General features: G+C 45.3%; 2 protein-coding genes and 1 pseudogene across 2 annotated transcripts; 2 read left to right on the top strand and 1 right to left on the bottom strand.

Moving 5' to 3' along the window:
* The first annotated feature begins 12,940 nt into the window (after positions 1 to 12,940).
* XKR5 (XK related 5) lies at positions 12,941 to 34,840 on the top strand. The gene is given in 7 exon segments (XM_065900027.1): positions 12,941 to 12,998; positions 14,933 to 15,116; positions 22,105 to 22,289; positions 23,159 to 23,368; positions 25,679 to 25,848; positions 30,080 to 30,191; positions 33,711 to 34,840. Coding segments are annotated over 7 exon segments (2,049 nt in total).
* A 44,830-nt stretch (positions 34,841 to 79,670) lies between these two features.
* AGPAT5 (1-acylglycerol-3-phosphate O-acyltransferase 5) lies at positions 79,671 to 139,450 on the bottom strand. The gene is made up of 8 exons (XM_065900004.1): positions 139,228 to 139,450; positions 121,941 to 122,010; positions 116,662 to 116,777; positions 113,446 to 113,535; positions 103,274 to 103,364; positions 88,999 to 89,160; positions 82,611 to 82,734; positions 79,671 to 79,963 (listed from the first exon to the last, which is right to left on the bottom strand). Exons 1-8 carry the CDS (start codon positions 139,444 to 139,446, stop codon positions 79,738 to 79,740), a joined length of 1,098 nt encoding a protein of 365 aa, XP_065756076.1. The 5' UTR covers positions 139,447 to 139,450; the 3' UTR covers positions 79,671 to 79,737.
* Positions 104,446 to 107,772, top strand: LOC136141903 (protein SEC13 homolog; annotated as a pseudogene).
* Positions 139,451 to 144,179: the final 4,729 nt, after the last annotated feature.

The following is a 144,179-nucleotide window of genomic DNA, read 5'->3' as shown; positions in this document are numbered from 1 at the left end:
GTTGTATATCTGAAACGAATATAATATTGTACATTAACTATACTTTAAAAGTTAAATGAAAATAAAATAAAGTGTATTTGATTTAAATTATAACATACATTCTGACGTGGCAGGAAAGAATAGGAAAGAGCACAAATCTAGAAATAAATTCCTGAGCTGAGAGGAAAGGCAGTTCCTTTCCTTTTTTTTTTTTTTTTTTAATGTATTTACTATTATTTTATTTTATTTTTTTAACATCTTTATTTCTTTCCTTTTATACAGGAGATGGCATGAGTAATGAATGACAGTAGAGAGTTCTTTAAATGTTATGGTGGAAAGTACCTACATCCAAAAATATCTATTTCATTTGGGAAATAGGTTATATATAATCTGAGGGATGTAGGAGAAAAGGATGAGTCCTTGGAGATTGAGGGGTAATGGAGAAGGTTTGAAATACTCTTTTTTTTTTTTTTTTTTTTTTGCGGTACGCGGGCCTCTCACTGTTGCGGCCTCTCCCATTGCGGAGCACAGGCTCCGGACGCGCAGGCTCAGCGGCCATGGCTCATGGGCTCAGCCGCTCTGCGGCACGGGGTATCCCCCCGGACCAGGGCACGAACCCGTGTCCCCTGCATCGGCAGGCGGACTCTCAACCACCGCGCCACCAGGGAAGCCCTGAAATACTCTTTTTAAAAAAAAAGAAAAATTGAAGTATAGTTGATTTACCTTAATATACTAGCTTCAGGTGAAATATTCTTTCATGTGTACGGGAGACGGAATTGAAATGCACGAGATAATAGGATTGCCAGGCATTGTATGAGATACAAGCAAAATGTCCTCAGATACAATGAAATACTCACCATGTCCCCTGGTTTAATTTTTTCCATTTGGGAGCCAGGAATTTTAAACTTAAACAGCCATCTCCACACCCATAAGATTGCCACTCAAATGTATAAATCAATTGTGAATGACATGGAAGAAAAATTATCTACAATAGTTTACTATGTAGGAACTTTTGTATGGATGTCCCCACTAACCAAGAACTAAAGTATAAAATTGTCTTCCCATTTTCTTTGCATAGTTAATAGATTCTTAACATGTTCTTGAAAATACTACGTGGCCAGTGCTTTAAGAGTCACGTTCTGCATCCCAGCAATGTATCTTATTTTGTCACCTCATTATTTATATTTCACGTTTTCATAGTTCCTCACCTTGCATTTTATTTTTAATTCCAGATTTCTCCCAGGGAATCCCAGCTTCATTTCCACAGAATCCCCGTGTGTCTGATGCCCTGTTATTCTGAAGACACATAATGGTTCCCAGTATAGACAATGCACTCGACAGTGTTTACGGATGAAGAAGGGAATGAATGGATCTCCTCACTATCCCTGGACACGACCTTACATCTTTGCTCTCCAGCACTGTGTGAGGATTACAATTTCCTATTAGTCTGGAAAATCCAATCAATTGAACAGGGTGTGGCTCACAGCCTGAAACCCTATTAGGGTCGGTAACCTTCTGAGAGGGTGGATCCTGGAATGTAGCCCAGATTGGGTTATAAACTGTTATCCAGGTTTAAAGGAAAGTCAGACAGGCAAAGGGATGCATTTGTCCAGAGAAGAAGAAGCTGGACAGTTTGGGGCTTTGGAGGAAGAGAAATTGGCTGCTTGCTCTGGTACTTGCCTCAGAATCCATTTGGCTTCACCAGCTCCTCCAATTTGGGGTTTCGGTGAGTCCTCCAGACTGTGAGATGTGCCTTGACTTCATTCCATGAAAATGTTGTAAGTCCTATCTGTCTTTACACTTTTGCCCTATCAAAGCAGCCTCTTATGGTCTCTGAATCATATTGTGTCAACATGTATTTTGCCACCATCATTTCCTACTCTTTACTGTACATGTCCCTTTTTTCAACTCTAACACTGTTGTCTTGAATGTATTTAGTTATTTTAACTGCCTAACCTAAGATTGTAGCCTTGTGCTCTCCCAATACAGTGACGACCAGCTGCATGTGGCTAGAACATTCAAGTTAATGAAATTAAATAGCTAAACTTCATATAACGCCAGCCAGATTTCAAGTGTTCTGTTACCACGTGTGTGTGGCAGCTTCTGTATCATACATTACATATGTAGAGCATGTTCTTCGTCTTGGAAAGTTCTATTGACTGTTGATCTACATCTGATTTTTTTTTTTTTTTTTTTTTTGGCGGTACGCGGGCCTCTCACTGCAGTAGCCTCTGCCGTTGCGGAGCACAGGTTCCGGACGCGCAGGCTCAGCGGCCATGGCTCACGGGCCCAGCCGCTCTGCGGCATGTGGGATCTTCCCGGACCGGGGCACGAACCCGCGTCCCCTGCATCGGCAGGCGGACTCTCAACCACTGCGCCACCAGGGAAGCCCCACATCTGCTGTTTTTATTAATTTGTTCCTAAATATTTCATTTTCTGCCTCTCTGAATTATTTTTTTATGGGTTTCATCAAGTGATTTTCTTCATTTCTTACGTGTCTTGAGATAGATTTTTATGTTGAAATAATTATCTCAAGGTAAAATAAATCTCTTGAGATCTTTATTTTAATTCTTCCCCCAAATTAATACATATTAACCCACTTTGATTCCTCTGACTTGTAATCTGGACATAGACATGGTTGCCTAGGTTCTGTCTTCTTTCTACTTGTAAGGCGGCTCTCTTGCATATGCCTGGGGTTTCCCTGGATATAGGGATTTACATATTCCTATTATCAAGAGAAGAAAAATTCTAACTGTAAAAAAAGACATTTCATTTCACCTTCAAATTTGCCTTGAAGGCAAAGCCAAAGGTAATCCATGGCCAACTCTTGATTGGTTTTCCTAGGAAGTCCCTCCCACCTTGGATTTCCCGGGTGCTCTGGAGAATCCAAACACTAAACTTTTCCTTGAGTGTGTTTTGGGCAATGAGAATTGTCCTGGATACTTGATTCCAATCTACAATAAACAGATGCTGGCATTAACCCAAGGCTTCTCTTTATTTCTGATAGAAAATGATCACTGCACTTTCACTTTGATTGTGGCGGGAGTTCAGGAGAGAAGGAACTTGAGAGCAAATACCTTTAGAAGATTTTTCTGTTTCAAGATAGACAGGATGTAATGAGGGGATTGATTGTGCATCATACGGGGAGGTCTCCCCCAAAACTGGGCGATAAAAATGAAGACATAAATAACAGGGAGTTTCTTCTGATTGTTAATGTTAGCGGTCATATTACAGGTAAAATCTAGGTGATCTTTGTTACCCTAAAGGAATTTGAACACAGGATGCAGACTGAACGAAATTAAATGACAGCTGATCCTTCTAGATGTGTAACCCTGTCATATATTAAAGTTTTTGGAACCTCTGCATGTCATTGGTAAATAAACCAATTTTCTGCTAAACCTTAGCCATTCCATATTTCTGAGCATCCTTGACACAGAGGGTTGAGAGAGTCCACGACCGGAACACTATGACTCGTGTACCCCTGCTTCCTTCTGGAGCAGCGGATGTTAAGGACGAGACCGGAAGGGCGGGTGCCACGGTTCCTCCAAGTGGAACAAGTCCTTGGTTTAACTGCATCCTGAAATAGGCCCTTGGCTGATTAATATCCACGTAGACGGGGGACAGAACTAAAAGTCAGGGTTGAGGGAGAACCGGAAGGCAGTGAGGTTCCAGCGGGCTGCCAGGGGTGCTGGAGGACCACTGTGGGTGCATAAGGGAAGAGAATGATCTGGGGATTTCCAGTGTTTCCTACAGGAGGAAACCAAACTCTACTCCGGCATGAGTCAGGGTTCCCGAGGGTTTGAATCAAGGAGGACATTGAACGCTTCTGGATGCCCTAGGCTGCGGAACACACAAAGTCAATGCTTAGCACATTCTTATTTGCAAGCGCTCTGAACTTTGACTTTCTGTCTTAGCAACCACAGCTCTAGCTTCTCCCATGGGATCTGGGAGAGGAGAGACTGCACCTGTTCTTAGGAGGCACCACTGGTTTCCGTTTGCTGGGCTGGGGTCACAGCCAGGTGGAGGTGGGGGGCTCCATTTCAGTTGGGTCTGGAAGTTGTGCGCAGGACTGGAGTCTCATGGCTTCTTCTCCATCCTCAGATTTGCGTGCTCAGTGCTTGGATTGGCTGTGAGTGAAATCCCGAGAAAGACTCCTGGCGACTGAGTTGTTGACAATGGAGCCTCTGGTGAGTAGCGACGCCTCCTTCTCCTGAAGCTACACCCCGAGTGCCATTAGCAGTCGTTCCCTCATTCACACCTTCCACCTCTTAGTAATGAAGCTTTTATTCATACTCGATAACTGGGAGGAATGTGTAGGGAGGAGCACTTTCTTAACTGTGCTGAACAGAAAGGAGAAACGGTACAGTAGGCAGAGTAACATTAGGTTCTCAAAGATTTTTGAAAAATTGGAGAAAACAAAACCAATCACTAGGCTTCTTTCATCCCTCAGCATGGAGATGAGATTAAATTACAAGAGAAACAGTGATAACTAAGGTCAAGGTCCCTGAAAATCTTGAGTGGGAGTCCTCACGCCACAGCGATGGTCAGGCTAGGTCTGTCCTTCACTCCAGCCACCCGAGTCCCCGGCTTATTCTGCTGAACCATCTGACCTCAAAGTTTGTTATGAACACCTGAGTCCTGTAGTGTTAAGAGAGAGAACACCTCCTGGTACCAAGTTCTGTGTGAACCTTGCTCAGTTCTGAGGAATGTTAGGCATTTCTTCATGATCCTCTGACAATTGCGTGATTAGTAGAAGAGTGTTTTGTATTTAGCGTAGGTTTGCTAGAACGTAAACACTTCATACAATTATATATTTGATGATTTCAACACTCATAACAAGTAATGAAAGCAGTTTCTTTTTGGAGAATCGAAGATTCCTCTAGGAACATAATTTAAACCAATAGTCATGTTTTCAAAGTAGCCCATCATGGTTATTGCTTGTCTTGTCACGAATCTGTAGAATTCCTTGAAATTAATAAGGAAGGGAGATTGAGTTATGAATATACAAGTGAATCTTTTATTATCAACTGTCTGGAAGTCCTAATTTCCAGGTTATTGAAAAACTTCTACAATGTATTATAACACACTTCAAGTGATATTTCCGTAAAATAAAGCTTCGTGACGTCAGAGTGTGTAGGTGTCCGTGAATGTACCTGAAAGGCAGACACCAGCTCAGCGCTGGCAGAGAACCGAGGGGAACCCCACACAGAGCGTGATCCTTTATCCACTCAGATCCCATCACCTCCTCATCTCAACCCTCCCACCCTGGACAGTGGTAGGGACTGCTCTGTCTAAACCAGAACATCCCTGATGTTTTAGGAATCAGTGACGTTGGAAGATGTAGCGATCAACTTCACCCAGGAAGAGTGGGCCCTGCTGGACACATCCCAGAAAACCCTGTTCAGAAACGTGATGCTGGAAAATATCACCCACCTGGTCTCCGTAGGTGAGTCTGTCAACACGGATGTACGTGCACGTGTGTTCACTGCATTCATTCACTCACCGAACAGGCATTTAGATCAGCTTCCCCGTGTCACACTCCAAGTCCTTCCTGCTTCTTTGATAGTCCTCATAACTACTTAAAACGAAGACGTTTATTTTCATGGCACTTTTCATTACCACACCAGAAGGTAATCTTCGCCACATTTCATATCTCTGTGGCTACTCAGTGTTTACACTCAGAACAGAACTGGGGATTCAATGGACATTTTAATGCATAAGTAAATGGATCAAATATTTTAAAAATGATTCTTCTGTTCTAGTCACTCCATGAAGGCTTGAGACCAGAGTCGTGTATATGGCATAATTTTGATGATTCCTGTAAGGCGTATCCTTACTGGCTCCTGTTTGAACGTGATATTCAGCGTACTGTAGAGTCTTTTAATCTTTCCCATTTGGAAAACACTGAGGATTCTGTAATCTCTCTTTGAACTTGTGCACAGGCATCAGCCGCTAGAGGGTCTCACTGTGTTTGCTGCTGCTCTGGATTTCCTCCTGGTCTGCTGAAGGACCTTCACTGTTTTGTCTGTTGAAGATGTTGTTGCCGGCACTGACCTTCAATTATCTTTGTATTTTCCTCTTGCCCTTACCCTGGACTTGAGCACAGCAAAGGGTAATTAGCCCAGACTCAAAATCCAACACTTTTTTTCTTTTTCATATCAAACAGGGAATCAGATCAGCAAATCAGATGTGATTTCCCAGCTCGAACAAGGAAAAGAGCTGTGGAGTGAAGCAACAGGATGCCTCCAAGGCCAGAGTCCAGGTAAGAATCAGGGGCCTGTGCTTCACTGCAAGAAAGTTTCAGTGAGTGTGTTAAGTCCTTGGAAACACCAAATGAGTTTTATGAAGTGAGCGATATGTTCTAAACTGGAAGTGAGGACATTGGGCTGAAATTCTTCATGCTGTTATCACTCTTTGCATCTAGCAATGAAAATTCATATTACTTCTTGCCATTTCTATTCTTTAAGGAAAAGGGTGCTTGTGGACTCACTGCAGTTGCACTTTCACATAGTGATTCTTGTCCTGATCGCCCCATTTAATGTGTTTTCCATCATTTGCTGACCCAATGTCTCTCCACCATATTACATTTTAATATTTTAAACCTGTTTTTATCTAATAGACAATGACTTTTTAAAATATTTCTACTACCTTGAGTATTTCTTTATTATACACGCTCTCCATCAGAGTGCCAATTTTTGAAAGATACTCACATGGACCTTGGTGTTTGTTTACATTTTTATTTCCCTAATTTCATTTTAAAATTTATATTTTTTCCATTTCTTTAGGCAGTGAAAGTCCGCTTATACAACAAGAAATGATATTCATGCAACAAGTGTACAGGAAGCACATATCTCACACCATGCCAATGGTAAGTTTCATGGGTGGAACACCAGTCATCCCAATGTGAAAGACCTGGCAGTGAGATAAGTTGGTAATTGAGCAAAATTGCCTGTATGTAATTAAGTGGAGATTGAGCTCTTTCTGGAAATATTTTTGGATAGGCTGAAATCAGTTGAAAAATTAATATGAGCACAAAACCACAACATGAGACCTAAGAAAAAGTCAGTTGCACAAACATTGCTCATCTCCTAGTCTTTAGAACAAACTGAAGTCTTCAAAATTAATCTGATATCTGGGTTGGGAAACTGTAAAAGAGAATGTTTGTGCCTGTAGAGGAGTAACACAACATGTGTATGCAACTGACACAGGAAACATTTTAACAAGAGACTATAACTGGCTGATCCTATAGGGTGTAAATGTAGAGGAATGAGTGTCTGCGTAGACGTGGGCAACCAGAAACAGCCTCCTATCTTTTTCCCAAAGCAGGTTTCTCACACACAAGGGGATCCGGTTGGATGGACTGATTTGAGTGATGAATTTACTCCTAGATCTTCACCTCAACATTCACCAATTCCCTTAAGAAGGAAAAGTAATGTCAGCAAACAGCATGGAAAATCACTTAGTCAAGGGTCATTCCTTGACAAACAAGATCACATTCACACTAGAGCTAAATCGTATGAATGTCCTCTATGTGGGAAAGTCTTTAGTAGATGCTCTACACTCATAAGACACAAGATGATTCACACTGGAGAGAAACCATTCAAATGCAATCTGTGTGGGAAAGTCTTCAATCAAAGTTCCTCCTTGAAACAACATGAGAAAACTCACACAGGAGAGAAGTGCTATGAATGTCATCAGTGTGGTAAAGCCTTTCTTCAAAGCTCTGGCCTTAGTTCGCACAAGAAAATCCACACTGGAGAGAAACTACACGTATGTCTTGAGTGTGGGAAGGCCTTCAGTCACAGTTCAGGGCTTAGTTCGCACAAGAGAATCCACACTGGAGAGAAACCACATGTATGCCTCCTGTGTGGGAAGGCCTTCAGTGAACATGCTAAACTGAGAGAACATGAGAGAACCCACACTGGAGAGAGGCCCTATGAATGTCAGTGGTGTGGGAAATGCTTCAGTCGAGGCTGTTCCCTGAGACGACATGAGGGAACTCAGCACTGGAGAGAAAGTCAGGAGGGCCCTCAGTAGACGTTCTGACCTGAGATGACATGGCGTCATACATGTGAGGAATGTGGATGAAACACCAGCATAGCTTTAGCATTTAACCACACCAAGGTTCACACCCAGTAAAGACACTCTGTCTGTAATCAATATGGACACTTGTTCAGGCATCACACTCCTCAGTCCAGAAAGGCATCACCTGTGGACGTGGATCCATATGTGCCCTGTCTCTGTGGCAAAGCCTTTAGTCATTGGCCTGACCTCAGGTAACTTAGCAGAACTCACTCTGTAAATACAATATGGGTATTTTTAGCAACAGCTCCCAACTCTAAAGACCCTAGAGGACTTGAGCAGAGGATAACCAACCCCTAGTTCTTCTTTGATAATTATTGTTCAACACAGGCCATCTTCAGGTAGAGAACCACTAAGACTGTAATGACTGTTAACAAACATTCAGCTGATCACCAGGCTTGATGTGTACGAGAAACTCAGCGAAAAAAATAAACACTAAAACAAGAACAAAGATGTGAACTCTTGAGAAATACCCAATTATGTTGAGCAACACCAAAGCATACTTATAAATAATTCATCCTGGAGAAGTGAATCAATGTAAAGTCATGAGAAATTCATCATAGAGCAACCTCTCTGGAACACGTGTGCTCAGACTGTACAACACACCCTCGGTGTCGTGAAGGTAGGGAAGTCTTCAGTGATCACTTATTTCTTAGTCAACATTAAATTCTCACACTGAGGATGTAGCAATCCTAAAAATCAAAGTGGAGCTACAGCTAGATTTCATATCAGAAAAAACTGACCCTCTGAGTGGGAGGCAGAGCCTCTAAAAGAATCCTTTAACACGCATTCAGGCAAATTGTGATTTACGGAAATACCTCTTCATGAAAATGTAGCATAAAATGGAGAGTGAAGTGATCTAGCAATACAGAATGTAGAGTTTGGAAGAAATTAAAATTTGTGTATAGAATAATAGTTGCTAATATCCAAACAATAAAGTCTGTGGCTAAAGGAGCCAAGTATTGGTGTCTGGTTTTCTTTGTGCCCCTGTAAGCACAGGGATTCAGGTCTGCACCCTCGGAAAGTGGGCGGAGACTCAGCCCCACTCTCTGAGTGTCCCCTTTCTCCATAGCTCTTTCCACACAACTCAGCTCCACACATTCCAACGTCCCCCTAACCCCATCTACCCTTTCAGGCCCTGGTGGTGACACAGCTCTGATAATCAGCTCCACTGGTCATGTTTCCCAGAATGTCACGACCCTGGTCAGGCAAGGTTATGGGGAAGTCTCAAAGACACCTAGTCCTACACTTTTTGAGTTCCCTCAACCTATTTCTGCAGATGGAAACCACTGGAGGCTAAAGAGACAGGCAACTCTGCCCTCCCAGACCTCAGAAATCTCTTGTTATTTTGTCCCAAAACCTCTGAATTGAGCTAAGTGGATGAAGAGTTCCTTCCAGGATCGTACTCTCTATCTTATTCAGCTGAATTATGCACCCAGCAGTCTCACTAAAGAGGAACACATACCCCTGCATAAGCTCATGGAATAAATCTCCAGGAGTGAAACTATCAACGATAACACATTCCAGTTTTTAAAATAATTAGTGCAATATACTTTTTGCTAAGAAAAAATGAATGTTCTCACAAAGCGGATCTCCCTACTTTGTCTGCAGGGCTTGGAGTGTTATCCTTTGACACACATCAATATTGAACCTAAATCTCGAGGGAAATTCTTCCAGGATATCCCCTGGGATGACTTGTGTTCTCGTAGCACAAAGTAGCACAATTCCCAAACCACAGGCCTGAGTCCCCTTACAGGAACACATACAAGGATGATATTGATCCATCATTACTTTTGAAATTCCCCACAAGGGATGCTGGGGGGCAGTCAGGGTGGAAAAACACATCCTGTGTGAAGAGGATACGCAACCAATTCTATCGTCGGCCTAAGAAAAAACGTGTTTTACCCACAAGCTGTGTTCGAATTTAGCCGTAATTATGGGCAACCGCCTTACCTGAGACCTATGTGGTACCTTAGCCAGGAATGCCCTCTTCTGCCCAATGTGTCTCCAGGAGGGAAGGGCCCAGTGCTGCTGGGGGCGAGGCCTGTGCAGGCGCTGGGACCCCCAGGAATGGTGATGTGCACACTCCCTTCCCAGAGGAGTGCATGTCCCGCTGGGATTTATCTACGCTGACCTATACTTGTGCCTGTGCTCGGCATTCCTAGCTAGACAAGGGATTTCAGAGCTGTTCCCCTACAATGGTGACCACAGGGGGGCAGCATCTCACAAGGAGGTGTGTTTGGGGGCACCTTGGCAGCTTGTCTGAGTGGCGGAGGGGCCTGGAGTCGGGAAGAAACCTCTCTGAAGCTTAGTCACTGGGGGGAACTCAGGGCTCTCTTGGTCGGGCTGACCCAGGCTTCTTCACAGGCTCGGGTGCTGAGAGTGACAGGCCCACAGAGACAAAGTGAGAGGCAGAGGCAGAGAAACTCCCAGAGAGAGAGAGAGAGACAGAGACAGAGACAGAGAAGCAGTTGCAGGGCCACTGGGCTCGGCTTAGAACTCCTACCACATAACTTCTCCCACATTCTGTTGCTCAGAGCAAATGGCAGGCTGGCCAAATTCTGGGGGTGAAGAGAAAGGTCCAGCCCTTAATGAGAGAAGTGGCAAAGTCACACGGCAGAGCCGTGGGCCTGAGAAGGTGGAAGGAATCTGTGGGGATTTGTTTCAATCGAACTCAAAGGCTTAGATATGGGGTCAGGTGTTTACACTTTAGTGATACATGCTTCTCTAGTTTCCAAGATTTCTGCAGATTCCTCCCCCTCACACCACATCACGATCTCTTTCATCCCATGGCTCTGATGCAGAGTGGGAACCACTATTTTTTGAGCTGAGGCTATTCTCCTGGGACAGTATAAACCCCTTTCTCCATGAAGTTTTCTATTTTCTACCTTTCCTTCCAAAAACCCTCCCATAGGTTCGAGGCAGAAGACATCGACTGTAGCTCCTATTCAAACTGCTGCTGTCCCAGGAGAAAGACCCTCCTCCTAACCTTTAAATCACTGGGTTCTTTTTTAACATATGAAAATGGGATACATGTTTATTCTTCAAAGATACCTAGGGGGCTTCCCTGGTGGCGCAGTGGTTGAGAGTCCGCCTGCCGATGCAGGGGACACGGGTTCGTGCCCCAGTCCGGGAAGATCCCACATGCCGCAGAGCGGCTGGGCCCGTGAGCCATGGCCGCTGAGCCTGCGCGTCCGGAGCCTGTGCTCCGCAACGAGAGAGGCCACAACAGTGAGAGCCCTGCGTACCAAAAAAAAAAAAAAAAAAAAAAACCCCAAAAACCTAGGAATTCAGGAAACATTTTTTTCTAAAACTTGAAACTTTGAGCAAAGTATGGAATACCACAACGATTCCCCCTTTACTCTCAATCGCAATTTCTGTACGTGACATCAATTTTCTATTCCTTTACTAGTGGAGGAGGGTCCTTCTCCCAGTGGGTCCACATTATGATGTACTCCCTTTGCAGGACAACCAGAAGAGGGTCTGGGGACTGGAAGTCAGTAAAAATGGAGGCTGTAGTACACCAGAGGGAGTGGGCCTCTTAACAATGAGGTATGAACCTGAAGGTATGGAAACCCAGACCTTAAACCTGCTTCCTGGTATTGATGTAGAGGGAAGAGACTCAAAAGGTTTACAGGGGGTTTGATCATCTGTATCACAGAACTGAGACTCTGAAATGGGGAGAGATGTAGAAGATCAGAATTCAAAGTTCTGACCAGAAAACCAGAAATGCATTGAAAAGTGAGTGGAAAATTGGTCGTGGGGAAGGGAGGGAAGGAAGCCTCTTAGGATAAATCAACATTACCTTCAATGAAATAAAGCATTTTGTAAGAATCACATCGAAAATGCAGGGAAGAGCCAAAGATGTCTGACTTTGAGGTTTTACTTTGGTAAATGGAAAATAATCATGAGATTTGTAGCTTCACTTGATTTATAGGGTCACCCAACTCTATATATTTTCCTTCAAGATGTAAGTTCTTCAACTGTGGCTCTTTCTCCTGCAGGGCTTTTGTAGGGAAGGAGGGGGTACTCCATCTCATTAAACTAGTGGGATCAGCGCAGCAAGATGGTTTGGACGTGGCAAATCCTTGGTGGAGGTGGAAAACTCCCCCCAAATCAAAAGGAGGAATAGTTTGGATAATTGTCTGCTTTAAAAATTAAAGATCCCAACTTCATCTCAGCATCACCATGACTAAATACCACCTCTCCTTTACACCATAGTTAGCTAGATGGATGGATAGATAGATAGATAGATGTATGTTCTGGAAGAAGGTTTTCCAGTGGGCAGGTTTACTTCTTGTGCATGGGAATCTTGATTAACCCTGAAGCCCAGGTGGAAAAAAACCTTTTGTGAGGACAGAGATTGGGATGGAGTTGAGAGTGAGATACAGGAGAAGATATCAGTTTACATGCTCTCCAAGATTTTGAAAAGACTAATGAACGGTTCTAACTCAACTCCTTCCATAGACCTCTCTGCCTAGTGGTTGACCAGACTGCCTTTCAGCGGCTCCGGAGGCGGTGGCCAATTTAACTTCCTGCTGACCACCGACCTGCGGTCCTGAGGTTCACGTAGTACTTTTCCAGGGCCCGTTATAAGGTTGGGGGACGGCAGAGGAACTGCTTTTGCACACATCTAGAGGCCGGGTGTAATCGGTACTTTCCCTGCTTAGGAAGCAGACAACTCTGCCCCCCTCCCTGCCTCCCTCCGACCCGTCTAGCTACTCGGGAAAACCCAGGACGAGACGCTCTGCGCCTAAAGGCTCAGCCGAAATGCATCCTGCAGTCGGGTCTCCGGCCGGAACCCTCCCCGACTCGGGGCGGCCGGAGGGGAAGGGGCGGGGGCCCGGCAGGCAGGCCAGCGGCGCGGCAGGCGCAGAGGATGCACGCGGGGGTCCTGGGCCTCTCCGCCCTGCTGCTGGCGGCCGAGCAGAGCGCGCGTGAGTGCCGGGCAGGCCACGCTCACCCCTCCGACCCATCCTGACGCCCGGGGACCCACACGCCACCCCGGCCACGGCGGCGGCCTCTCCCCGCCTGCGCCCAGCACTGCGCGCCAGTGCACGCACGGTGGCACCCCACCCGCCCAGTCCCTGGTAGATCCCCGCGAATGCACGACCCTCCCGGGGATGCGTGATTGCCCCCGAGGATGAATGCCGCACCCCTCCGCCCCCTCCCCCTTGCATGCGTGGTCCCCGTGTATCTGAGGCCCCTCCGCGTTGGATGCACGATCCTCCTCCCTCCCCCTTGCGTGCATGGTCCCCTTGTATCTGAGGCCCCTCCGCGGCGGGTGCACGATCCTACCCCCTCCCCCTCCAGCGGGTGCATGATCCTCTGCAGGAGTCGCGGCACACGTGGCCCCCCGCTTCCCTCCAGAGAGGCCTCCAGGACTCGGCAAAGTGCCGCAGGTGCCCGAGGCGCTGCACGCGGGCCTGGGGGCGCCCTGCTCTCCCCGCTATCCGGCCGGCCTGGGGGTCTGGGCGGCGGGGGAAGCCGCTTGGGGCCAGGTTGTGGTGGGACTGGGCTCCGCTTCCGCGGAGCTCTGGAGGGAGGGCCGTCTACAGCTGGACCGGAGGCGGCGGGCGCGGGGCGCGGTGGTCGCGTAGGGAGCGCTGTCCGCCGGCAGAGGCGGGGCCAGAGGGCGGAGCGGTTCAGCGCCTTTCCAGTTTGAACTTGTAACTCCTTCGGTGCCGGAGCGGAGGCCTCCGCCCGCTGCAGCCCGGCTCCCTGCAGCCGCTTCTTCCCCGCGGGGCCCCCGCAGATGGGGGGAGGGGTGGGGGAGTGGAATTAACGGGGCTTCAGCATCCAGACCCCCCAGCGTTCCTCGCCACTCCCCAGCTCGCAGGCACTTGGGGACCCCGGCGGGCTCTGGCCCTGCACTTTTTCCTGGGAGGGACCCGCGTCGGCGGGTCCCTTGTTTGAACCGCGGTCCACGAAGGCCCCCCGGGGTCGTCCCTGCCATGAGGTTTCAGAGGCGCCCAGAGGAGGTCCCACGTTGAGATCGGCTCCAGAGCTCCGGGGTCCAGCGCCGCCACTGAGCAGGGCTAAGATGAGACAGGACTCCGGGTCTCGGCACCCACCCCAGGTGGCCCCGCGGACGTGGGTTCCTCCTTCCCTCCCGTCTAGGAACGCCTGGGCCTCAGCGTTCCTCAGACTGGGCAGGGCGGTGACTGCCCCAGAGGCTTCTGGTGCCTGGGGCTCCCGGTTTGCCTTGTGTGCCGGGTGATTAGAGCAAGAGACAGAGCCTGGGCGCCAAGGAATGGCTGCCCAAGCCCTGGCTTCTCGGGGAACCTGCAGGGTTCCCGTCTGTACCTGGGGCAGCGCTCTCTTACCGCTGCAGTTCACAGCTTTACGTGTCCATAAATCCATGTTAAACTCTAACAGTGGGGAACCCAAGCAATAGTCCTGTAAGACAATTACTGTGAGTCCCGAGCACCTGCTAGTACTGGGCAGATGTAAGCACCCACGTCTGTGGCCATTCATCAGGGAGGGCAGACCCTAACCTAGATTTATCAAGCTCTTTCCATTCCCTGACCCTATCCTACAACCCTCAAAAATAAAATAAATGAAGCCGCCCCCAGAGAGGAGGTTTTACATTTTTGAGCCCATACTAAGTGCCAGGTGTTTGTGGGTTTTTTTGCACGCTGTCCTATGAGATCCAACAGTCCCTTTGTACAGCCATGGTGTCTGGGCCTTTGGGATCCTTTGGGAAGCTCTGGCCCTTTCATTCGACCTCATTCTGGTCCAGACTGCACGCGGGCTCTGCCCACTCCAGGCTAGGTGTAGCAGGCAGCACTGCTGGCTGTAGGGACACAGCGTTTGCTGGTCCCTCCCTCCTGCCTTCCACTAACCCTCTGGTCCTTCCTCTGGTCCCCAGGCCTCTGCACCGTGGTTTACTACTTCACCACAGGCCAGCTCCTCTGGGGGTGGCTGGCCCTCTCTGTGCTACTACCTGGCTTCTTGGTCCAGGGCCTGAGCTACCTTTGGTTCCGAGAAGATGGACATCAAAGTCACTGCTCGTTGGTGGTGCTACACCTCCTCCAGCTTGGCGTGTGGAAGCGGTAAGGCAGCCCCTTTCAACCCTGAAGCGTGATTTCACACGTGCGAAAGGAGGGTTCTCCTGTGCATACGTATTCCATCCTTAGGGTCACAAAAGTGCAGGCTTGGGAGAACGTTGGAAGCCACCTCTTTGAACATTTGCTCTGATATTGGTCACCTCACCGAGCCTGAACTTCCTTGAGCATCCTCAAGGAGCATCCAGAAGGAGCCGTGACCCTTCAAAAGCTTTTTCTTGACTTGGGCCAAATCCTATGTGCTCGTGTTTAATTCAGTTGGTCTCGCCTTTAGAGCCATGGAAAGTGACTCAGTTAGGGCCGGTCCATGTAAACACCTACTCCCTCACTCCAGGAGGGTGACACAGATTTAAGCAGAAGCAGCAGTGGGGTCGGCCTGGTAACATTTGCATTAAGCTTTTATTGCAAGAAGAAGCCATTTGGGTGCCAGGGCCACATTTTTCCATAAAAAGGCATCCTGGGCAGGCCTGGTGTTGAGCAGGCTTGGCTTTGGCCCACCAGTGCAGCAGGTAAGGTGTTGTTTTCCCCGGGATACCTGGATTCCTGGAGGGTCAGGGGAGATGCGGCAGTGAGCTTTACACTGGGGCAGGTTTCAGCTCTCAGCTGCCTCATAATCCCATAGAGTTGCCAGGAATTTTAAAAGGGAGAAAATTGGGAGATCAGATCGGTGATGGCCTCCGGCTCAAGAGCACATGAACTTGTAGACGCTGAGGATAGAAAGGCTCTCAGGAGTCACGGCCAAGTCTCAGATCTCGGGCTGCGCTGCTGGCTGTCCTGGGTGGTTTATGCCTTCAAGCCATGCCCAAGGCTTTCTTTGGAGACGCTGAAGTGAGTTTTCTGATTTCCCAGCTGCGTCCGAGACAGAGGGTTTGGAGACAGAGGGTACTTCTGATAAAGACATCACCCAACCACCCGAATTTCTCCGGGCCCCTCGGAGCTGGAACCCTACATCTCTAAAGGCACCAGAAGCGTTTTCAGCTACAGCAGTTTTGCCTAAAGCTGAGCCTTTGTGTTCAAGCCATGTGGTTCCTCTGAAACGATAGGACTCTGACCAGTGGGAAGAGAGCAGAGCTGGCTTTCCTGTTGGACTCGGAGGATCGGAGCCTGTACTGGGCGCTACCCACATGCGCTGACCCTTCTGTCTGCCCAACTTGGTATGAAAACCATTAAGGGCTCCGATCCTTCCAGGGACCACGTGGTACGTTATAGTCATCAAGTTTGCGACCTCAGGGACAGAGCACCTATTGAAAAAAAATGAATCAACTCTCCCCTAAGCGAACATGTCATAGCTCAAAAGAAGATTAAAGTCAGGGCCAGTCACTTGAGAGAAGCCTCCTGAATAACTGTCAGATAGATCTGTCTTCTGGAGCTCCGGGGGGACCCTTGGTCCCATTTGATCCAGTGCCTTCTTCAGAGATGGGGCAGCGTCAGGCTCACATGTATCCGCTTTCATGCTGGTGTCCAACACTGACCCCCACTCATCTTCCCCAAGTTTCTCAGATGATGCCATGAATACTAAATATATATTTCTTAAAAACTAAAATGGGTAAATGAAGAGAGACAGGAAAATTAGAAATTAGGAAAAACAACTAGTCATCTATATCTCTTCTTATTTAAAAAAAGAAGTTAGTGGGACTTCCCTGGCAGTCCAGTGTTTAAGACTGCGCTCACACTGCAGGGGACACAGGTTCGAACCCTGGTCGGGGAACTAAGATTCCATATGCTGCTCTGTGCGGCCAAAAAAAAAAAAAAAGTTAAGGTGACTAAAAATATATATGTATAATTTAAAAGGACAAAAAAAAAAAAAGCATGAAAAAAGAAAAGAAGTGAGAAGAGTCAGGAAACGGAAGGGAATGTCAGAAAAGAAGGTAACGCCAGAATGCACTCTTGCTTACGGTGAACCACAGATTTGTCTCTCAGTTTTGTAACAAGCATAAGAAGCTACATGGTTTTGCAATGCTTCTGCGATAGAAAATAAACCAAACAAATGGAAATCTGCTTCCTTAGAAGAAAACTTTGAAAGTTAAAGTAGAAAACAAGAACTCTATTCCCTATCCTGCAACCAGCTTATTGGGCTTTCACAAGGAAGACACCGGGTAATGGAGTGTCTTGTTCGCAAGACTGATGCCCAGTCAGGGCCAGCAAAGAAGCCGCTCAGAAAACTGCAGTTCAGCGAAAGCACCTGTAGGAGGAGCCAAAACAGTTCTGTTTGCCCAGCCCTAGACAAACAGCATTTAGACAGGGGTCGTAACGCAATGCAGAAGAATCTACTGACAACAAAAAACCAATTAAACGCAAACCTCATGAAGTGGCTTGTAAAAAAGGCAAGGACTTAAAACATAAACGTAGGGCTTCCCTGGTGGCGCAGTGGTTGAGAATCCGCCTGCCGATGCAGGGGACAGGGGTTTGAGCCCTGGTCCGGGAAGATCCCACATGCTGTGGTGCAACTAAGCCCGTGCGCCACAACTACTGAGCCTGCGCTCTCGAGACCGCGAGCCACAACTACTGAGCCCACGATCCGCGACTACTGAGCCCACACGCCTAGAGCCCGTGCTCCGCAACAAGAGAAGCCACTGCAATGAGAAACCCGTGCACCGCAAGGAAGAGCAGCCCCCGCTCGCAGCAACTAGAGAAAGCCCCTGGGCAGCAACGAAGACCCAACACAGCCAAAAATAAATAAATTAAAACAAAAAAACCCCACAGGGCTTCACTGGTGGCGCAGTGGTTGAGAATCTGCCTGCTAATGCAGGAGACACGGGATCGAGCCCTGGTCTGGGAGGATCCCACGTGCCGCGGAGCAACTAGGCCACAACTGCTGAGCCTGCGCGTCTGGAGCCTGTGCTCCGCAACAGGAGAGGCCACGATGGTGAGAGGCCCGCGCACCGCGATGAGGAGTGGCCCCCCGCTTGCCACAACTGGAGAAAGCCCTCGCGCAGAAACGAAGACCCAACACAGCAAAAATAAATTAATTAATTAAATAGGTACTGGAATGATTGCATAATCTAAGTTCCAGATAACAACAACAACAAAAGAAGTTCTATTCAACATCAATCTGTTTAAAAAAAAAACCCCAGGAAACAAGTGTTGGCAAGGATGTGGAGAAATTGGAACCCTTGCACACTGATGGTGGAAATGTAAAGTGGTGCAGCCACTGTGGAAAACAGAATGGCAGTTCCTCACAAAATTAAACATAGAAGTACCATATAATCCAGCAATTCCACTTCTGGGTATATATCCAAACAAGTTGAAAGCAGGGTCTGGAAGAGGTCTTTGTACACCCATGTTCCTGGCAGCATTACTTACAGTAGCCAAAACATGAAACAAACCAAGTGTCTAAACAGATGATGGATAAGCAAAATGTGGTCTGTACATACAACGGAAAAAAGGAATGAAATTCTGTAATATGCTACAACGTGGATGACTCTGGAGGACATGATGCAGTAAGCCATGCAATAAGACAAATACATAATTCCACTTACATGCGGCACCTAGAGCAGTCAAGTTCATAGAGTCAGAAAGTAGGATGGGGGGTGCCAGGGGCCGGGGGAGGAGGGAACGGGGACTTATTGTTTAATGGGGACAGAGTTTCAGTTTTACAAGATGAAAAGAGTTACAGAGGACGATGGTGGTGATGGTTGCACACCGTTATGAATTATTGCAAATTGTCAATAATCTATTCAATTATGAAATTTAAATTATTAACGTCACTGAACTGTACTTATAAAACGGTAAAGATGGTACGTTTTATGTTATGTGCATTTTACCGCAATTTTAAAAAGTTGAAAAAAATGTACAGTCCTAGCGGAAACCTCCACCGTTCACTGTCTCAGCTTTCACGTCACCATAAAGTGTTAAGATGGAGAGAAGCATCACTAATTCTTCACCTTGTGGGGCTACGATAGACTATTCCGGGGGAAGCGGATACGTTTGGTTTTTTATTTAAGCTGTTCAGTGGAGCTTGCTGAGAGACATCATTCCAAAGACCGAGTTAGTTTAATTAAACGTGTTAACAAACGTCAATTTTTAGTGCATGTTGTCCTTAGTGCAACGGGAAATCTTAGACCATCATCAACACAGCTCAATATGCTCGGTATTTATTCGTTCATGTTTACTAACCTTGTGTGACCAAAGGGACTGGAGACACGTGATTAAGGCACAGTCTGAGGCCAAATTGTGAACAAAGCTGGAACAGTGAATTAGAAGAAGAGAGATGTTCACAGGATGCTGGGAGCCCCAGGGCTTGCCACGGTGCATCTCTGGACCAGAGACGTCTTCATCACCCGAAACTCGTTAAAAATGCAAATTCTCGAGCTTCACCGGGACCCACATGGCATCACGGCAAACTCCTCATAATTCTCCAAACGCGTCTGTTTAATCAGAAATTCTAGGCCTGGGGCCGGGCAACCTGTCTTTCAACAGCCCACCTGGTGACTCTGATGGTGCTCACGTCTGGAACCGCCGTCCGGACACAGGAGCCGTCGTGGGAGGGCTGAAGAATGAGGTGGACTTGGAAGCACGTGGGAAGGGGAGGCACTTCGGACCCAGGCAACAGCAAAGCTGCTGCAGAAGGAACTGCTGGAAGTGGTGGTTTTGGAAAACTAGAAGTCTGTTTTGCTGTGAGTGTGGGGTAAGGATTTTCTGGACAAAAGCAATGTGGACGGAGACAGACTGGGCTGGACCATGAAGGAGCTTATCCACCAGGTAAGGGGTTTGAGAGCCACTGGAAAGGTTTAAGTAAAGGAGTAACCTGGTCAGATAAGGCCCTTAGAGACGGCACAGGAAAGGAACTGAGAAGGGAGAGTCCAAGGGCCAGGCAGGCGGCCAGAAATCCGGGCAGGAGCTGGTGAGTACCTGGAAGGAGAGCATCCATTCCCACCTCCGCCCTCCTCCTCCCACTCACCGCCCCGTACCTCCGCTTTCAGCTGGGCCCCCCGAAGCCCCCTAACCAGTGATCTCAGCCTGAGACCCTCCCCCTGCAGCAGGTTCCAGAAACGCGATTCGAAAACCAGGTGGATCGCATTCCCACTGGTTCTCCATTTCCCACTGGTCCAAGAGGGACACCCAACTCCTCAGCTGGGCTAGAAGAGGCTTCTGCTGCCCCAGGATGGACCGCCGTTTCAGTGGCCCTTCTCCTGCCCCGCTGGTGCCACCGTGCTCCCTCAGGCTTTGTCCCTGTCCTGAGTATGCCCGTCCCTCCTTTCCCTGAATATGTTTTCCTCTCTCCCCGGGACCCCTTCCGCCGCTCTCGTTTTCACACGTCTTTCTTCCTGCTTAAAACTTTTCACGTGTGTATGGCTTGCTTTCCACAACTGAATCTTGGGCTTCCGGAGAAGGTCTTCAATTTCGTTTGCACCCTCTGCAGTCTCCAGCAGGTGGGAGCAGCCCAATAAGGATGCACATGGAATGAATGGAGGCGGCTGGGAGGGTAGGAAGGGAGATTGGCACGTCCCCAGAATGGAGGATTCAGGACTGAAAGGGAAGCTACCGTATTCAGCTTCATATGCTTTTTTTTTTAAAAATAAATGTATTTATTTTTGGCTGCGTTGGGTCTTCGTTGCTGCACGCAGGCTTTCTCTAGTTGCGGCGAGCGGGGGCTACTCTTCGTTGCGGTGCGCGGTCTTCTCATTGCGGTGGCTTCTCTTGTTGCAGAGCACGGGCTCTAGGCGCGCCGGCTCAGTAGTTGTGGCTCGCGGGCTCTAGAGCTCAGGCTCAGTAGTTGTGGCGCACGGGCTCAGTAGTTGTGGCTCGTGGGCTCTAGAGCTCAGGCTCAGTAGTTGTGACACATGGGCTTAGCTGCTCCTCGGCATATGGCATCCTCTGGGACCAGGGCTCGAACCCGTGTCCCCTGCCTTGGCAGGTGGATTCTTAACCACTGCGCCACCAGGGAAGCCCCATATGCTTTTTCTTAACATTATACTTGGGTCAGAGATCACGGCTTCAAAGACTCAGTAAGAAATCAGTTCACTCCAGGATCCAAATCATGAAAGAGGAAAGCTGTCTTTCTTAAGTGTCTTTCCTGGGCCCTGTGTACCCTGAACAAAGCCATTTCAAAGAGGACCCCCTTCTGCTCTGGCCGTAGAAATGTTGGCCGGAGATCAGAGGTGGGGGCGTTCGGGGTAACTTGAAAGGCGCACTCAGCTCTCTTTCAGGAGTCGGTAAATTAAAACGATTCCTAGTTTTTCTGAACTTGGACAGGACAGAAGTTCGCAATTGCACATGGACTTGGCAGGCATGGCAGCCCCTGCTGCAGGCAGGTGTAGGGATCACTGGGTTCCTGCTTCTGGGCGCGTGAGTGGGAAACTGCTGTGAAAACCCGAAGTCCCCAGAGCCCACACGTGCCTGGGGAACAGTGTCCTTTTTATACGTGCACGACCCTCCTGGGGGCGCAGGACAGCGACCCATGGCACCTCCAGGTGGCTTTCATAAGATGGAAGCATCAGAAAGGTTTCTAGGGTGGGTTTTGGGGGAAGTAGAATGAAACAGGCACATTTCCTCCTTTTTCTTCTCTTGCACTGACTCCCTTTCCTGGATGTGTGTCCCTGCAGCCAGGGCAGCCCGTCCTTGCACACCCCACGATGGTGCCCTGCCCTTCCCGCTGTCTAGCAGATGTGGATTAATTCCCATCCCAAGAGGCCCTGGGGCCAGGGAGGTAGTTCAGGGTTAGCTCTAAACTATGAAGGGCTCAGAGAGAGCCCACAGCAAACCTGTGTGATCCAGGCTCCCGGCCTAGCACCCCTTCCACGTGTGGCCAGAGTGTGTTCCGCTGGCCGGGCCTTGCTGGGCAAGGTCACCTGCTGCAGCACTTGGGTCAGACGTGCCACCTTCACTCTGGAGTCAGAGCTCAGGGCCTTGGGGTGTAGATGCGATCAGTTAACCCCTGGAAAGCTATCGATCTCTATGCGATAAGCCAGAGAAGGGGGTTCCTGTTTAAGCTATCACGGTGTGGTTCTGAGTCCTGGGCTCTCCTGTTCCTTAGGCACTGGGACGCCGTGGCCCCTGTTCTCCGGAAGGAAGGGGAGGCCTCCGCCTGGGGCCAGCTGCGGATGCAGGAGGCCGACCTGTCGGCCCTGCGCCTCCTGGAAGCCCTGCTGCAGGTCGGGCCCCACCTGCTGCTTCAAACATACGTCTTTCTCACCTCGGACTTCACTGGTATCGTGCCGGGTGAGTGTCTCCTACCACTGACCTCAGACCGTCCGACTTCTCAAGGCGGACAGAAGGAAACCCCTTATTTAGCAAAACCCGGCAACCTAAGATTTCCTGTTTGGGAGAATTAGGGCAGCCCAAGGGAATGGTTAATACTGGCTTTTGTTTGGGGCGATGAGTTCCCGGGGGTCTGCTTCCTTCATGGGGCTCAGTCCATGGGACAGAAATAGTCAGATGACCCTGAAAGCACCTTGGGAAGGTACCGTGTGCTGCCTCTTGCGAAATCAGTGTGTCTGTTTCTCCCGGGGCTAACTGTGCAAGTCTGAGCCTCGTACCTCGAGAGCCATGGGAACAGAGCAACTCGGGCCCCAGCAAACGTGCGTCTTCTGCTGGCTCTCCCTCCAGGGTGCAGGCTCTCTCCTATGGGCTGGAACCATTGCATGTCCTGGTCTCATTTCTCTGATTAAACCTCCTTTATGTGGATTGAACGGCAAAGCAGGCTCTCTCCTATGGGCTGGAACCATTGCATGTCCTGGTCTCATTTCTCTGATTAAACCTCCTTTATGTGGATCGAACGGCAAAGTGCGTTTGGGATGAAATAGCATGTTCAGAGCCGTTAGGAGCTGCTTCGTCATAAACCAGAGGTGCTGGAGGAGCAGTGACTGGGATGCTTTTCTTAAAGGGTGAACACGGAGAGCCCAGCCCACCTGAGGGGACAAGCACCCATCTGTTAAGCAGAGGAAAGCTCTCCTGCACGCCCTCACTTCTTCAGAGCGGAGAAAGACGTGCGTGTTTGCACGGAGGTGACGATGCCCTCTGAGAAGTCAGATTTTGTTAAGGGTTAACGTCCTGTAAATACTAGGTTGTCCTGTGCGCTTCGCTTCCAGGGATGAGTGCGCTGTGCTCCTGGTCTGTGCTGTCCTGGGCCCTGGTGTGCTATGCTCGTGCCATGGGCGCCATGAAGCCGGGTCACCTCTCCATGCCGTGGACGGCCCTCGGCTGCCAGCTGCTCTGGAGGATGGGCATGGTGGGAGCCCGCGTTCTGAGTCTGGTTCTGTTCTTCCAAGTTTACCGCGTCTGGGTTCTGGTTGTTGCAGGTGAGCTGAGCGTACGTTCCGACTATCTATTGGGGCCTGACAAACCACCCCGAACTTAATGCCTTACAAGAACCATTAATGGGGCTTCCCTGGTGGTGCAGTGGTTGAGAGTCCGCCTGCCGATGCAGGGGACGCGGGTTCGTGCCCCGGTCTGGGAAGATCCCACGTGCCGCGGAGCAGCTGGGCCCGTGAGCCGTGGCCTCTGAGCCTGCGCGTCCGAAGCCTGTGCTCCGCAATGGAAGAGGCCACAACAGTGAGAGGCCCGCGAACCGCAAAAAAAAAAAAAAAAAAAAAAAAAAAATATATATATATATATATATATAACCATCACGTTTGTTTTAGAAATTGTTGTGCATTTTTTGTTACCAGAGTCTAAAGATGGGTTTTTGGGTTTTCTAACATAAGAATGTGATAGTTCCTTCTATTTATTGAGCACTTATATTGAGCACAATATAACTCATTTATTATAATTATTAAATGTTTTTAAATTATAAAATATTTGCTAAAATTACAGATGATAATGTAGCAGACCACGATGTAGTTTTCACCTAAAACCGACGTAGACTTAACTTTCTTATTCAATCTTTTACTTAATCGTACTTTGCATGTGTCTATAAAAACGAATCAATAGGGCTTCCCTGGTGGCGCAGTGGGTGAGAGTCCGCCTGCCGATGCAGGGGACACGGGTTCATTCCCCGGTCCGGGAAGATCCCACATGCCGTGGAGCGGCTGGGCCCGTGAGCCATGGCCGCTGCGCCTGCGCGTCTGGAGCCTGTGCTCCACAACGGGAGAAGCCACAACAGTGAGAGGCCCAAGTACCACAAAAAAAAAAAAAAAAAAAAAAAAAGAACCATTCATGATCAACAGCCCCGGTTCTGAGGGCTGACTGGACTCCGCTGGGGGTTTCTTGCCTGGGGCAGGGCGTCCTCGCACCATCGCAGTAGGTTAGCAGGTGTCTGGATTCATAGGGAGGCTCCACTGGGCTGGCTGTACAGACGTCTGGCACCCAGGGCTCCTCCGCCCTTTCTCTTCGGCAAAGTCATCTGGATTCGGACATGTCAGCTGAGCATTCCAAGAGAAAGGGGGTGGAATGGCCCGGAACTGGATCAGCATGGCTTCTGCTGCATTCTGCCTGGCAAAGCGGTCTCGGCCAGCCCAAGTTCAAGAATGTGGAGGAACAGATTCAGCCCACGAGTGTCCAGGGAGAGGAGGAATGCATGCAGGGTCTCTTTGGAGAAACGCGCCCGCAGCTCAGACAGCCCAGCGCTCACAGGACCAGCCAGCCCCAGAGCGCAGCTTTAGCTGCTGTGAGGGCTCCACATTCTGTGTCATGGGCTGAAAATCCTTAGTAAAACTGACACTTAGACAGGAGGGAGGCACAGGGTCCCACGTGCCCTGACGCAAGTCAGAAACGTGCAGTACATACTGTGCTGTTACTCATAGCCTCCCAAAGCCCTCCATGTTATTCAAATGCTGAGTTTTAGCCGTCTTCTCTGTTTCAAACAGGACATCTCCACTGAATCCAAAGCCCCCCTCAGCCCTCAGTCTAGCCGCACCTGGTTTGACCAGTGATGACAGGGAGTCTGCCTGATAATGCAGGATGCCTGCAGGGGGCCTGTGTGGCCCTGCCCAGAGAGGAATCTCTTCCGGTCATCAGGGAACACCCTCTACAAGAAGGAACAAGAAGCACTGAGAGATATTTAGACTTGAGCCTAGAACAAGCACGGATACATTTATTGGCAGAAAGCAGAAATCTATGAAAGAAATTGTGTTCCTAAAGAGACATTAGCTTTTTTTAAATTCGTTTTTTAAAAAAATTTCTGTTCAAATGCCAGTATGACATTATTCCTCCTAAACTATAGGAACAAATATCACAGCTGGACTGCATACAGATCTTGCCTTTGGATGTGGAGGGTTTTAGCCCTTCGAGCAGGGATTAAAAAACAGTGAGCAATCAGTTTTGTCACTGCCTCTTTAAACACTTTCTGGAACTAAAAAGGCCTAAGTACGCAATATTTAGTGAGTGTTACTGAAGCTAGTTTTTGTTTGCTTATCCCCAAATTAGGTCAGCTACCCTTTATGAGGATCAAGTGAGATAATACTTGCAAAAATAAAAAGTGTGGGTTTTCTGTGACCCTTGAATCTCTTCTGGGTTTTCGTTTGTTCTCTTGGGTGCCGAGTCAGATGCAGTCAGAACAGAGAGGAGGGCTACAAGCCCTGGTTTCCGAGTTCCTGCCCTACCCCCTCCCCACCCCCTCCCTCAGCACCCCCCACCCCGAGGACCCTGACTTCCGAGGCCGCTCTCTGCAGGTGCCCACTGGCTGGTGATGACGTTCTGGCTCGTGGCTCAGCAGAGTGACATCGTGGACAGCACCTGCCGCTGGAGGCTGTTCAACCTGCTCATGGGTGCCGTGTACATCCTCTGCTACCTCGACTTCTGAGACAGCCCTTCCCGAAGCCGGATGGCCACGTTCTACACGGCAAGTGGTGATGACGGTTTTGTTTAATCCCAGCTTTTACTGTATACGTAGAATGTGTGCGTGCATGCGTGTGTGTGTGTGTGCACTTGTGAACACATATCTATTAAGAAGGAATAGCTTAATTTTAGGAAAAAATCTAAAGGGCATTATAGTCTTGAACAGAGATGATGGGCTCTGAAAATAGCAACCTGACGTCCAGTCGTTTCCACGTAGTTACTGTGGCAAGGATCGTGGCGCCTTTGGCAATGTTTTTCAGCCACTCTCTAGGTCAGCCCATCTGATAAATACGATCACAGTTCTATTCTGTGTCATATACGCGATGCCCTTATTAATCAGCTCAGTCACTGAGTTACAGCTGCGGTCCTAGATAGTGTGAAACACACAAAGATGACGTAATGCCTGTCTGCGGGCCGCTTCTGGTCCCATGGAGGAGATAAGCTTCCACCCAAACAAGTTTTAAAAAGAGGCAGAAGGTGGACAAATGCTGGCAGAGAAAGCAGCGTCTGAATTCCACAGAAGTGTCACTTCCCACTGGGATGAGCGGGGACACTTCTGATGAGAAGGGGGAAGTTGAACTGCATTGCAAACGGCAAAGGAGAGAGGACCAGCCGGGGCTTCGGAGCACAGGCTCTGGAATCAGACGGGCTTACGTGGGACCCTGGCTATGCCATTAACTGCCACCAAATGATGTGGCCAAGAATTTAAACTCTCCGGACCTATTTTTTCATCAGCACATCAGGACATAGCCATCCACCTCTCGGTGTCCCTGTGACAGTGATGTAAGACCTACCTGCTTTTCAGGGTCCCTGGGAAGATTAAATAATAAACAACTTGGGCTGAAATAACCAGCAAATAGTGGCTGTTACTAATACAAAAAGTTGAAGAGACTTTCAGGGGTGCAGGCGCTCCAGGATGGAGGGGGTAACAAAGAGAAGAGCCCGGAGGTGCAGCTCCTGTCTAGCAGCAGGTGGGCAGCGTTGGTCACCTCCTGGTTTTAGGAGAGCGCCGTAGAGCTTGGTGACCCCATAGGCCACGGGGCCCACAGACCAAAGAGGACCTGTGATGCTGAACGAGTCACAGAGCCCCACCAAGCCTCAGTTTCCACATCTGGAAACCGGGAGTAACAAGGCCCATCTCACTGCGGGGGGGGGTGAGGGCTGAGTGTGTGGCGGGGCCCCGCCCGCATGCGCCGTGAATAAACCTGAGGGTCACTTCTCCATCGTCCGTTCGCCGGAGCAATGTGTTCACGTGTCGATGCCCATGGGCGCCCTGAGAAGCAGTACTACGTAAGGAGACGTTTCACAGTTGCTGCTTTTCTTTCTTTGTTTTTGTCACGTTCATACCCCTTGTGCCAGGAGTTCTGGGGGCTGTTACATAAGGAAGGGAAACAAATGCTTAATTCTTTGCAGCTGTCCTAGTCACCGGACCACTGAGTTCAGAGTGATTGAAGAGGAAAAGACAGAACTTCGACGCTACGGAAGTTTCAAGTGTGGAGTGGCAAAGACGCAGAAGCACACTGAAGGCCACGGGGTGCGGGGAGGCCATAGGAGAGCCAGTGTGGACGGTACCGAGTTAAACACACCCGGACGCCAGTCGACGGCGATGAAAACAGACTCTATTAAGTCAGTCGCAACAAGGAAAGGGGTCCAGCGTGGACTGACCCCGACCTCATTTTGTGCAGAGGCGACTGTATATTTTAAAGGGAGAATGGTGTGGGACAGCGTGGGCTCCAGCGGAGTCGGGGAGTAAAGGGGTGTGGTCAGCGCGACCTCACCATCTGGGGTGTTAGTTGGCGCTTTCGGGATGAGAAACACACTTCCCGTCTCTGTCGTGAAGAGTGTTCACACACCTTAGAGCAAGGAGCTCACAGGCTGGGAGAGTCGTCTCCTGGGATGTGTGGGTTTCAGAGAGATGGTCCTCAGGTCCTGGAGAAGACAGCTCTGGGTGGTAAAAGATGTACATTTCAAAGGGACAGAGAAAGGATTTATAATCACAGACTTTCTGAGGTAACGCCCCCTAAGAGGAGGTTCAGGGCCTATCTGCCTGTGACCAGATGTTGGCTGGAATGAACGGTAAGTTCTCCTGGCAGCCCTGAGCTTTCTTAAGCAGGGACTTAACTGCAGCTGGGGTCATCGTGCTAGGGGTGCAGCCTTGAGCTGTTAGAAACTATGGTAGTGTTGCTTCGGGTCTCTTAATGTGCAGAGGTGGGCAAAATTGTTTCCGCTACGAGTCTGCAGTTTTTATAGGCCAAGGCTGAGGCCTCGTCCAGAAGAGGGCTTAGGGGAGCCTGTCTGAGTCGTTTGGTCAAGAAGAGGGTCTTAGTCAGTGGAAAGTCATTGCATTTGTCAGCGTTCTCCAGACAAACAGAACCAATGGGATGTGTATGGATGCATAAGAGCAGATTTGTTATAGGAATTCGCTCATGCAATTATGGAAGCTGAGAAGTCCCACGGTCTGCCAGCCACAAGCTGGAGAACCAGGGAAGCCCGTGGTAATTTAGTCCAAGTCCAGAAGACCAAGAACCAGGAGGTCGGTGTCCAAGGACAGGAGAAGATGGATGTCTCAGCTCAAGAAGAGAAGGAGAATTCCCTCTTCCTCTCTTTTGTTCTATTCGGACCCTCAACAGATTGGACGGAGCCCACCTGCACGGGTGAAGGTGATCTTTACTCAGACTACTGATTCAAATGCTAATCTCTTCCCGACCTCATGGACACACCCAGAAGGAATGTGTTACCAGCATCTGAGCATCCCTTGACCCCGTCAAGTAGACACATAACATCAACAGTCACAGCCCTTTAGGGGGCAGCCTGTAGGAAGGTGACCCTGGACCGGAGAGTCAGGACACACTGTCAAGAGGACCGCTGCGTTGTCAAGGAGTGGACACTCGACGCTGGGTGGAGGTGGGGCTGTTTCCAGGTGTGTTAGGGAAGATGACAAGGCCTGATGTGCAGGTGAAACGGGTCACCCCGACAATGATGGGGAAGAGAGACTGCAGTAGAACCCTGACAGGAAGTAGCAAGTTAAGAACTGTGAAATGGCAGTAAGGACGGGAAAAAGGAGATGGATTTTTTTTTTTCCCACAGTCTGCACCACCAGTTTTTTTGTTTTGTTTTGTTTAGACATAAACAAACTTAAGAGTTTGTATATGTCAAGAGGGCCAGACAGCTGATGAGATGTGGTTGATTTAAGGAGAGAGAGTACCTCTAAGTTTTGCAGGCTGGGCTGCTGGGCGGTGCCGTTTAGAACCGAAATAACACCTGCTGGACCCTTGAAACACAGCTACCCAGAGCCTAAGGCACGGGGAGGTGGGTATTCTTAGGATTTTTAAGCAGCGCCTAATATCATTTTTTATTCTCTCCTTATTTGACCTTTCTAGAGTTAAAATGATGCCGGTGAACGGCTGTGGCAAACCTTGGAAGACTTTTAGCATAATAGTATGACAATTCAGGGTTTTAAAAAAATGTCTCCTACACAGTGTTTAAATACATCATCTTTGAATTACATCCCGTTTATTTACTTATTTTAAGAAATATACTTTGTATTATATTGATATGTTTTATATTAAAATATTTTTATATTTAAAATTATTGGCTTTGGAAACCTTAGCTAATAAGCCCGCCTGGACGGGAGGTACGGAGAGCCTTCTGTAAGAGCTGCCCTTATTTCAGGCCCGGGAGGAAGGCTCCCTGTTCGGCCAGCAAGAGTACCTTCCCTGCTGCCACCTGGTGGCCAGGGGCCAGATTTACCTTTAAAGAGGTAAATATTCGAAAAAAAGATTCTGAAGTTGTTACGAAAGTGTGTTGAGTGTGGCTTACTGGAATTCAGTGTCACTGTGAGCTCTGCAGATACTTTTAATTATTGCACGGTAAAGCCAACAGGTGCATACAGTTAATTTAACATGAGAATGTGAGCATATAAAGTAGGAAATAAAAGTCGCTCTCAGCCCCACCTGACTCACCGAAGGGAATCCCCCAAGCCTCGTGAGCTGTGCCCTTACATGTCCTGTGCGTTTATGATTCTGCAGACATTTTAATGAGCTGTACTGAGAACAGGGAGAACACCCCGTTGCTAGAGAGGCTCACTCGACCCTGACCCTGCTTCCAGGAGGGCCCCGTGGGCCCGAGGACAGAGCCCCCAGCCCTGAAGGGAGCTGCGGCAGATCGCAGGACGGGAGCGTCCCGAGGCCGCCTGCACCCGACCAAGTGTGCTGACTCTCCTTCTGGTGCCCTAGGTCATGCTGCTTGAGAACACCGTCCTCGTGCTGCTGGCCACGGATTTTCTCCAGGGAGTGTCGCGGACCAGCCTGTGGACGGTAGCCGGAGTCTTGTCTGGATTTCTGATCGGTAAGACCCCACATCTCCTTCCTAGCCCCTCCCTCCCTACCCCAACTTGCTTCTTTACAATAAGCGCCCTCCAAGGGTAGGAAACGGTGCTCAGAAGCAGCTGGATGGAGACCAGGGAAGCTCCCTGCCCTGCGGGCGGCAAGGCCGCTCCCATAGGGGCACAAGAAACAGGATCAGCCTCCGTCTGCCTTGCTTGGCTGTGCTCAGAGGAACTGCTGGTGGGGCAGGGGCTGCCTCGGGGGTGGGACCCTCTCTGGTGCGCTGGCAGGGGTCAAGGACGTAAGCTCCCGCTCTTTTCCCAGCATCGAGGCACTGGGTGCGGAGAGGGCAGAGCAGGGGCCTTCCTGGCTCTACACACGTGCGGTGTCTCGACGTGAACCCTAGGAGAGGGGCTGAGCTCCCCCCAGCCTGGGGTGAGGCAAAGGCGAGGTTAAGCGATGCCGCGAGGTCAGGCGGTCTGGGAGTGGCAGAGCCACGGGGCCTGGCGGTTTAAGATGATCGGTTACGTCTCGTGATGAGGGAACGGCTCCAAGGTCCACGCTGTGCCCACCACGCTAACCCGGCTTAGCAGATCGGGTGTGAGCTCCTCTCCTGCACTTGGAAAATAACAGAAGACGCACCCCTGCTGTCGGCCTCCTCCCCGCACTCCTGCCCCTGCACGCGCTGGCCCGGCGATGGCGGCGCCCTCATTCTGCAGCATTTGCCAGAGCTTCCAGGACAACACCTGAATGTTCCACGCGGGTCCTTGCGCTTCTGAAACACGGTCCAGGGCAGAGGCTTCTCCTGCTGTTCGCAACAACTCGGGGCCCGAGCTCCCGTGCACCCCAAGGCCTTGCCTCTGGCCACCCACGTCCCGGGGGGAGCGCGTGGGGGTCGGGGCACCACCGGGCAGCCCTGACCCCTGACGCAGGAGGATGGGTGGCGGGGAGTAGGGTCCTTTTACTGGCCAGCAGCCAGGGCTTGGACTGGCCCGTCGGGGTAGCACTGACCAGGGAGAGGAAACGCCCCGGAGCTTCCAGCGTTTGGAGACGTGACTCTTCCAGGGACGGAGCAGATTCATAAACGTGGCCGTAAAACAAGTATTTGAGGGCCACGAACCAGAGGTGGCTTTTAAGCTCGACCCCCTCCGTTGTCAGGAACCAAGGCTCGTTAGAGATGCCGGTGGCCAAGTCAGCCCTTCTTTTTCAAATTAAACTTTTACCTTTGAGATGATTGAAGTTTTCAGAAATAATACAGAGATCTCCACATCAATAACTGTTTTTTAAAAAGCATTTTAAAGAGTGTAAAGTGAGAATTGATGCAAGGACGGCTAATGTGGCTGGAGATGCATGAAAATAATTCACCGAGAAGATAACTTGAGAGTCGGATCTAGGAGGATGGATGGAAGGTATTATAGTAAAGAACAGGGGAAATTTTCAAAACTGTGCATGAAAGAGAGAGTAAAGAATAGAAGGAAGGAAGGAAAGAAGGAAGAAAGGACGGGTAGCAGGGAGGGAGGGAGGGGAAAGAAAGAACGCAGAGAGATCCCTGCATCCCTCCCCAGTCCCCCCAGTGGTGGCTTCCCGCAAAACTACAAGAACATCAGAACCAGGATGTTGACGTGACACATTCAACATGCAGAGAGAACTCTTCCGTGGCCATAAGGACCCTTCTGTTACTCTTTTAAAAGCATATCCACTTCCTCTTATCTCCACCTCCTCTGTAAGCCCCGGTGACCGCTAACCTGTCCTCCATTTCTATGATTTGGTCACTGCAACGATGTCATGCAACTGGAATTGTACAATGTGTGGCTTTGGGCATTGGTTTGGTTCACTGAGCGCCATTCCCCGGCAGTTCTTCTGAGCCCTCGTGTGTATCAATATCCCTTCCTTTGTTGCTGAGGACTGGTCCGTGGTGTGGATGAAGCTCATTGTGCCAACCATTTGCCTATCGTAGGACAGCTGGTTGGTCCTTTTTAAAATAATAATATCTATGCCAGGCGCCAGGGTGCAGGAAAGTGCCCGGGGTGCCCAGGCATGAAGCGGCCGGGCTCTCTCACATGGCAGCTCCCAGCACTGCTCGAGCCATCTTTCCTGGGGGCGTGGGCACTGTGACACCTGGGATGAAGGGACGGTGAAGCTGGGCAACCCAACCACTCATTCGGATTTTCCGGTTCTCACTGAGTCCTGTGAGCACAGCGGGGGTGGACGTAAAAAGGTCCCCCCCCGGCCAATCTGCTTCACGCTCCAGTTGGAAAAGAGATGTCGGACACCATTCCTAAAATGTGTGGGGCTCCTGGGGCAGCCTGAACTGATTCCCCTGTGGTGCTGCAGGGAGTCCTCGGTGGGAACATGGGGCGTGAATTATAGTCAGCAGAGCACAGGCTATACAGCAGCAACTCTGGCTGCCGTCTTGAGCTCCCTTGATAAGCATTTATTGAGTACCTACTGCATGCCAGCCTGGGGCCGCAACCAGGAACCAGGTGAAACACGCTGCCTCAAGGAAAGTCTACCTTCGCTGAACACATGTACCTGGGACTTGCAGGATGGGGGGGAAGGGGGTCAGCTCCCATTTCTTGGCCTCGGGTGGCTCACTGTAGAAGGAGAGTGACAATACCTCCCTCACGCTGGCTGTGAGAACTTGGAACAACGTATAGAAACGGCCGGAGCCGTGCCCCCTGCAGAAACAACACTCGGTCACATCCCATAGGAATTCTGTCTCCATTCCCCCGAAGGTACCCTGAGAGGATGCGAGGGGACGTCTGTTAGGCTCCTTCTAGCTCCATCCTTGCTGCGATTTACTGGCCCCTCTGATGCTCTCCCCCCTCCTTCCCCGCCTATGTCAGGTTTCATGCTGTTTATACCCAGCGCCCTGAAACCAGGCGCTTGGTCCGGTACAACAGGAAGCTGGAAATAACGTGGGAGGATTACTGGAAAGCTCTGTTAAATGAATTATTGCCGTAGCCAACACTTCTGATCAAAATAAATGAACCTGGCAACAATGTGATTGAGATGTTTATGCACGAAGGAAGTATTGTTGCTGCTCATGGAAATTCCTTGATACGAGGTTTTTGATGGTATGTTTAACCTCTGCTTGGGTCTTGTTTTCGAAATGATTCCTTACCTCCCCCTCCCCTCGCTTTGGAATCCATCAACCGGTGAGTAGATGGTTGGATTCTGAGTATCTGACCCAGTCTTCTGAGAGTAAAATGATCATTTCTACCGAACCTCTCTGTCTCTCTCTCTCTCACACACATCTAGAGGACTCAGTTAGAGCATCCCTCAAGGAAGAAGCCATAGAATCCACAGGACTTAGACTTTGTTCTTAGATTTTCAAATGTAGACACAGTTGCAGCTTATGGGAGCTGGAGAAGACTTAAATTCCCCCCAGATATCCGGTTCTGATGCTCCAACGAGTCCTGTTTTGGATCCCAAGTTGTACGACTCCACTCAGAATTCCAGAACCTGGAGTTCTGCAAACCACAGCGAGGACGCAGGACTTCAAGGAAGATAACCTTGTACTCTTGTTCTTCTTTTTCAGGCAGCGTCTCGCTGGTCATTTATTACAGCCTGCTACACCCTAAATCCACAGACATCTGGCAGGGCTTTGTAAGGAAGTCCTGTGGCATTGCAGGGGGTGATAAAGCAGAGGGAGACTCTCCTCCCCGGGCCTCGGGGCCAGCTGGTGAGGGGCCGGAGAGCCTGGGGACCTGCCAAGAGGAAAGTGATGTGCTAACAAGCCTGGGGAAGCCCCCCAGCCCACAGTGGGGTCCCCCACAGGCTGGGATGGAAAGCCAGATGGCTGGGGAGGCCTCTTTCCTCAGCCATCACCACTGGCTGTTGGTGAAACTTGCCCTGAAAACGGGAAATGTGTCAAAGATCAACGCACTCCTTGGAGAAGACAATCCTGGCTTCTTTTGTTCCCTTCCATGGGGGTTGAGCCAACACTGCAACCAGGAGAGGAAGCCCCCGTCCTCCCAGCAAGAGCCCCCATCGTCACCCCGCAAACCCCTAACCTCAGAGGAAGGCTCTGAGCTTCGAGTTGTCCCCAGAGCAGAGGCTGACGAAACTTCAAATTACGTCTCTTTTGCCAGCGATAGTCGTGACAAAACTCCTGCCCAGAAGCCGTCAGCTATGCAGCAGGAGGGCAGCCCGAAGGAGGGAGACGGGGCTGCTTCTGGGGTGCAGGGGAGGGGTGCAGGTTGGTGGCTGGGTGGAGGGGAAGGACAGGAGAGCTCCACACTCTACTTCAGTGCCACCACTGAAGGGGCCATGTCCTCACACCAAGACGGTGGGAGGGCAACTCTGACGACGTCCCTCTCTGGGAGGAGATTGGGGGAGGGCAGCCTTGCCCGGCCTGCCTCACCTCTGCCGGCCACCAAGCCTTTTCCCGCCACCATGGCCAACATCAGCCCGATCTTAGGCACCGGCCCAGGTAGAAGCTTCCATCCTAGTGGCAGAGCCCTGGGTGGCTCAGGGCATGGGGGTCAGCAGGAATCCACGAGGGACCAGAACCATTCTGCCACTGATGGCACACAGATGCCATGGCCGAAGGTGAGCCCGAGGCCCTCTGTGGAGCCCTGCCTCACGTCCACCCCCAAGTCTGAGTCCACCCACAGGGACAGCAGCTGGAGGGAAAGGCTGAAGACCGAGACAAGTTTCTTCATCTGACCACAGTCACTGTGAGATAAAGCAACAGACCAGCTAATCAAGCTGGTCATTGGCGTCGGGATAGGAGGAATCCCGCTTCTGACACCTACACCCTTGTGTACATCACATCCCCTCTGGACTTCTGTCCACACAGCTAGAGAATGAGAGAACCAGATTAGATTAGATAAGATCCCCTGCAAACACCACATGCCACACATATACACAGGAGTCATTCTCTAACACAGTGTAGAAGGTGGTAGGGATAAAGCTTCCAATCAAAATTGACTGCTGGGCTTCCCTGGTGGCACAGTGGTTGGGAGTCCACCTGCCGATGCAGGGGACACAGGTTCGTGCCCCGGTCCGGGAAGATCCCACATGCCGCGGAGCGGCTGAGCCCGTGAGCCATGGCCGCTGGGCCTGCGCATCCGGAGCCTGTGCTCCACAACGGGAGAGGCCACAACAGTGAGAGGCCCGCGTACGGCAAAAAAAAAAAACGGAAAACAAAATGTGACTGCTTCCATTTACAAACTCTATGATCCTTTTGTGTCTTCCACTGTGGTTCCTAGGAAACTCAAAGGTAAAACCCAGAGTCCTATTTTGTTCTGGGTTTTCATGATACACCAAGCTCCTGACACTGGTTATTAATCCAGTTTTTTAAAATGTATTTTAACTGCATTATTTTATGAAATTCCTTGGTAAACTTCAGGACATCTCAGGCCTCTGCCCAGTGGAAGGAGAGCCAGAGAAAAACCAGAGCTGGACAGAGTTAAAGTGGTGAAAACAGATTTCATTCAGGAGCTATTGCAATAGAGAAAGAGACCTCAGTATAAAACCAGCACAACTCTGAACTCATCGTGGACAAGTAGGGGTTTATAGCCAAGGAGCAGGTGGATCTTAGTGGATGGAAATTACTAAGAAGAAGCATCGGGGTAAAGGGGGATTCTGGCTAAACTGACCTAACAGATTCTCTCTGAAGGCAGGCCAGGAAGGTCAGACATCACCTGTGGGCTGGAAAGGGGTGAGGAACCTGATCAGATATGGAAGGTAATCAGATACGGAGGGTGAGGGTTTCTGGTTAAACTTGACTTAACAGAATTCCTGCTAAAGTTGGACAATGCAGGGAGGAACGTGGAAGTAAACTTGGTTGAAAAGTTCAAGGGAGCCTGAGCAGGGCTTGGTCAAGGAGAGACTCTGTCAGGAGGACGTGGAGAATGGCATCGGTGGCTCTGACCAGGGCAGGAGAAGAGCCTTGTCTGACCAGGACGTCTGGCCTTTCCCTTCCACGCCAAAGGCTCACCAGGAACTGCAGGCTCACTGCAACCTTGAGAAAATGGTTATGGGATGAAGCATCTACATTGCTCCTTGTCTGAATCTCCATGGCCGGGACCCTCGGAGCACAAGGGTGACATCTGGAGATGACAGTGCCAGTGACCACTGGGAACCCACTGAACTTGAACCAGTTGGGTTTATGACATCACAGCGAGGGAGAATGCACCCACGGGGCGTCTCAGGACGAGGCTGTGAGGGAGGACGGAGGATGGGGACAGTGGGGGGTGAAATTGGAGAGGACCTCAGGCAGCCGGGGCTCGCTCTGGATTGGGTGCAATTCTGTGACTGAGTCTCACAGTCATTCTCACCTGCAGAGAGGGCGGACCAGCGTGAGAAGGAAGCCCTATTTGATAACAGCAGCCATTGCCCCTTTGGGTAGAAGGGGGTGTGGGATGCGAGGTGACCTTGCTTTTGTCTCTATCACCATTTCCACGTGGCCTCTTCTGAGGATCTTCTGCGAGAGCCTCTGTGTCCAACAGAACACATGGCCTGGCTGGGAGCATCAGATGAGTTCCCAGATGTCAGGGGCTGCTCTTTTCCCCCTCAATATTAGTAGTAGCTGAATAGCTGTCTGTTAGGCTAAGTATCATTATGTCAGATCTATCCTATTGATGTTACTGCTTCAGTAAGTGGCCTTCACCCAGAACTTCAAAAGTGTCTGCTACCCCCATGGTACTTACTCTAAGGGCGTTTATCTTATATTTGCTGTCACACCTGCTTTTCTTAATTTTTTTTTTTACGGCTACCTCACTCCCTTCTTCTCCCATGAAGCTACATAGGAGGCAACAAAAGGACTCCTAGTATCCTTCAGTGCTACAGACTGTCTGCACATCGCCTCCAGGCCATTGACACAAAAGAGGGAAAGCCGGCTGGCTGGCCAGCACCTGCAGGACATTAGGGTCGGTTTCCATGAACGTTTCTATAATGATTTTTCCCCCCTTGCGGCAGCCCATTTTCTTCAGCTGTTTGCCTGGTGAGGCCTGGCTGACGGACAGCTCACAGCAAACTCTCAGTGAAGACGCGTAAGTGGAATTGCAATTCTAGATTTTTCTGAATGACTAGGGATTTTACGTCTCATAAGCAGAGCATCTTAATAACCATTTGGGGAGTGGGTCTTTGTAAGACAATTGCACATGCCTGCCTTTTTAGCAGAGGTCTCTGAGATCTCAGCCCCTGAGCGCCTCTGTGTCCCGCTCACAGGGTGATTGACAGTGACAAGGAGACTGTTGGCAGCATTGTGGGTGGAGTTCCAGGAACCAAGGAGGGGTTGCAGGGCACCCCAGCTTGCTGTCGCTGCCCCTCAGGGCAAGAGAGGGGGGCTGCCACCAGATCCAGGGGGGACCTGTAGCCGCAGTGGGGTCCTGGGTCTGCTGTGCTGTGGGTGAGGACCGATGCCAACTCGCAGTGACCGGGCAGGAGGAGGCCAAAGGGACAAAGGCCCCGTCCCCACTCTCCACTGGCAATGCCAGAGCCGGACCCACCGGGCAGGCAGCGGACTCGGACTCTCCGTGCAGTCTCTAAAAGTGGGCACCCCTAGCCCGGCAGCGAGGGAGGCCAGCCTTGGGGGGGCCCGACCATAACCGCCCGGTTGCCCACAGCAATGCCCTCAGCTTCTTTCACAAGCTGTAGAGCACCTGCCTCTAAACCCAGCACCCCTGAGCTGTGACGTGGCCATTTTAAATGTGCGTCTGCTTTTCGCTGTTTTCCTCACTCCTCATGCAAAAGAAAATAAAACAATTTATTTTTATATGTCTAGTTTACTTAGACTCTGGATCACTGGTCAATATCTTTCTATGGCCTTTGCAGGCACAGTGACAAAGTTCATTGCAAGTTCTTCTGTTAATAAGTAGGAAAAGCACGAGAAAAATGTGGAACTGTGTGTGGTGATGGGGGGTATCACTGTGGTGGTCAGCTTGCAATATGTACAAATAGCGAATTGTGATCTTGTACCCCTGAAACTAATATAATGTTATTGTCAGTTATACCTCAATAAAAAAAACAGAAGCAGATAAATAAGAATGGAAGCTTTACATCTCCTGCCACCTCTGACATTAGAAGAGACCCTAGAATGAAGACAGCTTTGAAGACCTGACACACACGGACTGGTCCGAGGGGAAGAGAATCAGACGTGACGTAATGAGGCAACACCTTCTTTAAAAGCAGGTGTATTCGTCAGCTTTGGATGCAAAGCAAACAGCATAACATCTCAGTGGCATAAAACAACAAGCACTTATCTGTCACTCAGGTCTGTGGGTCATCTATGGGTCCCCCCTTCAGGCTGCAGGTCAAGGTCACGTGTGCTCCACATCCTGGGGTTGAGGGGCATTGGGCACACCAGCCAGGAACTCCCAGAGGGGCAGGGCCTCAACAGGCCACACGGCCAAACCCAAGTTCTGTGGGGTGAGGGTTGAGTAGCCATCTCCCCAGTAGGTCAAAATCCTCCCTACACTCCTGTCCCGTTTCTCCATCTCACGATCCTGGACCTCATAGCTACAGAATCTGTAACAGCAGAAAGAGTTAACACACACCTACCAAAGGCTCTGAAATTATAAATCCAGAAACAGCTTCTATTCATAGAAGTCTCGGCATTTATAACTCCAAAGATGGATTTAATATTCGTGCCCTGAGACATCTGTTATTACAAGTCCAAAAAGAGCTTTGACGCACATTTCCCCTCACCCCCGTGCAGAAGTGTCTAAAGTTTGGGGGTTTTGTGTTGGCCATTTTGGCCTTAGTTTTGATTCCATACTCATTCCTCTCTTCCTACCGCAGTCAGCCTACCAGTTCCTGAAAGTCGGAGGTTTCCACTCTGATGGCCATCAGAGTGACCAAAGAGAAGACCTAGAAAGCCACCCTCTGGGGCAGGGCACTGTCACCCCAGCTGTGCTCCTCTCCTGCATCCTTTTTGTCTTCCAGCAGAGAGGAGGGTGTTTGCCAAGCAGTCGAGGGCCTGCAGGACAGGCTTGGAGGAGAGGGGCCCCGGCAGCAGCTCCTGGGAAAGCCTGCACACCAAGAACTGCCGTGTTCTGTTCACGCCTCAAGAGACCTGAGGATGGACTAGCGTAAGAAATTGCTAGGCAGGGCAGCAGTGTCTTTGGTTTTTCATATTATATTCTGCTATGCCAAGCGTGAGATTTCTACGTTGCTTCTGAGACCACCCTGAATCAGTTCTCAAGCTAAAGGCTGATGACACTGAAGTTTTTTCTTTTTTTTATGGTTTATACTTTTGTTTTTTAAAACATCTTTATTGGAGTATAATTGCTTTGCAATGGTGTGTTAGTTTCTGCTGTATAACAAAGTGAATCAGCTATACGCATACATATATCCCCATATCCCCTCCCTCTTGCATCTCCCTCCCACCCTCCCAATCCCACCCCTCTAGGTGGTTAAGTTCTTTTAAGCACCAAGAAAGGACTTTACTTTAAAACTCAGTCTGGTTGTTCTCTTTAAAATAGACTATAGGGACTTCCCTGGCTGTCCAGTGGTTAAAACTCCACCCTTTCGCTGCAGGGGGTGCGGGCTTGTTCCTTGGTTGGAGGACGAAGGTCCCACATGTTGCGTGGCGCGGCTAAAGAATAAAAAAGTTAAAAAATAAAATAGACTGTTAACTTTTCTGTCCTCCAGAGTTTGATTCAATTTTCCATACTTTTTAAGATGACCAACCATCCTTGTTTCCCTAAGACAGGGAGTTTCCTGGGATCTGAGATTTTAGGGCTAAAACCCGATAGTCCCAGGCTGATCAGGATGGCTGGTCACCCTGATACCTGTTCACCCTAGTCACTTTTTCTATTTTATGTAGCCACTCAGAGAGCAGAGAAAACATTCCCTGCTTAAAAATCTGGGCGACAATGCAAGTTTGCCGAAATAAGGTCCTCCAGCACCAAACCCCTAACCCACACCCCCATCAATCTTGCAAAAATCAATTTGACTACTGTCCCCCTTGCTCATCGTGACTACCAAAGCCAACATAATGGTCAACTTTAATCTCTGCCAATGCCAGGAGACGTCCTGCTCTGAAGTCAAAGCTCTAATCCAGATTTTAATTTAACATCTCTCAGGAAGGAAATCTCCAGTGGAAAAATACTATGGAAAAATCCATGACTTTGACCACTTCATTATGGCAAGACTGTGCTTACAACACTGCCCATCGGGGTTTCCATTATAAATGGGGTCTAAATCTTGGTGGAACGCAATGCATTCTGGCTGGAGCAAACCGTGGACAGGCTTCCAGCCCATTGGGGATTTTTCTGATTTGTTTACAAATTGGCTGGGGATGGGGGAAGGGAGAGAGAGGAAGAGAATAAGCAACATGGATTTGTGTTTTTAGTGTGTCCTTTCAGCTGAAACTAGGAGAACAGAGACCAACAAGGAAATAACCACCCAGTGTCAACTGAGGAGGTCATCCAGATCTGAAAACTCTGGATTTCAAGGTGACATTTTGTCTTTAGTTCACCTTAAAAGATGGAGCATTCGATAGGAGAATAGAGATTTGCTTTTTTTTTTCTTATACCTGAAGTTTGGTCAGTCGCTGAAGAGACGAGCTTTGGCCGACTGTGCCTTTGAGGGAAGCATTGAGCTGGGGAGATGGTGGTGGGGGCATGAGACCTGGCTCTCTTTCCAGCTAACGCTCTGACTTTACGGAAATCAATTCATCCTTCTGAGGCTAAGGTTCCTCTTCTGTAAATCGGGGATACTGTCTGTTGGTCTGGCTAACTTACAGAGTTCTTGTGTATGGCCTCAAAGCCAATGCGAGATGAACTCTCTTACCCAAGGGACAGGGTCCTTCTGTTTGCTTGTCCCACTTCCCAAGCCGAGTGTCCCAGCCACCCTCCAGAGAGAGTGGAGCCTGAGTCACCCTGTGTGGGTGGAGGTCCTCTGTCCCTCAGACCGTGGAAGGAGGGAGACACCACCACCCCTGGGATACTGTGTTACCCCAGAACCAATGCATCCTGGATCCTGATGGAGGCTTAAGCTTGTTTTTACGAAAAAGTTTTGCAGTACTTGCTCCAAAGCCACAAACTCATCTCGGGGCATCTTGCCACGGTTTCGTGACCTTGCAAGGCACAAGGGGCAAAAGTTTCCTCCACAGAGTCCTGCTGGGTGGGGGCCGAGACCCTTCTCAGGCCTTGTAGGCTCATAGGGTTATCGTCAGGGCCAAGATAAAATGGCCCTTAGGAAACGACTAACAAACAAAACAGGAATTCCCAAAACGTTAAGTCCCAGCCTTCCCCTCTTATAACCCCAGAACTTCTAGGAATACTGGAGGGAAAGAGATTGACTCTGGCTTCCAATCCTGTGTTTGCTTTAAATCACAGCCATTGCAAAGTGAATGATAAAGTTTTCCTTAGATATTCAGACCCTACCTTCCTTTCTCAAACGTCTGAAGAATTTGGAGGTCAATATTTTTTTCCCCAGCAGTCAGGAAGCAATGTGATTAATCTGAGTAACAGAGTGAGGTGGACAGAGGTCCAAGTTGCATTTTGTAAGGTTATAAAAACTTTCAGGATTTGGGTCATTCATTTTAAATAACTATCAGCTAAAAGGCTTAATTTGGCTTAGTTTTGACTTGGGTTTGAAATAAATGGCCAACTGCCTTCTTCTCTCACTTAATTCATGACAAGGCTTAGCCATAATTCTAAGGTGCAAGAAGCCCGTTCTATGCAGAGATCAACATCCCATGACATGTTAATGCATTAAGCGGCCATAGATCTTACTGACTTTTGCAATGAACACGTGCTGTGCCGGGCTGTTTCAATAGGTGTATGTTATGAATTTAAGCACACTGTACAACCATGTTCTGTTTTACGAGTGAACGCTCTTGTCATCTCACATGATCCTCAACGCCGGGTAGAAGGGGCAGCGGACAGAGGATTTGTTAACTGCAGCTGCAGGCTGGCTCCCCGCACCTGCAGGGCAGCGTGGGCTCAGTAGGTGGCGCCCTTGCCCCTCCATCAGCCCGCATCCTGGCCTGGAGACCCTGTTCTGTTTAATGCTCCATCTTTCATCCCTTAAGCATAAGTTTAGTTGGTTGATTTTTTAATCCATTGCTTTCAGTCAGGCACACAAACGCCCCGCCTGGATGGTACCAGCAGCTTTGAAAGGCTATGCAGGACCTTTGCATTTCCCAGCCGGCTGAGGCCCTGCCCTTGTAAGTTGTAGGCTTGAGGGTTTATTGAGATAATTAAGTGTTAAGGGCAGAGCCATTTCCCATAGAAGGAGTACAATAAATGTCCATTGTCAATAGCAAGTGGCCTTAACTTAGAAGTCAGCACTTACGAAATGACTTATTCATGGAGTTCATTCATGGGACAGACGTACACAATTCCTCACCCGCATTTCATATAACAGGGCCAAATCATGGGGACCCGTGAGTCAGGCTCCCATTGCTACGGTCATTAAGGAAAAAAAAGTCATTTCTGTGTCTCTTCAGGGACAGTGAGTTCTGTGATGTGCCATCGGTTCTGTGGTGTCCCCAGCTCCCAGGTTCAGGCTAAATCCCATGGACCTAGAAAGGACATTTCATTTCTATGCAGTGAAAAGTATGCTTTTCTCAGGCAATGGAATACTATTCAGTACTAAAAAGAAATGAGCCAGCAGGCCATGAAAAGACATGGAGGAACCTTACATGCGTATGACTAAGTGAAAAGGGCACATACTGTGTGATTCCAACTACGTGACATTCTCGAAAAGGCAAAACTATGGAGACAGTAAAACTATGGAGATCAGTGGTTGCCAAGGGATGGGGGCAGAGGGAGGGATGGATAGGTGGAGCACAGAGGATTTTTAGGGCAGTGAAACTATTCTGCATGATATCGTAATGATGGATACACGTCACTATACATTTGTCCAAACCCATAGAATGTACAAGACCAGGAGTGAACCCTAATGGAAACTATAGACTTTGACTGATTATAATGTACCCGCGTAGGTCCATCAGTTGTAACAAACGTATCTTCTGGTGGGGATGTTGATAACACGGGGGGCTGTACATGGGTGGGGGCCGGAGTTAAATAGGAACTCTCTATACCTTCTTCTCAATTTTGTTGTGAACCTAAAACTGCTCTTTAAAAGAAGTCTACCTTTTTCAGTTTTAATACTTTTATCTACAAAAGTTGATTTACAATGTTGCATTAATTTCTACTGTACAGCAAAGTTATTCAGTTATACATACATAGACATTCTTCCTTTACATTCTTTTCCATGATGGTTTATCACAGGATATTGGATATAGTGCCCTGTGCTCTACAGTAGGACCTTGTCGTTTATCCATTCCATATATAAAAGCTCACATCTACTGACCCCAAACCCCCAGTCCATCTCTCCAAGTCTATATTTTTAAAATTCTTAATTATTCTCTCTTCTCAGCCATGAAGCAGAACCTATTTTTATCTCTCCAAACATTTCCTCAAGTACCTGTATGTGCCAGGCCCTCCACCAAGTGCTCGAGTACTGGAGTCAGGTGAAGAGGGTCACCAAAAAGGCGGAGGGCTTGTCTCCTTTGCAGGCTGTGAGCATCGGACGCAGCCCACCCGTGGACAGGTCAGCAAATTTTTTAACCGATTACAGATGCTTTGCAAATGTTAGATCTGAAAACCTGCCAGTTTGTTTAAAGAGGACCTTGGGGCAAGTAGGATAAAACCTGGAAAGTATCCCGGGAGTCATGCCATCTCCTTGGTGGGCATCCCCTCCAAGTCCAGTCTGGTGGTTAGCAGTCAGTGTTGCAGTCAGCCTAGCTGGGTTCTAGTCTCTGCTCCATCCCAGAGAGCGTGTGATCCCTGCAACTTAACCTTTCTGTGTGACGTTCCCTCACTCTGAAACAAGGGTGATAGTAACAGCGCGTGTTAAAGGATCGTGTGTAGAATTGAGTGGGGTAAGACCCGTCAAGCTTCTGGCCAAGTATTTGGCACAGATGAAAAACACAAGGTTATTAAAGATTACTTTCCCAGGTGGTAGGCATGTGGGGAGAGCTGAGTAAGCCACGAGCTCATTATTTTCTTGCCTACATTTAAAACTACATCTTTTCTCTGAGACGTTTGAAATCCCTAGAAATGTGCAATACCCACTTGGCAGACTTTGTCTGCCATGTGCTCCCAGGAGGGGTGCCCTGGAGGGATGCCCCAGGAGGGAAGCCCCAGGAGAGGTGACCCAGGAGGGATGCCCCAAGAGGGGGTGGCCCAAGAGGGATGCCCCATGGTAGGGAAAGGACACCAAGACTCCACCCTGTGCCTTGCGGGCTCGCTGTCAACCATTCAGACTCCCATAATGCCAAGGTGAAACTCCTACAAGGTCTTTTGGGCCAAAGATAAAGGCCAGGAGTAGCTCACATAGAACTTTCTTTAGGGGGAAAAGAAAGATTACAATTTTTTCATGGTTCAGAGTTTTTGACGTGCTTCTTCTTGTTTTTCTTCATACTTGGGGACAGCAGAAATGACACACGGCCACCCCATAACCGTGGTGTGCTCTCCAGTGGACCATGATATATTTACTGAGAAATTTTTAATAAATAAACCACAGGCTTGAACCCATGTGCCCTTATAAACCAGCCGGTTCTCATGGGGAGAGTTCAGGAGTTTTTATGGAGTAATACTATGTTCTCATGAGAATTTTATTAGAAATCAGAGACTTGAAATGCATCAAGTGGGAAATTTATGAGGTTACATGGGAACCATCCTTTTATTTTGTCATTCTGGGTTAATTTACTTCTTTACAGTGTGTTGATTTATTTTGTAAATTTCAGTCATGAATTCTGAACTTTTCAGCAACTTTAAGCCAGCTCGTTGATTTCTTGAACTTTTCAATTCCCATTTTTATCCTTAAAATAAGATAGGTAATTATTGATAGCCTATGTAAGAAAGTCCCAGCATCTATGGGAAACACATATTCCTGGTCAGAAGTATGTCCAAGCAGGTCTTTCCAGATGCCAAGGAATAAACAGAGCTTAGAGAAAAACATTTTTATAACTGCATGCAATTCTTTACGTCTCGAACTGTTCCACTTAATAGTTTCTCCAAATAATTTTTTAAATTGTGTTTTGCAAAGTACCCAGTTAAAGTTTCACTCACCAAAAAAAAAAAAAAAAAAAAAAAAACTTGTTTATTATCATGTAACCTAACTTGGAAAATAGCCCAAACCCAGAATAGATGTTTGTACTGGTGAAGTGGGGAGGAAGTGTTCTAAACAAGTTTTTGTCTGGGCCCGTTCCAGCATTTCATTAATTGTGTGTTGATGGTGTGAGGAAAGACGCCAGGCCAGGACTGGCCTTGGCTGGAGTCGAGAAAGTGAGCGAGGGATGCGGGAACTAGTCTTCTATTAACCAGCTATTAACCCCTTCTATTAGCCCCTTTACTGATATCTGAGCTTGACTCCTGGGTGAAGTCCCCAATAGGTATTTTCTCTTAACCTCTAGATTTCATTCTCAAGTCATAACTGTGTTTTTCCATCCAAATATGTGCTTCAGGAGTTGGAGTTTACTGAGCTGTGGCCATGGCATAATTATGCTTTGTCTTAACCTTTTCTATCTACTCATCACCCCCAAACTCCTAGGCACCCATTTTAGAGCAAAATATTCATAATGAAACAACACAAGAAGGAACCCTGGTTGCTGGCTTCAGATTTCCTGGAAAATGATTTCAGCTCCCTTATCGCAGCTCAGCTATTATTTGGACTAATGGAATCCGGTCATTCCTCCAAAATGCAAACTGAATAATCCTCATCACCATCCACTAATCTTTCCTAGGGTCGCCCATGTGCCAGGCTCCGAGCTACGCTATATACATCAGCAGGTTTACCACTGGAATCAACCCTCTAAAGAAGGTCCTAGGGGTTTCCCTGGTGGCACAGTGGTTAAGAATCTGCCTGCCAATGCAGGGGGCACAGGTTCGAGCCCTGGTCTGGGAATATCCCACATGCCGCGGAGCAACTAAGCCCGTGCGCCACAACTACTGAGCTTGCGCTCTAGAGCGCGCGAGCCACAACCACTGAAGCCCGTGTGCCACAACTACTGAAGCCCGTGTGCCCAGAGCCCATGCTCTGCAACAAGAGAAGCCGCCGCAATGAGAAGCCCGCGCACCGCAACAAAGAGTAGCCCCCGCTCACCGCAACTACAGAAAGCCCACGCACAGCAAAAGAAAGGAAAAAAAAGAAGGTGTTAGGCTTCTCCCAGGCTCAGGTGGGTGAGGTAGCTTCTCCGTGATCACACAAGCAGACATGCTCTTACTTGCCCTGAGGTGCCCAGACTCTTCGGGACCAAGCTCCGACCTAGGAGACGTAGGCTCTGCCCTCAGTAAGCTCTCTTCCTAATTTCAGGAATAAGGAACGTGAGACCAAGGCCAGTGCTCAGATCCCAATGACTGCCCAGTACGATGCTGTCATTGTGTGGGAGAGACGAATCTCTGATTGCAAATAAGCACATGAAAGAAGATGCTCTGCACATCATACGGGAAATGCAAGTTAAAAGCGCAGTGAGATACCCGACACACCTCTGAAAATGGCGGATCCAGACACTGACATCACCACATGCTGATGGGGATGCGAAGCGGCAGGAACTCTCATTCATTGCTGGTGGAAATGCAAAATTTCTTTCTTACAAATGAAACACACTCTTACCTCGTGATCCAGCAATCACACTCCTTGGTATCTACCCAAAGGAGTCGAAAACTTACATCCACCCAAAAATCTGCACGTAGATGTTTATATCAGCTTATTCATAGTTGCCAAAACTTGTAAGCAACCAAGATGTCTCTCAGTATGTGAATGGATAAATAAACCGTGGTCCATCCAGACAATGGGATATTATTTAGTGATAAAAAGAAATGGGCCGTCAAGCCAAGAAAAGGCATGGGGAACCTTAAATGCATAGGACAAAGTGAAAGAAGCCAATCTGAAAAGGGTTCATACTGTCTGATTCCACCTCTATGACATTCTGGAAAAGGCCAAACTATAGAGATGGTAAAGATCCTCACAGATTGGGGGTTGGAAAGGATGAAGGGGTGAAACATAGAGGGTTTTTAGGGTGATGAAAATACTCTGTAGGATGCTATAGTGCTGGATACGCAGCGTTATCTATTTGTCCGAACCTATAGAATGTACAACCCCAAGAGTGAAGCCTAATGTAAACTACAGACTCTGGGTCATGGTGATCTATCTGTCAGCGGAGGCTCATTGATTGAAACAAGTGTAGCACGTGGTTCAGGGTGTAGCTGGTGAGAAAGGCCGTGTGTGGATGGGGCCGGGGGGCTGTGTGTGGATGGGGCCGGGGGGCCGTGTGTGGATGGGGCCGGGGATCTGTGGGGAATCTCTGCGCCTTCCACTCAATTTTGCTGTGAACTTAAAACTGCTCTCAAAAAATAAAGACTATTAAGAAAAAGAAAACAAATGATCAAAGATGCCCTGGACTCAGGGAACGGTGACCCCAGTGGCCTGAGAGCAGGCACCCTGAAGCAGGGTTTCACCATCTTAACAAGCATAAAAGTAAATCAAAATGAGCACTCCGGCTCATTGCTGTGGAGGACGCATCCTGCAGGGCAAAGAGTGTTGGTCACAAGATGGAGACGGGCAGGAAGCCTTCCTGGTGGAGGAGGCCTTGCAGGGCGTGAGGGCCCATGGCTGGATAGGAGGCAAAAGCCGGGCCTGGACCAGGGCCTCTCACTCATCTGGCTGTGGTCTTTGCCCTGGGATTTTGCCTCTAGATTCCTCTGCTATCTGCCCTGGCCTCTTTTTTTTCTGAGAATTGTTAACAAATTGGTTTCTTCCACCTCCAGGCAAGCTGTGTTTTGGAGACGAGCCAAGGAAAATACCCACTGAATACAAACCAGTCTCACAGAACATGCCCAGCAAAGTGCACAGGAAACGCTTTGTTCTCAGCCAGCACTGCAGATGGTCTCTCCTCCCTCCTTCCTCAGAGGCCTGAGGGCCTGGGTGGCAGGTATCGAGGGACCACACTCTCCAGGGGTCTGCAAGGAAGGACAAACGGGCCCTGGGTGGGGGGGGGACTCCTCCCGCCTCAGTTGGGATGTTTCCAGCATCACACACAGAGGAAAGTCTTCCAGCCCTGGGAGAAAGCTCGGTCTCCTGGGAGCTGCTCCAGAGAGCATAGCCTCCAGATTAGAGGCTTCCGGGGGTGGGGACCACAGCGGGGTTAGAGGAAAACATGATAAGTCCAAGTGGCCTCGGCTGGGGCTGCAGCCTACCCCGTGTCCCCGCTCCCAGCTTGGATGGCACTGCTGCTGCCCAGACAAAGGGGTCTCAGGCATCACAGTTGAGATTCCAAACTGGCTTCCACTGGGGCTCTCTCTGCGGCCCGTCCCCAAGGCCCTGCTCCAGTCTGGGCGGGAAGGTGACCCCCTGTCCACTGCCTCCTGCTTTTAACCAATTGCCCTGTCAGGGGTTATGGTGATGAGGGTGCCTGGTGTCTTCCTTTCTTTCCTCCTCCAGAGAGTTCCCCAACATTTGGAGAGGTTCTGTGCCCAAAGCAAAGGCACTGAGGCTGGGCGATGGTCCCCTTTCTTCAAGGGAAGGCGTGGACACCCTCGGTGGCATGTCTGTTCCAACAGCTGTGACCCACCACCTGCCTGTCGTCCTCACCTACAAGGCTGAGCTGAAAGCAGGACGCAGGGCAAAGGCGCCGCACCCGCACGTTCGGGAGCCTCACCCGCCGGGAAACAGCTTCGCCTGGGGTGAGAGCAGAGCCTGGCCGGAGCCCAGCTGCTGAGCGAGGGAGGACCCGCTGGCCTCCTGGAATCTGTTCCTCCTGCACACAGAACGGTAACCAGCTCTCAGTGCAGGGCCGGGGGGCGCGGCGGGTGAAGGAGAGCGGCTGGAGCTTCTCCTTCCTGTGAGCTGTTTCCCTGCACAGGTGGTGACCGTGGCCTCTGATCGCTCCCATCAGACGTGGGCCCGGGGTGGCTTCGCCCCGCACTGCACCCCGGGGCTTAGGACCCTGCCTGGTTCTAACACCTTAAGTACTCAATATGCATTTATTGAATAAATGACTTCTCGATGCTTTGTGCAGTGAAATAGCAAGGAGACCCTAGCGGGTCCTCTTTGGCGTGGTGAGTCTGGAGTGAGGGGCATCTCCAGAGCCTGAGGAGACAAGGCCCTCACCAGCAGCTGTTGAGGGGTCCCTGTGCTCCCCTCCCCACCTCCCCTTGGTCCCCACAGGCCAGACCGTGGCCCAGAAGTTCGAGAGATTTGAAGGCAACTTTAACTCACCCTCCAACACTGATAGCCGTTATCCAGGCTCTGGGAGAAAACCCGCAAAGCAGGAAACCAGCTTCACTGTAAATCCCCCCTCTTCACTCTGAGGGGGGCTCTTTGTGCTTCTTCTTCGGAAATGCGTGACCCACCTCCCCTTCTCCCTGCGATGTCACCCACGGCACTGACCCTGACACCCTCCCCTGTGCCGCAATCTAACCGAGCTGGAAGATGGACCCCATCAGGGGAGCCTCTTAACTTCCCGTATTTTCCCCTGGAAAACTGTTGGGAGTTTCATGCACCCTCTCTTCTATCTCCTGTCCTCTTCCTTATAGGATCCCATCTCCCACCCTGGCACCTCCATCCCTTCCTGCTTCCCCCGACCTCCCTCCATGAGTTATCCTCACCACCTCTCTCTCTAGATGCTTCTGCTAAGATTCAAAACACACCTGAGTGTCCACACAAAGAAATATTGCTTCTAACGCTTCCCCGGCCGTGCCACCTCCTCAGGCCAACTTCTCTCCCTTCCCTGCTGCGTCTCCAAGTCCAGCCCAGCCCGTGAGGCTGCCCCCATCCTCGGGCTTTCCCTGAGGCTAACCCTAAACCTAACCCCAACCCTAACTCTAAACCTAACCCTAACCCTAACCCTAACCCTAACTCTAAACCTAACCCAAACCCTAACCGTAACCCTAAACCTAACCCTAGCCCCATCCTCAGGATCTCCCTGAGGCTAACCCTAACCCTAACCTGATGCATGGCCTCCAGCTGACACAGAGAATGTATTTGGTCTCGAAGAAGCCTCAGGGGCCATCGAACCTGACCCTCTCCTTTCAAGGATGAAAGACAACAGAGGTGACGTTACTGGCCCAGAGTCGCAGGAGTTAAGGTGGACTCAGGATCTGGACCCTGACCTCCCCTTTTCCGTTCAGAGCGCTCTCCACTCTCACTCAGCTCCGCATCCCGGGACCACACACATTTTAGCACAGCAGACTTCCTACTCCACAGCTCACCGGCTTCTCTTCCTGCCTCTCCGAAGGCTCCTGCTTGGGCTGGTTCCCTCCCCCGCCCGCCCCTTCCCCACTGGCCCACAGATGCTGCCATCTGGACACTAACTCTTCCCTAACCCCCAAGCTCCCCCTTGGCAAGCCCTTCCAACCCTACACTTCATCCTGATGCCAGCACTCCTCGCCTCCTGTGATTTAACACAGGGAACCAGTTCTCTGCATTTACTTCTCCAGGCTCTGCGCTTGAGGTGGGGAGTCTCTCCCATCTCATTGTGTGTCTGCAATAATGATGAAAACAGTGTAAACAGACAGAGCCCGTGTTCCTTGGACAGTGGGGAAAAGGGTTGAGGCAAAAGACATTTTAAAATAATTTACTATCCAATGATCAGTTTGTTAAGTGTGAATATTTTCATAATTTCCTTTAAACAGAATATAGTTCCCTTTCCAGAGGGCAGATTTACATCCTCAACAAATTCTTTTCGCATCTGTCTCAAGTCCTGAGTTAAAGCACCACCGTACGTTTGTCCGGTAGAAGATATGCTGGATGCAGTACCACTGTACCTGCTGCATAAGACATCCTCTGCTTAGAGAGCTAATCAGGGAAATGTTTGTTTTTTTTTCTTTCCCTCCCCACATATCCCCAAGACAGTCCTGCTGAAAAAATAGAATTCTAGGACTTGTCCACTGCACCCTAATAATAGAAACAATAACACTTTGTGCAGAAATGTGTGATGAGGTTGTTTAAAATACCTTCTTTGTAACACTTGGCAATTTTCAAGATACTTTCTCATCATGCTTTGGCCATCTCCCAGAAAGATTCTATTTTTATCTGAAAATGTACACAACATCTATAAACTCAGGGTGGAAAATAAATGCATCATTGAGCAGCAAGACCTGGACCTCCAGGAGGGGCAGGCAAATGCAAAGGGCAGTGCTCGGCTCTGTGTCAAGCGGGCCTGCCGTGACCTCAGCCGGGGTCCCTGCCTCCTGCCTCAGTCTGCTCCTCCAGGAAGTGGGCTGAACGCTAGCGCCTGTTTTGCAGGGAGGTTGTAAGCCGTTTTGAGGTCACACAAGGAACGGGCCTACCATGGTGTTTGGCATGTGAGGCTCGCAGTACATACTAATTACCAAAAAAAGGAAGCAAGAGAGAACCTAAATTGAAATACTGTAGCGGTAAACCTCCGCGATGTTAGTTTCTTCCTCTCTCTGGATTGTCAGCCCTTAACTTGGTTCCACGTCCCCCGCCCTCACCGCCACCAGCTCCCGTCGCCCCGTCCTACACGGCAGGAAAGTCTGCCCTGTCTGGTTGGGTTTTAGCTTGTCCTTCACCCCAGCCAGACGCTTGCTGCAAAACACAGCTTCCACAGTGATGCTCGCCCCAGCGGCCCTGACTGCTGCAGCCCCACCTGGTCAGCATCAAGACCAGGTGTAAATGGATTTGTATGTTCGGTTCTCTAATCAACTGGTCTCACTCTCTGCCAGTAGGTAATTGCTTTCAGTGCTTCATTTCCCGCCAGGTCCCCAGTTTAAAAGGCCTCCCTGGGGCCTGGGATCTTTGCCAGAGAACCACACAGACAGGCCTTTGAATTCGCCTCACAAAACCTAACCAAAAATTCCTGCTGGTGGGGGTCTGGGTGTCTGCTGGAGCACAGCCCTGCATGAGCTGGGAACATGGCAGCTTCTAGAAAGAATGGCATCAGCTGGAGGGGCCGTCGCGTTGCCTGCATTAAAACCTTGCAGCAGTTTTTATCATAAATGGGTGTTGAATTTTGTCAAAAGCTTTTTCTGTATCTACTGAGATTATCATATGGTTTTTTATCCTTCAGTTTGTTAATATGGTGTATCACATTGATTGATCCAGGTATACTGCAGAATCCTAAAGTAGGCATAGAGGGAAACTACCTCAACATAATAAAGGCCATATATAACAAACCCACAGCCAACATCGTCCTCAATGGTGAAAAACCGAAACCACTTCCACTAAGATCAGGAACAAGACAAGGTTGCCCACTCTCACCACTATTATTCAACATAGTTTTGGAAGTTTTTGCTATGGCAATCAGAGAAGAAAAAGAAATAAAAGGAATCCAAATCGGAAAAGAAGTAAAACGGTCACTGTTTGCAGATGACATGATACTATACATAGAGAATCCTAAAGATGCTATCAGAAAACTACTAGAGCTAATCAGTGAATTTGGTAGAGTAGCAGGATACAAAATTAATGCACAGAAATCTCTAGCATTCCTATACACTTATGATAAAAAATCTGAAAGGGAAATTAAGGAAACACTCCCATTTACCATTGCAACAAAAAGAATACAATACCTAGGAATAAACCTACCTAAGGAGGCAAAAGACCTGTATGCAGAAAACTACAAGACACTGATGAAAGAAATTAAAGATGATACAGAGAGATATACCATGTTCTTGGATTGGAAGAATCAATATTGTGAAAATGACTATACTACCCCAAAGCAATCTACAGATTCAGTGCAATCCCTATGAAACTACCAATGGCATTTTCCACAGAACTAGAACAAAAAATTTCACAATTTGTATGGAAACACAAAAGACCCCAAATAGTCAAAGCAGTCTTGAGAAAGAAAAACAGAGCTGGAGGAATCAGGCTCCCTGACTTCAGAGTACACAACAAAGCTACAGTAATCAAGACAGTATGGTACTGGCACAAAAACAGAAATATAGATCAATGGAACAGGATAAAAATCCCAGAGATAAACCCATGCACATATGGTCGCCCTATCTTTGATAAAGGAGGTAAGAGTATACAATGGTGAAAAGACAGCCTCTTCAATAAGTGGTGCTGGGAAAACTGGACCGCTATATGTAAAAGAATGAAATTAGAACATTTCCTAACACCATACACAAAAATAAACTCAAAATGTATTAAAGACCTAAATGGAAGTCCAGACACTATAAAACTCTTAGAGGAAAACATAGGCAGATCACTCCATAACATAAATCACAGCAAGATCTTTTTTGACCCACCTCCTAGAGAAAGGGAAATAAAAACAAAAATAAACAAATGGGACCTAATGAAACTTAAAAGTTTTGCATAGCAAAGGAAACCATAAACAAAATGAAAAACAACCCTCAGAATGGGAGAAAATATTTGCAAATGAAGCAACTGACAAAGGATTAATCTCCAAAATATATAAGCAGCTCATGCAGCTCAATATAAAAAAAAAAAAAACAGGGCTTCCCTGGTGGCGCAGTGGTTGAGAGTCCGCCTGCCGATGCAGGGGACGCAGGTTCGTGCCCCGGTCCGGGAAGATCCCACATGCCGCGGAGCGGCTGGACCCATGAGCCATGGCCGCTGAGCCTGCGCGTCTGGAGCCTGTGCTCCGCAACGGGAGAGGCCACAACAGTGAGAGGCCCGCGTACCTCAAAAAAACAAACAAACAAACAACTCAATCCAAAGACGGGCAGAAGACCTAAATAGACATTTCTCCAAAGAAGATATACAGATTGCCAACAAACACATGAAAGGATGCTCAACATCACTAATCATTAGAGAAATGCAAATCAAAACTACAATGAGGTATCACCTCACACCAGTCAGAATGGCCATCACCAAAAAATCTACAAACAAGAAATGCTGGAGAGGGTGTGGAGAAAAGGGAACCCTCTTGCACTGCTGGTGGGAATGTAAATTGATACAGCCACTATGGAGAAGTGTATAGAGGTCCCTTAAAAAACTAAAAATAGAACTACCACATGACCCAGCAATCCCACTACTGGGCATATACGCTGAGAAAACCATAATTCAAAAAAAGTCATGTACCACAATGTTCATTGCAGCTCTATTTACAATAGCCAGGACACGGAAGCAACCAAAGTGTCCATCAACAGATGAATGGATAAAGAAGATGTGGCACATATATACAATGGAATATTACTCGGCCATAAAAAGGAATGAAATTGAGTTATTTGTAGTGAGGTGGATGGACCTAGAGTCTGTCATACTGAGTGAAATAAGTCAGAAAGAGAAAAACAAATACCGTATGCTAACACATATATATGGAATCTAAAAAAAAAATGGCTCTGATGAACCCAGGGGCAGGACAGGAATAAAGACACAGACGTAGAGAATGGACTTGAGGACACGGGGTGGGGGAAGGGTAAGCTGGGACAAAGTGAGAGAGTGGCATGGACATATATACACTACCAAATGTAAAATAGATAGTAGGAAGCAGCCGCATAGCACAGGGAGATGGGCTCCGTGCTTTGTGTCCACTAGAGGGGTTGGGATAGGGAAGGTTGGAGGGAGACGCAAGAAGGAGGGGATATAAGGATATATGTATACGTATAGCTGATTCACTAACACACCATTGTAAAGCAATTATACTCCAATAAAGATGTTTAAAAAAAAAAAAACCTTACGGCAGGAGAAGTGAGGAAGCAGCCACTCGGAACTCGCTGAGTCCAGGGGCAGGGGGTGTATGGAAACCCTCTGCACCTTCCCCTCAGTTTCGCTGTGAATCTAAAGCTGCTCTAAAATATAAAGTCTATTTAAAAGGGGAAGAAAGGTTGGAGATGGATAGTGATAATTGAAGTAGAACAACGTGAATGTATTTAATACCACTGAGCTGTACCCTTAAAATGTTTGAGAGGGAACTCATACAACTCAATAGCAAAAAAACCAGACAATCTGATTTTTAAAACGGGCAGAGGACCTGAATAGACATTTTTCCAGTGAAGACATACAGATATCCAACAGGTATAAAAAAGGTGCTCAATATCACTAATCATCAGGGAAATGCAAATCAAATTCACAATGATATCACTTCACACCTGTCAGAATGGGGATCATCAAAGAGACAAGGGATAACAAGAATTGGTGAGGATGTGTAGAAAAGCGAACCTTGTACGCTGTTGCTGGGAATGTAAATTGGTGCATCCACTATGGAGAACGGTATGGAGTTCCCTCAAAAAACTAAATACAGCACCATATGTACCAGCAATCCCACTTCTGGGTATTTATCCCAAGGAAAGGAAAACACGACCTTGAAAAGATACACGCACCCCCATGTTCATTGCAACATTCAAGACGTGGAAACAACCTAAGGGTCCGTCAGTGGATGAATGGAGGAAGAAACTTATCTATCTATCTATAGATATGTACAGAGATGGTACCCAACTCTACTTAAAAGTGTTTGACTTTACGATGATGCAATAGCCATAGGTATTGAGCACAAACTGCACCTCGTATTTTGAACTGTAGTCTTTTCCCAGGCTAATGATAAGCTGTCCGATAACCTCTTTTGACCGCCGGCATCACCAATTAGTCACTAAGAATAACTGTTTCGTCCTAATGATGACAGCATCCGTGAGAATAAAGGAGTTAAGGCATGAGACCGAATTGTGGTTTTAAAAATCTGTTTGACGAGAAGAGTTCTAGCGGGATTGGCAAATCACAGTTTTCTCGGCTGGTGAGGGACCTGTGTTGACTCTGAAACAGGGAGAGAAGAGTGTGAAGAAGTGAGATAATGGATAGTGCATGCCCCATGGGGTGTGAGAGTGACTGGGAGTGTGTCTGTGTGTGTACATGTTAGTGTGTGCATGAGAGTGTGTGTGTGTGTGTGTGTGTGTGTGAGTGTGCGTGGCGGAGATAGTCCAAAGCACAGCCCAACGATGAGTGAACAGGAGGGACTGAGTTTTTTTAAAGCTTTTATTTTATATTGGGATAGAGGTGATTAACAACGTTGTGTTAGTTTCAGGTGTACAGCAAAGTGATTCAGTTATACATATACATGTATCTATTCTTCTTCAGATTCGTTGGCCATTTAAGTTATTACAGAATATTGAGCAGAGTCCCCTGTGCTACATAACCAACAAGGAGGGACTGATTTTTTTTAATTTTAATTTTTAAAAATTTATTGGAATAGAGGTGATTTACAATGTTGTGTTAGTTTCAGGTATACGGCAAAATGAATCAGTTATACATAAACATATATCCGCTCTTTTTTAGATTCTTTTCCCATATAGGTCATTACAGAGTATTGAGTAGAGTTCCCTGTGCTATGCAGCAGGTCCTTATTAGTTATCTATTTTGTATATAGTACTGTGTATGTGTCAATCCCAATCTAAGGAGGGACTGGTTTTTGAAGGAAGACGGAGTGACTAGATCTGCAGAATTTCACTACACTGGGACTGAGGGGGCAGGGCATGTGCTAACAGCCCACAGATATGGGAAAGGTGTAGCAAGCAGGAGGCATCGCTGTACAAGGAGCTGGAAGCAGGAGTAAGGGGTGTCCTCAAGGAGAAAGCTTCCTGCCAGCATCACACCTGCCCACTGGCCGGCACGTGGGCTGCAGAGGAAGACAGGGCTGGAGACCATGTGCTCATCTCAGCACTACCCAGGGCCGTGGCGGTCCCGCTTCTCTCCTGAGGCCAAGAACACAGGGTGAGAGGGATGGGACTGAGGGATGCCGGGGCCGTGCGGGCGCTCATGAGGTGGGCGCTGGTGACCCCAGAGGCCACCCTCTGGAGCCAACAGAGACTGGAGCTGACCTTCCGGAGGACCCCAGCCTGCGACTGAACCTGAACCTGGCCACACGGGTCCTGGTGGCCCAACGGTCCCCAGGGGAGAGACAGCTGGGAGGGAAGAGACCCCACAGACCTCCCTGCTCCACCCACCTGCCACTGAACTCGGGGTGGTCCCTTCCCGAAGCAAAACTAGGTGAACTTCAGCCAAGTCCGCCAGTCATTTGTACCATTTACATCTCACCTCAGAGCCAATGTGGAAAATTACTAGGCTGGAGAAAAATTTCCTATATTACTGCTTTCGTGTTTGATAGAGAAAACAAGGGTGTGTACATAATAGTGATCGTGGTGAGGCCACTGCTTCACCCGAGAACTAGGTCATCGCTACCCACTAACACCCATCCCACTGCCCCCCACCCAGACAGGACTCCACTCACAAATGCTGGGTTTATCATTCTCTTGCTTTGCATCTGTTTCTAGTTTCACGAGCTAAAGTCATTTCTAAGGAAAAAGCATTGTTTATAAATGGCAAGTTGACTAGTAACTATACGTGATGATTTGTGAAAAGGATGACGTACCCTAGAGCACTTGGTCCTGGGGTGAGTGAGGTCTTTAAGGAAGATACACAACAGCCAAGAGGTGGAAACAACTCAAGTGTCCACCAAACGATGGGCAGATGAACGAATATGGTCTGTCCATACACTGCAATATTAATGAGGCTTAAAAAGGAAGAAGATTCTCACCCACGCTACAACACGGATGAACCTCGAGGACGTTAAGCTAAATGAAACAAGCCAGACAGAAAAGGACAAATACTGTACGATGCTACTTAGGAGAGGTCCCGAGAGGAATCAGTTGCACAGGGACAGGAAGCAGAGTGGTGGGGGCCAGGGGCTGGGGGAGGGGGAGGGCAGTTCGTGTTTCATGGGGACAGAGATTCTGTTCGGGAAGATGAAAAAGTTCTGGAGAGGGATGGTGGTGGTGATGGTCGTACAACAATGTGAATCTAACTGATGCCACTGAGCTGTACACTTAGAAATGGTTAAAAGAGTGAATCTTACGTTGTGTATGTCTTACCATAATTTCTTTCAAGTAAGTAAGGAAAGAAAGGTACATGGTTACTGGTCTTTGGGGAAGGCCTCCTCCCATTCCCAGAGCAGGCGGTACCACAGGCGGAAGGCTGTGCAAAGTTCAAAGTGGTACCAGCCCCAGCTCACCGCACACCACCCTCTACCTGGCTCTGGGTACCATGCCTCCTCCGGGAGTGTGTATGCCCTGTGGTCCCTCCCCTCCCAACCCCCTTCCTCCCTACTGAGCCATTCCTCCCCGCCCCGGGAAATGGAGCAAAGAGGGGGACACTGGAAGCTTTATTCAGGGTATACACTAGATGCCAGCCGGCTCTGCACACCGCTGCCTGAGGTCTGTGCACCAGTGGTTTCTGAGTCCTTTTTACCACCCTCTCCGGACAAATGCTTTTAGGTATATGGTTGGATGTGAGTTGGGGTAAAAACTGGGAAATTGTTTCACCTGTTACCCTCCCTTTACACTAAAATGCATAGGGCTTTGGCAGCTCCAGGAGTTAGTAACATTGTGATTCTGTGCAAGGTCTTTAATCTCTCACAGCTTCTCTGATGTCATTTACTTAAAACAATGGGGAGAGGGGGAAATGAGGTGTTGGCCAAGGGGTACAAAGTTTCAGTTATGCAGGGGGAAGGAGTTCTTGAGATCCTCCAGCATGGTGACAATGGTTAGGATGGATCTTACGTCATCTCACCTCACGCGCACACACAGACGGTAACTATGCAGAGGTGATGGATAAATTATTTAGCCAATTTCGAACGTTTTCAAAATTCATACATATGTCAAAACATCAAGTTGTACACCTTAAATATTCACAATTTTTATATGTAAATGACATGTCAATAAAGTTATTTAACAATAAAGTAATAAAATAAAAACGATGGGGGAAAGAGTAACAAATACTAAGATAATCGAATGAGATAACCTATACCACTTGCGGGGAACGCTAAAGAAATGAGTTTTAAAAAAAGTTTTTCTGCTGTTGTGTGAAGTCCAGTCTATCCTCTGTACACTGGCTTACATCATAAGAAAATACGGTCTCCTTTGGGTCAAAACAGCAGCATCAGAAGGCACATCAAGATGCTCCTGGAAGCAACATGGCAGGGTCTCTAGAGCACTCAAGACACCAGGAGACCTGCTTCCAAGAGAGCTGGACCCCAGCCTTGTCTCAGCTTCCATCAGCTTCTCTCTGAGAAAGTTTCCTGCATGGAGCAACATTTCTGTCACCCTCCAGGATGGCACTATCTCTCTGATCTTCCTCTAGACCATCTTTCCATAATAGTTGCATCTCCTGAGCTGCCTCATAAAAAATGTTGTGGCCTTTGGTGCTTTCCTTGGGAGACAAGTAGTCTGGAAGCAGTTTGACAAGTCTCTTCCGACACTTAGAGAACCTTGCCAGACACCTTTGGGGGATCCCGTAAGGGGTTCCATTTTTCTTCATCCAGACAGAATTATTTAAGGTGGTGAATGGAGAACTTGAGGAAAAAACATCTCTGCTGAAGCTGGCTGGTCCAGAGTGGGCAGGCAACTCAGTGGCCAAAAGACAGTTCACTCTTGTCCACAGGTGCCCAGCAAGGACTTCCTCCGTGCTGACGAAGAGAAAGAAATTATCTGAAGGTAAGAAAGTATCAGGCACAATAGAGAAATTGCTTAAGAAATGCCAACTGGATGGATGAATGGATGGATGGATGGATGGATGGATGGATGGATGGATGATTGGATGGCCAGATGGATGGATGGATGGATGGATGATTGGATGGCCAGATGGATGGATGGATGGATGGATGGATAAATTGATGGATGGATGGATGGATGATTGGATGGTCAGATGGGTGGATGGATGGATGGATGGATGGATGGATGGATGGATGAGTGAATGGATAGATGGATAGATGAATGATTGGATGAGTGGGTGAATGTCAGGTGAACATATCAATAGACTCACATCATTAGCAACTTCCCAAAGCAGAGACAGTATGGCTTTCCACCACAAATCCTCTCCTAGTGTTTGCTCAGTTATCAGCACATGACGCAGGTGGAAAGAGCAGACATCTGGCTTCATAATCTTCTATTTCAACTTTTCTCTCCACATGGACACAGATGAGAACAGGCAAGGCTGAGTCTCCTCAGTTTGCTTTAGACAACGAACAAGAAATTGATGCATCGTGACCACTTTTGTCTCCAGGTATGGAGCTACTTCACAGCCTGTACAAAGCACGCTTGCGATCTGGGGGCAGGGGGGCTATTTCCAAGGGGTTTCCTGCTACACGTTGGCAAATTCTGATCTAGCACAAGGATCCTGTTTTCACAGAAATAGTCATAACTGAGTGATAAAGCGTTCTGTTCTCTGCGATTTATAGGAAAGGATTCAACATGCCAGCTGGAAGTTCAAGCAGTTCTACTGCCTGTCCTAATGTAATTTCTTCTCAGTCTGTATCAAATGCTTTTAAAAATGAAGTTTTATGATTATTGGTACTCGTAATAGCTGGCACAATTACATGTTTCCTGAGATAAACACTTAATAGATACAGAAAAATTTAGAGTTACCATATTGAATGAATTCTGCTTTTTTCTCTAGATGAGAGCAGGTGAAAGAGTCACCAGACACATTTGAGGGCTACAACAGATCCCTGCTGAACTGAATCACTGAGAGTCAGCACTTAATATACTAGACGTGTACCACAATGTTCATTGCATCTCTATTTACAATAGCCAGGACACGGAAGCAACCTAAGTGTCCATCGACAGATGAATGGATAAAGAAGATATGGCACATATACACAATGGAATATTACTCAGCCATAAAAAGAAACAAAATTGAGTTATTTTTAGTGAGGTGGATGGACCTAGAAGACTGTCATACAGAATGAAGTGAAGTTAGAAAGAGAAAAACAAATACCATATGCTAACACATATATATGGAATCTAAAAAAAAAAAATGGTTCTGAAGAACCTAGGGGCAGGACAGGAATAAAGACGCAGACGTAGAGAATGGACTTGAGGACATGGGGAGGGGGAAGGGGAAGCTGGGATGAAGTGAGAGAGTGGCATGGACATATATACACTACCAAAAGTAAAATCAATAGCTAGTGGGAAGCAGCCGCATAGCACAGGGAGATCAGCTCGGTGCTTTGTGACCACCTAGACGGGTGGGATAGGGAGGGTGAGAGGGGAGACGCAAGAGGGAGGGGATATGGAGATATATGTATATGCATAGCTGATTCACTTTGTTATACAGCAGAAACTAACACACCACTGTAAAGCAATTATACTCCAATAAAGATGTTAAAAAAATATACTAGACATGCAACCCAAATATTGTATATAGATAAAATACTATTTGTAACAAGGTAATCTTGATTCTTTAGCAAACTTATGTTTAAAGGCATCCTTTATATCTTTTAAGTGGGCTGGCTAGTATTTTGAAAGCAAACAATAATTTTCTAATTTATCAGTTTTACTTCATCTAGAAAACTATGTATGTTCGAATCCTGTTCCCTTCCTCGGTCCAACAACTTTGCTACGTATAAGAATGGTTGATCAGACCCAAGGGAACCTCAACTTCTCCACCTAATTTTATTCTGAGTTAGAATTCCTCATTAAATCAGTTAAACCTTCCACCCCAAACCTGTATGCATTTCCTAGGGCTCCCATAACCGAGAACCACAGACTGGGGGCTTAAACAGGAGAAATGTAGGGTCTCTCAGCTCTGGAGGCTGGACATCCAAACTCAAGGTGTAGGCAGGGCCACGCTCCCTCTGAGACCCCGCCTGATGGTTTGCTGGTGAGCTCTGGCATCTCTTGGCTTGTGGGCGCCAGTCTCCAACCCTCCGGCTTCACGTGGAGGATTGTGTGTGTCTCCTGTGTGTCTTCACTTCACCCTCCTGCTGCACGCGCGTTTATCATTATGTACGTGAAATACAATCAGGACTTACACATTTTCATATATAACATGCATCTAATGTTGCAGAGACTTTTCTGGAAGCCTCCGGGAAACAGACTTCCTCCTCCTGGACCCATACGGACCGTGTTGCCTGGTGCTGACCTGTCTTACTGGATAAATGACTATATGCCTTTGACCTCTAGTTACGAACGTTCTACAAGCTTTTGCTCTTATGGTTTCCACAACCCTCTTAACCTGAGCCTCACCGACACGTCAACCCTTCCCCTCCCACATACTCATATTCAACTAATATCTATGCATCGAGCATTGTATAACAAAATGCCACTTCCCTCGGTTTTATTCTGTTAGATGGTTTAATCACCTCCTTTACCGATGAATACACAGGAGCTGAAAAAGAAGAATTTCTCAAGATCATACAGTTTGTAAGTAACCGTTAGGATTTAAGACTGGATTCGCTGGATCCAGCCCTCTTTCAACGAGTGGCCTGTGCGAAGGCCATTCCTGTTCATACCCTGGGCAGCAGCCCCCGTAGGAATAACGTTAAGGACGCTTCCCAACTTGAGGCAGATGGCTGTGGCTTGGGGAAAACTCTCGTTATATCAGGTGGACTTTCGTGTCTGCAACGGGGTCAATGCCTTCTGGCGGTCGGACTCCAGGGAAATGAGCTAGGAAATGCTTCTGTCCATTGTGAGATGCAAAGGATTCCACGACCGTGATGTGGTCTCTCCCATTAAATGCGGTTTTTCCATGCGGAAAGAAAGCCATCACCTAGTCACAGGCCTCAGACTGGTCAGTGGCCAGTGGGAACTGTCCTCACAGCACTGCAGATGGAAAATTAGCCTGCATCATTTTGTCCAGTCCCGGGAAGGGCATTCTCGAATGATTCCATGAGCTGGAGCAATGGAGCAATGGCTTCTCCCCGGCCCCCAGGGAGGCCTTGAAATTTAATGGCTCATGCAGTTGTAAATTTCCTTCAGTTCATTGGCTCATTTAAGTTTGGGGAGAGCTTTTTTTTACTTTTTTTTTCATGAAAAACCAAACCAAAAAAGAAAAATAACACGGTTCTTTTTTTTAGCCTAAAGATGATAGCTTCCCAGTCACCGAAAAACACACCAGCTTAAAATTTACCTTGATTTCCATGGACTTCTTTGAATGTTATACTGTCTTCAGGTCATAATTGCAAACATTTATCAAGCACTTATATGCCAGCCCCGATGCACCGTTTCATCTGATTCTCCCAACTAATCCAACGGGGAAGGAACTGTGTTACCTTCTGCAGTTGCAAATGAGGAAACCAGGCCTCAGAGAGACTCTTCCCCAGAGCCACACAGTAACGGCAGGGGGCCCAGGCTTATATGACCACCGGACACCAGACATGGGAGCAAAAGCCCGCACTCCATGACCCTCCTGTCTACGCCAGCTTCGTTCAATCTGGAAAGGAACACATTTCAACAGTAACCCCAAGAATTAGGATCTGTTGCAGATTAGACATGGGGCCCTAAGCATTTTAATAACATTCCACAATGCATTTCTTCCCAAGACCTTCTTCAGAACCTTGCCGTGTGCATTTAGGGGCACGATTTTCCACTAGTCTGTGGAAGGGGAATTACCGAGGGGTGTTTCCTCTGTGTCTCCTGGCTTCTGAAATCCCCGCGCACCGCAGGCCTCTGAGGCCAGGCTCTCTGTGATTCCCCTCTCTGCAGCTCTTGGAAGCTGTCCCCTTGCTCTATGCTTGCAGTCAATATATTTCCTCTGGTGTCCAAAGAGAAAGCAGACATCTCTACTTACAGGTATTCTGCACAGAGGGAAAATCAGTCTCCCCAGCACGTGTTAGCTGGGCCTCCACCACTTACCAGCAACAGCAGCTCTCCTCCTGGGAGAAGGAAGCCCCCAGCCACCCAAAGGCGGGGTTGCATCCTAACTGAAAAGTGGGCTCCGCGTTACTGGTGTGCGAGACTGTGAAAGTGGGAGGTTCCGACCCAAGGTATGAGGTCCACAGTACACAGGGGAACTTCTGTCCTCGGCGTTTATCATATGAGCCATTTCCCCTCCTCCACGGGCCGCATTCCTACATCCAAAGGCCACCTGTATCAGAATCGCCCGACAGGTGGTGAACAGAGTGAATTTCTGGGCTTATCTCAGACCTGCTGACCCCGTCTCTGGAGGATGGGCGTGGGAGCTTAAGGACCAGACCTCCCGGGACCCACCCCACCTCTCCCCACACTGCGAGGCAGGGGTGACTGCTAAGGGCTGGGGAGCTGTCCTGCCAGAAGGTCAGTTCTGTCCTCCCAGCAACTGGGAGGCAGGAGGGAGACGCTGAAAGGACCAGGTCACCCTTGGGGCAAGCGAGGGCCCAGGAGAGAACCCAAGACCTGAGGCAGCTACAGGGTCGCTCCGTGTTAACAGGATGGCCTCTTGTTGTCACTGCTGTTGTTTTGTCCTCTGCACCTTCGTATTTACCTAACGACTTGGATTCAGGCAGACCTTCCGCCTCGAGGGGCCGAACAGTCGTCTCTCCTCTCGCCACTAGATGGTGCCCCACCCCGGTCTCTGCCCCTCACCCGCCGGGAGCTGCGGGCCAGCGCCCACCCTGGCTGGGAAGGCAGGTTAGAGGAGAGAAAAGGGCAGGGGAGTCAAATCCAGGAGAGAATTTCGACAGCATCCGGGAAAAAAAAGAGCCAAAGGCAAATGTGCTGCATCTGGAAGCCCGTCTGGGAAAGAGTATGGAGCCAAAATAATTCCTGGGTCACAGAGGCCGGGATGCTCTCCATGGGAAGCGTCGTCTCAGGCCCCCAAAGGTGAAAATCTTACAAGAAACGGGCCCCCCCCCCCCCGCCAGGAAGCCGCGGGGCCGCCCACGGGCCTCCCTGACTCCCTGTTTCCACCGCTGTTGCGTTCTCCCGGGCTCCGCTCGGAAGCAGGCGGTTGGTTTTGTTTTCCCATCAGCCTGGTCCTTCTAGCCGCTCCATCCCCCGCAGGAAACCCGAGCTGCCGGTGCCTCTGCGTCCACAGGACAGGCCCCGGCCTCCTGTGCTCGCCAGGCTGGTTGTGAATCCCTTAGCACCTCGGGCAGGCTCATCCCCTGATGAGCAGAAAGCTACCACCTTTGTGGCCCGTCCTGTGGAAGTTGCCTTTCCGGACCGTGACTTTTGAGTAGGGCCCTTGGGAGCGGCAGGCGGCAGGGGAACTGGCTCAGGCAGCTGTGACTCCTGCATCCGGTGCCGTCAGCGCCCGCAGGATGCTGCCCTCCCAGGAGAAACAGGAAGGCCTGGGCAGAGGTCTGAAGAAGCAACATTCCCAGCTTCCCTGAACTTCACCTTGATCACCTTTGAGAGTGGTCTTCTTATCATGGAGGGGATAGAGGCTTTTCCTCGCCTCCTAAAACATCACCAGTTTGTTTGCTTCTGCCTCTGAAGTAAAATGAACAGAAACAATGAGGCCCTAAGTTTATATAACATCACCTCCTAAGTTGCTCCAGGCTCGCGGGCGGGATCCCTAGTCCTGGCGACTCATTAATTCACTTCATGTTAATGGAAATCCTTCCAAGCCCTGTGCCCCATTCAGAGAGGAAAACTGCTTCCCCCCAGGGGTCCCCGTAGACCATCTCAGTCAGCCTGGGCTGCTGTAACAAAATGCAACAACGCACGTTTGTTTCTCCAGGTTCTGGAGGACGGAAGTCTGAGATCAGGTGTCTGGTGAGGGCCTGCTTCCTGGTTCACAGACGGCCGCCTTTTCGCTGTATCCTCACATGGTAGAGAGCATGCCTGCCCTGGTCTCTTCCTTTAAAGGCACTAATTCCATTTTGAAAGCCCACCCTCTTGACCTCATCTAACCTAATGACCTCCCAAAGGCTCCACCTCCAAATACCATCACATTTCGGGGGTTAGGGGTTTAACATACGAATTTGGGGGGGGATACAAACATTCAGTCCAGAGCAACCTGGACCTGGTTTAACAAGGAGGGATAGTTTTAAGAGGTTTAACAAGGAGGGATAGTTTTAAGAGGTTTAACAAGGAGGGATGGTTTTTTTTTTTTTTTTTTTTTTTTTTTTTATGTGTTACGCGGGCCTCTCACTGTTGTGGCCTCTCCCGTTGCGGAGGACAGGCTCCGGACGCGCAGGCTCAGCGGCCATGGCTCACGGGCCCAGCCGCTCCGCGGCATGTGGGATCTTCCCAGACCGGGGCACGAACCCGTGTCCCCTGCATCGGCAGGCGGACTCTCAACCACTGCGCCACCAGGGAAGCCCAGGAGGGATGGTTTTAAGAAGGTACTAGTCAGCTCAATTTGGGGGAGACAAACCCCTGAGTTGGGTTTTGAGAGACGTGTAGGAGTTTGCCAAGGACATTACAGGCCAGGGGACAGGGGATCCCATCCAAGGGTGTAAGTAGTATCAATCTCTCTCAATTGTTCAAAGAGTGAAGCAATGAAAAAATCCATCCAATAAGTCACTCCTCCAAAAAGCATTTGCCTCAGCTCCTATGGGTGTCCCTCAGAGACTAGCACAGAAGTCAGTCCTTGGAGAACCTCCAGAGTGACTGTTCCCCTATAATGGACCTTAAGAGATCTCAAGACTGAGAATTGCTGAGTTGCTTTTAGAATGTCAACAATAAGACGTTTATAGATCTCAGCAATTTTAGGATGGAAGGGAGACGGAAAAGCCTCAAGGGCATCTCAGTTCACTTCTGTCTAGACAGTTTCTGTGTATTCTTGACCCACCTGAGAGAGTATTCCGTCCCCAGCAGCAGTGGAGCTGGGAGTGGAGCGGCAGAGGGGAGCCCATTGCATTTCTGATGGACCAGGTGTTTCTTAGGTGTCAGTGTCTTCTGCTGGACAGGGAGTCTCTGAGCCCAGCGATGATGTATTGTTGATCTCTGTGTTCGTTTGCTCGGCTGCCATAACGAAGTACCACAGCCTGGATGACTTAAACAACAGAAATGTACTTCCTCACAGCTCTGGAGGCTGCACGTCCAAGATCAAGGTGTTGGCAGGGATGGTTTCTCCTGAGTCCTTGGCTTACAGATGTCCGGCTCCTTGCTGTGTCTTCACCTGGCCTGTCCTCTGTGCACACACATCCCTCTTCTTATACGAACACCAGTCCTCTGGGATTAGGGCTCCACCCTAATGACCTCACGCTACCGTAATCACCGCTTTTAAGACCTTATCTCCAACTACAGTCACATTCTGAGGTCCTGGGGGTTAGGCTTAAACACACAAATCCGGGGGGACACAGTTCAGCCCATAACAATCCCCATGATCCACAATCAAGCACAGACACACGGACAGCCGGCACACCTGTGATGGTGGAGGGGACGGACACATATCCGTTCATTCACCCTGCAGGTCGCTTTGCTTCCACTGGACGCCGACAGGCCCCAGAAAAGAGGGCTGGCAGATCAACAGTGGATTTGCACAGACTGGACAACCCAGGCGTTTTGAGAGCTGGGCTGGGCTGGGAATTTGGGCAGGGTCGAGTGCACAGGAGGGGAGAGTCAGGAGCGCCTCTGGGCCTCTGCAGACGCTCCTTCTTGGGGAAATGCCTACCTGGTGTCCAAAGAGCCACTTCTCCCCAGGTTTCACCTCGAGCATCCACACGGAATGGCACCACCCGGCAGACAGATGCCCAGCGAGAGTGCATGTGGATCTACTCACCGCCCCCCCAACCACCCAAGTCTATTCTTCAGCCCTGGTGTCACCTTACTGTCCTCACTTGCTTTCCTCTCTGTACATGCAAACCTCCCCCCGCCCTGCACCCCAACACCCCCCCCCACGCACAGCAGGAGCTTGTCTGAAGAAAGCAAACCAAAGCACAGAAAAGCTGAGAAACCCTGAAGGAGGATGTGCACATCGCAGCCTGTCCTCTCTGGGTTTCTGGATGAGTTGGTACATTGAGGTCATGGTGGTCCAAGCCACAGCTCCCCTGAAGGGAGACACTTTGTGAACAGGAAGGACAATGAGAAAGCAGGATGTCTGACATTGGGAAGAATCAGACCCTCGTCAAGGCTGATTTCAGTCCTGCCGGGCAGGTCCATCCTGGAGAAAGGGGAAGAACGCAATCAGAACTGCTCCACTGGGCTTCCCTGGTGGCTCAGGGATTAAGAGTCTGTCTGCCGATACAGGGGACACAGGTTCGAGCCCTGGTCCGGGAAGATCCCACCTGCCGCGGAGCAGCTAAGCCCGTGCGCCACAACTACTAAGCCTGCGCTCTAGAGCCCGCGAGCCACAGCTACTGAGCCCGCAGGCCACAACTACTGAGCCCACGGGCCACAACTACTGAAGCCCACGCACCTAGAACCCGTGCTCCGCAACAAGAGAAGCCACCGCGATGAGAAGCCCGCGCACCACAACAAAGAGCAGCCCCCGCTCGCCGCAACTAGAGAAAGCCCGCACGCAGCAACCAAGACCCAACGCAGCCAAAAATAAATAAAAAAACCAAAAAAACAAAACTGCTCCACAATAGCACGCGGGCTATGACCCAGGTCACCTGCCCAGGCTCTCGCTCTATGGGCAGAGTACAGTCCACAGCCAAGAGCTTCTCAATTAGGCATTGGTTGGGATGACTTTTCTAGAAAACTGACCTTTTCTAGAGTCTAAAGTGAAAGTGACCTTGTGGATGATCTCAAGCCACCAACTTTCCCATGCACGAGGGAAACAGCCCAGAGCCACGGGTGCCGGACCAAGCAGAGCAAAGGCCAGGGCCACACCAGAGCTGCTTCTCCTCATTTCCAGCCAGTGATGGTTCTGGAGGCCTCACAACGGAGCTTCATCAGAGGCTTTGGGGGTGGGGGGGAAGCCCTGGTGTTGGGGTCAGACACACCAATTTGGACCTGGCTCAGCCCCTGACTCTTTCAGGAACTTTGCATAAGTTATTTAATCTGTGTGAGCTTCACTTGCCTCAGCTGTTAAAACAGGACAAACTTCTGTGTCACTGGGGTTTTGGAAGGAATGAGTGGGACAGTGCACAATTAAGTCCCCAGCGCGGCACCGCTGTGTCCCAGATGTGAGCCGTACATCCTCTCCTTCCCCGCAGCCCCACGTGGTGTCACCGCTACACATGCCGTCCCCACCGGCAGGCCCGGGCCCGACCTCACGTGCTCTCCTTGCCAGAAACGACCTTCCCTCTCCATCTCTCTGCCTCCTAGGGCTTTTCATCGATGACCAGTTCTACAGCCTCGGGCGTGTCCCTTCCCAGCTCTGAGACTTAGTTTTCTCATCTGTAAAGTGGGAACAGTGATGCCTGCTTTATAAAACGGTGAGGATGAAACATGTCAAACAACAGACGTGTGGTTGGCACTCGAGATACGACAGACGCGAGTCGTTTTTGCTGTAATTCCTCGAGTTTAGCTCAAGACCCGGCTGCTCTGCCAGGCCTAAGTGCCCCCTGGAAATGAGAAACAGTTGACACCTCACAGGTCTCGGGTCATTTCCAGGGCTGGTCATGTGTCACCTCCGGGCTGTGTGGTGACGGCACCCGTGGGCCAGAGGTGGCCCAGCAGAACCCGGGAGGACCGAGTGTGACCCTCACTGCTGAGCTGTCGTGGCCGCCGGCCGCCAGCCCGCTCTCCAGCAGTGTCACCAGAGGCGTCACTGTCCCTGCCAGTGAGACTGAAGTCTCGTGAGGGGCCACCACCCTGTCCCTCCTGTTATTCAGGAACGTGCCTAGCACCTGCTCAGCTGCAAATTGGCAGGAGTCTTGCCTGAGGTCCTCCCTCGGGGGGCCGGGGGGACGCGGGCGAGGTCCAGGCTGAGGGCCGCGGAGAATTAGGCAGAACGCACCGTCTCCCCCCTTGCTCTCTCCCCATGGAGACGGAGGCGGGGCCACAGCCTCGGGCCAGGGGCCCGGGGTCCTGCCGCGGAGCGAGGCGCCCCGGGGGGTTCCACGCCTCTGGTCGCTCGGTGCAAAGCGGGGACGAGGCGCGAGCGCGGGAAGGGCCGGGCTTTGGGCTCAGCGCACGAACGTTCCCCATCGCTCCTGGGGTGGCCTCGGGCCACACCGCGCCTGGGGGCCGAGCCCTCCCGCCGGGAACACAGGACCTCACCCGCCGCCCGCCGGGGCCGCCGAGGAGAGCGGGCCGGCCCTGCTGCCGCCCTGACGTCCAGGACCCTCGGGCTGAGCGGCTGCCGGCCAGGGCGGCCCGGGGCCGAGGCGACAGCGGCGCCCCACGCCGAGGGGCCCGGAGCCGGCAGACAGAGCCCGAGGGTCCCCCCGGCCCAGGCCCGAGCAGGGCCACAGGTGGGGGTCGTGCTGGGACGCCCTCGCTGTGCCCCTCACCCTGCCACGTGGGTCCAGGGGGACCACTGCCCCGGGATGGCTGTCCCTCGGCCGCTGCGGCATCCGGGGAGACCCGATCGCGGCCCCCCTGCCGGCCAGGCTGAGGCCTCTGTGCCCTCGTCACCGTCCCCGTGGCACACGTGGCACAGGACAGTCAGGGAGGCGGGGTCCAGGGCCCCCGGAGGAGGTGAGCCGGGGAAGGTTCTCACCCACGTGGCCTCCGGCTCTCACCTGAGAGGCACCTCCACTCCGTCTGCCCGGCTCGGAGGCGGCCCCGCTGGGTCCCCGAAGCCTTGGCGGCCGAGTCTATCCACTGGCCGCAGGAGATCACCCCTATCCTAACAGGACCCCAGGTGCTGTCCAAGGCACCCCGACCAAGGCACAGGGCCGCCGCCATTCCTGCCCCGACGTCAGCGTGAATGAGGATGAGGCAAATGCCTCCCCCGAGGCTCCTGCCGGCAAGTGGCCACCAAGGTGGGGGTCGAACAATCATGGAGAAGGGGCTGGAATACAAAGGCCCGAGGGCGGGGTTCCCACTCACCCTGTCTACACTTGATGCCCGCCTTTTACCCCAAAGTCCGTGAACCTAGAGGAACCCACCACTACCCACAGGGTATCTGGAAGTAGGCTTCAAAGTAACTTGTATCGTGAAAATCTAAGGTATTGTGCAATGCTGTCTATGAACTAGGCCATTTCTTTTCTTACATGTTTACGGTTCCAAAAGAAATTATTGGTGACTTCTTTTACCCTGTAAACCCTGCCCTCCCAGAGGCAGGGGAGCTGTTTTTCCAGCTGGCCTTGTCTCTGCAGACCTGTTTCATCCACTATGGACATAAGAGCAAATGTCAGGCGTCTCTTAGGACCCAGCTCTGCTTTTGGATGAGATTTTTCAAAGGTAATAAATATTCATTCTTACAACTAGGACATTTTAGGGACCCCTGTCTACTTCCCAAGGTTACCATGAGAATTTAAGTAGAATGTATGAAAAGCACTTAGCACATTGTCTATCAGACAGTAAATAATAACGGAGCTATTCTAATTATTATGAATGGGGCTTTTATTTGAATATGGGTATGGCTGATAATTTCAGAATTTTGTCAGCTGTGAAACCCTTTATTGATTAAATATTTTTGCCCTAGTTTAGTGAAGACAGATACACATGGCAGGACTATGCATATAAATGTATGTTTTAGGAAAGAAAGATTTCTACGAGGTAAGAGAGACAGTAACAGGGCATGGATGGATATTAGAGAACACAAGAAGTCATGTATCAAAGTCAGCCGTCTCTGGGACGAAGTGAGAGAGTGGCAGGGACATATATACACTACCATGTGTAAAATAGCTAGCTAGTGGGAAGCAGCCGCATAGCACAGGGAGATCAGCTCGGTGCTTTGTGACCGCCTAGAGGGGTGGGATAGGGAGGGTGGGAGGGAGACGCAAGAGGGAGGGGATATGGGGACACGTGCGTGCATATGGATGATTTGCTTTGTTGTACAGCAGAAACTAACACACCATTGTAAAGCAATTATACTCCAATAAAGATATATTAAAAAAAAAAAAACAAAGTCAGCCGTCTCCTAATTAACTAGGAGGCTTCAGGGCAGACGCTGGTTAAAGAGTTTATTATGCCATTGAATAGGAGGTCACCAGCTCAAAAAGTGCGAAAGGACTCTTCAGAGAAGGTCCCCAAGATTCTGGATTCAACATTAAAGAGGTGAAGAGAGGTAATTCAGTATTGCCTGAGAATTCTGATTGATTGTAAATCATATTTTTTTATACATGTGCACGTATATACATACATACATCTCATTAATATGAACTCAGGTTTCTACATCCTGTACATTCTTTTGAACGTATTATACTCCTAATAAAGTCCCACCAACATTGATGATCACAGTTCAAACTGGCTCTGGTTGGCATCACTACTCGCCCCTCTGCCTGTGAGATCTGAATCCAGTCCCCATGCTTCCTTGGTCGTCATGGTCATTTCTGTAAAGTGAGCCAGAGTGCTTGACTCTCTCCCTCTCCTTGGTTTTTCCAACTCAAGCTTCCCTATCGTATCACTGCCTTGAGCTATTTAGAAACTGATCTGATATTGGGACTATTAGTCTTAACCTACAGTGGGACATTATTCAGGAGATTACAAGATTGTTCTTGTAACAACTCGGGGAATTATCTTGTTTCCTATCCACTGCTGGAAATTAACTGCAACCTTCTTAAAAAGTCTCATTCTTTTGCTGTCAGCATTTTTCATGTGTCTTCTGAGGCCATTATAAACACACTGCCTTTCAACACAATTCATCCCAAGTAATTCCCTCTGGGAAGAATGAAAGGAGCAGACAGAAGTGACAAGATTTTAGCTCTTCATTAGAAGCCAACGCAACAGCGCACACCTATTTCCAATAACTATTTGGAAACACTGTACCACACAACATTAACCGATTACATTCATTTAGATACACCAGATAGAGGATTTTTCAATTCCTGCAGATTTTAAGACTTTACTGGTTAGTAATGATAAAAAAGCGTTGACATTTAACTAGTCATCATGGTACCATATGGAATTATGTTCAGAGAATATTGCTAAACAAAATAACCTATGTGCCTAGTATTGATAAAATTTAACATTTTTTAATTTGGAAAAACTTACAGATTAAAAAAAAAATCCCCCTCTCCCCACACAGAAAATGGTTTGATGTAGCATCCACTCTAAGCCCAACCCACAATGAACACATTTCAATATTGTCCTGTTTGCCTCAGATTGCTGTTCCTTGGTTGCGCTTTACTGTCTTGAACATCAATTCCTGGATGGTCCTTCCAAATAGTAACTTCCCTATCACTTATTTTATTATTATTATTATTATTTTTTTTTTTTTGCGGTACGCGGGCCTCTCACTGTTGTGGCCTCTCCCGTCGCGGAGCACAGGCTCCGGACGCGCAGGCTCAGCGGCCATGGCTCACGGGCCCAGCCGCTCCGCGGCATGTGGGATCTTCCCGGACCGGGGCACGAACCCGCGTCCCCTGCATCGGCAGGCGGACTCTCAACCACTGCGCGCCGCCAGGGAAGCCCGCAGCAAGTGCTTTTAATCTTCCTGGTTCCAGGTGAGTTGCCTCTCGGAAGAACATGCCAGCAATGCATGGCGTCACCAACAGCTGTCATCCGTGTAGGTCCTCGGGGCGTCATCGTGCTCTGCGAAAACCTGAACGAGGGACGTGGCAGGGTGGCCGTGTCCAGCAGTATCACCTACTTCCTAAGATGTCTTTGGCTTTGCTGGATTCTTCACCATCTCTCCTTGCACCCTAAGTAGGCTCCTTTGGAAATAGCTGTGTCAGCTCAGCCCTCGCAGGTGCTCCGTGATATTTTGTGAGGTGAATGTGCAATGCTGGCTGCAGCTGTAGAAAATATGGGGAACAACAATCACACCCCCGAAATCTTCAAGTGACAGTAACTGTGCTGCTAGCTCTTGAGATCGCCTTTCAGCTAGAAGGTCAAACTGTAACCACCACCACCAAGAATAAAATCAAATCAGCCAAAGCAGGCACAGGACAAAGCCCCGTAGATATTCTTCAGACACCATCCAGGGTTCCAGAATGTTCTCCGTCAGCTCCCCACACCCCATACACAGCAGCTCGACAGGGAAATGCTCCTTTACTTCTAGTTCTCTTCAGTGGGTCCTGAATTTGAAACTGCTCTTCCTTCTAAGTTGGGTTCTTTCTTTCTTCATCCTGGTTTCCATTATACAGCAAGAAATGATCTCCAAATGCGCTTACTGGTATGTCCCATTCTGAGCAGTGATTAAGACACTGGGATGGGGTGCGGAGTGGGAAAAACACAACTTTCTTTGGCACCTTCCCCGAAACGAACTTCCAAAGACCTCGTAAAAGATGGAGACAGTCGTGAACAAATGAAAACTGGCTAATTGTCCTGTGATGCAGATGGAAAGTAACTCCAGGATGCATGGACAGAACACAACATAAACGTGATCCTGAATGACTCAAAAATGTTTAATGATAAATATTCCTATGTGCATCAGAAAATAATTATTTAGTCACACATTATACAGCAAGTAAAGCTGAAATAATTTAGGAAGAATTATAAAAATGGGGCTTCCCTGGTGGCACAGTGGTTGAGTGTCCGCCTGCCGATGCAGGGGACACGGGTTCGTGCCCCGGTCCGGGAAGATCCCACATGTCGCGGAGCGGCTGGGCCCGTGAGCCATGGCCGCTGAGCCTGCGCGTCCGGAGCCTGTGCTCCGCAACGGGAAAGGCCACAACAGTGAGAGGCCCGCGTACCGCTTTAAAAAAAAAAAAAAAAAAAAAAAAAAAAAGAATTATAAAAATGAACTTTATGTAAGAACGTATTGTTTTTGGGCTGTGCTGTGCAGCATGCGGGATCTTAGCTCCCTGACCAGGGATTGAACCCGGGCCCCCTGTAGTGGAAGCACAGAGTCTTAACCACTGAACCGCCAGGGAAGTCCCTGTAAGAATGCATTTTTACAACTATTATCCCATTTGACTCTTACTAAACTCTGTGAGGTAAGTAAGTATTCTCTTCATTTTATAGATAAAGGAGGGCTCGAACAGGGAAGGCAATTGTTCTAAATTATAAACATGTAGTGATAAAGCACAGATTATTGTACAGTTGTGATTTCCCTTAGTAAGGGGACTTAGGTGGGATAATTTCAAACATTACGCTCCTCTGTGCCGCTGTAAGGAAAGCCCTCTGAACCTGCTGTTCACCTCCTTTACCAACGTGGGAAGGATGCTGTGCTACCAACCTGAAGGACGGGCACCTCCTTGGCTCTCAGGACCAACGTGGAGTCAGTTTGGAGAGACCATGAGACTTTCCTATGAAAATATGGAGAATCTCTCCTTTTGTGATCTCTGGATTATTTGATCTAGATTTAAAACAAAACCTGTTATCTTTAAATAACTGTGATCATAGTTACGATCATCCACCTTTTTTTTTTTTTTTTTTTTTTTTTTTTTTTTTTTTTTCTTCTTTTTTCGATCATCCACCTTTAAAGGCACTTAAGTAGCTTGAAGTACTGTGTTACATCGTCACTAAGCAGAAAAGAATGGGAGCACTTTTTTCTGCCCGAATTATTAGTTATGTGACTTTGTATTATTTTAATCAAACTCTGAGCTTCAGTTTCCTCATCTGTAAAACTGGGGGCAGGAGGAACCTTCCAAGAACAAGACTTATTTAGCACCGGTTACATTCCATGCACTACATGTCGTGCTTCAGACGCACTGACTTACTGAGTCCTCCGCAACTCTTTGAGGTAAACACGATTAGTATCGCTGTTTTACAGATGAAAAAATTGGGTCACAGAAACTTTAAACTTTAACTTGCCCAAGGTCAGATATCAAGTGGTAAAACCAGGACCCCAAACCTGGCAGTCCGCCTACAGACTTGTTACTCTCAAAGGCCAACAGATCCCCACTGCACGGGATCTATTATGAGGATTGGAGGAGATCATGCCTGTGGGTAAGCACAGTGCCCAACGCATAGTAAGCACTCAACAAGTCTTGGCAAGTATAAAAGCAAAATGAGCTTTTAAAGCAATATACAGTATTCTATCGCTACAGTTGTCAATAAAACATACCTACGTATCACATATATATGAAGTAACTGTAACCAAATAGACCCTTTACCATCCCATGTATCACCGAATAACTTTTGAGATTTGTATTTTCCTTTTTGTTGAAATAAGGAAACACCAATAAGCCCAAGAATATGTCAGAATTTATTCTGAACATACCGTAAGGAGACAAGACTGTTAGTAAATATTCTCTCCTGCTGGGCACGCGGAGAACATCCATAGCAACTTCTTCCACTTTTTTTTCAGATGTAAAGATTCATGTAACTAAAATTGTAGAACATGTCTTTCTTACATATTCACATATAAGATCATGAATTGTCACTAATTTGGATTGAATGACTGACCTGTCTCGTCCCCATCAGTAAACATTTATTGAGAGTTTGCCGCCCACATCAGATTTTCTCCCACACAGTAGAAGGTACTGAGCTTTCTATTTAGAGTGGCCTTCTGAAAAAGTTTTTTTTTTTTTTTTTTTCCTTTCTGCTCAGGATAAAAACCAGGAATCTGTCTCTTTGACCTCAGGCATGAATGAGGTAAAAAATGACCCCCCAGTTGGTAGAAGTAATGGATTTACTTTATCATCCACAAATTGGAAAAGGTGTCAATGAAATCTTAGGGATTATGTCAAATCATAACTACTCTAAACTGACATAAATTAGTGACTGCAGACATGGCACTCCAAAACATCTGAACGAAAAGTTTTAGATTCCGTCAATGCAGATTTTACCTATAGAACATCAAATATCTGAATATTTCCAATGATCAGTTTGGCCAAGTACCGATCTTCAGTCTAATGCTTAGGTGTTAGGTTAAGTCAGTGTGTTTATAATGCCAGTTATACCAAATGGTAACATAATATTCCAAGTTAGCCAATCTTTAATCTAAAAATACGTGTGATTCATAATAAAAACACGTCCCTACCCAAAAAAGAAAACCTACTTATAAGCAGAGATGACATCTGGAATGGGGGCCAAGGAAACCTCTTCCCCATCTGACACTTCAAGAACAAATATGATTAAGGTTACAGTTTAATTTTACTTGAGGGGCAAATTTTTTATATTATTTCTTTGTTTTAATGGTCAATTTATTCAGATCATTTTATCGACATGGACCTATTCAGTGAACATTAAGTATAAACCACATAATATTACTAAGGAAACGATAAAGTTTACGTAATCTGGCTGTAAAGGAGAACTGTACCATTCTAAATGAGAAAAAAATCACACGGAAATGATACATACGAAAGAAATCACTGGTACGTGTGATGTGAGGAGTAGTCAGATTCACACTTGACTCACCAACCTGGCTAATTTCAGGCATCTGACATGTTTCTGTGAGGTCCTAATTATTACAGAATTGTTAAGTAATTAATATTTGCCATACATCTTCTAAAGTATATGGATGAGTTAACCATACATCTTCTAAAGTATACGGATGAGTTAACCATACATCTTCTAAAGAATACGGATGAGTTAACCATACATCTTCTAAAGAATACGGATGAGTTAACCATACATCTTCTAAAGGATACGGATGAGTTAACCAAATATACTGCTTCACAAGTTTGAAGATTTTAATGTATTAAAAGAAAACTTGCCCAATACTTAAGAAAAATTATTATAGCTTTATATATTCAGAACACAAGGCCAGCCATGAAGCCTATTTTATGGAATAAGAGACTGCTGGTGAATTTTTGGGTCACAAAACAGCACAGACATTAGAGACAGTGAAAGATTTTATTTTTTCTTGTACTTTCATCCCAACACACCCTTCTGCGAAAAACATAAAAGCATGCACATTGATTGCATTCTTTTAGAGATAAACCAAGTACCAACTAAGCTGTAAATCAACAGTAGCACAAACAAAAGCTTAAATGATATTATGTGAAAAGATTTACAGGTATACAGGGCTCTTAATTTCATAAAATAATTCAAGTCATATCAATACATGTTAAAAAGAAGCTTCTAATTTTCCAAATATTTTGATACAAAAAAATTTTAAACAAATATTTTATAGACCTTTTGCGAGAATATAAGGATAGTTACAGGAAACATGCTGTTCAAGTGATCTTATGCAGGTCACCTGGCCTTCTTCAAATCAGTTATCATCAGCATGATTCCAATGGTATTGCTCCTTAAAATTTAAATTGAGAACATATCCATGACATTCAAAGTAAGTTACACAACTTACATTTCTTGTGATCCAATTAGAAATAGTTCCTACGTTTAGGACTGTTAAAAAGAGTATTTAATGAAGACATGGGATTGATCTAAACTGTACTTTACAGGGTAAGAGAAAATTGCAGTTTGGCATGAGAACAAGTTTTACCTGCACCCCCATTCATAATGAAGCCAACTGTGTCCTGTGGGAACGTGTGTATCAATACATACACACATACTAACATACACAAACCAATTCACACCACCCAACTCTTCAGAGGGGTTACTTGAAATGGCTTACTCTGGTTCTGGAAAATCAGACCAAATTTCCCTTAATTTGTGTTTCCATTTTGTTTATCATGATTTAAATGGTGATAAAAATCCATTACTCGGAAGCAGAATTGGTATCTTAAATGACCAGCAGGCAATCAAGCTTGAATTGTAACATTAAAAATAGAGCAGATCACACTTTAAAAAAGGTCCTCTTCTAGGGGATTTATTGTTCCATGACTGAAAATTGTGTGATTTGGTTCCTGAAACAAAGCTCTTCTTTTCAGGTGATACAGATGAATTGTGTGGCCCCATTAATTAATACCAATGGGAATGAAACAAATTCACTCCGTCCTGATGGATTAAGTCTGTACTTCACTGGCTTGAGGAAGGTGATTTCTTGACATAAGACGAACGCAAAATGCCTTTGCTGTGGATGGTGGGCTGCTCACGAGAGCTTACAAGGCTCAACTCCGCATCAGGACCGACGCTGGCTGGCGACACAGCGCTTTCCCGTGAGCCCCTGTGCCAGCGCCGGGCAGCACCCCTGCCGGTGATCCAAAGGAAAAGAACTCGAATACAGTGGAAACCGACCACGACGACATAAACAGAATGATTTGGGGATTACATAGTTTGCTAAACCCAAGAGTAACAGGCAAAAGGCACATGCTAATAAACCTAGTCAGGTGTTTGAGAGCTCCCACCATCTCAAATATCTATGGACTCAGGTCCAGCAAAGGTTCACACTGATTATTTCGATATAAAAAATAACAGGAAATCTTAAGGTTTTCAAGTACTTATGGCACAAATGTCATGAAGTGCTAGGAGCTTAGCTTAAATCTTCAAAAAGCTGAGCAATGTAAAGTTCTGCTACCATGAATCAGGACCACAATTTTAACTTAAACTTAATTCTTGTATTTTTATACATTATTCTTTTGTATAGAGTACAGGGTGTGCAAATGAAGCTGTTTCAGTAAATACCAGAGATGCTAATCACTTTGCCAACATAAAGTGAACTCAGCTAACACAATACAATACAAGTCCTCGCTAACCAGAGCGCCCCTCACCAGCATTCCTCAGCCTCTCCTCGTGTCCTTCTCCATACTTAACTACAATTTCTTTCATCGACTTGGAGAAATTAAACACAAGGCAGAATATTACACAGTTGCAAGACACTACATATTTCAGTGATAAGAGTTTGGACCAGTCAAGTTGTAAAAAACTGAAGAAAACAAATACAGTGAAATATACTGCCAATTGATGTTCACGAATGCAGCTATCGGAATTACAAAACAGTAACAAAATATATAATCCTAACAGTCTTCTGGAGTTGACATTAGTTCATAGGAAATGCCAACTATAACATAAACTCTGTTTATCTTTTCCCTTTCCAGCAGCTTCTGGACTAAAGTTGTAAAACCATGTATGTTTGCCCAAGACCAACTGCATATCGGCTTTAGTCAGAAATTCTATTTCATCCAATGTTCAATCAACAAGGCTTTATTTACACTTCTTATTAAATTCAGGAACAATCGGATGCAATGTGCAGCCGCCAGTAATAAACAACGTAGCACATCCCACTGCCTGGAGACAGCTACGCGTTTACGCTTTAATACTAACCCACAAGCAGCCAATTAAGGTTCCGTAAATCCACGTTTTTACATATAGTTTCCTTCCAGCCTCGGTCATAAGCATACCAGCAGTCAAACCACTTAAGATCAAGAATGATGGGAAGGTCTTCTTGAGACTTAGTTTAGAATTAACACTTTCTCCGGGAAATTTGTTTCTTCTTTCCGGATCCAGTGAATCATAGAATTCTATAAGCAATCTATGGCCAGAATGAAAAAAAAAAGTGTTAACTTTCAGGTTTAGCCATTTCAATATCGTAATTCAACAAATATTTATTGGCTGCCTATTATATGCTGGAGAAGTTATAGGTCCTTATAGGAAACACCCAGAGAGTTGGTTTAAGTGGAGTTTCTAGACATTAAAAATATCTTTAATATGCTCTATGATTAATGTATAGGAATTATATGTAATATGTAAAGACAGATGGTTTCAAGTAACTTTATGGGGATGTTTTTTAAACTTTAGATCTTTAAAACTTCACAGGGTCCTGACACGCACGCGGGCTTTTTCTCTGCCTCCCGCCCCCCACCCCCTGCCGTCTTTACCCCTCCAGACACTCCTCCACGCAGCTCCTATTCTACCACAAGTCAGAGAAAAGACCAGCAGCTCTTATAGATGGAGAGTTACCCCCCAGCGCCCCTATTCGCATGGAATTACAACAGCAGGTAAAAGAAGGAAAAGCAGCATAGCTAATGCAGTTTCCTTATTTTAAAAATGTAAAGTTATAATAGCAGAATACACTCAACATAAAAATCTGAAACACAAAGTACAAAAAGGGAAAGTCTTTCTGTTGCCTTTCAACTCACACTCCCTAGAGAAAATCACTGTTTTAAAACATCCAGACTCATTCTAAATATACATATAAACACCTATAACACAAAATACATAGGATATTAATCATATTGTTCAGGGTTTTTTTTCTGATAACAGATTTTCATGTCAAAACACATAAATCGTACTTCTAAAATTTCTTCCATATCCAAAGTGGGTAGCGCTGATTAATTGGTTTAACACATTGTCATGCACAATTGAGAGTCAATGAAATACAGAAATTTGTTCATAAACTTCATATAGTTTCATTTTCAACACAGCACATTTTTTTTTTTTTTTTTGTGGTACGCGGGCCTCTCACTGTTGTGGCCTCTCCCGTTGCGGAGCACAGGCTCCGGACGCACAGGCTCCGGACGCGCAGGCTCAGCGGCTATGGCTCACGGGCCCAGCCGCTCCGCGGCATGTGGGATCTTCCCGGACCCGGGCACGAACCCGTGTCCTCTATATCGGCAGGCAGACTCTCAACCACTGTGCCACCAGGGAAGCCCCAACACAGTACATTTTTAATAGCTTTCACTTGTTAAAGTTAATCTAGGAGGGTTAATTAGGAAATATTTTACTGCCATACAACAAGGAGAGGAGAAACAATGGCAGTTTCCTGAGAAGAAGCATTTTAGGAGACTAAAACACAGGTAAAATTTCTGAACATAAACAGAATTTTGGAAGTATTTTTTTCTTGCGGCTGCATTGGGTCTTTGTAGCTGCACGTGGGCTTTCTCTAGTTGCAGCGAGCGGGGGCTACTCTTCGTTGCGATGCACGGGCTTCTCATTGCGGTGGCTTCTCTTGTTGGGGAGCATGGGCTCTAGGTGCGTGGGCTTCAGTAGCTGTGGCTCGTGGGCTCAGTAGTTGTGGCTTGCAGGATCTAGAGCGCAGGCTCAGTAGTTGTGGCGCACGGGCTTAGTTGCTCTGCGGCATGTGGGATCTTCTCAGAACAGGGCTCAAACCCGAGTCCCCTGTATTAGCAGGCGGATTCTTAACCACTGCGCCACCAGGGAAGCCCTGGAAGTATTTTCTAAAGCCTTTAAAAACCATTCTTTTCAATGTGGTCTTAATAAATTTAAATGGTGCATCCTATAACTCACAGATCCATTTTTTTCAGAAAGAGGAAAAAAAGTATAGATGTTTAAAACACATCTTTCAAAAATCAAAAAGGATAAAAGTTCCACTGAAAACAAAACGAATAGTAAATAAATAATATATGCTGAAGTTTTCATCCACGGAAATTCAATTTCTAAGTATTATATCTAAACCTAAGAACCCAGTTTTTATCTTCCTGAAAGGAGAAGAAAATTCTAAAATTTCTACCTTTAGAAATCTGTGTAAATCACAGGGAGACTAACAGGCTCACCCTCATCTGACCTCGAGCTCCGCCTTTGCCAGAGGCGTCCAGAGGCCCCGCCTGAAACTTAACTCACAGCAACTCTCAGCCAGGGGCCAACACTGCACGAGCTCCCAAGTCATGTTATTGGTGGGAGAAACACAAGGCCAACCCCAGAAACGGTTTAGGTCCCAAACTACTAAAAGCAAAAGGACACTTTTTTCGTGACAATGTCAACTGCCCCTTCTTCTTCCAACAAATACACTGGAGTCAGTTCCACATACACGTGAGACACCATCCTCCACCCCACAGCCCGATTCTCTACACACCGCCGGCCTGCCGGCCTGCCCTCAGCACGCACACACTCCCCTGGACCCGGGAGGGTGGGCCTGGGGCATCTCAACAGTACAAAGCTTTCTGTGTGTCTCTCTCTTCTTTAAAAAATTTTATATCTTTTTACACAAATTATCGAAATGCAGTAAATAACAAAGGACAGCCCCCATAACAAGATCTTTCACAGTGACTTGTAACAGTCAAGTTTAAAACATGGACAGAGGAGGCATGGAATGAGATCTGAGTTGAGTTCATAAAAGACTTTCTTAAGATAATAAAACTGTTTACATTCGTCTCACGCTGTTTACTATAGTGACTGTGCTGAGCCACTGTTTCTGAAGGGCTAGAACTGTCGTTACTCACTTATCTTTTATTTCAAAACGTTCATGAAGCCATCTTTTCATGTATATTTGTTCTTCCGGGACATCTTTTTTGTCTATACGATCGATGTGAATATGAATTTTTGGACATTCTTTGCAGAGAAATTCTAACAAGAAACAAAAATATTTCATTTTTATTATTTTAGAATTCAGTTACATAAAACGATAAAAATGAGCTTTAAAAAAGTTTAAAAACAATGAAGAACAGATTTTTTTCTTTAGCCAAAAAAAAAAAAAAGAAGAAGAAAACAAAGATCATAAACTGGTGGTTTTGGGTTTCAAGCTGAAGTAGTAATAACTTCCAAGTCTTCCACAGTTAACTAGGTCATGAGTTAGATCAACCAAGCGTGACTTTCCATACAACAACCTTTAGTAGATTCGACAGGCAGCCCAGGGTCAGGAGGCTGGCCTCTACTAGAAGCACGGACCCACCCTCCGAAGGGATCCCCAGATGCCAACCACCATCAGACCCACCAATCCCCTTCACGGGGCCACCAGCCTCCGGTCCCAAGCCTCGGGCTTGTCGCGCGTCCTCGCCGCTCCCACTGGGCGGTGAGCCCCACAGGGCAGGGACGGGTGTCGCTGGCAGCACTGGGTGCACAGGGGCACTTAACCCCTCGGTCCTAGTGCTGGGCCGGCCCGGGCCCTGCCTCCACGGCTCCACAGTCCTCCCCGCTCCTCTGTGACTTGCCAGTGGTTTCTACTCACTGGTACTCCTTGCTTTCCTGATCCTTGCTGTATTTTAACGTATTCTACGTGGTTCGGGAACCAAATTTCTTTCCGTGGAATAGCTATGAGCCCTTCAATAATTACAGCTCCCAAAACATGCTAATCTGAAAAAAGCAGATGGTCCTTTTTGCAGCCCACATGGCACAAGGGATAAGGTCAGGATTTATTCCAAGATAAGACAGAACTTTGAGTCCGGAAATACCCTTTTCTGCAGGTGGCTTTCTGTGGAGACATGAGCATATTAACATACTTAAATTCCTGGAGAACAAGGAAATATTGCTACGAGACTTAAGGGAAGACTATGTTCCCTGGGTGGGTACGCAAGTAGGAGGCCGAGACCTTTTATCTCAAGCCGATATGTGTCCAAAGACGTGTTCTGAGAAGCGGTGACTAGTGTGCTGCAGAGTTGGAGGAAGACCGTAAGCTAACCCTTAGAGAAGGTTCCGCCTCTGGACCACACACACCTCTTTCTGCCACGTGCTCGCCACAGCTGCTCTGAGCAACATGCTGCACTTCGGTCGTCAAAAAGTCTCTCATTTTTTCTACACTTTTAGGAGTGAATTGGCTTTGATGATAAATGTGCAAAAACACTGCCACAGGGAAGATTTCACTTTTTCAATATTTTTCTCTTAATTTTCCTCAAGTTCCATTTCCCTTTAAATCAAAGACTGGCTTAAGGAGTGCTTTCAGGAGCAGAACTGGGCGTGGGCCAAGAGCACAGCCAGTGAGCCAGCGGCCTGGGTTCTGAGCCCATACCAGCCCTGCGCATACCTGTCAGCCTCTCTGTGCCTGCTTCCACGTCCGTACGAGGGAGGTGACAGCAGCAGCCCCTGCCTGAGGTTGTCACGAGCTACGTTATTATGAAGGGAAACAAGACGTTGCCGACCACGGAAAGCCACCTCCTCTGATTCCTCTTTGCAACGTGAGGGTGTTGGGAGCACGTGGGACAGGACCCCACACACGCGTGCGCTCCAGGTGACTGACCAGAATCTGCTGGCCGCACGTGACTTCTCACCTCACCCTCCTATTTCTATTTCTGATACATAAAAACGCAGATGCCGACACCAACTTTCCTACCTTCACTTAATTACCTACGCCTGCCCCTCAACATTTCTGTTAATTAAGTGGTCATCCAACTGACACTGCGTTTATCCTTGATACTCCAAGTCCCATGCACAGACGTACAGAGTCCACAAGGAAACGAAACCGACTGCACTTCCAGCGTCAGGAACGAATGCTTGTGAACTCAAGTGTTTGGGACGTGTCAGCAGGGCCTCTAGTAAGATGCAGGCGTGAGGAAAGGGCCCTGAAGTTCGCATGGGTGCTTTTAGGTTTTCCCACCTAAAATGTACACGGTACTGTGGTATTTACACCACGCTTTCGTGCAGGTCACTTCACCGGACCGTCGTGCACCTCTCTAGGCAAGGACTGCTGTCTCCCCGTGGGGATGAACGAACCAAGGCCCAGTGTCGTCAGCAGTGGAGACAGGCTGGCCCAGGCCCTGTGGTCAGGCATCCAGATACAGACCATGCAAGCACCAGATCAACTCTCAGCGCACCCAGGAGGTTCTCCCACCAAAGATAAGAACTGAGTAGCGAATACTTTCCTCGATAGTCAACAAAGCTTTTGTGTCTATATTAGTAAAAACGCTTTTAGTTGGGGCACATTTCATAGGGCATGAGCAACAATTATCCATAATATTTAGGGAATGTAGGAAAGTACTCAAATTAAGGTGTAACTGTTTTCTAACTATAGCTTTTCCAGCAGGTCCCTAGAGTATATTGATACGCTAGGGCCAAACAGAAAGTCTTCCAAGTATCCACACATGTCACAAGGTCTAGTCTCTGCAGAGACCGAGTCCCGAGTGCCCTGTGCCTGGGGAGCCTAGCGAGAAAGGCAGAGCACAGACAGCGGGGCCCAGGATGTGTGCGGGCTGAGCTGTGCGCCTCTGCACGCCGGGCCCGCGGGTGGTGCCCATACTGCTTACCGTCCGCCTTACAACTGCCCCCTTCCCTCTGAAAACAAAAACAAAAAACCAATATGACCTAAATCCAACAAAAACTGGATAGATACACTGTTGTATATTCACACCAATGAACACTACGTAGCCTTATACAAAAATTACATAAGTGTATATACTGACATGTAAAGAAGTTCATGACACACTATTAAGGGGAAAAAAAGCAGGATATGAAGATATATATACATATATAAAATCTCATTTAAAAAAATACATAAAGGCACATCACGCCAACATACAGACATTACAGAAAAGAAGACTTTGAGGGAAACATCTGAACTGTTTGTTGTCTGGGGCTGCATCTGGACAGGTGAGTTTGTAGAGTTTTTTCCCTTCTTTCCCTCTGAATATGTTCTCTTTTCGTATAAGAAAGTATTAATACAAAAAAGTTACCTAGAACCATATAAAACGCTTAAACAGAATATCAATTGTTGTCCTTTAGCTCACAATTTCTTCTGGTACACCACCCATTTTAAAAACAGGATTTATAAATCGATTACAATCAAACTGCCCTGTCTCACCTCTGCCCAATGGACGCTGTCCACGAAAGCGCTCAGACTTTGCTGAAAAGACCAGATGAACCACAAGAGGACGCCCAGATGGCTCTGAGCCATACCCACATTCCAATGAAACAGACCACGAAACGGGAAGGACACGGTTCTCTACCTGCCGTCGCCCTCTCTGACACGAGGCCTCATGAGACCCACGCTACGAGGCGCTGGCCACCGCAAGGACCCCTGCAGGGTCACCAGCACGCAGCTTCAGCCCCGCTGCAGCGAGCCCGTTAGCAGTCTGCAGCACAGCTGAGGCCACCCAGGTAACTGATGGAACCTCGGTCCTCCTACAGGGCTTTGAGAAACACCGGTCTACGGCATACCTATGAACGATCTAGCAACTTTATGGAAAAACATTTTAATTGGGCTATCAAATATGAATATTAAATAACAGCCCACTGTGTACGGAGATGGCATTTAATACTTATTCAACTCAGCCACAAGGTACCTACAATATTCCAAGTTATGGAATTTTATACTTAACCCTACTTACACCTAAATTTAAAGTGAATCTTAATTTATACTAGACTAAGTAGAGCAGCGTATCAATCAGTTTATGTAATAATGAGAGTTTTTCAAGCTACAGGTCTCAACTCACAATCAAAATCAACACACAACAGATGTCATCTCTTACGTGCACAGGTATACTTGTAGAGTAATGTCTCAGCAGTGGGAATGCAAATGCTCCTGTAACTTTGACAGACATTGTCTGGACAACTTCTACAGAGGTTGTACTGTATTGCACTCCTATCAGCAAAGTATGAAAGTCTCTGAGATACTTTAATCTCACCCACAGGGCCTGTTATCTAACCTGTTAATGGGGATTTTTGCCAGTCTGATAGTAAAAAAATGGTATCTCATTATACGTTTTAATTTGAATTTTTCTTATTATGAATGAGGTTGAACAATTTTTTTCTGTGAACTGTCTGTTCTTGCCCTTTACCCATTTTTCTGAGTTACTACTGATCATATCAATTTATAGGAACACTTTGTACATTAAGGAAATCAGCCTTTTTCTCTGCAACCCTCTGCTTGCCTTTTGGTTTTACTCTGCTGTAGTCTTCCTTGCGGAAATATTTACTCTTAATTGACGAAATGACACATTTTGTTTTCCACATGGCTTCTGAGTGTGACAGCTAGGAAAGCCAGCCTTTTCAAAAACAGAGACCCTCCGTCATGAATACACAAAGCCCCGTCGGCTACGGTGCAGAGCAAGTGGAGCAACGAGATGGGGCGCCGGGTCTGGAGCCCGGGAGACACAGCTGAAAATGGTTTGCCTCCAAAGGCACTTCTGATCTACCTGGGCGGGGGCTGATTAGCCACATGGCAAGTGCTAATCTTACGTGCACTTTGTGCCACGGGAGTGGAGAGCAAGAGGAAGCTTCATGAGCTAGCAAGCAGAGGAGCAAGGGAAGCCTTCATGGGGACAAGGTTGCAGACCTGGGTGAGAGCAACAGAGGGGAAGGTGGCCTGGCCTACACGCGGCCCTCGGTCAGAGCCCGCGTGGAGGTGCAGGAGGGTTTCAGTGACAGCGAGGAAAGCGGTCCCACCCAGCAAGCAGCACAGAGTAGGAGGAAACGATGTGAAGGTGGGGCTTAGGGACCAGGATGCTGAGTCCCAGGACGCCAGCGCTGATCCCGTGGGCGTGGCCCAGCCCACGAGTTCCTAGGACTGGATGGTGACATGATAAAGCAGCATTTTTAAAAGGTTATTATGGGAATTAGATCTGGTTTTCATAAACAATAAAAATGTGTTTAATCTTACTTTTTGAACGTTTGATAAACGGATGGCAATACTGCTGAATAACTAAATGCACTGTCCTCAAATGTAGAACTGGGTGAACGACTCCTTCCATGGTTAAAAAAGAAAAAAAAGTATTATATGTTGCCTTTTCTGTAAGAGGGATGGACAGTAAATTTGTACACACGATACACAAGAAAGGAAGAAAAGTGGTTACCGCTGCGGAGGGGAAGGGGGAGACCAGGTGGATGGGGACAGGGTGGAAACAGGCCGTTTCACTGTACACTTTATATACTTTTGATTTTTAAACTGTATGATGTATAATATATGCCAAAGAATTACACTTAAAATAAAATTTAGAAAGCGTGAGCTTCCGGCTTTACTCGGAGTTGAAGGCGGTCATGAGAGCGGTCAGTCGGTCTTGCTTTAGGTGCAGCTGCCCCAGGTCTGACCTCCTCCCGCCACCATCAAATTTGCCACCTTTTAGTCCCTTCCTGCCTCAGCCCTCTGTCCGCTCTCCCAACATCTGGGAGCTACCCTCTGTGCCCCTGAGCACGTTCTGTACAGCTGCCTTCAAGAGCTGCTATGGAGAGAAGCACCCTGACAAGCAAGCTAGTCCCACGGCCGGCAGCTGCCAAGGCGAAGCGTGAGGCCCCCAGCAACCGACACCCTGAGGAGCGGACGGCAGCTCCACACGCTTCCTGCGCCCACCCCACGTTCAAACGTCGACCGCAATCACGAGTGTCTGTGGGTATGTCTAACTAAAACATTCTGCTTGCTTACGATTCTAGTTTTTCCTGGTTATTCTGACATAAACAGTAGCTCAAAGGTCCCTAATACCTAGCACATGGCTGAAAAAAAGAAAAAGTCACGTAACTGTCAGTGACGCTAGATGTCACCAATGTTATATGAAAAACACATACAAAGATAGACACTGAGCATCAGTGCACACCTCAGCGCTGCTAGGTTGCACTCTCCTGTCTCACTCCTTCCTTAGATTCACCTCGGCGCTGCTAGGTTCCACTCTCCTGCCTCACTCCTTCCTTAGATTTATGTAACTTTTCCATTTCTTGGTGTAAACCTTGGGAGGAAAGAGGCTGAGTTAATGATATTGGGCAAGTTCAAGGACTAACAGGACAGCCAAGAAGTACCAAACTTAGCAGGACTAATGAAATTTCAACTGTTACAGATTAATAAAAAATATGTGAGAAATACAAGTATATATACTTGGAAACCATATCAATGTAATGTAATAGAATACACCTACCTTTTTTAAAAAATAAACTCTACCTGGGTAAACATATATGACTCACTCGAAACCAACTTACCAGCCATGGACGGCGCTTCTTTCCGCTGCCCTTTATCATCCACAGTCCCCTCAAAGGCCACTGTAACATCATAAATTGCATCTAAGTAATTCTTCATAGAATCAAAAGCAACATGAGTTGCCTTTATTCTTGGTGTCAGCACATGTTTTAATACTGGAAGGCCTAGAAAAGAAGTTGATCCAGTGTGGCCATAAATTAGTTACAGAACACCTTGGAAATAGAACATAACATCTAAATTGCTTTTAAGTTTCCACTAATAGACCAGTATATACTTTCGGTTAAATCTCATACCTATAGGACGTTAAGAAAGTTTAGACAGCACTCTCACATGACTTTCTCAATTTAAATCAACATTCATTTAATACACATTTATTAAACATCTACATGTATAAGACCCGGTGGGAAGCTGTTGGAAAACCTGCCCTCAAGAAGCTTATGGCCTCTCAGAAACCCTTTGATTTGGAAAACTCTGACAAGAGTAAACATATGATCCTCATTTCTGGCAACAGAATAAAGGTGGTAGCACCTTGCCCATGGTCACTCAAGATTCAGGAACAATTCCCTAATTTCTGACTCCAAGTCCCTGATTCTTTCAGTTCTATTTCTACTCAAATAGAGGTGCAGTGGGAACCTAAATGACCCCCACTGTGTACAATATTTGAACTAAGAGCTGATGTGGTCTATATAACATGAAATACTGGCCTGACTTTTAGGGTAACCAAAGAATCTAATTCCTCGGTAAACTTTTAAAAAAATCTGAACTCTAATTCACATACCATAAAATTCACCATTGTAAAGTATACAATTCAATGGTTTTTAGTTTATTCAAAGAGCTATACAACCCTCACCACTAACAAATCCCAGACCATTTTCACCACTCCAAAGACACCTTTCAGCCACGGCAGACACTGCTCCCCGGCACACACCCACCCCACTACCACAAATCAACTTTCGGTCTCTATGGATTTCCCGATTATGAACATTTCACGTAAATGAAATCACAGCATGTGGACGTTTGTGTCCGGCACATACATCAGTACTTCATTACTTTTTCTGGCTGAATAATGTTCCATTGTATGGATATGCCACATCTTGTAAATCCACTGACTAGCTGACAGACACGTGGGCTGTTTTCACCCTCTGGCTATGTGAACAATGCAGCTATGAACATTCACGTAAACTGCATATGAGTGCTGCACACGAACACGTCTTGGTATGAACATACGATTTCAATTCTCTTGAGTATATTATTTATATATACACACACACATATACTTTTATTTTTTAAGTTTTTATTGGACTATAGTTGATTCACAATGTGTGTTAGTTTCAGGGGTACAGCAAACTGAATCAGTTATATACCACACCTATACTTTCAAAAGCTTCTTTAAGTGAGACAATATTGCAATTTATATAGAATAATTAATCACACATTCATTAGTGTGCCTGCCAATGCTAAGAATTTGTTCCTTTCCCCTTCCTATTTCCTACTGTCCCCCTTTTCCTGGATTAGAATATTTATTGACAATTTAACAGAGAAGTGTAGCTCTCCGAAGAAGTGACATGAAAATAGACTAGAAAAAAACTTGATTTGGATTTTCTATGGCTTCTCTCCAGGGAAAATTAACTGCATAAGAAAGAACAGCTATAGTATGTTGGGATCTTCCCGCAGAAGAATTTTTAAAATGCAGAGTGGTGTGGGAAAGACAAAGATTCCCACAACCACATGTCTGACTTGAGTCCCTAGGGCAGAAACAGTTTAATTTATTCACAAACTTATAACAAAAATCTGAATAGTATACAGGCTGGGAAACATTGGTTTGTCAATTAAATTAGTTAATACTTCCTTCTTTGCTATTGGAACTCACCCAGTTTTATTACGTCCATAGTTCTACAGAATCACACTGTGGTATTCAGTAAGAACAATTATTAGAATCTAAGTTAAGTCAGTAAGAAGATAAGAAGACAGAAAAGTAATACTTCCCTAAAAATGAGTTACAGTGAAGGTTTGGAGAAATCAACTTTGTGGCAGATGAATAAGAAATACCTATCACTAGCGTGTAGACAAAGTGAAGGCAAAGTCTTCTCACTGAGGAATGTACTAGGGGCCGCTCCAAACCTTGGGTCATTATTATAAAACCAATTTCATAGGGACTTCCCTGGTGGCGCAGTGGTTAAGAATCAGCTTGCCAATGCAGGGGACACGGGTTCCAGCCCTGGTCCGGTAAGATCCCACATGCCAAGGAGCAACTAAGCCCATGTGTCACAACTACTGAGCCTGCGCTCTAGAGCACGTGAGCCACAACTACTGAGCCCACATGCCACAACTACTGAAGCCCACCTGCCTAGAGCCCGTGCTCCGCAGCAAGAGAAGCCACCGCAGTGAGAAGCCCGCGCACCGCAACGAAGGGTAGCCCCCACTCGCCACAGCTAGAGAAAATCCGCGCACAGCAATGAAGACCCAACGCGACCAAAAAGAAATAAATATAAAATAAAAAATAAAACCAATTTCATAATAACACTACAGAGACCAATTAGAGTTTCAGTACAGAGAGAGCCAGATAACAGGCATTTATAATTAACTGCTTGAGCTCGAGCTCACCATACTGAGGACTGCCTCTGCCTCTACGGAAGAGAAAACCCCTGAGCCCTAAATAGGAAAACGGTAGCTAATTAAATTGTTTCTGGTCAATATCTAGCCTGTTTTAGTATCTGCTGTGCCTTGTTTCCATCTCTAGATCTCCTGAACTTCTAGCTGGTACTAACGATACTCTACCTTACCTTTTGACCAAGCTTCTCCCCGAGGGCCATTATAGTGATGCTTGGTATAACTGAAATTGTGTTGTTAGTATTATATATTGGAAACATAAATGAATGATACTCATTGGACAGAAAATCTTTATTGATCCATGCAGGGGATTCTACATTTTATATCTATCTATCTATCTATATATAATATATATATACATGGACACACACATACGTATTATCATCTCACTTTACTCCCACAAATTAAGTAACCAAAGTTCAGAGGGATAAAATCATTTGCTCAAAGTCACACAGCTCACAAGACTTTATAATGTCTTGTTCAGTACTTTCTTATTCAGTAATTATTAACAAGATACTACTCTAAACCTATAAACATGTAGGTTAGAGGTTAATGAGACAATAAAATAAATAGCTATAGTACCTGGTAGAATGTCTTAAGAGATTAAAAATATCCTCAGAATATAAAAATATTACTCACACTTAAAGATACTGTCACTCACTCATAACTTACTGGTATAGGCTTCAGGAAAAACAGCACGTTGGAGCGAGGCCAGGATGGAGGCTAGTAGGGTAGAAAGTGGGGGAAAGCCTAGCGGATGAATGAAGGAAGAGAGGCAGGATGTGGAAGGTCTGTGGAGCACATGTCCAGAGCCAGTAAGGAGTTAAGACTGCTAAGTGCACCGGGCGACACTGCTGAAGGCTTTAGAACGATGGGCGGATGTACTTATGTTGGTCTGTGGGACTCCATGGATTTTAGGACAAAGGAGAAATAATATCTAGGTGCTAAGAAGAACGGTTTAGGTTTCAGAAATAGTTTAGGACATCAGGTCATAGGCAATGAGGTCCTGAATTAGGACTTAAGTAGTGCAACTGGAAAGAGAAAATGTAGTCAAGTGATGTTCAGAAAACCAAATATACATCGATTCAGCAAAAATTAAATGTGGCAGTTAAAAAAAAAAACGGAGTAAAAAGTAACGAGGCTTCTGCCCTAGAAGACATGGACGAGGCTGTGCCGTCAACAGGAAGAGAGGGGCATGAGGAAGCACCGGGGGAGGGTGTGTGTCAGCGTGTGTGCGGATACCCATGGTGCAGGAAGAGCACAGGTGGCAGAGCAGGAGGCAGCTAACAAGGAAAAGGTGAGGCAAGTTGGGGCGCTGAAGCTGAAGTTGGAGAGAACCCTCTACAAGTAGTTGAAAATATGGTGTATAAAATGGCAGAAGTAAACATTTGGGAATCATCTGACTAGACATGACAACTGAAGTAACGGCAGCGACTGAGAATACTAAAGGGAGAGAAGCCAAGGCGCGCGTAAGTAATGACTTTGTGTATTACGTGAACATTAACGAATACGACAAGTGACCAAAGTGACGTGACACTCCGTGAGTCAGAGCTCACTGGGATTAGCTTCCGGAGGCTGGGTGGAGTAAACGTGAGCACGCACGGGGCCCACACTTCTCTAGCGCCACAGAAAAGGACAGAGGCAACAGCAAAGCCTTAGGCGGGGTATATGTGCACGCTCTCTCACACACACACACACGATCCATCCATGTGAGAAACAGGCTGTGCTTGTGAACCGGGGGAACAGTGTGGAGGTAATGCGAGCAAAAGACAACTGCTGAAGCATCAACATTAAGATTTTGAAACAGAGATAAATGTGATTGTATGATACGATCTTGTCAGAGAAACATAACTTCTTCAAGGCAGAGAAACCCTGAGATGTGAGGGGGAAAATCTGAAAAATAGAACAGATAGTCAAAAAGAGAAAAATAAAGAATTGCTAAACACAGCGTAATTGGCTCAGCTGAGATTTGATGGTGTGGATTGGTTGCAGACGGCAATCAGCATGGATTTTTATCACGTTCCCAGTTGCTGAGAAGGTAGAAAAAGCCGGGTTACTGACAGCTAAGGACTGTCAAAAGGCCAGGGGACGGGAAGTACAAGGTGAGGGGAGCAGAGTGCAGGGCCAGGAGACACAGGAGAGCTCCCGAAGGCCTTCAGAGTTACAGCAGGGCCAAGGAAAGACAGGTCAGAATTAAGCCAAAAAAGAAAAAGGTTCAGAGGAAGGAACAGCAAGGAGGAGGTAGAGGCAGAACCAGCTACATAATCTGCAGGACCCAGTGCAATTTCAAGACTATAAACGCAGAGCATTAAACCATCACTGAATCCTGTGCAAGAAAACGGACTTTCACCGAGAGCCTACGAATAGAGCTACAGTTATGCCCACACTGATTGCAGCCCGTGAGACCCATTTCACACTCCCAGCTGCCGGCACTGTAAGAGGACACATCTGTGGCAATTTGTTACAGCACCACGGGAAACAAGTATGTCGTCTTAGCGCCCAGGAGAAAGAGAAGTGTGTCTTTTCCATCAAACCTGGGCCAACACTGGGCAGTAACTTTCTTTTTTAATGTTTGCCAGGTTGGCCTTCAAAAGCTGGTTTCACAATGCTCATTTAATTTGTATTACTTTGCTTATTAGGGAGGAAGGACATTTGTTCACTGGTGTGGATCATTCATATCTCTTAAATTTCCTATTCATGTCCTTTTCCCCATTATTTCATTTGTCTTTTTCTTACTAATTAGCAAGATCTCTTTCTATACTAAGTTTATTAATATGCCATATATTACAAATATTATTAGCTTGCCATTTGCCACTTAAATTTGTTTATATGATGTTCCAGATATAATAATAACTTCTACTGAGTGAAGTCTACCAAAAAAAATCCTTTTGCTTTTATGTTTTGAAAGGACCCTTAAACCTATACAATAGGCAGTGTTATTCAAAGGATGAAAGCTGAATTCCACAAATCCTAAAGAGTTTTAAAACTACAAAGATCTTGTTCAATAATATAACTTGCTCAATAACATGAAAATTCTAGGTATCTGTTTTGCCATTATAGGTGTGTCACTAAAATTTCTGTCTTCTACTACTAGAGTTCTAAAAGTTTATGTCTATCATCCTGCTGGCTGCTGTGGTAAAAACGACTTCTGAGCTCACTTTAATAGCTGCAGGGGGAAGATTAAGATACATAAGATGCCAAATTTCCTAGCAACCGCTGGAAGCCAATTTTCCTAGCAAAATATCTAAAACGCTTCTAAGGAAAATGAGTTCAAATGAAACACCTCACATAACTGAGAAAGATTTAAATTAGGAAAGCAGTACCTGAACGTTTACAGGACCCAGATGCAAAGCCCCTTCCCTATTCCCCATGTCTGTTCCGTACAATGGGTAAGTAACTGCTATTATTTTTTTCTTTTTCTTAATGAAACAAGAATAAAATGGAAGTTTACCAATAAATAATAGATCCACATGTTCTAGTTAAAACACCAGAATCTGACCCAACTAGCCTGTTGAACACACAACTAATCTTACTTGGACCAGTGGTTCTAAAACTTTGGGATGCCTCAGGGTCATCTGCAAGGCTGAGCCTCAGCCCCAGAGCTTCTGAGGCAGTGGGTCTGGGGTGGATCCTGAGAATCTGGATTTCACGCCAGTTTCTGGACAATGCTGATGTTGCTGGTTCCGGCACCAATCTGAGAACTGCTGACTGAGAGTTCAGACCAGGCTTGAGTGGATCAAGAATTCGCAAAAGGGCAGCTGAAAGGACTGTGAAAAGGCAGGAGGAGTAAACAGCAATATTTATTCTGGTAAAAATTTTTAAGTAGGGCTTCCCTGGTGGCGCAGTGGTTGAGAGTCCGCCTGCCGATGCAGGGGACACGGGTTTGTGCCCCGGTCTGGGACGATCCCACATGCCGCGGAGCGGCTGGGCCCGTGAGCCATGGCCGCTGAGCCTGCGCGTCCGGAGCTTGTGCTCCGCAGCGGAGAGGCCACAACAGTGAGAGGCCCGCGTACCGCAAAAAAAAAAAAAAAAAAAAATTTAAGTAAATGGTATGGAAATGACCTCAAAGAGGCAAACCAAAGCTCTCAAAATCCCTGAATGTTTGCTATGTCCAAAGCCCCACAGGAATGTTGTGACAGGTGACCTGGTCTCCCCCCACTGCCGAATTCTTCCAGATCTACAAGCACTGCTCCCTGCTGCCACCGTTCCCCTGAGACTGCGACCTGAGCGGGTGCCAGTGGGAGCCACGCTACAGAAAAAGGAAGCAAGAGGCCAGAGGATCGAGAAGTGAAATAACTACAGCTGCGATTTAGACGGTGGAGGAGGATGGTGATTATATCACTACAAATATAATTCGAAAGCCTTCTCAACTCCCTTTGTTCACGCCTGTTCTTTTTCAAAAATGACCAGCATACAAGAACAAAACATTCTAGACTGGGAATATAAGGTTCGAGTGTGGTTTTCCAATATAATTCTTTTCTGTTTGTATATCCCGAACCATCTATGATCTCTGACTCAACAGTAATTGAGATCCATGAGATTTACTTTGTGGCCTTTCTAGGAACAAGAGCGTTCTACAAATCGCGGCAAAGATTAACAGACGCGCAACGACACAAAACAGCAATAACGCTCAACAACGGGCCGAAAATGAACTTCCTCGGGACGTTGGAAGAGGAAGAGGTCACTGTGTGATAGGCTGTTGGATTTAAATTAAAATAATCTAATTGGTTACTTAACAAAATAAACAATTTAGAAACACAAAAAGATCGTTTTTACCTGCCATATTATTTTCTTTATATTTATTTAATACTATTATACTGTATAGTACTCTTTTATACTATTTTATTTACATTTCTATAATACTGTTATACCATATAATTCTATTATATGTACATATTATGTTGAAGCTTTCCTTACTAAATGTTTTACCATAGTTTTCTGAAATGACAAGTTCTATGTTAGCATTTCTGAAAAAACAACTCTCTTTTCCCTAAATGTAGGGGATTGAGAGATTGCTCAATTCCCAAAATTGAGCAGCCTTCAATATATACCTTGCTTAGTAGTTTCTTGAAGACTCTACCGATATTTCAGACTTCTCAAAATCTTAATTTTTGTCCTGGAGAGGTTGTAGTTAAACAAAATCTTGACTAATTTATTTGGAAATATGAGTAAGTCTTTTTTAAAGGAATGACTAACATTTGGTTTCAAGTAAGAATGGAATTTAGAGATCATTAATCTGACAACCTTTGAAGTGGACTATATTAAGAATTCATGACGCTCTAACACAGACATACCTTAAACAACAACTCTAATAATAAATGAACATATTTTGTGGTTAATATTTTTTTGAAGCAATATATACTTCTAGGAAGTAGTGTTATCCAGGAGCTTGAAATATTTAGGGTTTATAAGACAGACAAACAGACACACCCACACCCACTACTCCTCCCTCTTAAACCGGCCATCACCGTCAACAGTATATGGTATAATGACTTAAACATGTAAACAAGTACCAAATTTTAAAAATCTAAATTAAAAAGGTTCATTTTGGTTTGTTTTTCTATTTGTTTATCAAGTCAGATTCAAATGAAGGTGTACTTTAGGAGCAAAATTAATAATGTTTTGAAGCAAAACATATCACAGACTAACAAGTCCTACTAAGTTTCAATTTTCCTGAAGAAAAATTAGCTTAACAGCTGGATAAACAAGTTCATTTGTTTTTATTTTCAAGCAATGTCATTTAGTTGTGACCTAAGAGGAAAGAAAACAGGAAACACTTTTTCTACCTATACTGTTCACAAATCAATTTCCTTTATGTGTGGTGGGAAATAATTACCTTTATAGTTACAAGAAAATATATTTCTAATAGATACCAAGTTTTCCCAGTTACAGAATTTAAAGAAAGAATACTTAGCGGTTAAAAATTATATCCATGAGACAAATTATTCATTCTTTTTCCCCTTTTGGTAACTTTGAGAAAGATCTACAACTCATAGAAAAATGACAGACCAATAATGGTCAGTTATTGGTGACTAGGGTACTATTAGATTTAAAAAGCTACAGTATATATCATTATTATGCTATTTTAAGAATTACTTAAAAGTACTTGTTTTAGGGCTTCCCTGGTGGCACAGCGGTTGAGAGTCCACCTGCCGATGCAGGGGACACGGGTTTATGCCCTGGTCCGGGAGGATCCCACATGCCGTGGAGCGGCTGGGCCCGTGATCCATGGCCATGGCCGCTGAGCCTGTGCATCCGGAGCCTGTGCTCCGCCACGGGAGAGGCCACAACAGTGAGAGGCCCGCATACCGCAAAAAAAAAAAAAGTACTTGTTTTAGCATTACAAAATTAGTGTGCATTTTTAAAAATAAGTAACTTTTAGTAGCTATATATAAGCTATTAAATTTATAAGGTAATAATATTTATTTAATGTATTTATATACATTGTTTTTTAAATGATAAATTAAGAAATATTAATATTAAATGTAATTACATATAGAAAAATAATTTAAGGCCCTTTATGGACAGAAGTATCTGTCCCTGTCCCCACCCCACCCCTGCCCCACTAATTCATTTTGAAGCCCTAACCCCAAAGGGTCTTTAGGGAGGTAATTCAGGTTAAATGAGGTTATAAAGGTGGAGCTCTAGTCCAACAGGACCGATGTCCTTATAAAAGGAGGAAGAGATGCCTGAGACCTCGCTCTGTGAGCGAGCCCACAGAGGAAAGGTCATGTGAGGACACAGCAAGAAGGTGGCTGCCTACAAGCCAGGAAGAGAGGCCTCAAGAGAAACCAACCCTGCTGGTACCTTGATCTTGGACATCCAGCCTCCAGAACTGGGAGAAAATAAATGTCTGCTGTTTAAGCCACTCAGTCTGTGGTGGCTTGTTACGGCAGCCTGAGGTGACTAACACAGGCCCTAAAACCTGGACTGAAACGACAAATCTGCGTAAACATAACACAGTAAATAAATCTATTTGCAAATAACCATTTGTCTTACCCAACTGAAAAAAGTACACCAATATTTAAATAGGAATACACACACACACACACATACACACACGTAAATTGTACAAAAGAAATCATTAGTCCTTCAAAGCCAAAACACACAATAATTCTATGTTATTCTCCACACAGACAGTAATCTGGGATTATACTCATTCCATCATGCAAACTTACTATACCTCAACAACAACTAGTGATCTGACCCGTGACAAGATACAATAAAATGCCCAGGGCTAATTCTGACTTGCTTAATATATTTAATGAATTAGTCCATCACACATTATGAAAGGGTTGTAAGAGGTGAAGGTGTTGAAAACAGCGTACTAGTTTCTGGACATCTGGTTACTACTGTGAGGACCTCAACTGCCCCTGCGGAGCCACGCTCAGGCCTTCCTGCCAGTAGCGGGAACCCCCCAGGCTCTCACTCTGCCCCACGCCCCACACACTGACTGTGCTTTGAGACAGCAGAGAGCTCTCAGCGCTCCTGGGCTCGTGCCACCCTTTCCTACTGAAAGGCAGCCTCCCCACGACCAACGCCTCTTCCAGCGAGGCTCTTTACAGCTGCCCAGATGCTTCCTCTCCCAGGAAGCCTCACGGAACCCGCATCTGGAACTGAGTTAACCTCAAGGGCACTCTGCTCATCGGTGTCTCAGCACAGTCTAGCGCGATGTCACTATTTACGCAAAACTCCTACTTGAGCACCACTGAGGTCGGCAGCCTCTAGCACGGCCCTCTTTGTAGTCACACCCCTGTACAGTCTCCCCTGGGGTGTGGGCTGGACCCAGTGAACTGTTTCTAACGACGAGAATATGGCAAAAGCGACGGGGTGTCACTTCTGAGGTTAGGTTCTGAGAAGGCCATGCTTGGCTCGCTCACCCTCCCCTATGCTCCCACTGTCACTGCCTCTCCCTCTTCCTGTCCCCGCCCCTCCCTGATCCATCGCTCTAGAGGAGCAAGCTGTCCTGTTGTCAGGAGCTCTGTGAAGAGGCTCAAGTGTCAAGAAACGGACTCTGCAGCCAACAGCCACAGAGGACCCGAGGCCTGTTGACAGTTGTGTGATGAGCGCAGGGGCAGCTCCTCCCCAGGGAAGCCAGGATGTGACCACGGCCCCGGCGGACACCTTGACTGCAGCCTCAGACCGACCCTGAGCGCGAAGCCACCAGCTAAACACATCTGAACCACAGAGACCCTGAGATAATAAATGTTTGTCATTTTAAGCCATTAAGGTACGGAATAATATGTTACACCTCAACAGATAATAAATACAATCATGTTTATCTCTCCTTTTAAATTATAAACTCCTAGAAGACATTATGGCTAGTTGTACCACCTTAGCAGAATGTGTTACATGTTAGAAATCAAAAATGAAATCAGCACAGTCTGTGAGGACTTAAAGCACTCTAGGTCAACTTCTCCAGAGTTCAGCTCTCTGTCCAACTCATTGAAAACACGTGTTCCAAGATGTAGTTGATTATTTAATGACAACAAAATGCATCAGATTTTACAAGACACATGAAAAGTAACAGGAAAAAAATTCCTAAATATTAAGTTTATTGTTTCCCTTTCATCTCATCTAACATAAAACTGTAATTCCTAAACAGAATTAAAGTGGATATAAGAGGTGACACACAAGTGTAACTGAAAATTTACATAGTTTATGGCCTTCATAACTCAAGTTTTTATGAAGAGTCTCAAACTAATTCATCTATAAACTATTTTAAGCTTCAAAGAGTAAGATATATACTTTGTTAAAGTCCGGGCTCAGCAATCTAGAATCACTGGAGAAGGAATAATTCAGGAGAGCCGCAATTTTCTGAAACCATGAAAATTTACTTCATGAAAACCCCAGGTTTTGTGTAACCATTTTAGATCACTGTTTTCTTATACAAATCTAGAAAACGGTTCCTTCAACAAAATAAGACATTTTCACAACAGTACTTTTCTGAGACTAATACACAAACGTGAACTGTAACTCCCTGAGCAAAGGATATAAAATGCAACATTTTCTAAACCCATTTGGACATGAAACCCTTTTTTTCCCCAAAATATCTTGTGGGCTCAGTTACAGAACACGCTTTTAGAAAAATGGAATTGAGACTGTGACTTCTTAAATAAAACATAATGAACTAATTACAAAGCATACTGTTCAATGACTTCCATTCAACTCTGCAGTGACGCCCAGACCACTAAGCCTAAAATTCGCCGCCTGCCGTGACTGATACTCACGCCAGCCTGACGCACTGAACTCACACAGCTCTCCTTCACTCATCTTTTGCTTGAAGATGTCAAACTCTTTGCTCTTAACTCCATGTCTTTGCTATTGTTATTTCTCATACCTAGAATTCCCTCCCTTCCCCATACGTGTCGGCCCTAATTCTACATTTCCGACGTCACCTCCTCTTGGCAGTCATCCAGACATCCTGTGTGTCACTAGTTCTCTTTTCCTTCAACTCCCAAGGAATGTTATCTGTACTTCTCACACCTTATCTCTTTGTACATCATATACGTGTGTTCTCATCTATCCTCGATTGGATAAGGACTCGTATCTGCCTTGTAATAAATATTTCTTAAAGGAATGTGGTTACAAGACATAGCCTTGCTTGCCTTTTACGTAATAGCTCCAAATGGTAATGACTGGAGTTCTTACATCCAATTTTATTAGCCCTTCTGTTTTATCCCTCAGGATCGGCTATCAATTTTTGCCATTATTAATAGATTTACCTGTGGTGGTACTTCTCCTCCATTTTCTAAGTTAGCAGTAATGACTTAGTAAATATATATTACATACCAGGCTTTCTATAAACATTATGTCACTGAATCTCACAAAAGCCCTATGAAGGAGATATTATGATTCCTGATTTACAAATAAGGAAATAGACGAAAAAAAATAAAGTAACCTGCCTAAGGTTATAGGAATTAATATGTGCTTGGGAATACGGCCCAAAGCTAGTGGTAATGTTCCTCTAAGACTAAATACTAGTTCAAGAGGGATAGGTGCATATTCTGTAAAGAAAAGCTGAAGGAACCTTGAAGAGAGAGGCCCAGCTGATAGAGCGTATGAGTGGAAAGGTAAATACTGTATTTGACACACCAAGTCTGGGACGTGCCTTTGAGTCAGTCAGGTGAAGCTCTCCCTGGGCCACTGTGAATACAGGTCTTGAGTCAGGCAGAGAGGTGCAGATGGGAGAAAGCTTTCTGTGAGTCATCTGCAGTGAAATAAATGGTGGCGACAGCTCTGGATTTTAGATGAAGGCCACCATGAAAAACACAGAAAGTGAAATAAATGAGAAAGACCAAAGTCAGACACCAGAAATAACATGAAACAGGAAAGAATGAAGCAGAAGAGGAGGCTAGAAAGGAGACTAAGCGCGAAGCGCCAGAGGGTAGGAGGAAAATGGAGACTAGCCAGATGGAAGTCTAGGGGGGAATTCCGTCTCAGACCGTGATGAGTTGACTCAAACCAGCTAGAATTAAACATGCATTTCCTCTGATGCACCAACCACATTTCGAATGATCACTACCACATGGGTCAGAGCAGACACAGAACAGTACCACCCTTGCAGCAGGCTCTCATAACCTCAGAGGCCCTGGCAGAGCGCTGCAACAAGGCATCTGTTCAGGTAGCGCTGCTGATCAAAGCAGGCAGACCACATGCTAATCCACGGTCAATCTTCAGAGACACCTTTGAGAACACAGCCAATTTGGTTAAATTGTATAGCTTATTGGTGTATGTTATCCAATTTTCTAAGATATGATGTTAAGAACATTCTCATTATTGGGGACGTTAATAGCTTTTAAGAACTGTGAACCAACTGTGTGTAATATTCTCCAATAGGAACTTCACACATCTTCTACTCTAATTCTTACACAGACTTAGGCATACCCCTTGGTATCCACAGGGGATTGCTTCTAAGACTAGCCCCAATCCCAACTCCACCCCTTGGATACCAAAATCCACAGATGCTCAAGCCCCTTCTAGAAAACGGCCTAGTACTTGCACACATCCTCCTGTATGTTTTAAATCAGCTCTGGATTTCTTCTAATAACCGATACAACACAAATGCTATGTAAATAGTTGTAAGTGCAACGTAAATGCTTTGTAAATAGTTGCCAGCATGGCAATTTCAAGTTTTGCTGTTTGGAACTTCCTGAAAAAAATGTATTTTAGATGTTTTCCATCTGTGGTTGATTGAATCCATGGACGCAGAACCCACAGATCTTTCTTAAGAGACGAGCAACTCATGCTCAGTGACACCAGGCAGCTTGCAACCACACTGCTAATAAATGTCAGAATCTGGATTCCAATCTAGGCCTGTCAACCTACAAAACAGAAACTCTGCCCATCACACAGAACCCACACTGCAGAAGAAGGTTCCATCTAAATAAGCATGAGCCCAGATAGATTCTGCCTAAAGCCACGGTACCAAAATACGTGCTGTAGGAAGCACCTGAATTTAATCTCGCAGACATATGTAATAACACATATGAATTAATGAGAAGAAACTTCATTTCCTAAGGAATAATACAGACATTCATTCAAGGAATAAAAACATTCATTCATTTCACCTGTCGTAAAACATAAATATCTTCTCTAGGAACAAAAATTTTAAAGGTCATTATCTTTAAAAATTTTATTTTCAAATACAGGTAATGTTTTACTTACCTTCTTGAGCAGCAAATGTCTGACTAGCTGAAATGACCTTTGTTAGTTCTGGATTATACCTTGTTCCCTCTGGAAAAATCACAAGATACATCTGTGAAGCCATAAAGAAAATTTGGTTTGTTTTATGTGAGTGTTTTTATTGTTGCTGTTAACTTATCAATGCTAACCCTATTACTCCTAAGAGTATTTCCCATGGTGGGGGAAAAAAGAGGTATATTCAATTACCTATGACCTTCATTTCAAGCAGAACAACCAAAATGCACAAATTCAATTAAGTCTTAATATTAACATAGACTATATGTGAAATACCGTCCTACATTCATTTGTAGGTCAGCCATTAAGAATCCAACATTTCTAATTACATGCAAATATTCACTAATTTAAAAACTGGCCATAAATGACTCATACAAAGCCTCAATTCAACAATGAAAGAGGTTTTTTTTCCCCCTAAGATTCTGCAAAATGACTTTTGAAAAGGTGTACATTTTAGGGCTTCCCTGGTGGCACAGTGGTTAAGAATCCACCTGCCAATGCACGGGACATGGGTTCAAGCCCTGGTCCAGGAAGATCCCACATGCCGCGGAGCAACTAAGCCCGTGCGCCACAACTACTGAGCCTGCGCTCTAGAGCCCGCGAGCAACAACTACTGAGCCCGTGCGCCACAACTACTGAAGCCCATGCGCCTAGAGCCCGTGCTCTGCAACAAGAGAAGCCACCGCGATGAGAAGCTTGCACACCGCAACGAAGAGTAGCCCCTGCTCGCCGCAACTAGAGAAAAGCCCACACGTGGCAACAAAGACCCAGAGCAGCCAAAATAAATAAATAAAATGAATAAATAAATAAAAAGAAAACGTGTAAATTTTAGACATCAGGGTCCCTAAGTACATCTCATTTGAGGGATGAGATATATAGTTATATACATAACTATATAAATTTCCACAATATAAAAGGTAATAGATGTTCGTATTTCAAAAGATTCACACAGCATTCTTATTTTATAAGACTCCCTTAATGCATTTTAAATGACTCAATTTACAGGTGGCCTCATAAATTAAAACAATGCAATTATAAATGAGTTATAAATCAAGCTGGATGTTTACTAAGTAATCAATTAGTCTAAACTTAAGGAGCTCATGAGAGAAAAGTATGCTCATTTTATCCATCCTTACCAGATGCCAGGTAAGACCATCTACCTAGATGTCCAGCACAGAAATATTCTTTTATCTGAATGGTCTATGATTTTCACATAGATATAAATGAACCTATGTGAAAATCTGAATTTTTTCATTAGATAAACATATGATCATTCTCTTCCAAAGTTTAACCTGAAAAGCTGGTATAATGGTGGCCCTGCAATTTTGTGTTTTCAACTTCCATGCAAATGCAGAAGCTTTTTATCCATCTGCATATATAATTTTTAGAAGCTACTATCTTTGCCTAACTTAGAAACTAATAGGTTGTGTTTGGTTATCTTTTCAGAGTGGTCAAAAAATGTAGAGAGAAAAAAAAAATGTAGAAAACTGGGTAAAAAAATTTTTTTAATTAAGAATTCCTTATTTTGTTCCAGGAGCCAGAAGGAAAAACCAGAAGAAAAATACTAAAATTAGTTCCCAAAACCACAAATTCATTCTCATGAGAAAACATTTTAAATTAGTAAAGTTTGTATTCAAAGCCATGAAAGCAATTACTGAAGCTTATTAGCTTTCCACTCAATGATTTATAAATAAAACAATTCATGATTGGAATGGTTAATAACTCATGTGGTATTATTTTCTGTCTCTCAGATGTTTTACTTAAAAAACACTGACGGTTAGCAAGAAAGTAAGAAAGAACTATTCATGCAGGGTTCATTCAAGAAATATTTCTTGTACACCTATTATGTGCCAGGTGCTATATACAGAGTAACAAAACAATATGGTCTTTGGAGACAAGTGAGAAAATAGTACACTAAACAAATACAAATATATAATTACACACTATGTGACTACGAAGAAAAAGAACAAGGTGATATGAAAGAAAATGACACGAGGGAAACTAGAATGGATGATGGGTCTAAGGCCTAAAGAATGATAAAAGAACGGGTGCTTTCCCCAGCAGACAAGGAACAAGGCAAGGACGCCCACCCTCACCAGTTCTATTCAAGGCTGCTCAGCAGTGGTAAAAAGAAACAAGCTATTGATACATACAGTGACTGGAGGAATCTCAAAATGATTATGCTAAGTGGAAGAAGCCAAACTCACTCCCAAACAAAGAGTACAAACTGTATGATTCCATTTATATAAATTCTAAAAAGTACAAACTAATCCATAGTGACAGAAAGCAGCTCAGTGACTGCCTTGGGACGGAACAGGCACAAAGAGGCACAAGGACACTTCTGGAGCTTGTGGATATGGGCAGTATCTCGACTGTGGCAATGGTTTGTATACAGACACCCAAACTCATCAAATTCTGCACAGTAACCGTCTGCAGCCTACCGCACATCAATCACACCTGACCAACAGAACTTCAGTAGAAGAGAGAGAGGCAGCCACCAGACAGAAGACGCACTGCGTGCAGACTCGCAGGTGGGGAAGAGCCGGGGCGCTGCAGGACTAAGGAAAAGCCAATGTAACTCAATGTGGAAGTGGAAGAACGGCATGAAGCAAAATTAGACCACACAAGTTGTACAGATTTTCTAGGCGCAGGATGGGAAGAGGAGCAAGCAGGGAGCGACTGCTAAGAGGCACAGGCTCCTTGGGGTGATGAAGACGTTCTGGAATCACATAGTGGTGACGGCTGCACAACTTGGCCAATACGTGGAAAACCACTGAATGACATGCTTTAGGATGGTGAATTTCACGGTATGTGAATTACAGCTCAACAAACAAATAAACAGGCCAAAGCCCATTACTATCTTCCACAAGTCAGCGAATGGGTTCCAAACTGTAAAAGAAACTAATCATTACACAGAATAAAAGTTACATTAAAAAAGTAAAATATGACAGTTACACAATGAATTATTATTAAATTATTAAGGTCACTGGCTAAACAATAAATAAGGCTATTTTATGGCCATTACGCCACAGAGTAGGTGGTCTTCTATAGGAAATCGTATTTACACAGACTGTCACTAGAGAAAGCACAGAGCAGTATGAATAACTGACTTCAATCCCGACTCTCCCCTCACAGGCCCTGTGGTGGCCCTGGATGACCTCCTCCTCTCTGCACCTGTTTCCTCATCTATAAAATGAAGCGACAGTGGCACCTACGCCTCACTGGGATGTTACAACGACAGAAGGTGGTAAGTCGACGCGCCGCCGGGACCTGCCATGTCCAAGGCCTGGAGCTGCCGTGACCGTGGCGTCAGTCATTACCACTGCGGACACGCCCCATGAGGACGTGATTCCCGCAGGCTTCCCGAGCAGCCCTCCCTCTGCAGCGAGATGCCCAGGCGGACCACCGCGGCACCCGCCGGGCAGCCTGCTCATCTGACGACAGGCCCGTCAAGACCTTCGACGTGCTCAGCGGAGGAAAGATCCTCGTCGCCGACCTCAGGCGTCATGAGGGTCCTGTGTGGCGAGTGGCCTGGGCCCACCCCGTGCATGGCAATGTCCTGGCATCCTGCTCCTACGACCGGAAAGAGGAAAATGGCACCTGGGAGAAGACGCATGGGCTCACGGGACACGACTCCTCAGTAAACTCTGTGTGCTGGGCCCCCCATGACTACGGCCCGATCCTAGCCTGTGCGAGCTCGGATGGGGCCATTTCTCTGCTGACTTACACTAGGTTGGGCCGGTGGGAAGTGAAGAAGACCAACAGTGCTCACGCTATTGGCTGCAATGCCGTCAGCTGGGCCCCTGCTGTCGGACCTGGAAGCCTCACAGACCAGCCATCTGGGCAGAAGCCCAGCTACATCAAGACGCTTGCATTTGCTGTGGCTGTGGCTGTGACAACCTCACCAAACCGTGCACGGGGGAGGAGGGCGGCAGTGCAAGGAAGGGCAGAAGTTGGAAGCGCACAGTGACTGGGTTTGAGATGTGGCCTGGGCCCCCTCCATCGGCCTGCCCACCAGCACCATTGCCAGCTGCTCCCAGGATGGTCCAGTGTTCATCTGGGCCTGTGAAGGTGCCTCGGGCAGTGCGTGGTCCCCCAAACTGCTGCACAAGTTCAGTGATGCTGTACGGCACGGGAGCCAGCCCATCACAGCCCATATCCTGGCCGCCTCAAGGGGAGACAATAGGGTGACCCTGTGGAAGGAGTCGGTCGACGGGCAGTGGGTGTGCATCAGTGATGTCAACAAGGGCCAGGGTGCTGTGTCCACTTCAGTCACTGAGGGTCAGCAGGACGAGCAGTGGCCAGACAGGCAGGGCCTGGTCTCCACCTGCTGCCTCCAGGGCTGCCCCGTCCTGGGCCGACTGACCACACAGCTGGGAGGAAGAACGCCTCGCTCCCACAAGGTCACTTGCCCGGGAGTCATAACAAATGCAACCAGATTTATCATCTGCCTTAACATGGTTTGACATGGTTTGTAATTTACTGTCCAGCTGAACACACACTTGCTCTGAGGGAAAAACGACAATTAACCCTCAGCTCTATTATTTTAAGATATTTTTGGTCATTTTTAGGTACCTTTCAGGTTCAGGCATCATTTGGGGGGTGATCGTTTCCAGAGTAATTAAACTCATAGTGCTTCTTTAAAAAAAAAAAAAAAAAAGGCGGTAAGTCATATAATCTACTCAATACGGTGCCTGGTGCAAAATAACGTTGCAATTTGCTGTTACAGTGAAAACAGATCTGCTTTAGAAATCTGCGACAGTGCATCTGGTGGGAAGAAGAACAACGTGACATGAGTAGCTAATCACCCTGACCGAGGGGACCTGCCTTCCCTGCCACCAGCTTGGTGTGTTGCCTTCTCAATAACTCCCTCCAAAGGCCATGAGACAAAGTAGTTCTGCTTCTCTCAGGAATGAGAGCCCAGGACAACAGAGCTGTTCTCATCTGATAACTTCCTTGCTACGGCTTTCAAATTGCTGACCAAAAGGCTGCTCCCTTCTTTAGTTCCCCTGGAAATAGAGAAGGTGGCAGCAGAGGAAGTGGAGGGATTAAAAGTAGAGCACTAGGGCAAGAGAAGAATGGCCACAGAGACTGACATTTCTGGACTTGCTTCTCAATTAAGGAAAATATAAGTGAAATCCCTGCTCAAGGACAGGGAAGCAACAAGGAGGACAGGAAAAAACTGACAAACTGTCACAAACCAATCAAATTATGCACAAGATTTTTGCTACTGTTCATATAACTCTTTTATTCTGCTAATTCTCATTTGGAAGGAACCAGAGAGTCTGTTTTTCTTTAGTGATGACCTTCCACATCAGAAAACTCTATATTCAAGATGTGACATACCACTTTAAACACACGCACTTTGGCCCCTACCTGAAAATTAGCAGGTTATTTCACGTTAACAGTCTATTCGAAAAGAAAAGAGCTAGTTAAGAGTTTAAAATACGTTCAAATTGTAACCAACTATTGAACTGATGATTTTCTATTAAAAACAGCCTTTTCTCCATGCTTACGAAAAGTTAATTTACTTGTTAAGTGAACCTCAGTTTCTCACTCCCAAATGAAGACTCGGGTTTGCTGTGAGGATTAAAGGAAATATGTGAGAATATCAAGCCCTGTGTGGCAGCTCTTCAAACATATTGTTTCCTCCCCCGCTGGTTTTTAAAAATTCTCCTAGTTTACTGAAGAGTTCCAAAGCAGGCGCATTTATACAGAAATAATATCTCAGAACGTAATAAGTTTTGATTAGCTAGACATCTTTTAATTACTTGCTTTCTCTTTATATAAAAAGCTATTTCATACTGAGATGCACAGAATATAAATAAGATGGTTCCTCTCTGCCTTCTGTCTCCCAAATTAAACCAATCTAGCACAGTATAACTTCTCTACAAAGTTTTCTACATTTATAATCAGAAACATTCAACCCATTAAAAATTCCACTGCACATTTACAGAGGAAAGAATACAAAGATGTGGAAGATACAAAGTATCTATCTCTTTCCTCAAAGAGTATATTACTTAATTATGCAAGTGCCCTATGTATGATCAGAAAACAGTGATAAAATCACACAGACGCACACAGGCGTGGCAGGCAGAATAACGGCCCCTCCCCCAAACGTCCAGCTCCTAATGCTCGGAACCAGTCAATAGGGCAGGTTACGGCAAAGGGGGATTTAAGACTACCAGCCACTGGACCTCAGGGTAAGGGCTGATCGTAGAATGCCGGGGGGGTGGGGGTGGGGGTGGCCCAATGCGATCACGTGATCACAAGGACAGGAAAGAGGGAGGCAGAAGAGTCAGAACCACAGACACGGCCAGCACGAAGGAGACAGACCGGCCACTGCTGGCCTTGCAGACAGAAAGAAGTCGTGAGCTAGGAGGGCAGGCAACCTCCAGAAACTGGAAAAGGCAAGAGAATGGATTCTCCCTCGGAATCTCCCTAAGGACCTCAGTGCACTGCCACCTTGACTTTAGTCCAGTGAGACCCATTTTGAACTGCTGGCCTCCAGAACGATTTAGATAATAAATTAGTATTATTTTGTTTTCTGGCTTTATTGAGGTATGATTGACAAATAAAAACTGTATATATTTAAGGTACAACGCGATGCCTTACTATACGTGTACACCACAGAGTTACCGTATTTTTTTTATGGTAGAACACTTAAAATCTACTCTTTCAGCAAATTTCAGGTACGTAATATGTTATTATTAAGTATAGTCACCATACTGTACACTACATCTCCAGAATTTATTCATCTTGTAACTGAATCTCCCCATTTCCCCCAACTCCCAGCCCCGGGAACTACCATTCTACCCTCCGGTTCTATGAGTTCAGCCTTTTTAGATTCCACATATAAGTGAGACCATGCAGTGTTTGTCTTTCTGTGTCAAGCATATTTCACTTAGCATAATGCCCTTGAGGTTCATCCACGTTGTTGCAAAGAACAGGATTTCCTTCTTTTTTAAGGCTGAAACAATTCCACTGCGTGTGTGTGTCTGTGTGCACCACATTTGCTTTATCTGCTCATCTGTCAACGCAGCCTTAGGTTGTTTCCGTATCTTGGCTGCTGTGAATGAACATGGGAATGCAGATGTCTCCTCAAGATAGTGATTTTATGTTTTTGGATATATACCCAGGAGCGGAACTGCTCGCTCATACGGTAGTTCTTTTTGGATATATACCCAGGAGCGGAACTGCTCGCTCATACGGTAGTTCTTTTTGGATATATACCCAGGAGCGGAACTGCTCGCTCATACGGTAGTTCTTTTTTTAAATCTTTTGAGGTACCTCCATTCTGTTTTCCATAATGGCTGTACCACTATGGAATTCTTATATTCCCACCAACATCGGCTAACTTTTCTATATCCTTACAAACACTTTCATCTTCTGACTTTGTGATAAGAGCCATCCTAACAGGTGTGAGGTGATCTCTCACTGTGGTTGTGACTGGCATTTTCCTGATGATAAGCAATGCCGAGCACCTTTCATGCACCTGTTGGCTATTTGTATGTCTTCTTTGGAGAAATGTCTTTTCAAGTCCCTTGCCCATTTTCAATTGAGTTATTTGGTTTTTTGCTAGTGAGTTGCATGAGTTCCTCAAATATTTTGGAAATTAACACCTTATTGGATAGGATATGTGGTTTGCAAGTATTCTCTCGCATTCCGTAGGCTGCTTTTTCATTTTGTTGATTATTTCCTTTGCTGTGCAGAAACTTTTTAGTTTGATGTAGTCCCATTTGTTTATCTTTGTTTTTGTTACCTGTGCTTTTGCTGTTATATCCAATATTTGTGTTATTTTAAGCTGGTAAGTTTGTGGTACTTTGTTACAGCAGCGATAGGAAAATACAATAAGCATAATTTTCAAACATGTTATTTAATCCCATCTACCAAATTAAGTAATTATTAACAAATTTACCATATAAGTAAACTAAAGCTTAGAGAAGTTAAGTGATGCACAAAGTAACAAAGTTTAAATGGCAGATCTGGAATTTAAACTCAAATCTGATGTCAAAGCCAATACTCTTATGCACTAAGTTGCCTCACATTTGAAAAGGAACTTGAGTTAAATCTGGGAAGAAACAAAGCACAAGATTCCATATTTGGGCTGTAAACTGCTTGGCTCCAATGCTGACTAAGTGACTTCTATAGATGAAGTAGTTATTTTTATCATAAATGTTTCATTTGCACCCCCAACTGATAAGTACCTTATAAAAATATTGTCTCAGCAATATTTATTGAGAAGATGTATTTCTTAGTAATTGATAATTCAGACATATTTTTGGAAACAAAATTCTGCAGTCTCTCAAATAATACTAGTAGTAAATAGTAAGAGCTGATTTAATGATTAACCATAGATTTCTGTGAGGAAAATTAAGCCATATGGAAGTTGACTTGATATATTCCACCCTGTCAATTATGTGATTAACTTTCAGAAACAAAAGAGCATAATGAAGAGTCTGAGATTATGTATCTGTTTCATAGCCTTTAATATTAAAAAATGAAGGGCTTCCCTGGTGGCGCAGTGGTTGAGAGTCCGCCTGCCGATGCAGGGGACACGGGTTCGTGCCCCAGTCCGGGAAGATCCCACATACCGCGGAGCGGATGAGCCCGTGAGCCATGGCCGCTGAGCCTGCGCGTCCGGAGCCTGTGCTCCGCAACGGGAGAGGCCACAACAGTGAGAGGCCCGCGTACCGCAAAAAAAAAAAAAAAAAAAAAAAAAGACGATTCATCCAGGTTCTAAAAACCTGGCCTCAGACCTGTAGTGACCTGAAGTGACAGCGGCTCACAGCACTGCCTCACGAGCCTGCCACTCAGCATCACTGCATGAACATCAAAACACTAGACTCTTGCCCTTGAAAAACAGAAAAGTTCTCCGGTAGCCCAAGATTAGGTTATTTGAACTGACTTTCCTACTGAAAACAACTTAAAAAGCTGGATATAACATCATCTTAAAAGTATCCAAGAGCTGACAAGATGGTAAGACCAAGATTAAAGCAAACACAGTAAAGCAGAAGTAAGCCCAGGAAAGAACTTTCATTCTAAGAGATTCAAAAGGTGAGGGGAACCGAAATCGAAGGCCACAGACCTCCTATTGGAAACAGTGAGAGTGAACCAGAAGTGGAGGGAGCGCCACAGGCTTCACTCCTGGTACAAAAGTAAAGCAGGCAATCCAGGCCTCACGTGCACTTGCCACCTTGGTTGCGTCGCCTGGGTTGTCCAGTCAGCCTCAAGCTCAGCATTTGGTCTGGGCAGGCCCAGGCAAGAGGAGCCTCGAGGGGCCCAGCTAAAACAAATGCCACCGTTCTCTGGGGGAAGGCACTTTCATCTTACGCTTGCGCTGATTTCTGCAAATAATTTTCCAGGTACAATCAGCAGACAAATATCACCAAGCACACAAGGAAAGAAGGCACCATGAGCAAGAAGAGAAGACGCGGAAGGCGGAGAGCGGGAAGGAAAGAAGAAAAGAACTGGTAACTGGGAGCTAAGCCCCTGAGCACCAGGACAGACAAGCATGCCATGCACTGGGGAGTAAAGCTCAGGAGGTCACTGCAGTCATGGTGCTCTGTCCTCGGAGAGCGCCGGGGAAGAGCCATAGGGCAGCAATCGGCATTCTTCAAAGAGAATATTGAGATTCCTTCTGGGCGGAGCAAGGTTTTATAAGTAACATTTACACTCAATGATTCTTCATTTGTAGATATTCATACTTTTCCTGACTTTTCAAATAACTCAACAGATACAAGAAATCCAAATTTATACTGACAGAAAACAGCTGTTCTAAAACTCCATGTGACTGAAGAAGCGGAGTTGGAGGAGCTCTGAAGTGGCTGAAGCTAAGGTTACAAGCGCAGTTCTGTTTTCTATTTATAGACTGAAGACAGCAAATGTTCTTGTTACTCCTCTTTAAGGTCAATACTGACAACTACTGGCAAAGGATCCAATCGCCTGGAGCAATCTTTCTAGTGGCCAAAAATAACTGCTTACCTATATTTAGAGGGTTTTTGTTGCCTCGAAAACTCTGAATTATTTATTACACACGGGATACTATATTTTCAAAACAATTCTTAAATGCTAATTTAATGTTTAAATTAAAAAATGAGAGTTGATAAGAAAAATAATGAAAATGAGCGTAATCTTACTGGAGTTCCTGCATTGATGTAGCTCTGCAGCTTTTTTCTCATTTCCTTTTCATTGAATTTGGCACTTCTCTTTACATAGATCCCTCCATGCTGCCACATAAAAAAAGAAAAAAAAGAAAAAAAAAGAGGGGAAAAAAGTATTTACTATTAAAATATCCAATGGCCAGTCATCAAAAGGGTTAACTTTATTCCCAAAGAGTGAAGAATAAAATTACATTTTAGGAATTAAATTATATTTAATACATTCATATGTTAGCATCTAGAGAACACTAGCTGAAAATTCTCCTACGTTTTTAATACAATTCAAATAAAACTGTGTGCGACATTTTACTGGAAAACACATGAATATTTAGTTCTGTTGGCAGTTAAAAATGCTTTCTTTCTTAAAAATACATTTTTTTAAAATCAAAAATTCAATCAGATGGATCTTAGCTCTCAATTTCTCCAATGACTTATTATGGAATAACTAAAAATTCTCCTTTCAACAAATACTATCTTCGAAATTTTAGAAACTGACCCTGCTACATATTTATGTCGTACTGTCATTGACCGAATTTGGTTCTCCCCTGTGAGATTCTTATGTTGAAGCCCTAACCCCCAATGTGACTGTATTTGGAGATGGGGCTTTTAGGAAAATAAATGAGGTCATAAGAGTGGGCCCTGATCCAACAGGAATGGAGCCTTAAAAGGAGAGATTAGGACACAGAAAAGTGCACGCAAAGGAGAGACACAGGAGAAGGCAGCTGTCTACAAGCCAAAGAAAGAGACCTCAAGAGAAACCAACCCCGCTGACACCAGGACTTGATCTTGGACTTCCAGCCTCCAGAACTGTGAGCAAATAAATTTCTGTTGTTTAAGCCACACAGTGTGATACTTTATTATGAGAGCCCTAGCAGGCTAATACAGGCACCTTCATAAAAATTAAGGTAGCCTTAATTAAACCTCATAAGTGCACTTCATTGAAACTTTGCATCAGGTCAGCTATTTTTTGGTACTCCTTTCTACTAATTTGAACGCATCTGTAAAATTAACCGACTGGATGAATTTGATTTTGTCTTAATCAAGAATATGAGTAAAAGGAAATAAAGAGAAGCAAGGAGGGGAGAGGATAAAGAGGAGAGGAAGGGTGGTCTCAGATTCTGGTCATGGTTCCTTCCACGTATGAACTGGCTTGCCCGAGTACGGAGAAGAAACTCAGAATGCTCTACAGAATGTATGTCGCCATTTACGCAGACTAAGAGGACTGACGGGAAGAAATTCATTCTTCACTAACTCTTTAGAATTAAAGCCAAAGAATGCATATATTGCAGTGTGAAACTTCCCCAAGCTTTCAATGCCATGACGTCTATTCTTCACATACTATTTCTTCCCAGTCATTTAATTTGCTTATTGAAGTTTTTTTTTTTTTTAGAGAACTAGGAGCATCTTTTGTTCTTTTTTAAAATATATTTATTTATTTTTGGCTGTGTTGGGTCTTCATTGCTGCACGCAGGCTTTCTCTAGTTGCGGCGAGCGGGGGCTACTCTTCGCTGAGGTGCGCGGGCTTCTCATTGCAGTGCCTTCTCTTGTTGCGGAGCACAGGCTCTAGGCGCACGGGCTTCAGTAGTTGTGGCTCGTGGGCTCAGTAGTTGTGGCGCACGGGCTTAGTTGCTCCGCGGCATGTGGGATCTTCCCAGACCAGAGATCAAACCCATGTCCCCTGCACTGGCAGGCGGATTCCCAACCACTGCGCCACCAGGGAAGTCCCTTAAAGTCTATTTTAATTAAAAAACATCTGAGTTCTTTCCCAGGTATATGGAAGCTACGGAAGTGAAGACCAGGTATCTTTCCTTAGGAACTCCCTGATTAGTGAGGAAGCAAAATATGTATACATGTGTGATATAAAGAGAATTGATAAGTGTTATAATAAAGATAGCCAGAAACGAAAGCAGAGTGGAGGAAAGAGTGTGGAGGTCATTCACAGCTGTCATACATATCTCTAGTTCTACTCACAGGGCTTAAATGAGCAAAAGCTCGCTATTGCCCTTTTTATTTATTTATTTTTTAATTTAACCCAACAGTAAGGTTCCCCAAACACCTGCTTCTGGTTGGGATGAGGGAGCAAAGAGACCTCTGCTCTGAATGCTACAGTTAATCTGCACCTTATAACGCTCACAGCTGGCAGTTTGGAAATATTTAGTTTTCTGAATGTCTATATATTAATATGCATTTTTCTACACATATAAAATACTTAATATTTTATAAATACAATAATTATAAGAAATATAAAACTGGAGAGTCTGTTTCCTCGTATTTTGCTTGTAAATAACTATTTTTGAATAGCATTATTTCTGTCTCATACAAACTGTAAAAAAAAATCCTTTTAAAAGAAAATTTTATGTCGTGGCATAAAGTCCACTACTTATTAATCTATTCCTGTTTATACATGCACCCAGTAGTTTAAAATACTTTTTGTCAAAATATATATGAATTTTATTTCCCTTTAAAAGACTCAGGAAAAGAGGAAAGGAGACGGGCAGTAAGTACACTAACCTCCAACACCACAGGGTCACTGATCATGGGACTTGGGGCAGCACGGATCGGTGGTACCACTGTCTTGTGCCCAGCGGATGACTTTCAGATTTATATATTTTCAGAGATCACCATAACTTTAGCTTTTCTTCTTTAATCGATTATTAAAGTCTTATTAACAAGTCTGTCTTCCATACAAATTTCATTCTTAATATTTAGAAAATTACATATCAAATAATATATTCAGAAAAGGCATAGAAAAATGCTAGTAATCCCCTTCTGAATATCAAAGAGCCTGTTATATAGTTCCATGACCTGATGGTTATTATGTAATTTAAAGGATTTGCATAAAATAACATATATTGAATATTTATTATGTACCTGACACTCATGCTAGGCACTTTACATATATAGCTCACTATTTTTTTATATCCTACAGATAATTACTTTTTAGTTTCTTAAGGTAAGTGTCCATCAGGTTCTAGGTCTTTAAATTTTTCTATTTATTTGGTTTTTGTACATTTGCATTTTTTCTATTTAACATTAAAAATGTCAGACAAAATCATGTTAATTTAGAATAAACTATTAAACCCATAAAAATAAACCAAAAAAACTCATACATTCATATTAAATGTATGTAAAATTTTAAAATCTAAAATTTTCATAAGCTACATATATATAAAGAAAGAAGCATGGGAAAGTTACCTGAGAAAAATAACACCCATACAGTGGAAGCCATTTGAGCCCATCTTTCAGCACATAGCGCACATGTCCGAGAGCGTTCTGCCTGATGGCCAAAATATCAGCAACAATCCAGTCAACTGCAAAGACAGAATCAATTAGTGCATAAGCGGCCCCGGGTGAACTCCAGCATCCCCTCCACAGAAACACAAAATGCCTCTTCACAAGACTGTATGAGGATATGCTTTGAAAAATATTAGGGTTAGAATTGTTAAATTACTATAAAACAACCTCAGACATTTGCAAAATATAAATTCTGTGGAGTTTTTTAGATTTGTTTTTTGTTGGTTTTTGTTTTTACGGTTCTTGAAAAGCTTCTCGTCTCACGGATAAAATGCAAAAGTCACAAACCATCAGAGTAATCCAAAAGCAGCATGAACAAAATAAAACAGGCTTCTCTCATTCTTGACGTCTAGAAAACATGAAATTATAAGCAAAAAAATGGCTAAATGAAGCTGTCACGTGGAAGTAAATATTCTGTATATACCAATATGTTCAACAAGAGGCAAGGACATTTTATCTTGACCAATGACTTTCAGGACACAATAATAGGTTATAATGGAATTCAAAAGAAAGATCTCTCAAAGCTTACAACTATGCTGGGCACATATGTGTTCTTTACATAATCAAAGGACACGTAGCCAGGCTGCTAATAACTCTAATTCCATAGATATGACTAAAAGTTCAAAAAAACACAAAAATAAGAAGGCACGAGTGAGGTGCCAACAAAAAACTCAGAAAACCTATAAGAAGAAATAGGTTGTTAACTGATCTTTCGAGCAGAACAAATTCTGAACAGAAGTAGCCCTTCCTTGGGACTAGCCTTCCCGCCAAAGCAAAGGACCGGAGACCAGCAAACTGTACAGAAGATGGCAAACAGAAGAGATGATTTAAAGAGATCAAGAGGAAATAAAATGAAGTTAAGCCAGCAAATGGTAATGGGTCTGGAGGACCAGAGAGATCTGGATTTGAAAATAAATGGCTGCCAACTACCCTATTTCTTCATAAGAATGAAAATGATAAAAATGAAATGTGAGGGAGACTTTTCTCGTATCTACAGATGAACTTGAAGATGGGATACTTGAAAAAAAAATTAATAAGAAGCTGTGAAAGGATTCAGTCATCGGATCACAAGTGTATTCAGGGCCAGGGACATGAAAACAAAAGGAGCAAATTCGAGAGGAAATTTTTTTTTTTTTAAAAAATAAAAACCCGGTAGGAAATAAAAACCAAGAAAATAACGGAGTAACAATAAAATTTCAACCAAAAGGGACAGTTTTCCACAGGATTACAGGAAGATTAACTCTTAGCTGTGTGATATTCTTTAGGCAATGCACCATACTGGACAGAATATCCTAAAGAAGTATATTAGCCAAGTTAAACATTAAAAATTATCCTTTTGCAAAAATGTTTTATCAATTATTATAAATCTTTCTTTTTAATCTTTTTTATCATTCATAATTAACTCTTTCTTGATGATTTAAGAGGTACAATGATTACATCTATAATTGCTATTATGGCTCCTTTAAATAGAGTGATGCAAAGATTTTCCCCTGTAGTAAATGATCCCCACCAGTGGTGTCTATCAGTTGGCGACACCTACTCTATGGAACTATCAATTATCACTTTTCTCTAAAATATTTACCTCCCTATAGAAGCCCTCTCCCTATCCCCTTCCCTGTAATTCAGATCAATTAAACAGTCACTGAGAAACACATTTCTTTCTAACCATGTCTTGGAAACTAAATAATCAAGCTAATGTTATAAATATACCTAATGTAAAAGTAAACAGACTCAATAAATTCTGAGAACTTAGCGTATGGTTTCCAGGCTACAGTATATTCTGGAACATATTTGGGATACAAGGCTAAAAACAAGATTTGGTATCTTTTCCTGAAACAATCATTTTTTAAAATGTGGAAGAATTTGAAAATTCATTTTTATATTAAAACACACATGGTTATATGGTAGCCTAGGATACATCTTCCAATAACTTATAAGAGAAAGTGTAAAATTTACAAAGTATGTCATGTTGTAATGCACTGTCCTGGCTATACCCTTAGATTTCTGAAATATTTAGTGGAAAAATTTTAAGAACTAATTTAGGAGTCAAAAGACACAAGCTTTGTGCCATCAATTTTTGCTACTCAATTATCTTTTTTACTTTTTAAAATTCTCAACTAGGTTTCAGATAGGAGACACTAGACTACAGCTGAGTTACTGACGGCTGAGATGCTAATGTATTACCTTTATAATAACTATTCACACATTTTGTGTTCTGGCATGAGATCAAGAAATGCAGCTGTGTAAGAATTCTTCTATGGCGATCCGGCCCAAGCCGTTGTTCCCATTAACTGGGAAGAGAGGAGGGGAGGGCAGTGAGGAGAGGCAGCAAGAGAAGATGACAGCGTTTTCATCTGTGCTATCAGGTAACAACAGCTCCCAACTCATAAGGGCATAGCGCGGTCTGAAGGAGACCCTGCATGTGAGCACTCACCTAACACGGATCCGGCGTGCCCTCGGGATTAGCTGTCATCATCATCACCCCTACTGTTCGCTGCCCGTGTGAGCCGGGCTCTCTGTGAGATTACGAGCTAGCCTATGGAAACTGCCTAAAAGCCTTGACCAGTAGACATGACTCACACCTGACCAATAAGGCTCAGAGAGGCTAAGTCATTTGCCCACAGTCACACAGCCTATTGCAGAATAGCTTATGAATTGGGGTCTGACTCCACAGCCCAGACCTCACCATACATGTTGTTAGTCAAGACAAATGTCACCTAAACCAAGAAAAGGGAACCTTTGTGAGATTAAAAAGTTACAGAGTGTCCAAAGCAGAGAGCTAAAGAAGGCCGAGAGGAAGGAATAGTGGTCACTGCAGCCTTGCTGACTCTGGAGATAAATAAGTTAACAGAGACTAAGAATGCAGAGGCAGCAAGGGCACATCAAGTGAAAACAGGGGACCAGAGGGACGAATTCAAATGCCAATTCTTTGGCTGCCCGGCCAAGGAAAGACTCTTGTATTCTGGCAGGCCTCGCAGAGGGAGAGCAAGGAAGCCTAAGCTGAACAGCAGTCCTTGACATGTTCTTTCTGCTACTGACATTTTTAGATTACTCGGTTGTGGTTTTTAATACCTCAAAAGGGTTTTAAAAGGGGTACCTAGACATAGCAGGCCAACGAGCCATGTCCCTGGATAAGTTTTAGGGGCCTCTGGAACCTCAAACTCTAGGCAAAGTTTTATGTGCCCATTTTTCTGGGAAAAGGCTACGTATCTTCTATCATATTCTAACTGAAGCCTATAATTCTAAAGTAATTTAAAGTCACTATCTAGTTATGTTCCTAAATTATGGATTTTTTAAAGCATTCAAAAAGCAACCTTCTTAACCCCGAACGACGGACTGGTACGGGGCCGGTACTAAAAGTCCAGGCACTCAGAGGTCGGGTGAGGACGGGAATGCAGACTGGTTCTCTGTGATGAGACAGGTAACGTTTTCACGTCAGCCGTGGGTTGGCTAAGGAGCTCACACTTCCCATTTTACCCTTCCAGGTCCAAACACAGAATCGTGAAAACTCTGTGTCCTTCCAAATGTTTTCCCAGAAGTCCTCACTCTGGATATAAAGGCCAACATATAGTAAGCACACAAATGACAGCAGTGGCTATAATTTTTGTATTATTATTTTTATTGCTACTACTCCCACCTCCAGGAATGTTCAGGGAGTACTTATTCCACAGGTTCGTGCTAGTACCAAAGCTCTGTTAGCAGAACACTGTTTCCATTGAAACCTGGAAAAAGGAAAGTTGGCATGGAACCTGAACAAGAAATTTTAAGAGAGAATTCTTTAAACAGAAAGAAAACGCTAAATGAAATTAACCAGGGGCTCAATATAAAGGAAATTGGGCTATCATGAGCCACTCCCTGCCCTAGACCCACAAATCCTTTTTATTTGGATATTGGAACCCTGGTAGACATATGCCATCAGCAGCAGAACAGGAATAGCAAGACTGTGCTAGCAGTAAAAAGCCCGATATGACTGGAGAAACAGTCAAAATAAAGAGAAAGTCAGGCTGCTTTATAGGTCAGAGTTAGAAGTAGACCCTGACCACAGGGCTGGTTGCTTTGCTAAAGTCAAATGGAATTAAATCAAATAGTCTTAGCAGTCATGGTAACAAAGCCAGGGAAATACAGATACCTCAAATTCCTACTCACCCTCCAGAGCATCAGCTCTTGACCTAGAAAACTGAGTGTAATCAGTAACAAGTTGAGAAAGATGCACCTCAACTTCTTTACCTTTCTTTACCTTCCAGAAGGTATACGTAGTAATAAAAGTAACCGTGAAGAAACACAGCTGACAGGAGGAAGATAAAGGACAGCCATAGGCATTAGTGTTTTCTCAATCAGGTGTTACCATTCATCAGCTTGTTTTTAGCTTTGAACTTCTGGGTACTACATTTTTTAAAGTAATAAAAAGAGAATTTAGGAAGTGTGTATCAAAAGCAGTTACAGCTTTGAAAAAATATGAAGTGGGATGTTTCTTGGACTGAATTATTTGGAGAACTGAAAAGTACCTTAACCACTGTTAATTTCTTAGTTTGGTTACTGTATAAGATGCCGTCATTGGGACAAACTTGGTGGAGTCAATGGACTCTACATAGTATTTTTGTAAATCCTTGTGAATCTACAATTATTTCAATATAAAAAGTGTTTTTTTTAAGTACCTTAAGCTAATTTAACGTATATACTGCGCTACACTGGAGAGCAGGGTCTTCTGTGATTCCTCTGATAGAAGAGTAAGATATAATTAAACCCAAACATTTGAAGAAGCAAAAGGAACTGCAGACATTTGTAATTAATACTGTGTTCAAGGAAATGAGTACTCACAAGTCAGTACAACCTTTCTGCAGCTTAACAATCAAAAATATAAAATGTTTATACAGTATGATCCACAAATTCCACTTCTAAGAACAAGACTTAAAAAGGAAGAATATTCAAAGAAAGAGAAAAAAAGCAAAGAAAATAGCTTATATACACCCAGCAGAGGGAAAAGGAAAATTCATAGCTTTCACATTCCTGATTTTCCAAAAAACTAAAATCACAAAAATACGAGGTCACATATAATATCTGCATTGAAAATTCATGTTTTACCACCACCAACAAATCCATTTAAAAATATCAGAACATTACTTTGAATTACTTTCCTACTGTGTGTAGAGAAACCTGTTTCATGCAAATGAAATACAAACCTGTGCTTTGATGATTTGCCAAATATATTATATTTTCTTTGTTTTTTGGCAAATCTCCATACAGCAATATCTAAAAGATAAAATAAAGAGAGACATTACTTTGATATTTTAAAACATGTACTACTGTAACATACAAAATATGACAATGTCAAAAAATTGACAAATACGTGATGTCATGAATAGTCCCATCCATGATTAACAACCACTAGACTTCTCTTAGGAGTCTCAGAGACCATAAACAGCACATGTCTATAAAGCAGTTGAGCGCAGGGCAGGTTAATGGTCATAAAGTAAAGCAATGATCAGTATCCTCCTGAGTTTTTACTGACTGCTTACAACATCGGAAACACTGTTCATAAGGTACGGCGTCCTTCAAAGAGTCTACAGTGCGGTGGAAGAGACAGGCGTGCATACAATAACTGTGATGAGACATAATGCAAATATTATGAAAATACAGTCTATTTTAAAGAACTGTCAACTGCAGGCAGTAGTAGCATTCATTAGGTGCGGTTTCAGCAGAGAAGGTGAAGGAAGGGATGTTCATGAAGAGAGGAACAAAGGAATGGAAGCAGCAGCATCTGAGGCCAGTAAGGGTGCACCTGGCAGGCTGCCGGCACACCCAGGCTGCACCTAGAGACGGTGAGGGGTGCAGGCGGACCGGAGGAGATCTGAACCAGAACGTACAGTCTTCTGACTACCAAGCTAAAGATGAAAACTTTATTCTGTAAGTAACGGGGAAACTTGGTCCCATGATTGGGACTCTTTACATCTCTACACAGAGCACAAGGAGTTCAGGATCAGTGGCTTCTAGGAAGGGGAAGCTGCACAACAGGGCGGGGTGTTCACAGCAGGCTGCAACTCCAGCTGTCGTGCTTCCTTTCTTTAGCTGGGTGGTGGGTACACAGATGCTCCTTATATGAATCTTTCTGTAGTTCTCTCTGTCTCAAATATTTCATAATAAATTATTTAAAGAAATTAGAAGTACATTTTTAAAGACTTCAAACGAAATGACTCCTAACCAGTGGTATTTTTTTATTCAGGGCGTTTTTGTTTCTGTATCTTGTCATCACAGATTATTCAAGATTATGGCAATCTTTTTAGATAGCCACAGAGATTATCTTTTGATCACACCACTACTCATTTATATCTTAACAACAGAACAAAGAAAAAGACATTAAGCCAACCTCTCGGTAGATAAACGGAGTTAGATGACAAAGTTCTGGAGACCAGGGACTCAGACTGAGATTTCTTATATCTTCCCCAGAAAACTATACAGTGCGATGCAGGTAATATGAGTTTAGATTTCTCCTCAATAGTTTTTCATTAAGAAAGCTTATCAGCGCCAAAACAAAAGGACGAAATCAATGACTTGATCCACGCAGGGTTAAAATTGCAGCCCTGGTGTGTGAGCAATACCCCTTCCTACCAACGAGCCAGAATTGCTTTGAGACCACTGGGTGGCACGCGCTGGGTTTAAAGTACTGCAGCTACACCACAGAGTATTTCTGGCTTGACTTCCGTGGATGAGACATTCACAATGGAAGGCTGTGGTTTAACGGATTCAATCTGAATACCACTCTTTGGAGACCTGCCTGCCCCCAGGCTGAAGACAGAACTTGAACCACTAGGAGACTCTCCTTCCCATTTCTTGCTCTGAGCTTCATTTAGAGACTACAGCCTTTGAAGGTAAATGGCATACAAGCTATTAAAAGGCATTTTTTAAAGTTTCATTGTGGTAATCATTTCATAATGCATACGTATATCAAAACATCACATTGAACACCTTAAATATGTATAATTTTATATTTTTGAAAAATAAACTAAAAATTTAAACAATGGGTGAGCTCCCAGGCCGATCCCCTGCCCTCCAAAGCCCCCTCCAGGCTGCATAGGTCCTTGGGGGCATAGGTTGGAGGCCGGGCAGATCAGGAGAGGCAGGTGGAAGGGGCCCTCCCAGACCGAAGGAGCAGGAGAGGAGGGTGTTTGCCCCGCCCACTGGAGCCCAGGAAGCCTGCTGGGCTCCCAGGTGAGGTCCCCTGCCCTCTGAGACCAGGGATGGGGGGCGCGCCTGGGCCCCTTTGTTTCTTGAGCTCAAGCCCCACTGCCCACAGCCCCCAGGGCCTTTTCCAGCCCTGTGGGTCCTGAGCATTGACCCCACCCACCACCCAAAGCTTGCCCCTGCTTAGGCCCCGCCCTCCACAGCCAAGGTCTCCCCCCCCCGCCCCCTTTTTTTCTTTTCCCTCCTCCTCTTTTTTACTATTGTGGTACTAATGTACCTTCCGGTTGTTGATTCAGCTATATTTTTATTTTTATATTCTTCCTAACATACCTGTTAGTTTCCTAGTCTAATTTTATTTTTTACTTTGCTATTTTTTTATTGTTTTTTTGTTTTTTGGGTTTTTTTGCTGCCTCAGATGCCTTGCGGGATCTTGGTTCACGAGCCCCTTGTCGGACCAGAGCTCCTGCGGTGGGAGCTCTGAGTCTGAACCACCGGACTAACAGAGAACCTCAGACGCCAGGGAATATTCATCAGAGTGAGGTCTCATGGAGGTCCTCATCTCAGCACCAAGAACCAGCCCTATCCAACAGCCTACAAACCCCAGTGTAGGAAACCTCAGGCCAAACAACCAGTAAGACAGGAACACAGCCCCACTCATTAAAAAAAAAAAAGAGAGAGAGATGGCAAAAAAAATATGTCACAGATGAAGGAGCAGGGTAAAAACCTACAAGACCAAATAAATGAAGAGGAAACAGGCAATCTACATAAAAAAGAATTCAGAGTAATGATAGTAAAGATGATCCAGAATCTCTGAAACAGAATGGAGGCATGGATTGAGAAAATATAAGAAATGTTTAACAAAGATCTAGAAGAACTAAAGAACAAAAAAACAGATATGAAGAACACAATAACTGAAATGAAAAATACACTAGAAAGAATCAATAACAGAATAACTGAAACAGAAGACAAATAAGTGAGCTGGAAGACAAAATGGTGGAAATAACTGCCGAGGAGCAGAATAAAGAAAAAAGAATGAAAAGAACTGAAGACTATCTCAGAGACCTCTGGGACAACACTAAATGTGCCAACATTCGAATTATAGGGGTCCCAGAAGAAGAAGAGCAAAAGAAAGGATCTGAGAAAATATTTGAAGACATTATAGTTGAAAACGTCCCTAACGTGGGAAAGGAAATAGTCACCCAAGGCCAGGAAGCAGAGTCCCATACAGGATAAACTCTAGGAAAAACACACCAAGACACATATTAATCAAAATAACAAAAATTAAATTCCAAGAAAAAATATTAAAAGCAGCAAGGGAAAGACAAAAAATACCATACAAAGGAATCCCCATAAGGTTATCAGCTGATGTTTCAGTGGAAACTCTGCAGGCCAGAAGGGAGTGGCAGGATACACTTAAGGTGATGAAAGAGAAAAACCTACAACCAAGATTACTCTACCCAGCAAAGATCTCATTCATATTCGATGGAGGAGTCAAAAGCTTTTCAGACAAGCAAAAACTAAGAGAATTCAGCACCACCAAACCAGCTTTACAAGAAATGCTAAAGAAACTTCTCTAAGCCGGGAAACACAAGAGAAGAAAAAGACCCACAAAAACAAACCCAAAACAACTAAGAAAATGGTAATAGGAACACACATATCGATAATAACCTTGAATGTAAATGGACTAAATGCTCCAACCAAAAGACACAGACTGGCTGAATGGTTACAAAAACAAGACCCATCTATATGCTGTGTACAAGAGACCCACTTCAGACCTAGGGACACATACAGACTGAAATTGAGGGGATGGAAAAAGACATTCCATGCAAATGGAAATCAAAAGAAAGCTGGAGTAGCAATAGTCATATCAGATAAAACAGACTTCAAAATAAAGACTGTTACAAGAGGTAAGGAGGGACACTATATAATGATCAAAGGATCAACCCAAGAAGATATAACAATTATAAATGTTTATGCACCTAACAAAGGAGCACCTCAATACATAAGGCAAATGCTAACAACCATGAAAGAAGAAATCGACAGCAACACAATAACAGTAGGGGACTTTAACACCCCACTTTCACCAATGGACAGATCATCCAAAATGAAAATAAATAAAGAAGCACAAGCTTTAAATGACACAATAGACCAGATAGATCTAATTGATATTTATAGAACATTCCACCCAAAAGTGGCAGAATACACTTTCTTCTCAAGTGCACATGGAACATTCTCCAGGATAGATCACATCCTGGGTCATAAATCAAGCCTTAGAAAATTTAAGAAAATTGAAATCATATCAAGCATCTTTTCTGACCACAATGCTATGAGACTGGAAATCAGTTTACAGGAAAAAAACTGTAAAAAACCACAAATACATGGAGGCTAAACAGTGCACTACTAAATAACCAAGAGACCACTGAAGAAATCAAAGAAGAAATTAAAAAATACATAGAAACAAATGACAACAAAACCACGACAACCCAAAACTGATGGGACACAGCATAAGCAGTTCTAAGAGGGAAGTTTATAGCAATACAATCTCACCTCAAGAAACAAGAAAAGTCTCAAAGAAACAATCTAACCCTACATTTAAAACAACTAGAAAAAGAAGAACAAAGAAAACCTAAAGTCAATAGAAGGAAAGAAATCATAAAAATCAGAGCAGAAATAAATGAAATAGAAATGAAGAAAACAATAGCAAAGATCAATAAAAGCTGGTTCTTTGAGAAGATAAAGCCAGACTCATCAAGAAAAAAGGGAGACAACGCAAATCAATCAAATTAGAAATGAAAACGGAGAAATCACACTTGACACTGCAGAAATACAAAGGATTATACGAGACTGCTACAAACAACTATATACCAATAAAATGGACAACCATGAAGAAATGCACAAATTCTTGGAAAGGCACAACTTTCCAAGACTGAACCAGGAAGAATTAGAAAATATAAACAGACCTATCACAAGTAATGAAATTGAAACCGTAATTTAAAATCTTCCAAAAAACAGAAGTCCAGGACCAGATGGCTTCACAGGTGAATTCTATCAAACACTTAGAGAAGAGCTAACACCTATCCTTCTCAAACTCTCCCAAAAAACTGCAAAGGGAGAAACACTCCCAAATTCATTCTACGAAGCCACCATCACCCTGCTACCAAAACCAGAAAAAGATATCACAAAAAAAGAAAATTATAGACCAATATCACTGATGAACATAGATGCAAAAATCCTGAACAAAATACTAGCAAACAGAATCCAACAGCACACTAAGGATCATACACCATGATCAAGTGGGGTTTATCCCAGGGATGCAAGGATTCGTCAATATATGCAAATCAATCAATGTGATACACCATATTAACAAATCAAGGAATAAAAACCATATGATCATCTCAATAGATGCAGGGAAAGCTTTCGACAAAATTCAACACCCATGTATGATAAAAACCCTGCAGAAAGTAGGCATAGAGGGAACTTTCCTCAACATAATAAAGGCCATATATGACAAACCCACAGGAAGCATCATGCTCAATGGTGAAAACCTGAAAGCATTTCCACTAAGATCAGGAACAAGACAAGGATGTCCACTCTCACCACTCTTATTCAACATAGTTTTGGAAGTCCTAACCACAGCAATCAGAGAAGAAAAAGAAATACAAATTGGAAAAGAAGAAGTAAAACTGTACTGTTTGCCTATGACATGATACTATACAAAGAGAATCCTAAAGATACCACCAGAAAACTACTGGAACTAATCAATGAATTTGGTAAGGCTGCAGGATACAAAATTAATGCACAGAAATCTCTAGCATTCCTATACACCAACAACGAAAAATCAGAAGGAGAAATTAAGGAAACACTCCCATTTACCACTGCAACAAAAAGAATAAAATACCTAGGAATAAACCTGCCTAAGGAGGCGAAAGACTTGTACTCAGAAAACTATAAAACACTGATGAAAGAGATCAAAGATGACATAAACAGATGGAAAATTTTATCATGCTCTTGGACTGGAAGAATCAGTATCGTGAAAATGACTATACTACCCAAAGCAATATACAGGTTCAATGAAATCCCCGTCAAACTATCAATGGCATTCTTCACAGAATTAGAACAAAAAATTTAACAATTCGTATGGAAACACAAAAGACCCCGAATAGCCAAAGCAATTTTGAGAAAGAAAAAGGGAGCTAGAGGAATCAGGTTCCCCAACTTCAAACTATACCAGAAAGCTACAGCAATCAAGACAGTACAGTACTAGCACAAAAACAGAAATACAGATCAGTGGTACAGGATAGAATGGCCAGAGATAAACCCACGCACATATGGGCACCTAATTTACGAAAAAGGAGGCAAGAGCATGCAGTGGAGAAAAGACAGCCTCTTCAATAAGTGGTGCTGGGAAAACTGGACAGCTACATGTCAAAGAATGAAATTAGAACACTACCTAACACCATACACAAACATAAACTCCAAATGGATTAAAGACTTAAATGTAAGACCAGACACTATAAAACTTTTAGAGGAAAACGCTCTGTGACATAAACCACAGCAAGATCTTCTTTGACCCACCTCCTAGAGTAGGAAATAAAAACAAAAATAAACAAATGGGACTTAATTAAACTTAAAAGCTCTTGTACAGCAAAGGAAACCATAAACAAGACAAAAAGACAACCTTCAGAATGGGAGAAAACATTTGCAAATGAAACAACAAAAGATTAATCTCCAAAATATACAAACAGCTCATGGAGCTCAATATCAAAAAAACAAACAATCCAGTTAAAAAAATGGGCGGAAGATCAACATCACTAATTATTAGAGAAATGCAAGTCAAAACTACAATGAGGTATTACCTCACATCAGTCAGAATGGCCATTGTCAAAAAATCGAGAAACAATAAATGACAGCAAGGGTGTGGAGAAAAGGGAACCCTCTTGCACTGTTGGTGGGAATGTAAACTGATACAGCCACTATGGAGAACAGTATGGAGGTTCCTTAAAAAACTAAAAATAGAACTACCATATGACCCAGCAATCCCACTACTGGGCATACACCCTGAGAAAACCATAATTCAAAAAGTGTCATGTACCACAATGTTCACTGCAGCACTATTTACAATAGCCCGGACATGGAACCAACCTAAGTGTCCATTGACAGATGAATGGATAAAGAAGATATGGCACATATATACAATGGAATATTACTCAGCCATAAAAAGAAATGAAATTGAGTTATTTGTAGTGAGGTGGATGGACCTAGAGTCTGTCATACAGAGTGAAGCAAGTCAGAAAGAGAAAAACAAATACCTTATGCTAACACGTATATATGGAATCTAAAAAAAGATGGTATTGATGAACCTAGTTGCAGGGCAGGAATAAAGAGGTAGACATAGAGAATGGACTTGAGGACATGGGGTGAGAGGGCGAAGCTGGGGAGAAGTGAGAGTAGCATGGACATATATACACTAACGAATGTAAAATAGTTGGCTGGTGGGAAGCAGCAGCATGGCACAGGGAGATCTCCTCGGTGCTTTGGGATGACCTAGAGGGGTGGCATAGGGAGGGTGGGAGGGAGGCTCAAGAGGGAGGGGATATGGGGACACGTGTATGCATATGGCTGATTCGCTTTGTTGTGCAACAGAAACTAACCCAGTACTGTGAAGCAATTCTACTCCAATAAAGAGCTATTTTTTAAAAAATTTAAATAATGGGCATGTCTCACAGGATTTACAGTGTCAATCATACAGAAAACATAGCGCTGCAAACTTTATCTCCCATAAAACCCAATATATCCCACTTTAAAATAAAACAAGCATGTTGAGGGTGAAAAGGAAACCACAAAAATAAGCACAGTCATCTAATGTCATGACAAACAATTCCCAACGGTGAATATAATCAGTACATGCATTGCCACCAGAACAACGTCTGGCCGCTATCTGGTCCGGCTCTCTGATTTCACACTTTAGCAGGCTGAGGCACAGAACCACCAAGTTGCCTTGTTCAGTGACCCATGATCAGTTAATGGGCACCACCAGTTTAAGATGCCACACCTCCACTACTTGGGCTTAGTCCATATACTACATACCACGCTGGCTTTAAAATGCCACAGTTTTCCACTTTGTTTACAGACACAAACATGAACTGAAAAGCTTTGCAGGAAAGCCATCTCTGCAATCCCTGTAAAACTCACTAATTTTCCCTATCCCTAAATGGCTTCCAAACAATCGACATTTTCTATATTTAGCTTATCTCAGTAACAAAGTTAAACATGCCCAGTGTTTAAAAATAGATCTTCAGTGGTTATCTAGAGAAAGTAAGATAAGTAATGAATTCTGGTGGGCAAAACAGATGGGCAAAATGTGAAAGGAACAAAATCTTAATTCCTAGCCATTGAAGGGAAAATAATACATACATAGTTCATACTTATTAAAGTTTATTTTTCAGTATGCATCTTGCTGAAATAAAAGCTATTTCCAATTAAGATGCAAAAGAAGATGGTAAGCCTCTGACATAACATAATTTAGGATCTCAACGTAGATATTTGGATTGATTGCCTCTTAAGTTGTTTCTTTTTTATTTGTCATTATCACTTGTTTGGAATTCAACAGAAATAAAAAGTTACAAGGAACAGCCCTTCATATTTAAAAATTTACAAGCTCTAAAAGCAAAGTAAATGAAATGATGAACTGCAAATCTTATTGCAATAGACGCAAATTATTAAGTACTTCAAATAAATGTTGATTATCCAAAGAAAGGAATGCATGGCTACAATGTTTATGTACCACATATATGCAGTTTTTAAGGCCCTTCACTTAATTTATTTCCGAGGCTTCAATGGAAAAGCATTGCACTCTAACTTAAAATTATCAAACTTCTTCTGTTCATTGAAGTGAAAAGGTTATTTGCTTTTAAATTTACTAACATGGAGGGCAAGTAAAAGTTTTCATTTAAGAGTACAGATTCTCAAAATACTTAATAAGACAGTTACTACTATCTTACTAACAAGTATATAATTAATAAGATAACTGTAGTGTTTTCTGAATTTAAAATTTAATAATAACTTACAAAATGCCCCTACAAATAAATTCTTAAACGACTCTGATTACCTAAAAGCCCCCTGCGCTCTCTCATTGTAGTCATCTTAGATCAGCTTTTCCGCTTGTTTACCTCCTCACAAAGCCCCCCTGCCTTCTAACCCAGACCTCAGAATTAATCTCTCCCCCTTTTGCATTACAAGGAACCCGGTCACGCTGTGCATCCTTATTTCCAACTCACATCACATCCCCCTCAAGGCCCACAGGCTCCTCAGGGGCAAGGACTGCATCCTTGTTCGACCCAGAGCCCAGCACTCAAATGCTTTTCAACAGATAGATGTTCACTGAATCAAGAAACTGCACGTTTATTTTTCACAAGTGGATAAGCTATACCTCATTTTCAACAGTAAAGAGGCGGGGAATAAACAAATACTTTAAATGCACCAGTGACGTTTTAAAGGCACTATTCTGTGAATCTTCTAGTACATGTATTTCAAATTACAACCACTTTCCGGCAGGTAATTTGTTCCTTCAAACAAGCCACGTGAAAAACACGGCTTTTTGGCTCTTCCTCATTCTCTAAGTAATTTTAAGTCATCATAATTGTTCAAGTTGGGGGTCCTCCGTTTTTAAAACACTCATGTAAAGTCCCTCTAGAGAAAAATAACAATGTTCTCTCTTCATTTTATTAATTCAGTAAAAATGCTCTTTGAATGATTATCTTCATTGCGACTGACACACTAGTTACAATTCTGCTTTAGTCAAACAAGCTTGTTTATCTTGCACAAAGCGCCTTTCAGAAGACTTGGATTTAAATGTAGACACTCTCTTCTCACATGGCTCGCATCTTCACCTTGTTTTTAATTTGCTCCCATGATCTGATAAACTACTTGAAGACTCCCTCTTTTGTATCCTGAGAAGACGTGGTAAAATGGAATCTGAAGTAATCACATGTCTAACACAGTGGACTATCTAACCAACACCGCCTTGGGTACATAAGGTACAGTATTCTTCCTCTTCAAAAAAAGAAAAAAAAATTGAGATATTATTTATCTCAATAATATTCATTTCCTTTCCACATGCACATTGAAATTTTTTTTAAAAAACTTCTTTCACTGTCCTTAGATACAGATGATGCTGTAGAAGAGGATCAGAACACGCCACCCCAAAACATGCCACTTTGACATGAGGATTATTTTGAGCTGAGGGCAACTGAGAAGCAGCACACACAGCTCTCCGCCCTCCCCTTTTCCGCCTAAAGAAGGCCTAAACTTCACTTTGTAACGGTGACATCAAAAACACTCGTAAAGCTGTTCCTTCCTAGAGGACCAGGAAAATCAGAGACAGCACCGAGATGAGTCAGCAAGCCTTACTTAACAGTCCTTATCTACCATACATTTCCTAGGGACCTTCCCACAACGTACCAGCCCTAGGAGCCCAAACCCACCTTTCCTGCACCTAGCTGTGCCTCCGCAGGTTACTGCCTTGTGCTGACTCTAACCGCCTCTTTTAGTTTCCCCTTCTTTTCTGAGAGGGGCCAGTAAAAACCCTAGCGTGTAAAATATTAAACTACACGTAAAGTATCAACATCCGTTAAATCTGTGTGCCTCTTCTCCTGCGGATCTGGCCTTGTCAGTTTGATCTGCGGGCCCAGCTACAGACAGCTCTATCTCCTCTATGCACAGCACACCAGTCACTAAGGGCCCGGGCAGAAACCCTGGGTTTAAACTGAGCCTCGGACCTGAGCACTAGTCCATCCCCTCGCCAACTACGTGAACTGCAGCAGAAGTCCCTAACCTCCCCATGCCTATTTTTCCTTACCTGTAGAGTGAATGTAATAATGGTAACTACTCACCATAGGTGTGGTGAGATAAACAAGACCACGTAAGCTACCTGCCACAACTCCTGTATCATAGGAACTGTCCCCCAAAATGTTAGCTGCTGCTCTTATTATTATTATTATCCAACAAAGTCAGATTGTTTACTCAAAATCGTGTTAAATGGTGAATGGATAGGAGAAACATCTATATAATTTCTCTTCCTTAAAAAAAGGTCTCTGATTACGTACAAATGCAGCCATAAAGAATTGCAGCATAAATAAGTTTGCAGATACAATTTACACTCTATGACGTTTATAATTATTTGAAATGATTTTTAAATGTATTTCTGTGCCAATGAAATATATCACTTCAAGATCAAGTACAAGACTTCCACCGTAATACACACAAAACTATGGTCTTTTTCTGCCCAATTTGAAACCTTTCCCTGAATAGGAAAAGTATGATACCCCTCCGAAACAATGTTAAAATATAAACATAGTCATTTGTCTAATAATCAGTACACAGAAATAATTATTATGCAACATTTAAATGGAACCATACAAATCACAAGCCTCCTTTTACACATTCGTCATATCTGTCTCTCTGTATTGTCCTCATTTACAGGGCGTGTTTTTCCTGAGCATCTATGATGTCACTGAGCTCAGCAGTTTCACATATTATCTCATTTAGTCTTCACAAAATAACATGACAATAAGTATTCCATTTAAGAATGAGAATGCTGAGCTGAAAAGTTGATTTATTCAAGCTGACAGAGAACAGCAAAGAACTAGGAATTACACCCAGGTTTCTCACCCAAGATCCAAAAATCTTTTGACTACAACAAAATTATTATCTGCAAAAATTCCAAATAACAAATGTCAAATGAGGCTTCCCATAAATTAGAAGCTTATGCAATTCTTTCACTTTGAACATTAACCACAAGGAGATAAGAAACTTGCGAAAAACTGGCATAAAACACTTTCCTACAGAAAAATACAAATTAAGAATGAGAGCAAAGCAACATGTAAGCACACGAAGAGCTGGCATTCAGTGCATCGCATCTAACGTGGAAGAATCATTTCCTTATATTCACATACCTCCCCTCAGTTAAGCAACCACTTGCATTCAGTTGTAGTACTCCTGTTATTTCCTCAGCTCTTTGCTCATTTTGTCATTTTGTAACATCTCATTATACCTTCAGTTAAAAAAAAAAAAGGGTACTTCCCTGGTGGTGCAATGGTTAAGACTCAGCGCTCCCAATGCAGGGGGCCCGGGTTCGATCCCTGGCTAGGGAACTAGATCTCACATGCATGCCGCAACTAAGGAGCCCATGTGTCGCAACTAAGGAGCCCATGAGCCACAACTAAAGGAGCCCACGAGCCGCAACTAAGACCTGGCACAACCAAATAAATAAATAAATATATTTTAAAAAACTGACCTCTAACTGCTAAACTGTGTGCTGAGAGTAGAGACTAATTTATCAATGGAAATGCTAGTGCCTCACATGTGGTTAGCACTTAACATAACTCCCCTTTCCAGGTACCACCCGCCTCATTTCTTTCTGCTTCCAACTATCACTTACACTTACACACACATACAGCCCTCTAAATCCCCATGCAACACTTGCTTATTTGGGGTTTTCACTGCTAGACCGTGCAAAGAAGCAGAGGAAACAAAGCTTACAGAATTGCTTACCTTTAAAAATTGCAAAAAGTACAGGTTTTTACTGACAAGTAAACAAAGCCTTCTCTGCATTGCTAGCTGTTCCAGAATCCCCTCTTTTATAAGGTCTCTGACCTTATTCTCAGTCTTACTTCTGTGGGTAGAGTGCATGTTTTCTCCCCCATCTATTAAGTAAAGAAAGCAAATTGACTCAGTCCACCTGTTGACCCTGTTAGATCAAAACTTGTCAACTAGAGGGCCATTCAAGAGCCCCCATGCCTTAAAAGTGAGATTCTCATCCACATTTCCACAGAAACACAGACCACTGTTCCCTGCAGAGTGCTCTGCCCTTTTGTAAAAAGGGAACAATCAAGGCAAGTCACTCTCCACTTTATTGCCACCTCCGTGGGGCTACAATCTTGTAAAGGGGATAACATATATATTAAAATAAGCTAATGCTATGTTAATATTACATATAAGTGATCCTGACATGGAGACGGGGTGAGATCATGACAGATGAGGAAAAGCTGCCCGAGTTGGAAGGAAGTGTACAGAGGAGTCTAAAAGCACATTCTTGAGAATGCACTGGTAATTTAGGGGAGGGACTGGTGAGGAAGCAGTAGTTGGGCTACGGTGAAATCAGTGAATGGGAAAGCTGGCCAGGGAAGAATTCAGACAGCCTTGAATGCCATGCTTAGGAGCTAATAAACACAAACACTCCACTTTCAGTATTATCCTCTACTGTAACGGTTTGCCAGTTACAGTAGAAGGCACTCCTAGAAGGCACACCTTGAGAGTGGGGCTGTTCTCTCAACAAATGTAACCACACCACCTAGCAAAGCATCTTTGGAAAATGGACCCTGAAGCTAGACTGCCTTGGACTAAATCCTGGCTTGACCATTACAAGTGTGAACTCCGGGTGCCTTAGTTCTCTAATCTGTAAAATGGGAAAAACAGCACCTATCTGGTAAGGATGAGATGACTCACATAAGACAACAGTACCTGGCACACAGTCAGCGCTCACTAAATGCTAGGTGTGTTGCTAACACAATCCTCTCCTTTCCACTCCGTATCCAATTACAAAGCCCCATCAGCTACCTTAAAATACTTCTGGGATTTTTTCCATTCTCTCCGTGCCCACTCTTTCCACGACTCTGACCATAATCTCTCACCTAGATTACTACAAATACTTCCCAAACTGGCCCTTTTCAGAGCTCAATGCATATGTTACTTGCTCAGGGACATTTCCCCAAAGCCCCAACCTCTACCCACTAGGTTAACAAAGTCACAGAGTACTTATATTTTGTGTCCCACTAGAATGTGAGTTCCCTGAGGGCAGGGACCTTGTCTATGTTTTTCTTCATTCCATCCCATATAGTCCAGCACAGGACCTGGAATTCAGGGCACACTCCAATATCAGATGAGTGAATAAAGAGCGGGTTCTGAGACGTTACTACTTAGTTTTGGATCGTCTAACTACTAATATTAACCTGTTTAAGAAACTATAATAAAATGAGAAAATATCAAAGGAAAAATTAACTTATAATTCCATTTAAGAAGAGCCCACTCTCAATGTATTCAGTTCTACAAAATTAGACAAATTTACGAAAGAGGGAAAGTAAATTGTGTATAGAGAGTCATATTTTCTTTTGCTTTCCATAACAATGGCACAGAGGTGTCCCCATAGGTTATGGTATATTTAGTGTTACTATAAAACCCATCCAAGAAGTTAATTTAATGGAGAAGGAGTCTTCCCACAATTCATACATTTATATAAAAGCTCTTGGCAGAAATCCAAAGTTACACACCAAACTGTTGCAGGCCTAGGAAAGGTGTGTGTAGGTAAGGGGAACTTTAACTTTCTCAATATATTTTTGCAGTGTTTGAATATTTTATTGTACCTGTGACTCATAACAGAAAAATAAGATATTTTTAAAAATCTTGCACAAATGCAAACTAAAATAACTGTCTTACGCAGTCCAGGATTTATGTTTATAGAAAGTATAGAAACAAGGTTCTAATTACATTTCTCTAAGAGTTTCTTACAAGTCTATTCCCTGGCCAGACTTAAATTGTGTTAGACTGGAATCACATTTGATTGAGAAATGTTTAATTTCCTCTTAAAGGTTTGTGTCATTTTACTTAAGCAAACCCAGAAGCACATCCAGATCTCCCTGGCTCTGTTACTCCCAGTTAAACTGTAGGAAGGTCTTTAAAGGTCTTAACATGAATGATAAATAAGCAGAGGAAAAAAAAAAGTAAGGATACAAGCAACAATTTATATTCTATCTAGAACTACTGATATTTGAGAAGAATCTGGGCAACATTTTAGCAGAAATGCAGAAAGAATCCAGACTTGAAAAAAAAAGGTGTTGGACTTGTGAGGTCCCTTCTCTGATTCTAAATAAACATGTTTCATTCAAATACAACAGTTTAGCTGCTTTTTCAACAAGATACAGAATACAAATTTAATTCATTAAGAGTTTAGGACTATTTTTCAGGATACAGTGCTATCAAAAGATAGAACTAGTTATAAATGGCCGCTAGACATGAAGGCCTTGAGGGTTTCTGAGGAAACTGAAACAATCTTTCAAGTAAGTGTATAAATTATTAGAGAAGTTAAGGGTATTCTAACTGAACACATTATATATATAAAACGTTAAAATCTTAGACTTAAATTCTATGTTTTTCTTTCAGTGTTATTTGAACTAATTTATACTTGAAGCAGGTCAGCTGAAAAACTAAATTTATTTTATATCAAATTTTACTTTTGATTGTTATAATGTATCATGTTAGCATTTGGGGAAGTGGGGATTAGCAGACAGAGCCATTAGTGTAAAATATATTTTAAAGTACTGATTTCAGCAGGAAGAAAATGGTGACTAAAATATTTAGAGGGTGTTAATGACGAGGCATGTTGCATATGCCTAGAAATAAATATCACTAGATATTTTGGCCTGCAAATATCAATGATCAGTTTTTGTTGTATTCCAGTAGAAGGAGGGGAAAGAGCAACAAAAAAAAATTTTTTAATAAAGAAAAATGAATTCTGATATTTAGAAGATTATAACTGAATACTGGTTCTTCATGTATTTATAAAAGGATGCCTGATGGCCCTCAATTATAATTCAAAGTTTTATTTCACGCAGGTTCCTTGATGAAGTTTGTTAGGAATCCTAGAACTGAGTGTCCGTTGATCATCATCAGATTAAACTTTTTAAAAACCATGTGCTGAGAACTCAAACAATAAATTGGAGGTCTATACGGAACAAATATAAGGTAAGATACACAATTTGAGAAATACTGTGAAATTTTACAGTCATTTTTTTAAAATAAGAAACTCGCTAAACACAAATTACTTCAATGGTATATGTTACATTGCATGGGACATATTATATGCTTTTAACGAAAATTTTAAAACCCGCCATAGGTAGAATTACTCTTCTAAGAGGTAAATGACTGTCGTATATTCTGATCCTGTATCCTAGCCCAGGCCAGTTGTCATATGATGTGAAATTAAATACTTATCATGATAAAACCATACATTTAGACAAACGTGGTGAGGTAAGAACAGAGTGGGGAAATGACTGGTCTGAATTAGTGAAAATTTTAAATGTGGCCCATTGAAAAAGTCAATTATCAGGAAACCAGTATCTGGAAAAGCGATCTTTCTTTCTTTCCTAGGAAACACTTATAGATACTGATTTAAACACAGTCCCTGCCTTCTAGTTCCCTTCCCCCAAACCTCCAACTGGGGCAAACGCATAGAGTCATCAGGAATCAACAGCAATGCAACTATAAATTCAAAATGGTAGCTGGTGGACAAAAGGGTGAAAGCAGCTGCTCTAGGGGAAAAAAAAAAAGACAAAAAGACAAAATAATGCCATCCCATTCACTCCAACCCGTCCCCACCAAGAAAAGAAAAGAAGAGGACTAACTGAATATAAGGAAAACCAAGAATTAAGCTCTCTTTTTTTTTTTTTTCAAATTGGAGAAGAGAAGGAAAACACAACGGTTATTCCTGTGTAAGAGACTTCAAATAATTAAATGGAGTTAAAAGGGCCTTCTACTTTTGTTTGTTTTACAAATTTAATCTACAAATCCAATCTCTATAGAGAAAGAAAATAACAGAAAGTAAGCAGACAAAAGATTAGCCACACATGGAAGCCTCGTCTAAGTTGGCAAGAATTTTATCTCTGGTAAGGCTTCTACAGTAACAAATGGATTAATTTCCTTGCCCAGCTTTCACTTGTACTGCGGAAGAATGCAAAACAAAGTTGTACTTCTCGCCCAAACAGTAACACCAATCTGTTTCAAGAAAAGGTCTCCGATTTTTAAAAGCGCACTGTTCAGTTCAACCACTACCATCTTCTTAGACCAAACGCCAGAAGCTGTCAACTGCTTGCCCTATTTAAACGTTCATCTGCACCTACTTCTCCCAGCATCAAGACAGGCAGTTGCAAGAGAGGGCGAGGGCGGGCGGTGGATCCCGCTTGGGGCCGCAGAGCAGCGTTACCGCAGCTACCTAGTAATCCTGGAGTACCCGCAAGGAAGCACCTGGCCAAACCCTAAGCGAGAACGTGAAACTGCCCCCACGGTGGGAGGACGGCGTAATGGCACGTGTTCCCGGGGCCGGATCTGCCCGCCACGGCGGAGCGAGGCTACATAGCTGGACGGACGCTGGGTGGGTGGCAGCTGGGGGATGCGCCTGCGACCCCCCAGGGCCCCAGACGCAGGGAGGGGCGGCAGGTGCGGCGGGCGGGGCCTCACCTGCACGCCGGTGTAGTTCTCGAAGAAGAAAAGCACCATGCTCTGATAGATGCAGTAGAGCCGGTCGTCCACCGCCTGGTAGAAGCGCGAGGGCAGGAAGGCGGAGAGCAGCCGCCAGGCCCCCCAGGCCAGCACGTAGGTGGGAGCCGTGCCCAGGAGCACGGCGGCCGGCAGCACGCAGCACATCGAGTACATGTGGAGCACCAGGGACAGCAGCATCTTCCCGGCTCCGCACGAGGAAGGCTCCGCCGGCTCTTCCCCGCCCCGCCGCCGCCGGCCGCCCGGCGGCCCTCAGTCGGCGGCCAATCACCGGGCTGGGCCGGGCCCCGCCGCCGCCCCCTCACCTCGCCGGGCCGCCGGCCGCCCCTGAGACGCCCAGCCCGCGCCGGATCCGGCCTCCGCCCCCAGCCGCATGGGCCGCGCCGCCGCTGGACGGTGGGCGGGCTGGCGAATGAAGGGCCCGGCGCGCTGCTCCCGGCCACGGGGCAAGGGGAAGCCGCGGCCCTCGGGGGGTCGAGAGCTCAGGATCACTCACACCCCATGACCCTCGCCCGTCACCCTATGCCCCTACCGGGGGCGGGGCTCCGCGCCAACAACACGACTCCTGATTGGCCGCCCGTTACCATAGTCCCCCTCCGCGGGTGGGGCTCAGCGGCAAGAACTCGTCTCCCGATTGGTCGAATCGTGCTGACAGTCGACACGCAACTGCCGCCCGAACGCGTGGACTGCCCGCTCTGGCTACTGCGCATGCTCCAAAGCTTGCCCTCCCCCCGCCCCCTCCCCAAAGGGAAGAGGCGACTTCCGGGTGGAGAGTGTTGAAGGTGGGTGTCGGCCGAGGAGGGGCCCGGGAGGCCTTGTGCCCCTTGGTCCGGCTCTGTGCCCCTTGGATTGGCTTGAGGGAACGCCCCACCTCCTGCCTGCACACCTGAGGGCCCCTGGACCCCGGGATGGACCCTTAAGCCGAGATGTCCCCTTCCGAGGGGCGCACCGGTGACCTGCGGTACCTCGCAGGTGCTGCAGACCTTGGCTTCGGGCGGCTAAGAGGATTCCTGCTGGCAACGGAGACTGGTCAGGCCTGCTGTGGGAAGGCCCGCAGTGACAGCAGTGCGATAAGCGCTGTCAAGGCGTCAGCCCTGGGTTATCGGGCCAGGCTCACCTCCCGCTCCACGGTGGCTCTCACCCCCTCCGCCTTCCTGGCTTCCTCCTCTTCTCCCAGCCAGGTGCACAGGACCCCCTCTCTTGCCCTTCACTCGCCCGCCTGCATGTTTCTGAGTCAGGCCCCTGCCTTCCCATCGCTACAAGTTTACGCACAGCTGGACAGCCTGTTTACAAGGTTCTTGACACACTGGTTTATTTTATCAGGCCTTATATCAAATTCACTCTTGCTTCACTTCCCCAGGCCTGGCGCTTTAACTTCTGATAGTTTATGATGAGCCTCAGTTTTTGAGTAGTTCTTGAAGGTACTTGAGTGCACATGTGGGATAAAGTACTAACATTCTTCTGTGACCTTCACAAAAATCTGGGAAATCAGGGCAGCCGTTTTATTGATGTCAGAACAGACTCTGAGGCCTTCTGAATCCTTCTACTGCCCTTTGGCTACAGTGAGTGTGGTTTACTGTGTAATCCTTTCCAGGGATAGTTGCACTTCAGAAGAATGCCGAATGATTTAAGTGGAAAAAAATTTTTTTTTTTTTTTTTCCTGAATGCAAGCCTGTGGTGTATAGCTTTATGCAGGAAGACATGTTAGCGGAAAATTCTAATCAGGGCCAGGACGGTGGCTGCTTGATTTGACTGTCTCTATGTGACTGACATCATGTAACGTGATTGGTAAATGGTGACCTTGAGGGACAAGTCCAGGTGAATAGAGATTGCTCGAGGAACAATTATTTGGACAGGTATATTGCCAACAGGAAGCATTAAACACTCAAAAGATTTTCAACGCGGTTTCCCCTCTTTCTGTGGAAAGTAATGCCCTGTGAGAGCTAGAGTCATTCCGGAGGGAAAAAGTCATGGGTATGGATGCCGTGCGCAAGCAATGCTAATCACGCTTCCTTTAACTAACTGAGACCAGACATCCCTACAATTAGGAAAATGTATGAAGAGATAAAGCTGGTTCAGTGTTAATGTTACAATCTGTACACATGCAGTCAGTAAATGTTGTGATGTGTAAGTGTGTTACTTCCTGTGAATTACCCCCATATTACTGTTAGTCACCTGGTTATAGAGTTTTGTGCCACGTTCTGACATGGGGACACTGAGAACGTGAGCCTCTCTGGTCCCCTGTTTATATCCAAACCCAGCCCGACACACTCACTTATCCCCTGTGCTCTTCAGCCTCCTCTCTCCCTGCTGGTCACAGATTTACCCTCCTTTCTGCCTTCCCCTCTCTCATGCAGTACTCAGCGCGCACCCTCTGCCTCTACTTCCTTACGGTGTACATTTTTTAACCCCTTGCAGTCTGACTTCCTTTTCCACCCCTCTACTGAAACGGTTCCTTGTAAAGAGCGCGTCTAACCCAGGCTGCGTACAATGGCTCTGGGATATAACAGTGAAAAGACTGATCGCATTTAGCAGGGACTTAGGTGTGGGGTGAGCTTTACGTAAAGGGGGATATTCAGGATACACTGGGGACGTATACCAACGAGATCTCATTTAGTCGGGGCACATAGAAGGCTTCTCAAGTAGAGATTTGAGATGAAGTTTGAGGGTGGAGTTAGATGAGAGCTAGAGAAGGGAAGGAAGGTGAAGAGCCTTCCAAGTGAGAACAGCGAGTCTCAAGGACTGAAGCTAAGAGCCCACAGGTTCTCAAGGCTGAAGAGACCTGTGTGCAGCATGGTAATGAGCCGCTCTTCTCTGTTTTTCATTCGGATGCCCCCTAGAAGTGTGCTGTGTATTTCCCTCACACATTTGTAAGTTAATAGCTAAAATTATTTTTATCATAAGTTTAATTAGTTACAAAAGAAATAAGTTCTGATGAGTTATAAGTGAAATTTTAAAATTAATTACAGAATTTAAAAATAGTTAAAATAAAATAACAGAAATCTTTTAAGTGGACCCCATGGGTTATAAATACCGTGGTGATTTAATACCAACATTCTCCATGTAAAAAAGATTTTTACCAATTAGAATTTTACATTGATCCTTTGTCTCCTCGAAAACATTTTCATTCCACTTCTGCCACATAATTTTATCTTAATGGAATATATTTTATGCTTCCAAGTCTTTTATTGATCAGACTATGTCATCAGGGTCCTAAGAGTTAAAATTTCTTCTGGATTGAGCTATGACTCTTGTTAGCAACATACAATTTAATCCATGTATATCACAAAATCGGATAATTATTGTAAATAAAGGTAAAGTTTGATTGGAAATGCTTGTCTTAATGGTACCTTAATTAAAAGAAATTGGCGAATTATCCTCTGGTGTCCTAAAGTTATTACACCTTTCCCACCTCACTGCGGAACAGTGTGGTAAGGTTGGGGGCTGGGGAGCAAGTGGGCAGGACGGTTGTGAAATGCAAGGCGGTCTGTACTCCATGAATCTTCTCAGGCATATCAAATGGACAGATACTTTGGAATCAAGAAATCTACTTAAATGAACCACTTAGCAGAGTGGTTACATGAATACACAAAGATGCCACATGAAATGTTATGCAGCAGTTAGAAAAAGACCAAGTAGACCCAAATGTACCTAAAGGTACCCAAATGATCTGCACGTTAGGTGAAAAAAGCAAGTTGCTGGATAATACATGCACTATTACCTCATTTCTGTAAAAAATAAAACAATATATTTCTAGATGCAAATGTCTAAAAACTGATGACGGCAGGCGGTCTTCTCAGGGGAGGGAAAGTAAGATTAGATGAAGTTCAGCTGGACTTCCTGTATTGTTTCAAGTTTTTACAAAGAAATATTGATTCAACAAATATGTATCCAGTTTAACATGTCCCACTTCATGCTGGGTGTCAGGTAAAGAGAGAGAACAGATAAAGGCCCTGAGGTCATGACCCTTGCGGTCTGGGGTGGGGCAGTGGGATTAATTTATTTCAGAGGCAAATAAAAATAAAGGAGAAAAATAAGAGATGACTTTTGCAGGAGATAACTAGAAGGTGGGATCCACGGGAGTCTTGACCTTGGTGATAAGGAGGGGCAGGGAGGGTGAAGAATGCCTCCCCAGTTGCAGGCTTGAGTAACCGGGTGGCATTTGCTTTCATCTACGAGGAGTGGAAACAGGTTCTGCGGAGCACAGAGCTTCCAATCAGCCTGTGCGGCAGAGAGCACTTCAAGGAAAAAAAAGAACACAAGTTTACAAATAAAAAATTGGATTTGAACATGGGTATTTATTTAGAATGAGAAAAATAATTTTTAAGTATATAAATTTTTACAAGCTGACATATCACAAAAATAAAATATTCAGAAAAATAACTTTTATTATGTAACTATCATAGATCAGCGATAAAGTATACCTTTCTTTTGACTGTGAAAACCATTTTGCATTTTCTCTACAGAAAAGTAATTGCCTTTCTAGCATGAGAAATGTAAACTTGGTTTTTATCGTTCATTGTCAGGATGCATGATATTCAACCTCACACTATGACTTTAGTACATTTTCAGTAAAACTAGGTTTATTTCGTGAAGAGGGGGAGGTGCGAAGGAGAGGGAACTTGACAAACGCATTGTAAAATTCATGTAGGGAAACAACTCAAAATTTTTTGAAGAGGAGGGCTACTGAGCATGGCGGTCGGAGTGACGGCCATCCGAAGACATCCCTGTAATTTCTGGAACCCATGAATACGTTAATTCGCTTGGCAAAGGAGAATTTAGGGCACAGGTGGATTTAGGATTGCCAATGCACGACCTTACGGAGCCAATGCCGGGTTTTCCAGGTGGGCCCAATGTAGTCACGAGGGGCCTTAAAAGTGGGAGGGGGCAGTTAAGGAGCTGAGAGCGACGTG

This window comes from Phocoena phocoena, chromosome 21, assembly GCF_963924675.1.
Source record: "Phocoena phocoena chromosome 21, mPhoPho1.1, whole genome shotgun sequence".
In the NCBI taxonomy this organism is placed as follows: domain Eukaryota; kingdom Metazoa; phylum Chordata; class Mammalia; order Artiodactyla; family Phocoenidae; genus Phocoena; species Phocoena phocoena.
Note: the sequence above shows the minus strand (reverse complement) of the source record. Positions and strands in the feature narration are given on the sequence as shown.

What these genes read in the sequence shown, in the direction of transcription:
- AGPAT5 (XM_065900004.1), bottom strand. Translation starts at nt 139,446, where the DNA reads ATGCTGCTGTCCCTGGTGCTCCACATGTACTCGATGTGCTGCGTGCTG. An exon ending in ACATCAATGCAGGAACTCCA is followed by an intron (nt 103,365 to 113,445) that starts GTAAGATTACGC and finishes ATGGCTTCACAG; the next exon opens with ATGTATCTTGTGATTTTTCC. An exon ending in GACATTTGCTGCTCAAGAAG is followed by an intron (nt 89,161 to 103,273) that starts GTAAGTAAAACA and finishes CTTCTTTTCTAG; the next exon opens with GCCTTCCAGTATTAAAACAT.